This window comes from Ambystoma mexicanum, chromosome 12 (genome assembly GCF_040938575.1).
Source record: "Ambystoma mexicanum isolate Mex_15411 chromosome 12, UKY_AmexF1_1, whole genome shotgun sequence".
NCBI classification, from domain to species: Eukaryota; Metazoa; Chordata; class Amphibia; order Caudata; family Ambystomatidae; genus Ambystoma; species Ambystoma mexicanum.
The window spans coordinates 11,339,932-11,484,110 of record NC_090936.1 but is presented as its reverse complement, the minus strand read 5'-3'; positions in this window follow the sequence as shown (position 1 = coordinate 11,484,110).

Here is a 144,179-nt window from a genome sequence, read left to right as displayed (position 1 = left end):
TGTACAGGGCTTGTAACAGGCTCCCTCTGTGACATGTACCGGGGCTTGTAACAGGCTCCCTCTGTGACATGTACCGGCTCTTGTAACAGGCTCCCTCTGTGACATGTACCAGGCTCCCTCTGTGACATGTACCGGGGCTTGTAACAGGCTCCCTCTGTGACATGTACCGGGGCTTGTAACAGGCTCCCTCTGTGACATGTACAGGGCTTGTAACAGGCTCCCTCTGTGACATGTACAGGGCTTGTAACAGGCTCCCTCTGTGACATGTACCGGGGCTTGTAACAGGCTCCCTCTGTGACATGTACCGGGGCTTGTAACAGGCTCCCTCTGTGACATGTACAGGGCTTGTAACAGGCTCCCTCTGTGACATGTACAGGGCTTGTAACAGGCTCCCTCTGTGACATGTACCGGGCTTGTAACAGGCTCCCTCTGTGACATGTACCGGGGCTTGTAAACCGAGGCCCTGTGAGTGGCAAGCAGCCCACTGCATGCATGTGATTTCATCTCCACGGCTGGCAATCGGGGTGCACTGAACCTGTCATGAGAAGCGTGGGGTGGGTGCATTCCAGAAAGCCTACAGTCAGGACACTGGACGGAAGCATGCAGCATCTTTTGAGGACGGAATTACAACACGAGCGGATTTCTTTGAGGCTGGTCTTGTGTTCCACGGAGGCCTAAATAATGTTGTGTGCACTTGTGTGCACCGTGCATCACTTCTACAACAGCAAGAGGCTTTGAGTCAATATATTGTGAGATTTTTGGAAAAGCAAATCTTTGAAACATGAGGATGATTGCCTGGGCTAAAAGTGATCCGAATAATAAATACTGTTTTCATCCTTTTATTAGAAGAGGTGGACTTTGCTCAGAACGTGCCGGTTTCCCCTCCAGCCTGAAGCGGGCCCCGGCGTGCTGTCTGACCTTTGGCTTCTGTAAATAATAAGCCAGTGTGACACTGATTGTTCTCATGCTGTGCCCCGAGCCACGTGTCGTGAATAGAAGACGAGTCCGGCGGCAACCAGCCGGTTTTTCCTGCTCGGTTACCGCCGGACTCGTATTACCATTCTGTCTCTGTGACTCCCGGAATTACCAGGGCATTACGACCCTGGTGTCCCGGCAATTCCGGAGGCATAATTCGGTAAATCCCCATTCCCACTCAGTGGGAATGGGGAAGTGGAAACACTGTCACCATCTCGTGATGGTGCTGGTGTTTCCACGTCCGCCGGCAGGCGGGCGGTGTTAAACCCGCCAGGTCAGACCTGGCGGGAACATCACCTCCCGCCTGCAGGACTCGGGATCGGGCAGTTCGCAATTAACAGTGGCGGCGGGTTTACCGCCACTGTTATTCCCGGACCGCCCGACTCGTAATGAGGCCCAACGTATTCATTCCTTAAATTCATTATCTGCTCCATTCCGCCGTGAACGCCCTCGGTTGAACAATATATTAGTCTTCCACAAGAGGGCAGTCATGTTCCAGAAAATGGATCTTTTCTTGTTCCCTGTTGTGCTTGTTAACAGAAAACACACGGCCATCTTGGCATCCCTTGCCGGTGACCTATGAGCACTGGGTGTCAGGATTTACACATTTAAAAGCACGTTTATTGCTCGAGATTAAGTGTGATCTGAGGCAAAAGTGCCTTTAAAGCGGGGACCAAGAGCCCGTGTCTTGCTCAGGTTTTGGACTGCAACTCCTATCACCCTTAGCCAGCATAGAGAACTGTGGGTGATCGCTGGTTGCAAACCCCCTTTTTCAAAGGTTTGTGCAAGAGGCTCAGTGCAGCTGCCTTTACTCCTCCTGGCAAAAAACACGATTTTCTGTCGAATGATGGTTGTGGGGTCGGAGTGTCTGTACCATTGTTGGACAGCACCTGTATTTAGGACAGTTGTTGGTACACAACTAATACAATACTGCATAAATAACTTTCCATTACTGTGAAAAGGCCGCGTGGGGGATGATATACAGGGCCAGGGGCACAGGGTGGGCATTTATATTGTGTGTAGACGAGGAAAGGAGAATTGTAGAGGCCACAGGGAGTGCCAGGGGCCATGTGATTCTGAGAAGGGTGTGTTGGCTACAGCGCTAGAGTACAGTTGGGTCTGGGTGCAGGTGTGGTTGTGAAGCACAAAGTGACAGGTGTAGGATATTTTTGTGGTGCATGGTAGGAGGGTGGGAGTTTGGATGGCATAGCAGCGCCAGTGCTGTTCAGAACGAGGTGGCGGCAGTAATGTAAGTGCTGTGGGTTGGTGGGCGCGCGCGCGCGTGTGTGGGTTGGTGGGCGCGCGCGCGTGTGTGTGTGTGTGCGCCCTGCCAATGCAGCGAAGGGGAGCAGCATAAGCCTGCCCAAGATTGCTGCGATAACTGCCCACATTAATCAAATGTCCCATCAGAGCTACGTGTGTGTAGCGGGGCCAGGGGCATGACAGGAAACTGCTCTTTGGCTCAGGCTATGCACAATTGCATTTGCCTCCGATTCTTTCATCAGTATATAGGAGACCACACACATGTCTGCTTGCATTCCATGCACTGCAGTGGGTTTCTTAGGAGCGCGGCAGGGTCTGCAGCCTTTGACTCGCTAGATTTTTTAAACTACAACTCCCATCAGCCATTGGCAGCATAGTCAATTATGAGGTATCACAGAATTGGTAGTCGAAAAAACAGGTGGTAGACCTCTGCTTTGCCATATTCCTGGACGGGCATCATGGCGGTCTTGCTCCTCCTTTGCACTTTTATTTGTACACTTGTTTTGGTGCACTGGGTTGCTGTGCCACCCTTTTTTTCAGGGAGTGTGTGTTTGACATCGTTAGTGGTTAGAATACAATACACCATAGGCCTAACGCACCTCGTTACCGCTTCTTAAACACGTGAAACTTGAGGAATTCCTCGCCAATGCACTGGTACCAGAAACCCGCATTCTCACCTTGCGTTCGTTCTCTGCCCGAATGCACGGCCCCGCGCAGCGCAGACATCATGTTAACGTAGGATTGGGGCAGGCCTTAACACAGAAATGCCTTGGAAATGAGGAACATATGCTGGAACCCAACCAACCAGTCAGGCAGGCAGAACATCAGCACTATTTAAAATGCAAAGCAACAGGCATACAGCAGAAAAGTCAGAATCCTACAAGAACAGCTATATAATAATGCCAGCTGTGGCAGATCAGAAGGAGGAGAAGGGCACTCCCAGGACATATCCATCAAGATGCATTTAATAGCAACAAGGCCTATCTCTCCCTATAGCTATGGGGTGTTCCCTACCTATAGAAATATCTAAGGTGTTCGTCAGTCGTCTGGAAATGTCCAAATCAAAACCAAGTCGCTGTCCAAAACCGAATTCTGTCTAGCCCGACCACTATTCAAACCACCTAAGGCCAGGAGAATGACTCCTCCTCCCGATGGAGCAGGGCTCTGCTTCGCTTGCGTGTTCCTTGTAATATCTTATCTTCAAATAGTCTCCAGCCACCTCCTGTACCAGGGATTGCAGATCTTGGATAAGTTCTTTGGGTCTTCCCTCTTCTTGTGAGATTACTTTCCACGGGTTCTTTCGTGAAGTTTGCTTGATCCTTAAAAGCACGTCGCTTGGCCAGGAACGACCATGTAGAGTATCTTCTCTAGCCGCAGTTATCGCTTCTTGCTTCTTGCTTATTACTGTTCCCCTTTTTTTCTCTCCTAGCTTGTCCTGGTTATTTGGTGTTTGCTTCAGTTCCTTTGTTTGTACCACACATTATTCTCTCTCAATTGTAGCTTCTGGGACACCAGGAGGACGCCTGCCCTTTCCGGGATACTATTAGTCGACCTGTAGTGAACTCGTTCTCCAGGCTTCTCATGGCCTGTTTTCTCTCCTATGGATTGTTTGAATTCTTTCACGCTCTTTGTGACGAGATGCCTTTAATTCATAATACTGTCTCTTTACTAGGCTGCATTTTGTATCCCTTACATGTTGAGATATTCTCTCCAATGCCTGGGGCGGCAGGGAGGGGGGCTCTTATCTGGTTATTGGCAGTCACTTTCTTAAGTTTAACAAGCATGTTTCCTCTTATATTGTTACAGTTCATATTAATCGCTGTTGCAGTTCAAATGTGAGCAATTCCACTGGGAAGAGTTTCTTCCCTATTATAACGGTTCCCCTTTGGCCTCATGGAATGGCCCTTCTCCCTGTTATCTCTCTTCTATTAGGGGAGCATCTCCGGGGACTGCGGTCGCTCGGGGCCTTCACTCTTGCATGGTTTCTCATTCTGGCTTGGTCTCTCCTCCAGCGTCTCCTCACCGTCTTCTCGGTTTCCGTTGGTGCGATGGTCCGGTGTTCCTCCTGGCATCCGGTGCCACTGCAGATTCCTCAGTTGTCTGGTGTCAGCCTAGTTGGTTGGGCCACCTGCCCACCACGACCTATGTATGGTCACGCCACCAACGGGTCTCTGCTTCTCATACCCTCGGTTTCTCGCTGATTCGATACGCTGTCTCCCCAGCATTTGATACTCTAGTTCAGACCCGTTCTGAACTTTGTAGGCTCCTCGGCTCATGTTGGCTCTGCTTCACGGTTGCGCTACGCAGCCTGAGAACCTCCCCCGGTTCCAAATGAGTCTCGCTCTCTCTTCTTTAAACGTCCTTGTCCAAGTGAAGTCGAGGTTTGTCCTTAAAGAGACAGCTTCTGTTGTCTGATAATCATGGTACAAGGTGAGTTCGTCTTTGGGCCAGTCTTGGTTTCTGCTGCTGTTGGACATCTCAGATAATCCCATGGATGCCTTCATAGGGAAAGGGTTAGGGAATTCCTTAGCGGATCAGGAGTCCATGTTCTCTAATGGGGCGTCTCACGCAGTGAGGTCCAAGTTATCCAGATTCCTAGTGAGGGACTTGCGGGGCGGGCTCACCTCGCGAGCCTCTCGATTCATCACACTGTTCTATGTCAGTGGTAGAGGTGGGTGCTTGTTCCATCTTACTCTGACCTCCAGATTAACAAGCACAGCTATTCGATACGCACTTTTTCATGAACCTTTACTGTGCCATATTCCGCAACACAAGGGCTGTGGATTCAGGAGAATGTTTCAGCAAAACCCTGTGTTCTTTTGACCGATGTTTAGAGGTGTCAGGAGTGGCTCTTACCGCCCCCTCATATTTCAATGGGCCTGGTTTAGGGGGTTCCCAGTCTTGTCTGAGTTTCCAACTCACTTTAACACGATGCAATGTTCAATAACCAAGTGTGACTTCTTTGGGGTCTATCACTCTTTTTCCCAGCATGCCACAGTGTTAGACAAAGGACACTATCACACTTTTTCCCAGCATGCCACAGTGTTAGACAAAGGACACTGTAACACTTTTTCCCAGCATGCCACAGTGTTAGACAAAGGACACTGTAACACTTTTTCCCAGCATGCCACAGTGTTAGACAAAGGACACTATAACACTTTTTCCCAGCATGCCACAGTGTTAGACAAAGGACACTATAACACCTTTTCCCAGCATGCCACAGTGTTAGACAAAGGACACTATAACACTCTTTCCCAGCATGCCACAGTGTTAGACAAAGGACACTATAACACTTTTTCCCAGCATGCCACAGTGTTAGACAAAGGACACTATAACACTTTTTCCCAGCATGCCACAGTGTTAGACAAAGGACACTATAACACTTTTTCCCAGCATGCCACAGTGTTAGACAAAGGACACTATAACACGTTTTCCCAGCATGCCACAGTGGCTTTCTCCCATCATGCAGCAGTGCTTATTTAGTTCACTCTGTCCTGATAAGTGGCATGATTGGGGCACTCTCTTGTTAAGTTTGTGCTCCATTTTGGGGGCGTGGCAGAGGAGGTCTGCAACCTCTGGCTCTCCAGATGTTTTGGACTACAGCTCCCACCAGGTGCAGTTAGAGAGGAGAATGTGGCACCTTTACCATCCCAGTGGTGCTCATTTCATCCATTCAGAGGCATGAAAGGCTGAGTGGGCATGCACGGATTCGAACCTCAGCCTCAGACCCTGTCTTGCTCGTGCAGGACCCCTCAGACAGTCCCATCTGCATTCTGTAACTAAATAAACCTGGGGAAACGGCATCGCTGCAGAGCGCTGTCTCCAGCGGCATCCCTCTAAATGGGGAGGGGGCTTAATATCCCAAGACCTTGTCTTGGACTACCCTTGACCATAGAGGCCGGTCGGCCATATGGAAGCGAGCCTTGTTACTGTCCCATTAAGCACAGAGTCCAGTGTGAGCTGCAAAGCAATCCGTCTGCAGGAGAACAGAAGCCGCGCAAGTGAAGTTCCCGCTTTGTTGGTCCTTGAGTCTTGCAGAAGGAAGTCTGCGCCAACTTCCCAAGAATGGTAACATGGGCTCCATTTGGTGTGACATGAGTTGAGCTCCAGTAAGCGGTGCGTTAAGTGGTTTGCAGTTTTTTTAAACTGAAGAACACGGGGCACTTTATTTTTGCTGATATGTGACCGTAGGAAAGCAGCATTCAGCGAGAATATTAACATCAGTTCAAAACAGCATGATTTTTAAGGCATGGGCGAAAAATAGTGACATTTTGAAATACATGTGGAATGCAATTTCCAAAACGTTTCATTTAATGCAACTGCATAGTGACTAGTGGCTCAAGTCAGTCCAAGGAGCACAACAAGAACTGTGTTCCCCTACAACACTGTAATTTGCAGGAAGTCTTCCAAATGTTATAGTGTGCTGCCACCCGCTGGGCCAGCCTGAACTCACACCTTACTTCTGGATTCTTTCTTTAATAGATATAATATGAAATGGCAAAGTATGTTTTTTAGCATATGCAGTGCTTACTTAATCAGCTCTGCCTGCCATATTTGGACATGTGTTGACTATCCATAATATGCTTTCAAAGACTCTGGTTTTTAATCCATGTTCCAACATCTGAACAATGTATTTTAATTAAGTGTAATTATTTCATAGTAAACACATTAAATTATTGTGTATGCATTTATCTAAGAGGAGGATACCCTTGACCAAATAAGCAATTACAATGTTGCAATGAGATGGTTAGGAATGTGGGCTTTAATTAAATAAGTAAGACCAGCAGCTACCTCGAGGTGAGGGCAGGAGCCCCTCCTCCCTCCGCACACAGCAGCTCGCATTCGGAGCGCGAGCCGACCCACGCCGATGCCCACCCACGGCATCCAGCCACACCACGACGCTCCGGAGAGCCATCCACCATGGTAAGGCTCCCATGCCCCTGAGCACCCTTGCCTACTTGAAGACACCCGATTTTGCACAAGGCTCTGTGCACGGGACCACGACATCGCTTTGCCTGAACTCCTCTGCCTGACCCTATGATGCCGGGCGCAGCGCGGCGCCATATCGAGGCTGGTGCCTCGTTGCTAGGCTACTAGCTTCTAGCAGCCTTTTGAACAGGCCGCATCCGCCGGCAGGCGGAAACGCCGGCGGCCTCACCCGAAGGCCCACATTAAGGCCCCTGTTTGCCCCCTGGACCCCAGTTACACCAGCAGCTACCTCGAGGAGAGGGCAGGAGCCCCTCCTCCCTCCGCACACAGCAGCTCGCATTCGGAGCGCGAGCCGACCCACGCCGATGCCCACCCACGGCATCCAGCCACACCACGACGCTCCGGAGAGCCATCCACCATGGTAAGGCTCCCATGCCCCTGAGCACCCTTGCCTACTTGAAGACACCCGATTTTGCACAAGGCTCTGTGCACGGGACCACGACATCGCTTTGCCTGACCTCCTCTGCCTGACCCTATGATGCCGGGTGCAGCGCGGCGCCATATCGAGGCTGGTGCCTCGTTGCTAGGCTACTAGCTTCTAGCAGCCTTTTGAACAGGCCGCATCCGCCGGCAGGTGGAAACGCCGGCGGCCTCACCCGAAGGCCCACATTAAGGCCCCTGTTTGCCCCCTGGACCCCAGTTACACCAGCAGCTACCTCGAGGAGAGGGCAGGAGCCCCTCCTCCCTCCGCACACAGCAGCTCGCATTCGGAGCGCGAGCCGACCCACGCCGATGCCCACCCACGGCATCCAGCCACACCACGACGCTCCGGAGAGCCATCCACCATGGTAAGGCTCCCATGCCCCTGAGCACCCTTGCCTACTTGAAGACACCCGATTTTGCACAAGGCTCTGTGCACGGGACCACGACATCGCTTTGCCTGACCTCCTCTGCCTGACCCTATGATGCCGGGCGCAGCGCGGCGCCATATCGAGGCTACTAGCTTCTAGCAGCCTTTTGAACAGGCCGCATCCGCCGGCAGGCGGAAACGCCGGCGGCCTCACCCGAAGGCCCACATTAAGGCCCCTGTTTGCCCCCTGTTAGCACGCTGGAGCGCGCTACCCTGCCCGTGCTCACACCTGCAGTATGATCTCTATGCCAACATCACAACTGAAGACCGGAGGAGTAGGAGATCCCGCAACCCATTGCAGGAGCAGCAGGTTTCAGGAGCGTTGGTTACGAGTCTTGCCAGACGCAAGGTAGGCCATATGCCTCCCCTAGTTGTATTCCAGATTCCAGCCACCTGCCTGTTTATTTTCTCTTTCCTAGAGCGTTTGGGCACCCATTTGGGCCCTCTCTAGCATACGGCATCCAGCCTGTTTACCATTGCCACATGTTGAAACAGTACATGTATCTCAACTTCTTCATTGTGCCTACGGTCACTAATAGACCACACTTGATCTGTACTGTGCCTTATGATCGCCACATTTGACTTACACTGTACCCTATGGTCACTAATAGACCACTTTTAATCTGCATTGTGCACCTTGGTCGCTAATAGACCACATTTGTCTTGCATTGTGCCTTATGGTCGCCATATTTGACTTACACTGCATCCTATGGTCACTAATAGACCACATTTGATCTGCATTGTGCCTTATGGTTGCCATATTTGACTTACACTGTACCCTATGGTCACTAATAGACCACATTTGATCTGCATTGTGCCCCATGGTCGCTAATAGACCACACCTGACTTGCATTGTGCCCTTGCGCTGATAGTTGCATTTAGCCTGCCCAGTCTTAGCCACCTCAATTGCCATTTGAAACTCCACCTATCGGTCTATTATCCAGTCACTTAGCATGTACTCCCGGGGTCTTGCCTACAGGTCACCCTGGCTACTATTGCATATCGCCTTCCTTATCACATTAGAAATACAACCACCTAAAATACGCACCAATGTTAACACTCTGAGTCTTCGCACCACGTCCTACTCCACCCATTGCACCTGCCATATCATGCTCAACGCACAACAACCCAATACTGGACTTAAAATGACCCACTATCCAGATAGCACCACCCTACAAAGGCCATGCAACACTGTAGACAGAAACCTTAGACTACGTGCTCGCCTGTCCAAACTGCATGAGCTACCAGCCAAGAAGGCTGAACTATCAAAATCCCGAAACAAAATACAGTTACCCTTGAAGGGTATTGCGGAACCTACTAGGAAACAGGCTAAGCCCAACAGACCCAAACTAAATAACTCCAAACAGATAACCAAAGGTAGTCATAACACCACCAGCCCTAACTTAGCTGACCACAAACCATATCTCAAAGGCGCACTTATAAACGCCAGGTCGCTAGTCGCACACGCCACAGAGATCTCAGATATCATTGCCACAGACAACTTAGACTTTTTGGCCATCTCAGAATCCTGGCTACATGATGCGGCTGGCCCAGCCTTATCACTAGCAGTCCCAGACAACTATACTATCCTACGTGCGGACAGACTTACCTCCCGAGGTGGAGGTCTAGCAATCATAGCTAAAACTAGCCTGGACATGAGGATCATCACTGCTACCAATTTGCAATCCTGTGAATGCCTCACGGTCAAAATAGCCCCCGCCAACTCCCAAACCCTAAACATCATCCTCATCTACAGACCACCAGGTGCTATCGGAACCTTCTCTGAGGACATCTCGACATCCCTGTCCAATAACCTAAAAAATACATCCCAAACAATAGTGCTAGGAGACTTTAATCTAGGCTATAATGACAATAAGGACACCCAATCTTCAGCGATTGCTCTGACCTTGAAAGAGCTGGGATTCTCCCAAAAAGTTGAACTACCCACCCACAACAAAGGTCGCATCCTTGATTGGATAGCAGAACATAATTGCGAAGTAAATATTACGGATTCTGTACCGCAGTTCTGGACTGACCACCACCTGCTATTATTCTCAGTGACAACCCACCGGGTCACTGCCCCGTCCTCACTTGTCCCACCTCTGCCAACGAGAAATAAAAAACTAATGACAGTGGAAAATCTGATGCCCATTATAATACCTAAATTAAACTCACTACCTGACTGCATGGACCCCAATCTGTTAGTCGAGCATTATAATACAGTCATGTCCTCAGCCCTGGATAACATAGCCCCGCTCAAACTAAGAAATAGCAAACCTAAAAAACACCTCAATTCTTGGTTCACGCCCCACCTAAAAAATCTTAGGCTGGCCAAAAGAAAACTTGAAACTATTTGGAGACTTTCCCCATCTGTCAAAAATAAACTCAACCTCTCCAAAGCCTCCTCCCAATACAAGAAAGAAATACTACTAGCCAAACAAGAAACCTACAATACTAGAATATCCAACTCAAAATCTAGTGTCAAAGAACTGTTCAGCATTCTGAAAGAACTGGAAACACCCGTTGTACCCCAAGAAAACTGCACCAAGGATAAAAAATGGTGCTCTAGCATACAACTTGCTTTAACAAACAAAGTAGCAAACCTACAAACCAAAATTGCCATCAAGAAGGCATCACTAACACCACACATCCCTCAGAGCTCAGCGCCACCGCCACTGCCCAAGTTAGGAGCCCGATTCTGCTTCTCTAAGGTATCGACCATAGAGGTAGAAAAGGTCATCCTGGGACTCAAACCGTCCAACTGTAAAGGCGACCAATGCCCAGCACAACTCATCAAGGATGCTGCGAGAGAACTGTCGCCATTTATAACCAAACTAATCAACTCTTCCTTCACCTCAGGTTTAGTACCGATCAACCTAAAAGAGTCCTGGGTACTGCCACTACTAAAGAAGCAAACCCTTGACCCTGCCATCCCGACTAACTTTAGGCCCATCACGACTGTGCCCTTTCTTCTAAAAATTTTAGATAAAGTGGCTTACTTGCAAATTCAAAGCTTCCTAGAGTCTAACCACCTACTTGGAACCCGTCAATCAGGATTCCGCCCGCAACATGGGACCGAAACAGCGTTAATAGACCTTAAGGCCCAAATAGACGATTGTAGAGACAATGGCCAAGCGGCCCTACTTCTCCTCCTGGACCTATCAGCGGCATTCGACTTAGGGGACCACACAGTCCTCTGTAGTCGCCTCGACTCGGCAGCCCACTTTTCAAAAGAGGCCATAATTTGGATCCAGTCATTCCTGAGTAATCGGACCATGAGAGTCTTCGCTCCATCAGCCTCAGCAGACCCAATCCCTATAACATGCGGTGTTCCACAAGGATCTTGTGTGTCACCCACCCTCTATAATGTCTTCACAAAGCCTCTCTTTGATGAAATGGATCATCTGGGCATCGCTTATACTAACTACGCAGACGATACCCAGATCCTCCTCCCGCTCTCAGGAGACTACGCCAAGGACCTGGCCCTAGTGAACAGGATCTATAGCATCGTCCAGGCATGGATGGCCACACACGGCCTATGCCTGAACGATGATAAAACTGAGCTTATCATCCTGGGCACCACTACCTATATATCCAAACTCAGCCCTGATTACGACAACTTCATTATTGATGGGAACAACATAAAAGTAGCTCATGAAGTAAAAACCTTAGGATTTTACCTAGACGCCACCATGAACTTTACTAAACAAGTTAACTCTCTAGCTTCTGCCACAGCATATACATGCAAACTTATCAGAGCGAGCAAACAATTCCTCTCCACAGATAGTTGCATCACACTAGCCAGAGCCTTGATACTATCCAAATTAGATTATTGTAATGGACTTTACATTGGAGCTAATAAACAGACCATCCACAAAATTCAAGTGCTCCAGAACAATGCTCTGAGAGCAGCACTCAAGATTAATAGAAACGAGCATATTTCCTCCACAAGAAGAGAACACAAATGGCTCGCCACCGCAGACAAAATTCATCTCAAAATCGCCTCCCTCACCCACAAATGTATCAACAACAAAGCTCCACCTTACCTCATGGATAGATTACGTAAAAGGACTTCTTCTAGACCTACCAGAATAGCCAACGCAAACTGCCTCCAAGTCCCGCGTTTCAAACTTGCCACTATAGGAGGAAATAGCTTCCCGGTCAAGGCTGCGCAGTTATGGAATTCCCTCCCCCATGACGTTAGAGAACCTCAGCCTTTCGCAAAATTTAGACAAAAACTCACCAGGTGGCTGAGAGCCAACGACAACTAACTACTCCACTTGTCACATTGTACATTACTGTATATAATTATATATTACGCAAACAGGAGCTAACTCCTTGTTCCCCTGTCCTTGATCTCTACTTGTTCATATGTACCTGTAACTAAGTTGAGCATATCCTTATCTGTTTGCGCCCTGATACTCCAGGGTTTGGCGCGCTATACAAATAAATAAACTAAACTAAAACTAAACTAAACTAAGCCCATGTTTCAAGCAAGCTCTCAGCTGCCCAGCCCTTCCATCCACGTCCCACCTGTTGCTCACACCTCCCATCGCCACATTTCCACCCACAACAAACCTGGCCGCACGTACCTCTTCATGCAAGAGCCACCAGCCACTTCTCTCTGCTGCCGCCACACTCCTCTCTGATGCCCCACACTCCATTCTGCTGCCACCACACTGCCACCCCCATACTCCTCTCTGCTGCCGCCACACTCCTCTCTGCTGCCGCCACACTCCTCTCTGCTGCTGCCACACTCCTCTCTGCTGCCGCCACACTCCTCTCTGCTGCCCCACACTCCTCTCTGCTGCCGCCACACTCCTCTCTGCTGCCGCCACACTCCTCTCTGCTGCCGCCACACTCCTCTCTGCTGCCCCACACTCCTCTCTGCTGCCCCACACTCCATTCTGCTGCCACCCCCATACTCCTCTCTGCTGCCGCCCCCATACTCCTCTCTGCTGCGCCACACTCCTCTCTGCTGCCGCCACACTCCTCTCTGCTGCCGCCACACTCGTCTCTGCTGCCCCACACTCGTCTCTGCTGCCCCACACTCGTCTCTGCTGCCCCACACTCGTCTCTGCTGCCCCACACTCCTCTCTGCTGCCGCCACACTCCTCTCTGCTGCCCCACACTCCATTCTACTGCCACCTGCTGCCCCATACTCCTCTCTACTGCCACCACACTCGTCTCTGCTGCCGCCACACTCGTCTCTGCTGCCGCCACACTCGTCTCTGCTGCCGCCACACTCTTTTCTGCTGCCGCCACACTCTTTTCTGCTGCCGCCACACTCTTTTCTGCTGCCGCCACACTCTTTTCTGCTGCCGCCACACTCTTTTCTGCTGCCGCCACACTCTTTTCTGCTGCCGCCACACTCTTTTCTGCTGCCGCCACACTCTTTTCTGCTGCCACCACACTCTTTTCTGCTGCCCCCACACTACTCTCTGCTGCCACCACACTATTCTCTGCTGCCGCCACACTCCTCTCCGCTGCCACCACACTCCTTTCTGCTGCCCCCACATTCCTTTTCGCTGCCCCCACACTTCTTTCCGCTGCACCCACACTCCTTTCCGCTGCCCCCACACTCCTCTCTGCTGGCCCCACACTCCTCTCTGCTGGCCCCACACTCCTCTCTGCTGGCCCCACACTCCTCTCTGCTGGCCCCACACTCCTCTATGCTGCCCCCACACTCCTCTTGGCTGCCCCCACACTCCTCTTGGCTGCCCCCACACTCCTCTCTTTTGTCCCATAGGCCTCTGCACCCCGTTGACCATTGCCAATAAAATGGATGAAGCTTGTTTTTAGTTCCGCGTTCACTTGAGCTTGCAGAGTTGGCTCATTGTCCATCAGGATTCCTTTATTATCTCCAACTTTGGAAGCTTCTGATCTGGTTCCCGTCTTCGTAGACCATTGTAAACGCAGCTGAATAGAAGGGTTCTTGGGTGTGATCATGACCCCCATCTTATCCAGTTTGAGTTTGGGGGTTATTCTTGCTCACCCAATTATTGATTTGGATGAGGCAGTTGATGGGGGTCTGCTCAGTGACATTGCTGATGGCAATTGTGTAGATATGTCAGACGTCACCTGCTGAGTTGTAGCATGTAAGCCTATGTCGTTTGATGAGTATCATGTGAATTTTTGAAGAATAGTGGCGAGAGGGTTGAGTCTTGTGGAACACCACAGGTGAGTTTGAGTGAGGTTAAGTTGAAAGGGGCAGCCAGGGGGTTTCTGTTTTTTTCTGTCAGGATTTCATCCACTCTGGCACAACGTTGCTTACCCTTGTTTCTTAAATTCCTTCGATGAGGGTTTCATGGGCGCCCAAAGCTGCTGAAAGGTCTAACAGCATCAGGAAGTAGTGTTAGAATCTGAGTTAATTTTTAGTTTGCCCCTGATGAAGAGTATTCATGATTCCGTCCCACGCATGGTGAATGTCCGTTTGTGTTAGAATGTGTCCATATACATCGGCTTCTAGGAGTATGCACAGGTAAAGGATGATTGATATTGACATCCTTTAGTTGGTGGGGTTGCCTGTGCTTCCTCTGGAAGTGGATTTAATGGGGGCGCATTTCAAGCTTCTGGAGACGGTTCCTGTTTCCACTGAGTAGTTCATGAGGCTGCAGGAGCATGGTGCAGGTGTATCTTTCCTGAGGATGTTCTTCTTCTTGGTGTTTGGAGGCCAGGAGTCTGGCTTTGTTGCTTTCCTTCACCAGTTTGGCCAAGTCTTCAGTAGAGATCGCTATGAAACTCTTCACCATGATGTGAGCTTCCGGGAATTCGCCAGTGTCGATGATCTCCTTGTGTCCTTGAGCAAAGTACTAATGACCTGCTGAATATTTATAACTTTGTTTTTAAAGTGGTTTGCAATGTCGTCAGAGTGTCTTCGAGGGAGTCGGGACGTTATTGCCCGATGCTGGGTTTCTTATCTCATTAATGACGTTGAACACCTCGTTCTGTGTATTTCTTGCTTTCAAGATTCATTTGGCCTAATGCATACGCTTTGCTTTCAGGGTGTTTGCTTTGTAGAGCGGATACGTTTTTGCTACACAACTCTGCCCTGTTGATAATGCTTCCTACACGCTTGTTCTAATTTCTGGTTTGCTTTCTTTTAAGTTTGGAGGTAAGAGTTGTGTGGTTTTGTGGATATTCTGATGGTGGGGTAAAAGGAACATCTTTTCTAGCAGCAGGTAGAGATTGAGCTTGGTTTGGAATGCCTCTGTTGACTGGGTCCCCTTGATGTTGTGCACTGGAGCAGTGATGTCATATCGGTATCAAAACGCAATTTTAAATAAATAAAGGCTTTAACAGCTGGGCACTGATGAGGACAGGATAGAAGTAAGGACAGCCACTTCCATTTTTTCTGTTTGAAAAAGCCCCCAAAACTCCAAAGGTCCCTAATCGGTCCAATAGGATATGGTTGTTGGCTATGCCACGCGTCACTGATAATCTCCCAACTAGGCAGGGGTGAGATGACTGCCCTCCTCAAGGAACTCCTAATTCGGCCAGTACCACCTCTGTGAGGTTTGGGTGGGAGGGGAAGTTTGGAAAATCGACTGAAAGTTGCTAAGGCGACGGCTTCTTGCGTAATGGGCCATCAGTATTTTCCGCATGATTTCAGCCTCACGATGGTATTACTTGATGTAATTAACAGATCTGCAACCTTTGTTGACTTCAGGGAACGGCCTTTTTTTCACTGCATTTGGCATCAGTAGTTTCTGAGAAGAGCCCAAACATGTTGCTGAAAGAAGCAGGCTGTCGACTTATTCCGATGACAGGTTTTCAAAGTGGTTCATTGGTTTCATGGACCTTATATTCTCAGTCACAGGCGCCTGAACCCTAATGAGAACACCACAGTCTAAACTGGGGATTGCGTAAATGAGTTTATGCACTTTGGCTAGAGTGCTAACATGAGTTCCCCACTGAAGGTGCAGGAACACTTTGAAGTGAATTGGGATCTTAATTTAAGTTTCTACCAAAATGAAAGCGTTATGCCTGGGATAAACTAACACAATTATGAAATTGTTCCGTATGTTGGGACACACACATTGTGGAATGCGATGAAGCAAATGATATTGAAACATCTTAACAGCTACTGCCTATGTTCTAACATTGTTGTTCAACACAGTATTGCATGTTGACGGGAACATGCATTGCAGTGCGCACAGAAGGTTCTGAGATGTGCAAGGCAATGTGACCGGTGAAGGGAAGTGGGGGAACATTGTACCTGCGCCCTTTCATATGCGAAGGACGTTAAGATGTTTTTACTGTTGCAATCAGGAGATAGCAGCATGAATGGCCGACTGGAGATAACTACAAACAGATTTATGTGGGGGAATAGACGGGCTGATATCAGATTCACATGTAGAAGGAGGCCATTGCAACAGGATGGGAAATGCAGAGGGTGCCAAGACAAGAAGCGAGGATGTTACACAGCTACAGATGGACTAAGGTGGTGTTTAGGCTTTTGGGCTTTTGTCCTTATTGTTTCGCAATCAGGAACTGCTACCTTTGGCCATTTCTATTTGTGATTCCGTGCTCCGGAGCTTGTGCCTTCTAATTTCTTTGCTGCCAGTGAAGGGTATTGATCAGCCGCAGGGGGGGGGCTGAGGAGCCGGCCCTTAATGCTCTTGTGAGATTCCATACACCTGCAACAAGCAAAGGGAAGAGACACCCTTGCTTCATTGCTGGTGGTGAGTCTTAAGACAAGGCACTCTACACAAAATCGAAAGGTAAGCCATCTTGCAAGGCACTGAAGGATCTTCACATCCTGTTTGACTGGCAGTATGTCACGTTTTGACATACTCGCACAGTAATATTCATAACATCATTCTGCCAGGTTGCCAGTTACATGGAGATGGCATTTTTATTCTGAAAGCGATGATTCAGAATAACTTGCCGTTCGTTACATGGCATTGACTCACAACATGTAAAATATTGAAGTTTGATTGACATAAATCGGCAAATTCCCCTCATCAGAACAGTTTCAAAGCTCTGTGCGCTCACATTGGTAGCATGTTCGTTAGGGACGTCATTTGGGAGTCAGCAGGGGTCGCAACTGCGCCCCCTTTTGTCTGCAGTTGCAACTCTTGGGGACCTGCTTAAGCCCCCAATTCCAGCCCCTTGCGAAAAAATGTTTTCTTTAAAAAAAAACAGACTCGCTTCGTGTAGCAGTGGTAGCCACGAGGTGGGGGACCCCAAAACACCAGGTCTGGTGGGTCCCCTGCCCTCATTCATCAGTGTGAATGCTGGACCGGGGAGGTGCTCACTAGGGGTTGAAACAGCAGGCGGCCGACGCGAGGTAAGGAAGCCCTTCTGGGCATGCCTCCGATTTTGGAGCCAACTGGGCCCCCAGGCCCTCGGAACGTCCCTCTCCCACCCCGCACCCTCTTCCTGTTTCCCGCTCCCCGCCCGCCTCCCAACCCGCCCACCCCCGCTCTGATTGGGCCGTGAGCCCCAGCTGGAAGGGTCTAGCAACCCTCCTCGCGGCGGCCCCTGCATTTCAGTGCAGGCGGCCGACGCGACGTAAGGAAGCCCTTCTGGGCATGCCTCCGATTTTGGAGCCAACTGGGCCCCCAGGCCCTCGGAACGTCCCTCTCCCACCCCGCACCCTCTTCCTGTTTCCCGCTCCCCTCCCGCCTCCCAAACCGCCCACCCCCGCTCTGATTGGGCCGTGAGCCCCAGCTGGAAGGGTCTAGCGACCCTCCTCGCGGCGGCCCCTGCATTTCAGTGCAGGCGGCCGACGCGAGGTAAGGAAGCCCTTCTGGGCATGCCTCCGATTTTGGAGCCAACTGGGCCCCCAGGCCCTCGGAACGTCCCTCTCCCACCCCGCACCCTCTTCCTGTTTCCCGCTCCCCTCCCGCCTCCCAACCCGCCCACCCCCACTCTGATTGGGCCGTGAGCCCCAGCTGGAAGGGTCTAGCGACCCTCCTCGCGGCGGCCCCTGCATTTCAGTGCAGGCGGCCGACGCGAGGTAAGGAAGCCCTTCTGGGCATGCCTCCGATTTTGGAGCCAACTGGGCCCCCAGGCCCTCGGAACGTCCCTCTCCCACCCCGCACCCTCTTCCTGTTTCCCGCTCCCCTCCCGCCTCCCAACCCGCCCACCCCCGCTCTGATTGGGCCGTGAGCCCCAGCTGGAAGGGTCTAGGGACCCTCCTCGCGGCGGCCCCTGCATTTCAGTGCAGGCGGCCGACGCGAGGTAAGGAAGCCCTTCTGGGCATACCTTCGATTTTGGAGCCAACAGGGCCCCCAGGCCCTCGGAACGTCCCTCTCCCACCCCGCACCCTCTTCCTGTTTCCCGCTCCCCTCCCGCCTCCCAACCCGCCCACCCCCGCTCTGATTGGGCCGTGAGCCCCAGCTGGAAGGGTCTAGCGACCCTCCTCGCGGCGGCCCCTGCATTTCAGTGCAGGCGGCCGACGCGAGGTAAGGAAGCCCTTCTGGGCATGCCTCCGATTTTGGAGCCAACTGGGCCCCCAGGCCCTCGGAACGTCCCTCTCCCACCCCGCACCCTCTTCCTGTTTCCCGCTCCCCTCCCGCCTCCCAACCCGCCCACCCCCGCTCTCATTGGGCCGTGAGCCCTTCATCACAGGTCCTCCCAGGGCAGCCCTCTGCCCGGCAGCCCCAGCGGCTAAGGGCGGCTCCAGGAAGTGTCAGCAGGTGTCCGCAGGGGAAGCCAAGGAAGCCACCAGACACCAACAAAACTGTAAGTGCTGGCTTGGGTGGGGGGTAGAGCAATTACTCTACTCCAGAAAGCTCCTGCCACTCTCACATACCTTTCAATGGCCTGCAGTCTAATGTTAACCAGCACCATTGCCCTAGAGAACCACACTGATTAGCCTGCCCCTCATCTAGCCAGAAATGTGATTGTTAGCTTATGCCACACTTAGATAGCTTCTCTAATAGCCTCTCTGTGAAAGTAGAATATAGCAGTACATTTAGAAAGTCGAATTCAGAAGTGTACCCAATAGCTGTGAAAAGTTGCATTTAGAATTGTGCTCAATAGCTTCTCTATGAAAGTTGAATTTAGAAATGTGCCCAATAGCTGTGAAAAGTTGCATTTAGAATTGTGCTCAATAGCCTCTCTATGAAAGTTGAATTTAGAAGTGTGCCCAATAGCTGTGAAATGTTGCATTTAGAATTGTGCCCAAAAGCCTCTCTGTGGAAAGTTGAATTTAGAAGTGTGCCCAATAGCTGTGAAATGTTGCATTTAGAATTGTGCCCAATAGCCTCTCTGTGGAAAGTTGAATTTAGAAGTGTGCCCAATAGCTGTGAAATATTGCATTTAGAATTGTGCCCAATAGCCTCTCTGTGAAAAGTTGAATTTAGAAGTGTACCCAATAGCCTCCCTGTGAAAAGTACTATTTAGAAGTGCGCCCAATAGCCTCTCTGTGGATAGTTGAATCTAGAAGTACATTTGGAAAGTTACATTTAGAAGTGTACCCAATAGCTGTGAAATGTTGCATTTAGAATTGTGCTCAAGAGCCTCTCTGTGGAAAGTTGAATTTAGAAATGTGCCCAATAGCCTCTCTGTGGAAAGTTGAATTTAGAAGTGTGCCCAATAGCTGTGAAATGTTGCATTTAGAATTGTGCTCAAGAGCCTCTCTATGAAAAGTTGAATTTAGAAATGTGCCCAATAGCCTCTCTGTGGAAAGTTGAATTTAGAAATGTGCCCAATAGCTGTGAAAAGTTGCATTTAGAATTGTGCTCAATAGCCTCTCTATGAAAGTTGAATTTAGAAGTGTGCCCAATAGCTGTGAAATGTTGCATTTAGAATTGTGCCCAATAGCCTCTCTGTGGAAAGTTGAATTTAGAAGTGTGCCCAATAGCTGGGAAATGTTGCATTTAGAATTGTGCCCAATAGCCTCTATGTGGAAAGTTGAATTTAGAAGTGTGCCCAATAGCTGTGAAATGTTGCATTTAGAATTGTGCTCAATAGCCTCTCTGTGAAAAGTTGAATTTAGAAGTGTACCCAATAGCCTCCCTGTGAAAAGTACTATTTAGAAGTGCGCCCAATAGCCTCTCTGTGGATAGTTGAATCTAGAAGTACATTTGGAAAGTTATATTTAGAAGTGTACCCAATAGCTGTGAAATGTTGCATTTAGAATTGTGCTCAAGAGCCTCTCCGTGGAAAGTTGATTTTAGAAATGTGCCCAATAGCCTCTCTGTGGAAAGTTGAATTTAGAAGTGTGCCCAATAGCTGTGAAATGTTGCATTTAGAATTGTGCTCAAGAGCCTCTCCGTGGAAAGTTGATTTTAGAAATGTGCCCAATAGCCTCTCTGTGGAAAGTTGAATTTAGAAGTGTGCCCAATAGCTGTGAAATGTTGCATTTAGAATTGTGCTCAAGAGCCTCTCTATGAAAAGTTGAATTTAGAAATGTGCCCAATAGCCTCTCTGTGGAAAGTCGAATTCAGAAGTGTACCCAATAGCTGTGAAAAGTTGCATTTAGAATTGTGCTCAATAGCTTCTCTATGAAAGTTGAATTTAGAAATGTGCCCAATAGCTGTGAAAAGTTGCATTTAGAATTGTGCTCAATAGCCTCTCTATGAAAGTTGAATTTAGAAGTGTGCCCAATAGCTGTGAAATGTTGCATTTAGAATTGTGCCCAAAAGCCTCTCTGTGGAAAGTTGAATTTAGAAGTGTGCCCAATAGCTGTGAAATGTTGCATTTAGAATTGTGCCCAATAGCCTCTCTGTGGAAAGTTGAATTTAGAAGTGTGCCCAATAGCTGTGAAATATTGCATTTAGAATTGTGCCCAATAGCCTCTCTGTGAAAAGTTGAATTTAGAAGTGTACCCAATAGCCTCCCTGTGAAAAGTACTATTTAGAAGTGCGCCCAATAGCCTCTCTGTGGATAGTTGAATCTAGAAGTACATTTGGAAAGTTACATTTAGAAGTGTACCCAATAGCTGTGAAATGTTGCATTTAGAATTGTGCTCAAGAGCCTCTCTGTGGAAAGTTGAATTTAGAAATGTGCCCAATAGCCTCTCTGTGGAAAGTTGAATTTAGAAGTGTGCCCAATAGCTGTGAAATGTTGCATTTAGAATTGTGCTCAAGAGCCTCTCTATGAAAAGTTGAATTTAGAAATGTGCCCAATAGCCTCTCTGTGGAAAGTTGAATTTAGAAATGTGCCCAATAGCTGTGAAAAGTTGCATTTAGAATTGTGCTCAATAGCCTCTCTATGAAAGTTGAATTTAGAAGTGTGCCCAATAGCTGTGAAATGTTGCATTTAGAATTGTGCCCAATAGCCTCTCTGTGGAAAGTTGAATTTAGAAGTGTGCCCAATAGCTGGGAAATGTTGCATTTAGAATTGTGCCCAATAGCCTCTATGTGGAAAGTTGAATTTAGAAGTGTGCCCAATAGCTGTGAAATGTTGCATTTAGAATTGTGCTCAATAGCCTCTCTGTGAAAAGTTGAATTTAGAAGTGTACCCAATAGCCTCCCTGTGAAAAGTACTATTTAGAAGTGCGCCCAATAGCCTCTCTGTGGATAGTTGAATCTAGAAGTACATTTGGAAAGTTATATTTAGAAGTGTACCCAATAGCTGTGAAATGTTGCATTTAGAATTGTGCTCAAGAGCCTCTCCGTGGAAAGTTGATTTTAGAAATGTGCCCAATAGCCTCTCTGTGGAAAGTTGAATTTAGAAGTGTGCCCAATAGCTGTGAAATGTTGCATTTAGAATTGTGCTCAAGAGCCTCTCTATGAAAAGTTGAATTTAGAAATGTGCCCAATAGCCTCTCTGTGGAAAGTTGAATTTAGAAATGTGCCCAATAGCTGTGAAAAGTTGCATTTAGAATTGTGCTCAATAGCCTCTCTATGAAAGTTGAATTTAGAAGTGTGCCCAATAGCTGTGAAATGTTGCATTTAGAATTGTGCCCAATAGCCTCTCTGTGGAAAGTTGAATTTAGAAGTGTGCCCAATAGCTGGGAAATGTTGCATTTAGAATTGTGCCCAATAGCCTCTCTGTGGAAAGTTGAATTTAGAAGTGTGCCCAATAGCTGTGAAATGTTGCATTTAGAATTGTGCTCAATAGCCTCTCTGTGAAAAGTTGAATTTAGAAGTGTACCCAATAGCCTCCCTGTGAAAAGTACTATTTAGAAGTGCGCCCAATAGCCTCTCTGTGGATAGTTGAATCTAGAAGTACATTTGGAAAGTTACATTTAGAAGTGTACCCAATAGCTGTGAAATATTGCATTTAGAATTGTGCTCAAGAGCCTCTCTGTGGAAAGTTGAATTTAGAAATGTGCCCAATAGCCTCTCTGTGGAAAGTTGAATTTAGAAGTGTGCCCAATAGCTGTGAAATGTTGCATTTAGAATTGTGCTCAAGAGCCTCTCTATGAAAAGTTGAATTTAGAAATGTGCCCAATAGCCTCTCTGTGGAAAGTTGAATTTAGAAATGTGCCCAATAGCTGTGAAAAGTTGCATTTAGAATTGTGCCCAATAGACTCTCTGTGGAAAGTTGAATTTGTAATTGTGTGCCCAATAGCTGTGAAATGTTGCATTTAGAATTGTGCCCAATAGCCTCTCTGTGGAAAGTTGAATTTAGAAGTGTGCCCAATAGCTGTGAAATGTTGCATTTAGAATTGTGCTCAATAGCCTCTCTGTGAAAAGTTGAATTTAGAAGTGTACCCAATAGCCTCCCTGTGAAAAGTACTATTTAGAAGTGCGCCCAATAGCCTCTCTGTGGATAGTTGAATCTAGAAGTACATTTGGAAAGTTGAATTTAGAAGTGTGCCCAATAGCTGTGAAATGTTGCATTTAGAATTGTGCTCAAGAGCCTCTCTATGAAAAGTTGAATTTAGAAATGTGCCCAATAGCCTCTCTGTGGAAAGTTGAATTTAGAAATGTGCCCAATAGCCTCTCTGTGGAAAGTTGAATTTAGAAGTGTGCCCAATAGCTGTGAAATGTTGCATTTAGAATTGTGCTCAATAGCTTCTCTATGAAAGTTGAATTTAGAAATGTGCCCAATAGCCTCTCTGTGGAAAGTTGAATTTAGAAGTGTGCCCAATAGCTGTGAAATGTTGCATTTAGAATTGTGCTCAATAGCCTTTCTATGAAAAGTTGAATTTAGAAATGTGCCCAATAGCCTCTCTGTGGAAAGTTGAATTTAGAAGTGTGCCCAATAGCTGTGAAATGTTGCATTTAGAATTGTGCTCAATAGCCTCTCTATGAAAAGTTGAATTTAGAAATGTGCCCAATAGCCTCTCTGTGAAAAGTAGTATTTAGAAGTGTGCCCAATAGCCTCTCTGTGAAAAGTTGAATTTAGAAGTACATTTAGAAGTGTACCCAATAGCTTCTCTGTGGAAAGTTTAATTTAGAAGTGTACCCAACAGCCTCCCTGTGAAAAGTAGAATTCAGAAGTGTACCCAATAGCTCCTCTGTGGATAGTCGAATTTAGAAATGTGCCCAATAGCCTCTCTGTGAAAAGTTGAAACTAGAAGTACATTTAGAAAGTTGCATTTAGAAGTGTACCCAATAGCTGTGAAATGTTGCATTTAGAATTCTGCTCAATAACCTCTCTATGAAAAGTTGAATTTAGAAATGTGCCCAATAGCCTCTCTGCGAAAAGTTGAATTTAGAAGTACATTTAGAAAGTCGCATTTAGAAGTGTACCCAACAGCTTCTCTGTAGAAAGTTGAATTTAGAAGTTACCCAATAGCTCCTCTGTGAAAAGTTGAATTTAGAAGTGTGCCCAATAGCTGTGAAATGTTGAATTTAGAAATGTGCCCAATAGCCTCTCCGTGAAAGTTGATTTTAGAAATGTGCCCAATAGCCTATCTATGAAGTTGAATTTAGAAGTGTCCCCAATAGCCTCCCTGTGAATTAGAAGTCTCTAAAAGGGCATGAAACCCATCATATCTCACCAACACGCTGACTCTCTCCTTACATCACCACTCAACTAGAACACAGAGATACTATGACACCATTCGGTATAACTGTTCTCATATCAACATTCGCTGCTCACTCCACATCATTCTAAATAATCACTGCTGGTTACACACCCCCCAGCAAGGCGTTCTCCTCAGGCCTAACGCAGCCACATCCGATCTGGATTAATCCTGCCAGAACGAACACATACTCCTGACCTCTCAACCACCACACCTACCGCTAGAAAGCAGCTATTACACTGATACTGCACGAGCTGTACACATACCTGGTGCTCACATGCACCTTTTTGACTCTCTCTTCTCTCTCTCTACTGATATGAACTTCGGTTCCCAAGGGCGTTCAACCTACCAGCGCCTTCAGACCATACCAATGGTATATAAGGCGCTATATAAATGCAAAATAACAATAACAATAACAATAACATATGCCACATGCCACGTTCAGCTCCAACCCCATTACCCGTGGCTTCCTTGCAGCTCACATACAGGGAATAGGCAGCTTCCTGCCAATGACTCAATGACCACACTGGATGTATTATTGTGGCAGCAAGCACTGGTGATGCATTTTGGGGAAGCACACCATTTTTAGGCTATTTGAAAAATGTGCCATCGCATTGACTTTAAAGTGAATTTGTAACTTTATGTGGATTATAATGCACTTATCACCCTCACAATCAAGGGCTGTACATGGCTGGTAACGGCCCACCAGCCCAAGCATAGACCAGGGCTGTGGCCCGTTACTGGACTTGTGCATTCCCCAACAAGGGGATCATTGCTATTAGCAGCAATGGGCCCCGTTCGGGGTGCAGAGAGTTTTTTTGTTTTGGGTTCATTAGAGAACCGGTCTCCATGCATATTGTGCAATCCCACTCTCCCATGAAAATTAAGCAAAAAACAAGATGCCCCCTGCTATACTGAATAGAAAAGGGGACTAGTCCCTTTTCTATTTTCATGGCATGTGCCAAGGACGGGTGGGAGCGCCAGGACCGGTGCACACAGTTAGGTCCAGCAGTTAAGTGGGGAGGCGGTGTGCGAGATGTTTTGGAGAGGAGGCGGGTTCAGGTGAGTGGGGCCAAGGTGAAGCAATAGGGGAGGGCTCCTTGTTTTCCGCCTACAATCAAGGTGACACCACCCTTTAAAGGGCCTCAGGTGGCTGGAAAATGCAAGTGGTACACAGTGTGTTCTTGCCTGCATTTCCAGTCACCTGATTTGCTGAGCGTCCTTCCCCGGGGGTGAATACCTAGTGTAGGACGTTCTTCATGTTGCAGGTTTCTACATTGTTGTGATGAACTGTATTTGCACTGATTTAGCAACTGGATTATTGAATGCGCCTTTTGAATTCTAGTGCACATTGTTTTAGCCCTCTGTAGGTTTACATGTTTCATTCTCTGCATCAGTCCGAGCTGAACGCTTTAGAGATGCTTTCTTTAGTTATTCCTTTGGAAAGCTGATTCCCGGTTGAATTGTTATCCTTCCTCCTAACTCAGTGCATTTGATTTAAGCATGAACTCATTTTAATAAAACAGAATGTGTTCAGGTCTGAGTGGTGCTGCAGTGTATGGTGCAGATTGCTGCAATCTGAGCTTTTCTAAGTTACTATGGTAAGTGTGTGACTGGCATGGTATCAAGAGAGACAGAGACTCAAAAGCATTAATTTTAAAACCTTTATTTACTAAGGTTCCTGGGATGGTGGAATGCCTAACTGGCCCTAACTCTAGAGGGATGGTTTCCTTAACTGATGTTTCTAATGGCCGTCATTGTCTAACAGTCTAACATACAAGTCTTTCTGTGTCTACACCTATGCTTGCCCTCACGCTGTACAAACATATTATAAGAAGTCTTTTGAAGAGCAAAACCAAGGTTGGTCTCAGCTGGTCTTCTCATCAGGTGCAATTTGGTCAATTCACAAAGATGGTTTTACTCACCGGGGCTGTTTGTAAGACCTTCTCCACAGGGCCCGTGCAGTGAATTCCAATACCTTCAATGTCTGAGTTCCTTGGGGTTCCCTTCCCCAAGCATTAACATATTCACTTTACTTTCCTTGTCAGTTTCTTCACTAGGCCTCTCAGGGTTCCCTTCCCCAAGCTCAGAACTCTTCCAGCTTTCAAAACACAAAACACCAAGTTCCTCTTGTCAGGATGTATCTTTCACAATACCGCTCTTTCATAGTGCATGGTCAGAGATTTTTCGAGAACTCCTGGTTCTTTGTTCCTCTGAGGCATGACCACTCTGCCCTCTAGCTCCTCTCCTTGATCTGTGACACCTTTTCCTTTTCTGTGCTTTTTCTCACTTTCTCCTTTTCTCCTTGCTTGTGTGACCTGCACACCTTATTTTCCTGTTGTGCACCTTTGCACCCTTCCTTCAGTTTTTAGTGCCTCTTGGACGCATCTTGTTACCTTTCTCCATGCTCTCTTGCACACTTTTCTCTTGCCGCTTTTCAACTTTTGCTTTGCTATTACCTTTTCTCTTGCTTTGCTTTCTTCTTCCCCAAATCTCAGCATCCAGGTTTAGCTGTTGGTTGTCTTGCTTTGGTCCTAGATATGTTCTGGGGTTCACTTCCCTGCTTCAGAGTTTCACTTTCACTGCCCCTCCTTGAGTCATTCACTTATTTCCATAGGCTCTTCTGTGCCTTACTTGCTCTGACCTTTTTTAGCAGTGGTCCTTTCTCATTTCCACCTTTCCTTGGCTCTCACTGTGCCTTCTGTGCAGCAGTGCTACTTTGTTCAGACGTCAATACTGCACACAGCTCCCCTTTGGATGTTAATTTCCATTCCTTTGCTTTACCAAGGCTTTCTAAAATGTGATACCTTTCCCTCCAGCTCTCAGCAATTATACTTAAAAGGCTATTCATGATGGGGTTCCCTTCCTGGGCTTCGTGCAATACTTTGTATCTGTATTTCCCCAGTCCCTATGGTTCGATTGTCTTACCATCATCTCAGGACATCAATAACGTGGTTCCTTCCATTTGCGTGCATGCGTTATATAGTATTCAGCCGTGCTTCACTCTGCAAGTCTTCCTGTGTTTCCTTCTCACCGGCCGAGATCTGTCTTGCGCTTTCAGGCTGCCAGCTTCCACAAACTTGCAGCTGAGGTCAAGGCCTTAATGCCTGTCCCTCAGACACTCCTGGCCCCACCGGGAGAATGAGCATGCCCGCCCCATGCCCGTCCCACACAAGGGAAGGTCGCCCCTGTCCACGGCCTTCCCTTTCCGAACACACTGGCTCCTTGGAGACGTGGCTCACTCGCCTTTTCACCCCATTGGGTAATGCTTTACCATGGCAGTCTCCTCCAGATGTCCTCCAGATGTTCTTGCATTCTTCTGGCTCGCCTCCATGCCAGTTCACCACAGGGTCCCCTGCTGGACTTAGCCATGCAGCCTCCCTGGTGTTGTGCTCCCAACTGCTGCTCCCCCACCTGGGCAGAACCACACCTTTTATTGTTCTAGATGGAGTCAGGTATGAATGAATAGTTTAGTTTAGTTCATTTACTTATATAGCGCACCTCACCCAAGGGGATCTTATGCTTCAGTACATGGTGGGTTACAGATCACCTTATAAAGAAAAACACCAGGATATTACAGAGATGCAGAAAATAGGGAAGAAAGAAAAGTCATATTTACAGTTGAATATACATTCGTTACAGTATCTACAGGTACAGGCGCAGCGCAAAGTGTACAGTTTGTTTGTGCAGATAAATACCATAAGTGGTGTAACAAGGGCGTTAGCGGTGCTAGATAGGCGTTTGGCCTAGGAGCCAGGGTTTAGTTTTGGCTCTGAAAGATGAAAGATGGTTCTGCTCTAATGTCTGGAGGGAGCGAGTTCCAGCACTTGGCCGCTAGCACTGGGAAACTGGAACATCCTGCTGTTTTTAAGTTGTATTTTGGGATGGAAAGTTGGTTGAGGAAGTTGGATCTGGTGAGTCTGCTTGACTGATGTCAAAAGAATGTATCTGTCAGGTATTTTGGGGCCGTATTAGAGAGACACTTGTGAGTGATGACTAGCGACCGTATTGTGATTCTGTCATGTATGTGTAGCCCAAGTGCTTCTCTTCTGAAGGATGAGATGTGACTGGAGTGAGGGATGTTTAGGGCCGATCTTAAGGCATTTTTCTGAAGAACTTGAAATTTGTTTAGGTCCCTTGCAGATGCCCCAAGGAATAGGGTATTACAGTAATCCATCTTCAAGAGTATCAAAGCTCTAGCTAGTGTAATGCAGCTGTTGGTGAATAAGAAGGGTTTGCATGCATTTATGAGTGTGTTAGTGTAGGCTGTGAATGAGGCTGTGGTGATAACTTGTTTATTTAGCGAGAGAGTAGGTAGTCCCCTCTATTAGTGGGACAATTCACTGGTAATTGGTAGTAGTATGCCTCTCCCTGCTTTCCTATGTTAACTATAAAGGACATCTTCATTGCTCTCAATAGCCTCTTCCTCATCCCAGTACTTGCTGGAAATGGGAGGGGGAGACTGAACAAGATGGGAGTCGATGTTTACCGGATATTATTCCAAGGTGATTGGCAAAAGTGAGAAGGAAATCCCCTGGCCCTGGTTTTGTATCCTAAAGGTGTTCTTCTTGGTGTCAGATTACTCCCTATTTTAAACTGAGAGCACTGGTATGTACACCACTTCCTATGATCAGGAACAGGGGAAGATGAAGACATGTTGGGATGACTTGTTTGTCCCTTTCTTGGGTTCGGGACATTCGGCCCTGCATAACCCATAAAGGCTTCTGGGATTTCTTCACATACCATCCCGTTGGAAAACCGGGTCTCGTCTAGGGTATTCTCCAGATGGTGCCCCGGTCTCCCCTAACCAGCTGATCCTCTCTGGCTCGTCCACCCTCAGGGTTGGGATCTGAAAGCGACAGCCCTCCCCTGGCCACTGAATAGAGGATTGTCGGGGTCTACATGGGAGAATTCCCCTATGTTTCTCACATAGGCTAGGACCAGGAGACTGACAAGATGACATGTTATATCGCTCAACTGTTTATTCAAACACTCCTCTCAGTCCCTAACCATCTATATCATATCCTAGAGAATGAATTATGTCAAAAAGATGCTCTGTCACATCCCCTCTCATTGTCGGTTTCCTGGTCTGCTTCAGAGTCCTTTAGTTTACACCCCTTCTTGGGTTCGTCTCTGTCTCACCCGCTTGCGGTTCTGTTTTACTTGTTCTGCCCGCCTCCTGACTACGCTGAGCAACCACATACTTTTTTCTATCTCACGGCGTTCCACCGTTCAGGACTGTAGGAAGGTGGCGTGTTGTATTCTAAAGGGGCTGTGGGGCCTGGGTACCCTGCCCGCCATTTCTCCTGCTGGTAGCTTTGTATCTTCTTTCACTTTATGGCTGGATCACTTTGCTAGGAAACCTACACCTAACCAACCCTGCCCCCTCTCTCTTAGAAATAAGAGACTAGCCACCAGATTCCGCCTACGCCTACGCCACATCCGCCACATCACCAGGAAACAAACCCCCCTCTCTCCTGGATCTCTGTCAACTACCACCACATGCAAACCCACCACCACCGAGGTTAAACTGCCCATGTTCAAAGGTGCCCTCATTAATGCCAGATCCCTCACTGCACACGCACTTGACATAGCTGACCTCATCACCACGTCCGACCTTGACTTCTTAGCTATCTCCGAAACATGGCTTCATGCCGCATCTGGCCCCTTACTAGCGTTAGCCCTACCGCCGAACTACGGCATCACACGATGTGACCGCTCCACCGCCTCTTCCAAAGGCGGCGGTGTGGCCTTCATCCATAAAAATACTCTTGACCTAAGAGTGTTACCTGATTCCAAACTCACATCAGCCGAATTGCTGTCCGTCAAACTAGCACTCACACCTAACCAAACAGCCACCATGCACCTAATCTATAGACCTCCAGGACCCGCACCAACCTTTGTCAGTGAAATCTCCTCTCTCCTCCTCAACAATACAAAGAACAATTCGCAAACAATCATCCTAGGCGACCTTAACTTAGGTCTTGGTGACTTAAAAGATCCTGTGGCCTCTGACCTGGAGATCGCACTATCTGACCTCGGCCTTACCTTATACATCCAAGAGCCTACCCATATTAAAGGTAGAACACTTGACTGGGTAGCTGGCTCCAATTGCAATATCAAGGTCCTTAACAATACCCCCTGTCTATGGTCCGACCATCACATTATAACTTTCAACATTGAAGCCACACCACGAATCCCGTCACCATTAGCCCCAGCACTCCCAACTCGAAGCAAAAAAGATATAACCAAGGAGAAACTCCTCCCATTGTTACTCCCTTCCCTTAACACAGCCACCAACTCTTACTCTGATCCAACCTCACTAGCACACACCTACAACCAAACAATGCGAACTGCCATTGATTGTATAGCACCTCTCAAACTTAGAAAGGCTAAACCTCAAGCTTATCTTAATTCATGGTTCACACCACAGTTAAGATTGCTCCGCAAAGCCAAACGCTATGCCGAAAATCGATGGAAAAGCCACCCCTCAGACGAGCATAAAGACAGTTTCCTTCTAGCCTCACTCTCCTACAAAGATGCCATCATCACGGCAAAAAAGGAATCTTTCAACAACCGCATTATTCAAGCCGACTCGAACACCAAGGAACTCTTTAAAATCCTAAGAGAGCTTGAAACTCCAACGCCCCCCCTGACACATGCGTGAAAGATAGTAAATGGTGTGCCAACATCCAAGCAGCCTTACTAAATAAAATCTCCACACTACAAGACAAAATCAAAGATAAACAGGACAGCCTGAAGCGCGACAACCACGCTCTTTCCCTCACTAAGGCCCCCTTGCCAGACTCTACCAATATCACACCATTCGCATTCTCTCCGCTTACCGTGGCAGAGGTAGAAAATATAATTCTTAGAATTAAGCCAACTAACTGCCAAGGTGACCCGTGCCCAGCCCCTACTATCAAGGACTCAGCGCATGAGTTGGCCCCATTCATCACGGCCTTCATCAACTCTTCCTTTCAAACAGGTATCGTCCCGGACAATCTGAAGGACGCTTGGGTTATCCCACTGCTTAAAAAACCTTCCCTAGACCCTAACATTCCCACTAACTTGCGACCTATCACCACTGTACCATTTCTGCTCAAGATCCTAGACCGTGCCGCATACTTTCAGATCCAAAATTACTTGGAAACTAATAACTTGCTAGGTCTACGACAATCTGGTTTCCGCCCCAGACACGGGACAGAGACCGCATTATTAGACCTTTAAACTCAAATCGAGGTTCTAAAGGATCAAGGCAAACTAGCAATGCTACTACTTCTCGACCTTTCAGCCGCATTCGATCTGGTCAACCATCAGATCCTGTGCGAGCACCTCCATTCCGCTGCCAACTTCTCTTCCTCGGCTGCGGCTTGGATCAAATCTTTCCTGAGCAACAGATCCATGAGAGTCTTTGCCCCATCCGCAGCCGCGGACCCTTCCCCGATTCACTGTGGCGTTCCTCAGGGATCTTGTGTGTCACCTACACTCTATAACATTTTCACGAAACCACTCTTTGATGTGCTTGACTATCTGGGTGTCTCCTATACTAACTATGCGGATGACACCCAGATACTCATCCCCATCACTGGTGATTATCTAGGTGACACCAAAGCCCTTAACGACATCTACTTGGTCATCCAAGCCTGGATGGCCCAACATCAGTTGTGCTTGAATGATGACAAGACGGAGCTCCTGATCTTGGGCACTGCACAACGCCTGAGCAGACTAGAGCCATCCTATCAATCATTCAACATAGATGGTAATATCATTCGTGTCTCAAAAGACACCAAAACGTTAGGTTTCTACCTTGATGCCACACTCTCATTAACCCGACAAACTAATGCTGTCAGATCTGCGTCTGCATACACATGCAAACTTATCGCAGCTTGCAGACCATTCCTCACTACGTCTAACAGCGTTACGCTAGCGAGAACCCTTATCATGGCTAAAATTGATTACTGCAGTGCTCTCTATCTTGGCACCAGCCAAGAGAACCTGAACAGACTTCAAACGACACAAAACAACGCCATTCGTGCCGCTTTAAACATTCCCCGACACCACCACATCACAGAAACCAGAAGTAAGTTAAATTGGCTACCTGTCAAACAAAGAATTTCACTCAAAACACTCGCCCTTACGCACAAATGCCTAGCCAACAAAGCCCCGATCTACCTTGGTAGTCGACTGTCGCGCCACTCTACCTCCCGACCTCTAAGAACAGCCCAATCCCACTGTCTAGCGATCCCCAGATTTAAATTGCAAAAAGCAGGGGGCTCAAGTTTCCCCGTCTTAGCTTCCAAGTTATGGAACTCCCTCCCTGTTTCAATTAGAGCGGAAGACTCTTTCAATACCTTCAAAGCCAATACTAGATCTTGGCTTTTCAACCAGCTTTAAGGCCGGCTTCGCGCTTCTTCCTGACCTACCCTGACTTGCCGACCGCTATTATCACCTATCGGCACTGAAACTACTGTACATATGTATATAAGATCCTCTTGTAAATGTATATAATGATTCTATGTTATACCTGCACCCATGTGTAAATGTTTAATGATTCTCTGTTATGCCTGCATATCTGTAACCTTGTACAAATTGCGCCCTGATGCCTCCGGGCCTGTTGGTTTGCGCGTTATAAATAAATAAATACAATACAAATACTCCGGAGACTCCTGCGTTTTCCACCAGGCTGCCTGCACAGGACCATCTTCAGCCATGCTGCTGTTCCTCTGACAAGACTTTCATGAGTTCACCTGTTGTCCCAAACACAACGTCTGGTGCCTTGCATTTGTGCCAAGCCACCCCTCCAAAGAATGTTCTTGCATGTGGCTCTGCAGGCTTCTCTCTAGCCTAACAACAACATGGATGGACTCTTCTTTCTTACTGTAGTGACCTAGGGAAACACAAACATGTTATCAGCAAAAGGGACAGTCACTGCCGGCGTCCCGGCCAGCCCCTCCCTAACCCACAACGTCACTTCCCTTTCTCGCGAACAGCCCGCAATGGCAGACTCCCACATAACGATGTGGGCGGGCCATCATGTGGCCCACGCTTCGCAGCCTGACAGCCATCCTCATACCTTCCACTTTATTTGTTTGGGTGTTTTGTGAGCGCTCTGAGGCCCTCGGGTTTGTAGCGTAATACAAATAATGAATAAAATAGATCACCTACTTGCGAGTGCCTTCTGCTGCCAACATGATTGTGAGCCATCTGCTACCCCTCCCGGATAGAGGACTAAAGGGGAAGATTACACATGGTGTAAGGTATATATAAAAACAAATGTGTTCATACATGGGTGCATGTTTTAAATTGTATGACATTTTGTGTGTATGTGCGTAGGAGTTTAAATAAGTGTGTACATGTATGTAAGTGATTCTGACTGAGTGTGCGCTCATATATATATATATATATATATATATTTATATATTTATATTGCTGGCGGTGTTTAGCAGAAAGAGTGCCCTGACTAGGTAGAAAGGAGATGGGACTGGTAGGGAGGGTGGTTTGGCATTTTTGACTGTTGTGATGGGCTCCTTGTTACAGTATTTGTCCCTTAACATAGTATCCCCGGGAAGGTACTCCAAGCCCAAATCAACATGTCATGTCACAGAAGGAAGGGACAGGACACTCTCAGCTCAACATGTCACTGGAGTTTCAGGGCCAGGAATCCAGGATGTTATGTTATCTGGCTTTCCACTTGAGTGGGGGGTGGTGGGGTTTGTGGGCTGCAATCGCGCTAAGCCCTGTGAGCAGCCTCTTACTCTATGATAATCAAGCAGACACATAAAATGTCAAAGTGCTTCACAATGTGTGTTCATTAGCAGTGGAGCACAGTAGAGATGTTGCTCTCTGCTCCAAACCGACTCTAAAATACCCTCTGCATGGCTATGGGTGCAGGTGTGGGTGCAGCACTACACAAGGGCAATCAAAAGCTGCCTGTGCCGCTCTCTTTCTGGTTCTGAAAGTGGCAATGGAAGGAGGGAGTGGGGTGACTTTTGGTATATATTTGGCTACCTGGTGTGCAAGTGTTCTGCTGGTACATGAGTTACAAAAATCCATTCTAAGGGCAGAGGCGTAGACAGGGTAGGGCCTGAGCGGGCAAGGCCCACCCAAAATCTGTAAATACCCACTCAGCAGCACAATGCGGGCATTTTCAGATGTAGATGGCACTACAGTGGGCCCAACTACATTATATTCAGGCCCCACTTGTTAGACAATCCTGGCTACGCCTCTGTCTAAGGGTAGGACAAAGACTGATATGTTTGGGATATTTCTTCTCTGTGAAAGATAGTGAGCTAAAGACTCTGGGTAAGTCTCTCATAACCAGGACTAATGTCTGGCAGAGGGACTCCCAGGACCCCCCTTGTTAATCTGTCTAAGTGTAAGCCACATCCTCTAAGGTATGTCTGGATTTTAGTCCATAAACCTCAGTAGCTTATACTTTCAAAAATAATGTGATTATATTATATTTCATTTGAGTTCTTTGGTCTTAATGAAGCAGAGTAAAACTCGTGTGGTGTGTAGAGAGCATTTCTAGAAGCGGCCCCATACAATAGGAAATATGTAGCATGTATCCTTTGTAATGTATTCCCGGCGCACGCAGTGTAGTGCTTCCCTCATTGCTAACGCTAGAGGGCAGCCTTTACACACAACTAAAAACATGCCAAAATTGCAATCAAGATGAGAAAATAATACATGTGATAGCGTTAAGAGTGTGAATTTTGCTACATACCACACTTTCTGTATCTCATTGTTATAATTGTTAATAACACCAGCAAGAGCTTTCTAAAACTGGGGAGCGGGATTCGAGCCTGTGTTGTGCTGCAGTGTCTTGCTTCCAAGGCAGATGCATTGCCCCTGAGCTGTCCTTCCTATCCTTAAAACATTTCCTCAGTGCAGCACCCTGCAGCACTTCTGTAAAAAATGATTGGTCCATGATGATGGGAGAAGAAAACGTGGCACAGTGAAGTAGATTTATTACGTAATTTTCTATGATTTTTTTTTTTAACTAAACAGGTCTCATCAAGCCAAATAAGATACCCTGCTTCTCTCTCTCTCTTCTGCCACTCTCACTCTATATTCTTCTTTGACTGCCCCCCCCCCTACCCCTCCTGCGTTTATTGACCTTATTTAGAATAGGAAGAGATGTGTGCCCTTTTTTGTAACATGCAATGTATAGAATGAACCACTGCCATGTACTGATGACAAGGCGAGCAAATTCTCCTAGCCTCCTACTCTTCTGTTATGCAAGACTAGAAATCTAAAGACGTCAAGCAATCATCAGTGCGTGTAGCCATCTAAAAATATAGCATAGTCCAACTTCATATAATACTCACGTTAGTGTTGTCAGGATTAGTGAGCCAGGGGGGCACATGACATTATACCAACCCATCTAAGCCCAATAGATGGAACGGTCTAAAAAACCTCAAGGTCCATGGGAATTAACCTAAAACCAATATGGATTACAAAAAGTGGTTTCGGCTGAAGACACACTGCCCTCAATGTAAACACAAAATGTACTTTTGGGAACAGGCACCAAAGGATGAAGTCACCAATTTTAAGAAAATAAATGTACTTTTGGGAGCAGGCTGCCCGCGCTGAATGACTTCGCCCCAATTTTATTAAAAATGTACTTGTGAGATTTAGGTGGCCCTGCTGAAATTACTGAAGCATCCCCACCCCCCATTTTAAGATAAAACAATTCTTATGAGTGGCAGATGGCCAATTGTGAGGAGACAGAAATGAAGGACGTGCACACAGTTGTCATGTTTTTGGTTAACCACTTTTATTAACACAAAGAAGGTTGGGGAAAGGTAAGGATCTTTCTGTGTCAGGATGTAAAAATCAAAACTGTCCTTGTCTCCAAATGTTCTATCCTGACCCGCACACTATAAATTAAACTATAAGGTGACAAGGGGAATGTATTTAAAGTTAGGTGATTACAAAAGGAGTTTGTAAAGAAAAATTGAACTGCTCCAAAATAAATTTTCTCTAAGGTAAAAGATCCTTGGTTCCAGAGGGTGAATCCCTTTCCATGGATTCTTCACAAATTCCAACGATTGCTGGTCTAACAGTTCTTTGTCTTTGTTGTGGTTCACAACAATCCTGATACTTGAAGAGATACTCCGCTTGGTAGTACCTTCATTCAAAGGTTCCTTCTCGTTTCAGAAGTTCCTTCTCATTCAGCACACAGTTTATATCCTTTCTTGGAAATTCCTGTAGGTTTGCAACTGCCTGGTATACTCGCCTGCCAGGACTTCCTAAGCACTTGTAACTGCCTGGATTACTCGCGTGTCAGGAATTCTATTATTCATAAGTAAAAGTTCTTCTTTCACGTCCACAATTACATATATCTTCTTAGATGTTGTCTGTCCATATGATTGATTGAAAATTCACTCTGGATTCTGCCCACATTTGCTTTCACTACTCTCATATATGGTTGGGATCTGTATTCGTAGTCGGTTTCCTTCAATTACAATCAATCTCTTCAATGTCTCTTTCTCTCTAGCTCCAATGTTCACAGTTTGTATTTGTAGCAGGTGCCAGAATGCCCCGTTTGTCCCACTTTGTTCGGGTTGACTCACTGGGGCATCTTCGGTCCTGTTCATACTTACGCAGCAAAGCTTTGACACCTGCTTTCCACCCTGGGCTGCTTTCACATCTTTCCGGCATCTCCCGTGGCTGTGCTCCAGCACTCCTGTCTTGCTTAATATCCCGGTAGGGGAAATGCGTCATTCTCCTGTTGATGAATACCCAGGAGTATTCCCTTGACTCGTGGTATGTCTGCTGCATGTCCTGCTCACTTAGCATTGCTCTGTCTCTGTGTTGACAAGCCCCACGGCTCCGCCACAGGGTTCATGCTTCCAAGCCTCGTGGAGAGGTGTGACATCTTCTTACAGACAGCAGCTGCAGCAGCCTCTTGCAGTTGCTTTTCAATCTTTAAATGTCCTGCGCACAGGTGCATTCTCCAAACAATTAGCACATTTATTGACCTTGAGGCTCTTTCCAGTCTGTATCGTTCCCTCCATCCTCCTCGTCCCAGTAATTCGGTAATTGTGAGAGATGGAGTGCATTGATGTAAACGGATGCAGATTACTTGGTAAATCACTTGAAATTATTTCAAATAATGAGTCAGTTCTACATGGATGATAATTTGAACTGGGAAATACAGTGTTGCAGCATTTACACTTTAGTCCAGGGATGTTAGTTTGGCCTAAAGGGTTTCCGAAAAAGGATTCTTTATTTTCCCTAAAAGGATATTGGGTAAAGGGTATTGGGTATCAAGTTATTTTCTTTATGGTGAAACGGGGGATACCATGTCTCATCAAATGAATTCATGACATCTCCCTAATGCTACCTCCTCCCATGTGATCTTCCCTCATGTAGCCGCTCCTAGGGTCAGGATCTGGTAGCGTGTGCTGTCCCCTGGCCACATGGGGAGGAGGTCACCGGCGGGGAATCGGTGATGACTTCATTGGAGTCATCACACTATGCTGAAGGCTCCTGCCCCGAATTTAAAAAAATAGAATATTCATCGTGGGGCAGGAAACCCCCGCTGAACTCACCTGCCCCAATTTAAAAAAAAAAGAAAAAAACAATGCTTGTGGAGGAATTGCAGCCCCTGCTGAAGGGTTGTGACCCCAATTTTCTGTTTTTTAAAATATATTTTTGGGGCAGTGAGCAACCTCTAATAGCAGCACCCTACAATATTTTTTTTAAAATGTACTTTTGGACCCAGGCAGCCTGCTAATGGCCTCTGTGCCCTACTTGTGGTGGGTAGAGTTCTGTGCTGGGGTACCGATGCCTGAACACCATATTCCAGCAATTTGTGAATGTACTCCAATTTCCTGATTCAAATGAACCGTGCCTTGGGACAGGCATGAATGAAAAGACTGCTTTGTCCACTGTGCAGAGCCACAGCAGGCTCTATAACTCTGGGAATGTGCTTGCTTTTTGGGTGGTGACCTGAAAGAAGCTAACTGTTCTGAATTGCTCATGACAACCAGAAATGAAACTTAATTTTTTCAAATATTTGACCTGTTGTTCCTTTTGTCACTTTCCTTTCAGACTCACCTTTCAAGTAACTCCCCTGGCAAACATCTAGTCGAGACATGCACCAAAGATGGAGCTTGCAAACGTACACAGCCAAGTAAGAATGAGTTTATGGTGTTAACATGTATGGTGTTCTGGACGCACAGGCGTTGGCATGTGTCGGCATCTTTTTAGTTGTGGGCCATCTGGACAGCAGGGTGATGTGTGCTGCTGACAGGCTTGTTCATGTGGGTATTGTGTTCTCCGTGAGTGGGAGGCAGTGGGAATTCTTGCTGTTTCTAGGGCCACCGGTCAATTCATCCGGGGCCCAGAAAAGATCCAATTTCCCAGAATTTGGAGCACATTACGTCCGGTGCAGGTCTCTGCCAAGAAGCTTTTCTGTGAGGGATCCAAATCTGGTGCATTGTGTGGGACCAAGAGCTAGTGCAGCATTGTGTTCAGTCCTGAGCTGTTGCATTGTGTGCAATTCTAAGCTGTTGCATTGTGTGCAATCCTGAGCTGTTGCATTGTGTGCAATTCTAAGCTGTTGCATTGTGTGCAATTCTGAGCTGTTGCATTCTGTGCAATCCTGAGCTGTTGCATTGTGTGCAATACTGAGCTCTTCCATTGTGTGCAATCCCGAGCTGGTGTATTGTGTACAATCCTGAGCTGTTGCATTGTGTGTGTGGTGTTTAGGTGACCAGTAAAGTATCAGTAATTCTCTCTAGCTACAAATGGGTAGTTCTGCAGAAACTTTTTTGAGGTGATGATGTTTCGGAAGTTTCAGAATAGTTTTCTATTGAAGAGGATTGTTTTGCTAAGAGATGGGCAAACAGTCGTCAGGTACCGCTGAAGACTTACTGGAGACATCAATCGGTGATGGCCCTTGCCTATCTTTGGATGTTGGAAAGCAACCAGATTGTCAAACAGGGACCCACATTACACGTAGAACACTACAGCATGTGTAGGACATTTTAGAGGACCTGCTTGTTCTCAAGCCGCTGATTTTGCTGGACAGTTTTATGGTGCACCTGTTTCTGGACTCCTATACTTTTTTAACCATGTTTATTTTGCAGTGATCATGGCTAAATCCTGATCTATACGTCATGTGGTTCATGCTATACAGGTACACAACCAAGTGTGTGATGGGCATTACCTGTTTTTCTTCGATGAGCATTTTGTAATGGAACACTTGGTTTTGCCCACAACAGTAGTGTCAAAAGGAAGGCAGATGGAGATATTGACGTAGAAAAATCCCAGCAAAGTTCAAGAAGTATGAGGACACATACGTAGACTGCCAAGCTTCAATGTGCGGTGTGTGGATCAACTTAAGAACATGACAGCCTGAAAACAACAAAACTAAGACTCCACTTTGAAAGAAAACATGGGGCTCTCAGAGACAAAAGCATTGACAAAAGCAGAGAGCACTTTGCTCGCAAGTTACAAATAATCAGTCAGAAGAAAAGCATTGTTAAATAATATTGATCCCCGGGTCCGCACTTAGAATGTTCTGGGTATTAAGCACGTTTTAAATAACCCATCATATCATATCATAGGTGCTCACTCCGAAAGAGAGGTTTCAAATACTTAGCACCAAGAGACGTAAAACCATCGCATTGAATAAAGAGGGGGCCAGGGTTTGCACCCCTGTTTCGCTGACCGGGCAGATGTTGGTGCTGGGATTGGCCCAGGCACTGGTGAACATAGCCAGGGTTTGCACCCCTGTTTCGCTGACCGGGCAGATGTTGGTGCTGGGATTGGCCCAGGCACTGGTGAACATAGCCTGGGTTTGCACCCCTGTTTCGCTGACCGGGCAGATGTTGGTGCTGGGATTGGCCCAGGCACTGGTGAACATAGCCTGGGTTTGCACCCCTGTTTCGCTGACCGGGCAGATGTTGGTGCTGGGATTGGCCCAGGCACTGGTGAACATAGCCAGGGTTTGCACCCCTGTTTCGCTGACCGGGCTGATGTTGGTGCTGGGATTGGCCCAGGCACTGGTGAACATAGCCTGGGTTTGCACCCCTGTTTCGCTGACCGGGCAGATGTTGGTGCTGGGATTGGCCCAGGCACTGGTGAACATAGCCTGGGTTTGCACCCCTGTTTCGCTGACCGGGCAGATGTTGGTGCTGGGATTGGCCCAGGCACTGGTGAACATAGCCAGGGTTTGCACCCCTGTTTCGCTGAACGGGCAGATGTTGGTGCTGGGATTGGCCCAGGCACTGGTGAACATAGCCAGGGTTTGCACCCCTGTTTCGCTGACCGGGCAGATGTTGGTGCTGGGTTTGGCCCAGGCACTGGTGAACATAGCCAGGGTTTGCACCCCTGTTTCGCTGACCGGGCAGATGTTGGTGCTGGGATTGGCCCAGGCACTGGTGAACATAGCCAGGGTTTGCACCCCTGTTTCGCTGACCGGGCAGATGTTGGTGCTGGGATTGGCCCAGGCACTGGTGAACATAGCCAGGGTTTGCACCCCTGTTTCGCTGACCGGGCAGATGTTGGTGCTGGGATTGGCCCAGGCACTGGTGAACATAGCCAGGGTTTGCACCCCTGTTTCGCTGACCGGGCAGATGTTGGTGCTGGGATTGGCCCAGGCACTGGTGAACATAGCCAGGGTTTGCACCCCTGGTTCGCTGACCGGGCAGATGTTGGTGCTGGGATTGGCCCAGGCACTGGTGAACATAGCCTGGGTTTGCACCCCTGTTTCGCTGACCGGGCAGATGTTGGTGCTGGGATTGGCCCAGGCACTGGTGAACATAGCCAGGGTTTGCACCCCTGTTTCGCTGACCGGGCAGATGTTGGTGCTGGGATTGGCCCAGGCACTGGTGAACATAGCCACTCTTAAAATGTTCAGCCTGAACTCTTCGTGCAGGGCACGGGCACACCTCGGTTGGATGACATCATACCTGGGTTCCAATTTGTATTTTACGCATGGGGGGCCCAAACTAACTCCCTCTTCGACTGTGAAGAAGCTGCTTTTTTAACTCTGGATGTACCCCCCCCCCCTACTAACGATGGTAAACAGGTGTTGCACTTGCGAACTCCCGGATGTCTGCACCGTGCAGCGCCAAGGCCATCACATGTAACTGGTATAGCCTAAGGGCCGGGCTAACCGCCCCACCACCGTGTCTGTGGACTCCCATCGTATCTCCTTCTCTGCCTCCACTTCTCTATCTTTTTATTTTCCCACAGGGTCTGTCTGCCTGCCTGTCTTTCTGCTCCTACTCTTATTTATTTCTTCCATGCTTACTTTGTGTCCTCGCTCTATCTCTCCTCCCCACCTGTCTCTCTCTCTCCCTACTTCTCCTATTGATCTTATTGTCCTTATATCCCCGGCCTTTAGTTTCTCGCTCCCACCCCCCTATTGTATGTCTTGCGTGTGTTGTCCATCTTTCTGTGTCCAGTTTGGTCTCCTCTTACATTCTTTGTGTCATCTCGCTTTATCTCCCTTCCCCATTGTCTCTTCTCTCCCCTCACTCTTCTCCCATTCCTATCTTCGCTTTCACTGCATCCCACCCACCCTGTCCCCCCTAATTTCTTTTCTCATGTACTTTCCCCACCGGGTTCTCTTCTATTTTGTCCCGTCCGATGTTGTCTCTTCTCTTGCCATTACATTATTTTCCTTTTCTTGCTCCCCTTCTGTTGCTTTGCAGTGATAAGGTAATCTAGTAAATGGCCGCCAGGGGGCGAAATTGCCCAAATATTCTAGGATGGGAGTTTATAATATAAAATGATACCCCTCCTAGAATATTTGTGGAAAGTATTTTAGGGGTCAGGGAAAAAAGCACCTACTTGATTTGATATGATTGGTTTCATAGGTTATTTATAACAAGCTTAATACCCCAAGCTTTCTAAGAGCACACCCAGGGATCAAACCTGTGGTGCTGCGTATCGTCTTGCTTCCAAGGCGAGCGCGTTGCCCCTGAGCTATCCTCCCGAGACCTGGGAACATGATCACACGGAACCCCCTCTGTCCTTCACTTTATCTCCCCACCCCCCCCCCCACCCCCCTCTTTCCATGTTCCTGTCTCACATCACTTCTCTTGTTTTTCGCTTCTTCCAGCTTTGTTTTTGGGGTGCTTGAGGGTTGGGGGCATGAGCCAGTGTCTTCCAGCTTTTCTTCCAGGAAGATAGTTGCCAGCGAAGGCAATGAGGAAATGAACACATCTTGGACCATCCAAACTTTGATTACTTCCTTATAAAGTGGTTGATGAACATGAACAGGGAATAATATCGGCCCCAGTCCCACTCAGTGGCAGTGGACAGTGCTCCAAGTACGTGGGCCTGGGTCACTAGATAATCGTGCTGGCTCCCCCTTCATGTAGGTGAGGGAAGTGTCCTACACTGTGCACACCACTGTTTAAATGGGCACCCGAGTAAAGGAGCGTGAGTGCATTGTGGGACGGGAGGATGCGCTTCCCTTGGAAGCAAGACGACGCAGAGCAACAAAGGTTCGATCCCCGGGTCCGCGCTTAGAATCCTCTGGGTATTAAAAATGTTATAAATAACCAATTACAATTACTCTGAGCTGCGTGGAACGTATAACACATTGTCGTGCCCACGCCCAACCAGTGAACAGACCGCATCTTTCCTGTACGAGCAACAATAGTTTCTAGCTCAAACCAACCCCCCTTTTTTGTTTCATGTATTTTCTCCTTGTCCTCCTTAGTAACAGAGTGTGTATTTGAAAAGCCTAATGTGCATGACATGGGGGGGAGGGGGGGAGGGGGAGCCGCTTCACAGTGCATGTGGTTTACGCTCTGACTGATTAGTGTTTACCAATTGGAGATTAAATGAAGGACCTGGAACCTCGCCAGCAGGGAGAGGAAAAAAGCCTGCAGACAGCCACTGTGCTGCCATCCCACACATCCAGAAATAGACTTAGTGAGCGAGCGAGTTATAAGTGATTCCACTCAGGGTTTAGGAATGCCTAATTGCTACGTTAAATATTTATTACACATGGCAGCAGCCATGCTGTGAGATTACTGCGCATTATCTGAGCAGGAGCCCCCCCACCCCCACCCCCACCCGAGATTCCCATAACTGCTCCATCAGGCTGCGCTGCTGAGCAGCTACCAGAAGGGGAGTCGTTTTTCAAGTCTGCCTCCTAGGACAGCCCAGTTCCAGACGAACATGCACACATTGGCCCCCTGGAGTGTTTAACGATGGATTGCTTGTCAAGGTCAGAGGCTCTTGCTTAATTCACTCGCATCATGTGTCCCCTCCAATCCTCAGGAATTAAACAACATAATATTAACGCACCCTAAATAGCCCAGAATGCCCCCTCCTTCCTTTATTGCTCTGTGCTATTTTTTTTTTTGTTGCTTTTAGCTGTGCTCTACAGATTTTCTAGAAATATATTTTTCAGTTCTCGGTTGAGTTTTCTGCTGCTGGTTTGATTCTATCGCTGATGTTCTTTTTCATTCCCACTCAGCTTTAGGAATTACGGTTTCTTTGTCATCATTACTCGATTGATTGCATCTGTTTAATAGAGCTCTACCTTCTTAGGGATGTGAGAGGTCAGAACTGTGAGGCGGACAAAAAAGTACAGTTTTCAGAGTGTGCCAATTATTAAGGGAGAGATACACTCCTCTAGTTCACTAACATAACTAGGATGACCCTTCCTAGCAGACTAAACTACAGAAGAATGGCCTAGTGTCCACAATGGTCTGCGATCCTCACACTCATACAAACAACACAATTATACAGGCAATAGTTGGCAATCTTCAATTCTCCCAATACAACCTTCCCTTGGGTAAAGTAAATGTCCCTTCATAAACACTTGTTTCTAAAAACAAAGCACTTGTTATTCTTCCCAATGTCTTTCCATAACACTCTTCTTCCACTTTAAAACAATTGATATTTTCCTCGATATCCTTTTTTCTTTTTTTTAATGAAAACCAATGCCTTTCCCACCAAACAGTAGCTCATGACTTAAAGAAAGTGCTCTCTTCAAGACACAGCAATTATTAACATATTACACTTCTTCTTCAAACTGAATACTTTTGTCAGGATGGCAAGACAACCTCTTGGAAAATAACAGTTTGTAAAGGATTGGAAACAACTCCTTCTTGCAAAGCAACCGTTCATAAAGAAATCATTATTGAAGTAATACTTACCTTCTGGCACACCACACTGGTTTGGCACCGATAGTGTTTCAACTCATCGCCGTCTTTCCTGATATACTCGCCTGCCAGCACTAACTACTGTGGGTCCCTTCCCTGGTTTACGCTCCTGCCAGGATAAAACTGCTGCAACGACAATTGCTTACAGTGTCAATATTTGTTCCCAAGACTCTCCACACCAGCATCCCTGTGAGAGAAACTCTGAACAATGGGTGCCCTTTTTATAGGCTCTTGGCAATTTGGGTTACAAACTTTCCCCTATTGGTTTCCCAGCAAACAGGAATCTAACTCTTGGTGTTTCTTTGTGGCTTTTAGATTTCCCCTAAGTGAAGTCCCACAAAAGAGAAATGATGCCCTTATGTCTCACATGCTGCACCCGTAGAGCCTCTTGGCTGTCGGTATTGCGGGTTGTAGTTTTCCCCTAAGTGATGTCCGACAAAAGAGGAATTTTGCCCGACTCGCCGTAGAGCTACTTTCTTGGTTCAGTATTCAAAATTATCTTTTACCATCAAACAATCTTTTCAAAGTGCCCTGGGGTCATCTGTGTATTTAGGCCAAGTCATTGGATTGACTTGATGTCTCTGCTTCTTGATTACTGGAGACCCATGGTCTTCCCGCACTCCTGACAGCATCCACTTAGCTTCCATGGACTGCTCCTTCTGAAGCTCCGGAAGCTCCGGTAGCCCCAGTGCTTCGCTGCTTCACCTCATGCTCTACAGCAGTGTCCTCCTGAATGGGAGCACATCTTCTCCTCAGCTGCTTCACTCTTCTGATGGCGATTCCCTCTGTGAACACTCTCCACAGTCCCGCGGCTGCTCATTTTGCTTCGGCATCAGCTGGGCTTGTTTCTACTCTCACAGCAACCTCAGCAATCCGGTCGGCTCCAGCTACACTGTTTCCACCTTCACTTAGCTGCATTTAATTTCTCCATTTAAATTTCCCACTCAGGTATTTTACTTTGCAGCAACTAGACTGCTCGTTCAGATTAGTGCTCTTTGGATCTTTACTACCTCTGAGCCTGTCTTCTTCGTTTCAGTACTACAAGCATTCTGGACCTTGGAGCACTTAGTAGTGTTGACCCGTTTGGATTTATTCCATTCAGATTGTGTTAAAAACTTAGAGTTGTCTGATTTATGAAATAAAAAAAAAGTTTGTGCTCTATGGTTGGTATTAGGAACTCGGTCTGAGATAGTTTCATCACAGTGAAAGGGTGTTGTATTTAAGTTCTGAACCCCCAAAGTGTGCATGTAAGTCTGATTGTACGACTTGTCACAACATCTTCTCTGCGTGTTAATACTTACATACCAAGGATCACGTCGCCTGGAAACTAGTACTAGTCGGGATTCGACTGGTTTGTGACTACAACAATCACAACTTGAACCCAATAAGAGTCTATTCAATAGAGGGCAACCTTTCTCTTGAGACACTGTGCTGCCAGTAGAATAAACGGGTACCACTGTGATTCAAATGACAGACCAAAGTACTACCAGTAAACGCCAAGCTGGGGGAGAAAGAAAAACAATGTTACCATGAAAGGTTCCAGTATGGAAAAACTAAATATAAGAAAGGAAACAACACTAACATTGATGTTAGTATCCAAGTCCAATACTCCGGGAGAATTCAGAAGTGGAATTGGGACAAGACTTTTAGATTCAGAAAGCAGTGGAGGCTGAGATATGAGTGGACAAGGGAAAGAATGACTGAAAGGAAGGGGTGTTAGTTGGTTAGTAGGGCCTGCCCCCGGGTAGAACAAGGATGCACTACCGGTGAAAAGTAAAGCACTTTGTGTGTCACTGCAGAGAGTCCAATAGAGCACACCAAGTTTGTTGAGTTGCAAAGGTCCAACAAGTATCTGTCCAACAATACAATTGATAGTACCCAAAAAGAACAAGGTGAAGAATCGGGCAAGGCGATGTTATGAAATGGAAGTCTGTGAAATGGTCCGTGGTCTGGCAGAGTTCAAAATCAAGAAACAAGTAAGGGATAAGCAAATGGCAATTGGTGAAGCAAGCCAGAGTCAACAGGGAGAGAGCGGACGAAAAGCAGGGCAACAAGAGCTCAACTGCCGATATGGATAGGAAGGTAGCTAGCAGCGTACCAACTTCCATCAGAAGCAACAGATGGTATTCAGGTAGTGAATAAATAGCCATTTGGAGAACGTGATCATGTGCTTGCATGTCGTTACCATGGTGATAAAAATGCTTCTGAAGCTCCGCGTTATGCTCACCATTTGTGTGCCTGGCGTTACGAGAGACGTCATGGCAACCGCCGCCGACAGGGATGGAAAGAATGGTTTCTAAGCGATTGACATGCTGGAGATTGTGCAGTCCCACTCACCGTGACGCTGTGTAGTTTCATGGCAGGGAACTGAACAATGACAACATGTCATCGGGTATCTGTGACTTATAGGATTCTCATCCTCAGTAAAGGATGAATACTGTGTCTCTCCTAAAGGAGTCGCCATCTCCTCCCATGTGATCCTCCCTCCTAATACCACCCCCAGGGTTAGCATCAGGAATCGGATGACTTTCCCTGGCCACATGGGAGGAGGACTTAGGCTGGGGGTCTAATGATGACCCAACAGGATTCATCACAGGGGTCAGGGAAGTGTTTTCCTTCGTTTTCAGTAAAGTTGTATATATATATTTCCCCGCCTCCAACTCACATTCTATTGGCTATAGACAGTTCAAATTCAGCTCGGAGATCAAGGATGAGGGGTGAGGTGCAGGTGCCAAGGTGCTCTAGACTGTACTCAAGTAAGCATGCTAGTATCATACCTCACCTTCTTTGAGTGCTGGCCTCAGTTGCAAAAAGGTCATGACCTGGGGTCTTGCAAAAGGTGCTTCAGGATCCTCTTGTCATTCCATGCTGATGTGCTCCAGTTTACATGGTGTGATGCATCCATGGAATTTGTCATGTGTCCCTTCTCCCCAAGGGGAGACCGCCCCACCCCCTGGTGAGGAAAGGGAGGTGAGCCCACCCTGCAACACCTTCCCTAGGGGTCAAGGCAAGTGGGAACTCGCCGGTAGAGACTCCCCCTCTGGGAACTCCCTGTGCCATTCCACATAATCGCATATTTGGACTATCAGAGACAAAGACATTATGAATTGCAGAAATTGGGTTGAAGAGAAAATCCTAATAAGCCAGCACGAGCAAGAAAGAGAAACTGCCTCTTTAAAGAAAAATCTCCTTTTAACTGAGATGATGAAACTAGGAGAGGAGGACTCACTGAATAGAGGTGTGTCTGAGAGAGAGAGAGCGTAAGCAGGGGGAGCCCCCCCTGACAGCGTCACAGCAAAAAGAGGCAGAGCGAAGGAAAGCTGCAGAGCCCCCTACTTTCAGAATTGGTCGAACTGCGAGAGTGAAATGCTACCAACCCATAGTCTGCTTGCCCTGGTGAACTAAGGAGACAGGAAGCCAGGTCCCATTGGTGGTGTGACCACAATAGCGTTGTGGTGGGCAGTGCATCTGTATAACGATGACAAAACCACCCCGCTGAAGAAACTGTGACAGATCTGTTGGCCCGCAGCAAAACCTGGTTGATGAGAAGGACAAGATCGAGAACAGGACACCGCTGAACGGCAAGAAAGAATGAGGCGGAGCAAAAGGAAGAGCCTGAGTGAACTCTGACCCCGGGGATGTTTTCCTTCCAACTCAGCAGTAACACGGAAGACGGGAGAACTGGGAGGCCACTGGGGAATACTTACATCAGGAAAAACTCAGCCCAGTGAAACTGATGACTCATGGAATTGAAAATTGATAAATTAGAACTGTAGCAATGTGAAAAAGAGAGTTTGGTGTAAATCTTTCAGAGAGGCTAATACTCATTGGGTACAAATACCCGGGGAAGAAGCAGAGATATCCCATAAGACAAGAAGCGCAGAGTGGAACATATTGGATAGAGAACTCTATAGTGTGAAGCACATATTAGCGTGTTTTATAAGAAAGAAACGCAAAGTCAGCTATCTCAGGGGAGAAAAAACATTACATTCCAAGAAACTCGAAGCCCAATAGGGAAGTATATGTCAAAAGATTAACAAGGGAATAGTAGCCTTGATCAAAGGATAAGACAAAGGATAAGGGGAGATCCATTGAACACTGACTGGGGAACAAACAGTAAAGCCAACAATCAGCTGAGGGATATACAAGGCCTAATACAGAAGGTGACGAGACACTATTTAAAGATACATATTAAAAGACTTTGTTTTGAAGAACAAATACTTTAAGACGAGACAGTCGGGGGAAAAAGGAGTAATTCTCCTGACTTAATTTACCTTGTTTTTAACAGTGGCAGTGTCAGGTAGAATTCGATTTTTTTGGACAGCGGACTATTTTTTAATTTGCAGACTTGTTGATGACTGATGAGCACCTTAGTTATTTATATAAATAAGGAGCACCCTGGGAGCAGTAGGGAGAGAACGGGCATTATTCTTATCATTTCATCATTGATCTAAGAAATGTCAAAACCGTGTTGCGTCCTTCTTCTGACCCGCCACAACGGACACCAGACTCTGGCTGCAGCATGACTTTGCGTTTGAGCAAATGGCCATTTTGCGTTGTGAAGCCATGCCATAGTGTTTCATGGAGCTGAGCCAAGGTTCATGTTAGCGACATCATGTACGTCTGATTTTTCAAGAGGTTTTTTAAATCAGGATGAGATCAAGCGACATCTGAAGGTAGTGGTAGAGAGTAAAATGAACAGCTGGCAAAGGCTGTCCTAACTAGACCTCCTTATTTGATAACAGAAAACATGTATGCTAAATCTAAATGGTAGTTGCTAACAGTGATGAAGGGTTGGACTAAGAACGCTTCTTTCTTGTTTACCATTCAACTCAGCATTCAGTTATGCGGAACAATTTACTATTTTATCAATTGTTTGGCTATGTTAATGTACCTGGGATGAAAACTCATCAAAAGGCACAAAAAAATTTTCATGACCAACCATATACGCACAGTTACAAACATTTAGAGACAGAGGTATTTATTTTATTAAACACAACAAGAGATCGCTCTATTTTTTATAAGATGTAAAAATTGTATTACAATATCTTGAAACAAGTGTTATGATATATAGTTAGGTCTGCTTTAACCCAATTGGGTGGATTCACAGAAACATTACTATGACCAACTCTGACTTACTCCAGACTTACTCCGAGAGATCTGTTTCATAAACAAAAATGTTAGAAAGGAACTCTCAACTTCCTTTTGATTTGGGAGTAAGTCATGAGGATTTTATAGTATCTGTGAATTGAAGGGTCCTCTCCAGGATTACCTCATTTACACATGGGAGCTTCTCGATGAATCAGCCCCAAGGCTTGTAAATCATTAGTACACAACATTGTCATGGTAATAACGTTAAGGATCTGCAGAGCACGCCGTGAGATGTAATCAGGGAGACACAGTGCTGGGTGGGTATATCACAAAATGTATACACTGTCCACTGTTTACTTCAGAGCAGCCTCAACCACGATGGCCGCACTGATGAGGGTCTCCCTTATCACAAGTCAATGCACGTTTTGCGCCCCAATTAGTGTTCACCTATTAGACTGAGCAAACAGAATTCAATACACACAATCAACATGGAAGGATGTGAAATTAATTTTGATCCTGCAGTGGATCACGTGATGTTGAAAGATTGGTTAAATGTCTTCTGGCCCTCTGTGTCACTCTAGTATACAACAGGGATTCCTTAGCTGGTAATCGTCTCGGTCAAGAGTGTCGGGTTGAGGCAAGTTATGAAGTGTTAGACGTCTTCTTCATGGTCCGTCAGTCTCAGGCATATCGCGCCTGCTGCTTCGTAGCTCAGACTTTGAGTCAAGGAGTGGGTTGCCAAAAACACCTGTCGGGATCAGGGTTTCAACTAGTATGATATGGAGACCTCCTCCTTAGTATAGGTCTAGCTAAGAGAGTTACAATACGTTAAATTATTAACCGATAGAGTGTGGATATTGTCCCACCAAGATCTAAGCATAACTCAACTGTGAGGTTATAGTCTCCCCCCAGGGCCTTCAAACACTTCACAGTCTCACGAATGTCACAACCAGCTGCTTTTGGCTTCAAACCAGTCTTGGGGATTTCCCACACAGCCTTCTCTTGTATGTCAAAAGGGATGAACTGCCCAACAAGTGCGTTTGCACGTGTCCTCTTGAGAGGGGCGTAGCACCCAGTACAGTATGTGTAATCCACACCGGAAGGGATCGTTTATTTCCCACTGCTTTCTAACCTTGGTTTATAGGATCTCTGGCAATTTTATGCGGTATTGTGTCCTACCCAGCGCTAAGGGCTATGGTGCCCTTTTCTCTATCTGGGAATATTTACCCCACTCTAGACTCTGAATAATATGGTCATATATGATTTCACGACATCGCGAGATCTCAGTGCTTCCAAGACATCTCATTGTTGGTCCTGGCATGTTCTCATGGGTTACCCAGCTAGCGGGTAGGGTCCGATGGGGATACTCTGCCACTCGCTTTTCCTTGCTGCCTCTTGATCTCAAATACACGCACGGTGGAAACACTGATTATATTTCTAGTAGATAAATGGTCTGAAGGCTACAGTTGCAATATTGGGGTGCAAGGGCACATTCTCCAGTGTATCCACGTGTTCTGTAGATATCATTGTGGGTAATTCCTATTGAAAGGCACCCATCTTGGGGTCAGTGGTTTCTTCTGGTCAATTTCTGAGAGAAGTGATTGGGACAATCTGTGCCGCCGGTGAAATCTGGAGAACTCTGGTTTTACTCCCGTGAGTTAAAGTCTGAATACTGCTGGAGGAACTTCCTGCGCACTCATTGAGAATTCAGGGACTGCAACTATTCAGGATGCAAATAGTAGTGTTGGATCCAATTATATTGTGTACTAGTAGCTTCTATACAGTTTATTTCCAAGGAATTAAGATTACACATGTTAAGTGTGTTGGCCTCTTTCATAACAGACCCCTTTCGGAACAGGAGAATAGCTCAGGGGCAACGTGCTCGCCTTGGAAACAAGACGACACAAAGCAACACAGGTTCGATCCCTGGGTCCGCGCTTAGAAACCTATGGGTATTAAGCGTGTTATATATACGCTACTAAGACATATTCCGATAACAGCGGCTCGATGGCCCCGGAAAAATGCAAATAAATAAATAAACGCCACTTGAAGTTGATTTGAAGTCACTTCTATTGAAATTGAAAACATTATTTAGACAGAGGTTCTTCACTTAGTTTCTGATGAATTGGCACTGAAAGTGAATCTCGAACTGTAAACCCTTGAATCTGCACCTGCAATCCCAGCTGATCCCAGCACTGACTGGTATTTCTAAAGCCATAGAGGGTGAGGCCAGCAGGAGAGAACCTGGGACGTTTTCACGGGCAGTTCAGGAAGGATGGAGAGGTTCTCATTGGCCTCACTACCTGATGACAATGGCATAGGTTGGTACCAGTTATGTGGCCCATTGCCTAGACAGTAATAATTCGACTTGGGGATGGATTCCCGGGACTGCGCTGAGGAACTCTTTTGCAGTGAACTGTTTGGATGGAGAGCAACACGAGAGGCCAAACCGGTTTCTCTGTTTCCAAACCAACTCCATGCACAAATTCCACATGCCAGCATGAGTGAGCTGATGAGCGGGGGGGGGGGGCTGCAGCAGGGGGAGGGGGCATGGGTGTCGCCACCTTCACAAACCTGTCCCACTGTTTGATTTGTATATGTGCACTGATATAAAGGTGCAAGAGGTGGCAACACTGGGGCACTTAGTCTCGGGAGGATAGTTCAGGGGCAATGCGCTTGCCTTGGAAGCAAGACGCCACGGAGCAACACAGGTTTGATCCCCGGGTCTGCGCTTAGAAACCTCTGGGTATTGAGCGCATTATAAATAACCAATCATAAACAATCATGACTTTTGAGAGAGGCATATGGACCAATAACAGGCGAATAAGAAGTGAGGAACTCTTCTGTGGAATTGCTTGACTCAAATATCTAAAGAATAGGCGTCCATGGCTGAACATTCTGGAATCGGAACCGAATTAAAAAGGACTACCGTTCCATTTAATAGGGGCTCAATCAGTCAAAAGGCAATAATCAAAACCTGATTCAATTTGGGATTTAAATGGAGGTTTAAATGGTAATTGGCTTAAAGAAAACATTAAACTTTAAGAAGCACATTTTGATTGTATGAATAATTCATTCATTCAGGTGTAATTTAGGAAGAGGAATTTGATTACATATTAATTAATTCAAAGAAGGGTGGCTAGACGCCGGAGTCATAGCCGCGGGCTTCTAGCAGTACCGGAAGAACGTGATCTTCCAAATAGTGCCTTTTGCTATCAGAAGTTGGGGCTGCAGAACAATGAGAATGGACTTTCTGTAATGGGTTTAATGAAGATTACTGTTTTGGGATGCACAGACTGCAGAAGGTTGCCTCACCGTCTCGCATTTATAACGCGCCTACACACAAGTGTCACAAGGCGCGATGGACAGGGGCTCGTTTTCTTGGGTTGTTTTTTTATGACTGAGGGGCCTAGATTTTGTATTTACTTCTCTGTTTACAGTGGGAGCAGCAAATAATTGATAAAGGTTGAACGAGGGAAAGAACATAATGAAGAAATAAAAAAAAAGGCAAACCTCTGTTGAGTATCATCATGACCTTACCTGAAAGGAGTCAGCCATAACTTCCCCAGCTGTCCCAAGTAAACCCCCAATGCACCACGGAATGGTAGAGGTGGCACATCTGTGGATGTCATCCCCTTTTCACTATGGGGGGCACCTTTGCATGAGATGACGACTGTCCGGAGAAAATGATGTAATGTCCCTACGCACCATACCTTAACCCCTTTCCATCTGCTCCCCAATACTCTATGTATGTCCGACTCCCCTTCTCCATTGCCTGTTTGCTCGTACAACGTACGCCTGCTCACTGCTCTTTATTGCACATGCACCCTACATTTAACCAAGAGTGTCTGCTTCATAATTGGTGATTTGGAAGTCCTGTCCTACAATGGCAGTTTTCTATGTTTCCCATCCATATCCCCATGGCTGCAATGAATTAAGTGTCATGTCTTTATGGATATCTAGGAATCCATGCACAACCTCTCCTCCTAAGGGACTCAGAGATGAGTTATTCATGTTTTGAGAAGATGTAGTCCTTGTTTCATGTGGTCAGTGTGACATCATGAAGTATGACACAGACAATAGATTCAGAATTCAAAATAAAATACGTTTATTAACTTAAATGACAGGATGGAAAAGGGCCTAACTTGCCTTATGCTAAGGTGGGGTTTCTGTATGTCTGTGTCCAAAACCTATACTTGCCCTCACAACTAATCTATACAATGTGTAGGGATGTCAGTAACCAAATGAAACAGTGTTCAACATGAAGTGCTAAACTCACAACTTCCTTTCATCGCCCTTCACCAAGTATAAAATAGTTCGAGCATAAAGTCTCGAAATTACCTTTCTTAAATTGATGGTGACACAATTTCAACCAACACTCGGGTTCCCTTCCCCAAGTTCCATGTAACATAGTTCCAAATGCAAAAGTACCTTGAGGGTCCATCCTCAAGTCAGTAGGTACTTCAGATCTCAGAGTTCCCTTCCCCAAGATTTAAGTAACACAGTTCAAAAAGCAAAGTATTCTTGTCCTCTAAATGCTTAGTTCCAAAGTTCAATTATTTTTATTTTCAAACATTAGTTCCTTTAGTTTGTAACTTTCACACAAGTGAACATCAATATTCCTTGTAATTTAAAGTTTCATTGGAAATCAAGATTCAGCACCTTTTGGTGGTATGTTCTTTAAAGTCACATTAATTTTAGAGCTGAGCATGTTGTGGTTTGTTTATTCATTAAAGTTATATTAATTTCAGTACTTCAACATACAATGGTTTGCGTGGATGTGAGGTTCCGTAAACGTTTTGGGTTCTGAATGTCTTAGTACTGTTTATTTGCAAGGTTTTGATTCAGTTTGGTATTCATTAATTATGAGTTTTACTTGTAGCTCATTTGCGCTTTATCTGTTGTTTACGATGTGTTAATTTCACTTTAATTGAATTGCCCAGTGTTTGGAGACCTTGGAAAATGTGTTTCTTGACACACGCGACCACTCTGATACCAGGTATTCTCAGCTCTTCCCAGCTCTCTGGTAATTGACAATGAAGGATCAGAGACTTTTGAAAACGTGCTCATTCGTGGCACGCGACCACTCCGATACAAAGTATTCAGCAAATAATAAAGTTCATACACTAGTGCACCAGGTTTCCCAATCATTAGAAAATCACTAGTCACTTTCACAGTTATTGTTGCAGGAGGGATCACACAGCCTTCTGCTTTAAGTGTCAAGGCTCCAGCTCTTGCCCCTCAGACACTCTGGTGTTGGTCCTCCAACACAAGTGATCTAGCACTTTGAGCAAAGGGGAAAAGGACAGCCTTCCACAAGACTTCCTTCACCTTGTTCAGCCTGCTTCAGGGAGTCCCAGCTCCCACGCCACTCTTCCTTGGACCGCCTCCCTCTGAAGTCCCCAGCATCTCAGCGTCCTGCTTAAGCTGCTTACACTGGCCCCTTTGCTGCTTCTCTTGTCGATCCTCCACCTCACTGAGTACACACAGGTCTCCCTCTTGTTTCGTGTTATACACCTGCAGCCCCTTGACCGACTGCAGGTGTGAATGTCCAATCAACCCTGCCTGACCACAATCAACGAGACATGCCCGACCTTTGCAGCTTTTAGCAGGCATCTTCCTCCTCCCAGTACCAGAGTGATAAGAGAGCATAGTCTTCATTGCTCTTAGTTGCCTCTTCTTTGACTCAGTACTATCAAGTGTCAATTGTGGCGAAATGTGGGGAACTGGTATATAACAGCCCAAGAAGGTTGGGGAAGGGTTGGTTTGGTAACTAATAGGGAAAGGGCGATAACATGTCTAGCCTGAGGGCACCCCACTCCCAGTCCCCAAGGACCCACCACCCAGATGATCCTCCCACGCTTCTTCGCCACAAGTGTCAGGATCCAATAGCAATGGCCTTTCCTTGGCCACCTGCACAGAGGATCCAAGGGGTCTAGAAGTGAGATTACCCTTGGGTTTCTCACATTGGGCAGAGGGCTAGCGCCCTGCCCGAGGGCTATCGCTGTATACCCACTGACGCATGCTGTGGCAAGGTCTGCAGTGGAGGGGCCAGGGAAACGATACTTTCCAAGGTTCACGGCCGTGATGTCAGCAAGTCGATGCAGGCTCAGCCAGTGGCATAACCACAGTACTCCTGGGTGCCACACAAGATAGAAGTAAATGCTGTCAGGCATGTCTCAATGGATTTGTCCAAGTGAGCAGAGTTGTATTGCTGTTATTTCGATTCCCCCGTTTTTGACTCTTCTGCTTATTTTTTGGATTGATTTTTATGAACAACTGTTCAGGCATTTTTCCTGAAAGAAAAGTGCTTGGACTCGCATGGCAGTTTCTTCTCAGCACCTGAATCTGTGAGTCTCTGTCTCTTTCAGCTCTGCCCTCACAGCTCATTTGGAATTACCAGGCTTCTTTCATTCCCAGGTCTCCTGCTCTCAGTTTTATGATGCTTTTATGATGCTATGGGCTTTATATCCCGGGCAGAGTATCAAAGTCCTTCTTCTCTGTCCTACTTGTACTCTGCACTGCTGCAGTGTTTTTCTTCATCTCAGTTGCACATACGCACATGTTTTCAGGTCACCTCCAGAGCTCTACATCACAATAACAAATATCAACTTGCTCTTCATGTTTTCTTTTGGTGGATGTCATTACTGATGGACTATGGGTTGGTTAGTTTGGGAGTTTGTTATCGGAATGGGAGTCCTTGTCCACAAGGGGGGGGCGGAGAGTCTCTCCTGGTGAGGTCCCGCTTGCCTCCACCCCTAGGAGAGGGTATCGCGTAGCAGGCTCACCTCCCCAGTCTCACAAGGAAAGGCTCCCCCCTGGGGAGAAGTGACTGATTCCCGTGAGCACTTCCACATGCTATGATTTGCTACATGTGAATGAATGTTTGATTGCCCACCTGACCAACCTGCCCATTGAGGTATGTGGCTGCTTGCCACACTAACACACTTGAAGTCTTTGTTCCATCACACAATATGCAAACCATCTAAGCCACCCTCACATGGTGTGATGCTTGAGCTAAATCAAGCAGTGCATTCTGGGGACACTCAGAACCATAATGGATATTTATTCCATTGCCTCAGTGAAAAGCTGCACTTGCTTTGCTAAAGAACATGCTTTCAATGTTATCCATTGCTGAGCCTGGTATGCAGGCCTCAGCCAAGGAGACAGCGCTGGGAAAGCGAGAATCTACAGGTGCAGGCTGGCACCAGATATAAAAAGGTTTTGTTATGTCTTGCTATACTTGTGCCAAGGTCTATGGAATTGTTTTCCGTGGTGCTTTAGAAGAGGGAAGCTTTGCTCCTTGGGGTTATTGTCGGTAGGCCCGGGACTGCAACCAATGGTCACTCAGCAATGCGCAAGCGTTAATGCCAGAAGGTTCTAGAAATTGCCACCCCTTTTTGAGGAGGGCATATTGCGGAGCTCTGGAAAGGTCAGGTGGAAAAAACACAAAGACCTCAGTCGAAGGGGGGGACACCTTGTTCCGACCTTCCTGTGGGCTGTTGTGCTCTCTGCCTGGCTGTTACCGGGGTTTTCAGCCACTTCTGGTGAGATGAGGGATTCAGTTACACCCATGGTGATGTATTTTCTCTTCAATTCTCTATCTTTTCTGTGATTTATGTCTGTTTTATCACTTGTTGCTTTTTAACTATGAATAAATAGCCGTATAAGTGTTCATTATCCTTTAACTGCATGTCTGGTTGTGAGTTATTGGTCCATCTACCTGTGTTCAAAGTATTTGCTCTGCAAATGTACTGGTGATAAATAACTATCCATGCACTCTTGGCGAGCAATACACATGGCAATTAAAAACCCTCCCAACAGGCATTGTGTGTGTGTGTGTGTGTTCGTTCGTTCGTTCGTTCCTTCCTTCCTTCCTTCCTTCCATTGCCCAAGTTGGGGCTACAGTCCTTATACCAAGTTTTGAGTCTTTACACAAAAGGAGGAATGATTCTCTTAGTGCTTTTAAATTCTTCTTGATTGAGTAATTGTACCCGCCAAGTTCCCTGTTTTCCAGGTATGGTAAAATGTTACTTTCTAGGGCTCCCCAAATTCTTCTGCCCGTCTGATTTGCTCAACTCAACAGAGCCTCTCTTAGGCATCTGCCTGTGTCCAGCAATCGGGTAGTTCCAACTCGTTAACCCTTTTGGCTTCTCCTGCTTCTCGTTCCACTCTCTAAGCCCTTCTTGCTTTTGGATTTGCTTAACTCAGGGAAGTATACCATCCGTCCGTCTCCTGGCTTTACCTTCTCGAGAGAGAGCTTGCTTGCCCGACTCAGCAATGATTGAACTTCTTGCACAAGAAACCATGTATTTGGGTTCCCTGTTACAGCCAATCCACGGCATCGGTCAACGGGCTCCAGTCCCACCACTGCTGCTGTATGATCGTGCCACCAGGCGAGACGGTTTCTCTACCTTTTCGGCACTGTCACGCATTTCCAACGCCAACCTACCAGCATCTCTATCTCAGTCTGCTCTCCGTCACAGGTTTCCCCCCTTCTCACCTGTTGCTGTTGTTTACTGGAGCTCCTTGAAGGAGTTTTCTTGCGTACAGTCCAGGTCTTGCACAGCCCGGTGTGGGTTTCTAAGGGTTTCAGTGTGTGATCAGCGCTTCGACTCCTGGAACGTTCGGTATGTCCGGGAAATCCAGGAAATGATGATGTGTACTCGAGACGGATATGCGGGGGTCCAGGATACAGGAGGTTAGGAAAGGAAGGGACTGAAGGAAGAAGAACAAAGGGTCCAGGAACCGGGAACAGGTAGTCAGCGAGAGCGAACTACGGCAACGCACGTCTAGCCACTGCAAGCGGTAGCTTTGAGACGCGGCGGCGTGGCTTCTTTATAGAGTGTGCTTCGTCTGACGCAGAAGCTGGTAAACAACGTTACGTGTCTGTCGGCCATGATGGTAGTACTGCTGAGTGCAGGCCTCGATGTGTCAGGGACCAGGAAGTCCAAAAGGGACGCATTTGACGGTTCATGACAGCATGCCTCCTCCGAAGACCCGTCCCTCCGGGCTTGCCCGGGTATATGAGATGATACCTTCTGAGTAATCTGGGAGCATTTATATTTGAGATTGGTTCCCAGGTGCGTTCACTAGGAGGGTACCCTATCCACTCAACCAGGTATTGCAGCTGACCACGTTTGTACCTGGAGTCACATATCCTGGACACTTCGTATTCCAGCTGGTCATTGATGATTACCGGATTAGGCCTGGGGGCGGTCCGGGAGGATTGGATGTATGGCTTCATTAAAGACGTATGTAACACTGGGTGGATCTTCTTCCAAGAGTCTGGTAGTTTGAGCCGGAAGTCTACTGGATTAATGATTTCCTTTATGGAAAAAGGGCTATAGTACCGGGGAGCCAGCTTATTAGGTCGTAGATGGCGAGGCAGTAGTTTCGAGGATAGCCAAACCTTATCACCCACTGCTTAGGATGGTCCTGGTCTTCTTTTGGAATCTGCATACTGCTTGGTGTGATTTCGGGCCTTTTCTAGGTGTTCCTTGGCCTCCTTGTGTACATTGATGAGAGTTTCGATCCAGGTGTCGAGTGTGGGTACTGGTGTAGGATGTTGAAGAACGATTAGGTAGGACTGAAGGATGGAATCCTTGGCTGCAGAAAAAAGGGCTGATCTTGACAGCTGAGTGGTCCGAATTGTTGTAGGCGAATTCAGCCAAGGGTATTAGGAGTGACCAATCGTCCTGTAGCTCAGTAGTGAAGCAACAGAGATACCGTTCTAGAGTTTGGTTCACCCGTTCCATAGCTCCATTGGTCTGTGGTTGATAACCAGAGGAGAGGGCACGTTGGATCCCTAGTATTCGGTATAAGTGTTTCCAAAACTGAGAAATGTATTTGGGCCCTCTGTCTGAAATAATCTTGAAGGGGAGTCCATGAAGTCGGAATATGTGTTCCAGGAAGATTCCATCAAGTTCTGATGAAGATGGTAGTTTATACAGTGGAGTAAAATGGGCCATGTGAGTCAATAAATCAATGGTGACCATGATGGTCGTGTATCCCCTGGAAGGGGGTAATTCTACTATGAAATCCCTAGCAATGACTTCCCAAGGTCTTGTCGGTAACGATGGTTGAAGTAGGAGACCCACCGGCTTCTTATTATCATGTTTATTTTGATTGCAGACTGCACAGGCTTGGCTACACAGCTGAACATCAGGTTTCATTCTTGGCCACCAGAATTGTCTCTGTATCAGACAGAGGTTATTGGTGACGCCGCAATGTCCTGAGTGAAGGGTATCGTAGCAGAGATTTATGATCCTTTGTTGTAGTTTCTGTGTGGGGATGACCAGGCTGTTATCCTTAAACAGATACCCGTCCTTAGTTTTTAGACTCCAGCGATTCTTCCCTGTAAATTCCTCCCAGAAGTCAGTTGACTGGGTTTGTATCCAAACATCTTCCAGGAGGCTGATTGTTTGGGCTACAAAAATTGTTTTGGGAAACATCTTTGGGAAGGACTGACCCTCAAGAGTTTCATAGTCGGGACACCGGGATAAGGCATCAGCAATTATGTTTTGTGTTCCAGGGACATGGTGGATCTGGAACTGATACTGGGCAAAGAAGAAGGCCCAGCGAGCCTGACGGCTGTTTCTACATTCCAGTGACTGTAAAACTTGAAGATTCCGATGGTCCGTACGGACTTGTACAGGATGCTTTGCTCCTAGAAGTAGATGGCGCCACTCTGTGAAGGCTTGACGGATGGCTAACAATTCCTTTTCCAAAACGGAATAGTGGGTTTCGCTGGGAGTTAGAGTTTGTGAAAGGTAAGCGATGGGATGTTCTAATTTATCCTCGAATTCCTGCTATAGAACAGCTCCAATAGCGTAGTTAGAGGCATCCGTTTCCACTAGGAATGGTCGATTGATGTCAGGGTGAGACAGGATGGGGGCTTGTGTAAACTCTGTCTTTAACCGTTGGAATGCATCCTCTTGGGATGTGGTCCAGCGAAAAGGAGTATCTTTCTTCAACAATGTAATGATCGGTTGGACTATCTCGGAAAAGGAGGGTTTGAATTTCCAGTAGAAATTGCCAAGACCCAGGAAGGATTGGATCTGCTTCACAGTAGTCGGAACAGGCAGGACAATATAGCCTTTACCTTTGATTGGTCCATTCCGATTCCTTCTGGGCAAAGGACGAATCCCAGATAGTGAACAGTAGAGACGTGAAAAAGGCATTTCTCGGGTTTAGCCAGGAGCTTGTGTTCATGATACCGCTGTAATACTGCCTTAACATGCCCTTCATGCTGAAGATGGTCCTTAGAAAATATTAGGATATCGTCCAGGTACACTATAACGAAGATGAACAGCATATCAGAGAACACCCGATCCATGAAACGTTGGAAGACCGCTGGAGCATTGGCGAGCCCAAAGGGCATGACCAGTTACTCAAAGTGACCAGAGGGCGTTCTAAAGGCCGTTTTCCATTCATCTCCTTCCCTAATACGGATCAGATGGTAGGCACCTCTGAGATCCGGTTTCATAAAGACTACAGCTCCTCTCACTGCTTCCAGGATGTCTGAGATGAAGGGCAAAGGGTAGCGGTCCTTCAGGGTGCACTGATTTAACCAGCGATAATCGAAACAAGGCCTAAGCTCCTTGGTGTCTTTTTTAGGAACGAAAAACAACAAAGCTCCTGCTGGTGATTTGGAGGGTCGTATATTGCCATTTTCAAGGTTGGTATCCAAGTATTCACGGAGGGCTCTCTTTTCCTGTTCGGATAAAATGAACATTCTTCCAAAAGGAATCACGGCGGAGGGTTCTGTGTCAATAGCACAATCTTCAGGTCTGTGAGGTGGTAGGGCCTCAACTATAGCAGTTGAAAGCACATCGGTGTAGTCCTGATAGGCCCTAGGAACCTGGATGATATTTGAGACCATGAATGGCCCTTGCTGGTCTGACGGTGTACCTCCAGAAGATGTCGGCGAGGAATCCAGGGATAGACAATGAGACATACAATGCTCTGAACCCAGGAACAAGGAACCTGCTGCCCAGTTGATGTATGGGTTGTGCTTTTGTAACCAGGGCATACCCAGAACCATTGGGTAGTGAGCAAACTTAATGATGTCAAACTTGATCGACTCTCGATAGTGATTTATCGAGAGTTGCAACTCCTGGGTTTGTAGAGTTATGGGTCCAGAAGAAAGGGGTCTTCCGTCATTCGCCTCTACAGGTTGCATTATGCCTCGAGTTTCATAAGGAATGTGGTGGGCAGTGACCCAATCTTGATCTATAAACATCCCCATGGCTCCACAATCCACCAATGCCAAAATGGGGTAGGTTTCGTTCTTGGATGGCGATAGAAAGGCATGTAAAATCACAAGATTATTTTGTCCAGGAGAGTTCAAGGATGGAATAGACGTGGAGAAAACATCTCTCTCCCGAAGCTGTGCTCCATCTAGGATCAGGAGCTGGCGTTTCCCGAACACCGTGGAGGGGCTAATGGACACTCTCTCACTAGGTGTTCATCTGAGGCACAATACATACAAAGCCCGGTATGAATCTGTCGCATTCTTTCTTGCGGGGATATGGGTCCGCGAAAGGCCCCGAGTTGCATGGGTTCAGGTTCATTAGAAGGGGTAGGAGCGTGCTCAGCCTTCGAGGAAGTTTCCATGGAGGTCTTTTGGAAGGACATTCTGGTCTTTTTCTTCTCTGCCTTCCGTTCCTGGATACGGAAGTCTTCTGTAGAGAGAGATCCATGAGAGCCTGGAATGTGCCTGGACGAGCCACTCTGGCTAGCTCATCTTTTATCTCTTCATTTAGTCCTCTTCGGAAAAGGGTAAAGCAGGCTTCCGAGGACTAATCCGCTTCTTTGGCCAATTGCTTAAAGTGTGTCACATATGTCAGCATGTCTTGGGAACCTTGTTGGAATCTAATAGGGGTTCCTGGGCACTATAGACCTGTTCTGGGCGGTCAGACATGGTCATTAGAGCCAGTACGAATCCGTCGTAGTCATCCAGGAGGGCATCCCCAGAATTAAATAAGGGCATGGCCCAAGTCAAAGCATTCCCAGAGTGATGCGAAATCATGAAGCCCACCTTTGCCCTGGGGGTGGAGAAGTAGTAGGGCTTGAAGGTGAAATGGACTAAACACGAGTCAAGAAATCTGCAAAGGGTTTTTGAAGAACCGTCGTATTTATCAACTACTCCGCCCAACAATATACTTTCCTTGGTCGCGAAATCCCGGGACAAGACTAATTGTTTTAGCGCGGCGTTCTCAGCCTTAAGATTCTGCACTTCCGTTGTTAACTCCTGCATGCCGCGCATAAGATATTGAAGCGCCGCCTCCATGTCTTTGTCTATTTTGTTTCGTTGGAGTCTCAATCTGTCACATGTTTCCCCCCTTCTCACCTGTTGCTGTTGTTTACTGGAGCTCCTTGAAGGAGTTTTCTTGCGTATAGTACGGGTCATGTACAGCCCCCTGGGGGCTTCTTCGGGTTCCAGCGTGTGATCGGCGCTTTGACTCCTGGAACGTTCAGTATGTCTGGGAAATCCAGGAAATGATGATGTGTACTCAAGACGGGTACACGGGGGTCCAGGATACAGGAGGTAAGGAAAGGAAGGAACGGAAGGAGGAAGAACAAAGGGTGCAGGAACCGGGAACAGGTAGTCAGCAAGAGCGAACTACGGCAACGCACGTCTAGACACTGCAAGCTGTAGCGTTGTGACGCGCGGGCCCGCCGGGGCGTAGCTTCTTTATAGAGTGTTCTACGTCAGACTCAGAAGCTGGTAAACAACGTTCCGTGTCTGTCGGCCATGATGGTAGTACTGCTGAGTGCAGGCCTTGATGTGTCAGGGACCAGGAAGTCCAAAAGGGACGCATCCGACGGATCATGACACTCTCTCTCCACGCTACTGCTGGCTCCGCAGTGTAGCGAGGCTACGTCCTTCCAGGGCATTCTTACATTAGGGGCGTGCCTCCACATAGGATTCTTCTTCCTCCATTCCAGCTTTGTCGCTTTATTCTAGCCACTATATTACCATGGGCAGTATTGATCTGCATCAGTTGATGCTTTCACGAGGATCCCAGCAATGCCTTCAGCCAAATATCTGGGAGTAATGTTTGTTTTTTTGGCATGCAATCCACAGCAATAATGCCAGTCTTTTCTATTCTCGTATGGGCAGATACAGTGCTCCTTGTAGGGAGTTCCAGGTAGGAATGGGGATCCTTGCCCCTAGGGGGTAGTCACTCCCAGTGAGGTCCCACTTCCCCAGACCCTAGGGAGGGTCTTGCTTTGCAGGCTCCCCTCCCTAGCCCTAAAGGTAGGGGCTCCCACCTGGGAAGAAGGGATACATTTCCGAGATTTGCACAGTGCCCAGAGAGTATGGACATGGCAGCAGGTTGTGGTATAAATCCAAAACAGATAATGAAACATATATTAGCTAACCATAGCTGGAGAGTCGAGGCCAGGAGGATAGCCGGACGGCAATATGCTTGCCTTAGGCACAAAATATGGCATGCAACAAAGGTTCACTACTCAATCCAGCTCTTAGAAGCTGGAGAACCCTGGTGTTAAGCATGTTATAGATCATGATTACAAAGAAATTTCAGTATTTTTAAAGTACCATTATTTCAAATGAGATTTATTTTCAGGAATTATGTAAGATTGTTTGCTGCTGTTTGGGATTTTATTAGAGACTCATATCCTGCCTTGACCACATAATTTTTTCAGTGAATCTTTGCTTTTTGTATAGACATCAGTCAACCATATATACCGTGCAAGTGGTCGCATGATATGCACAATAGCCCTGACAGTTGGGTTCTCCAAACAAGGCATGATATATAGACGTGGTGCATGCAGAATGCCCTCCCCCCTGCCCATAGGAGATGCAAGGAGACTTATTTTGATGCAATCCAGAGTGTTGTTGGTCCTGGGGCACGATTATGAAGCGTTTGTGCATTTGTCCGAAAAAGGCCCTGCGGTATAAAAGCAACCCATGTAGTCAGGCATGTAGATTGGTGCTGAGAAGAGTAGGAGTGGTGTCAGTGCTAGAGACTCGCTATGTGTTCAGCGTGCTAACATCTATCGGAGGACTGCGCCACATTCTGCTGTCAGAGATTTCGAAGCGTAGTCGGGTGTAAGTAGGTGGAGAATGTATGTGAACAACACAACCACATTTTTTGCTTTATACTTGCTGTATACTGATGTGTGTCGTTAGCCATGCCAGCTGCCAGTGGAGTAGTGTATTACACGTAAATGCTGCCATTGGAGGTGCTTTGATGTTAGGGCACCCCCATAGGTATTTGGCTTTGTCTGTTGTTTCTTGCGGCTGTGATAAAAACGGTTAGCAGCTACAACAGTCTATGCTCCAACTAATTGCCACATTAGGCGCCCGGGTTGTGCTTCCAGATTCTCCTCGGTGAGTTAGTGTGTGTTTGGGGTGGGCGTGGCGTTTGTTCTATGACTCCATTGTGCCTCTACTACTGTACTTGTGATTTGCCCATTTTCTGTTAGTTACCCAGGTGCAGTCATCCATCCATCCTGTGACATTAGGGATATGAGTGCTGTGGAAGACCTACTGGTGCTGTGAAAAGAGAAAAATAATATGAGGCCGGGAAACCCAAAGGAAACACACCAAACACCGGTTACAAAGGAACATACAAAGTACTTTATTTTAAGGTCAAGCAATGACAAAGTCAATGACAGGTCAGATAGCTATCGGCCCTCAGTACAACACAACAAACTTCAATGGGGTTCGATGTATTCAGTGAGAGACTGTACGTTGGGACATTCAGCCTTATATACATTTCTCCAGCCTGTTGTCCAACCCCTTCGCGGGTTAACCCTTCCATGAATGTATTACTGGTCTAGGGTTTCTGCCAGGTCAACTTTAATATATTCATCAGTATGTGCATAGATCACTTCCGTTGATACAGGTAATACATTTACACACAGGTCAACAGAAGGACAAGGTCTCAGTTCACGACCCTAACAAGTGGCTTGCAGGCAAGTTATACATTAGCTGTACGGAGGTCAAGACGACCTAGATTCTATTCGGAATGGCATCGTCCATCATTTTGATGTACAGGGTGACTTTTACACAGCAAGAGAACCTAAAATGGCGGTTTGATTCAAGATGGCGGCTTACATCAATTTCTAAGGTCAAGACCTTCCCGTAGAGAGTTATTCGCGTACAGTTTTAAGCAACTTGGCGTAGGCCAATATACATACAATCGTTTACAATAGGATGCATAATTTAATATCCAGTTTGACAGTGCTTGAAAAAAGGTGGGGTCATGATAGGTGTATGAAAATATGTGCAGTCTGGGCCGCCACAAACAGTTGGCATGGTCAGGCGTATGGAGAAAGGATGGCGACGCCACAAACACAGCCAGCACCGCCTGGGGAGACAGTTCATATACTTGGGGTTTATGGGGTTTTGAGGATAATGCGGTAAAATGCCAGGTTTTGAGGGCTTTTTGGAAGGATAGGTCGTTTTAGGTACAGCGGATGTGCAGGGAGAAGAGTGTTCCAGATGGTGGGCACTAGGATAAAGTAAGCTGAGCCACCAACTCTAGTGGAATAGCCACTGCATGCGTCACACCCGCCTGCACGTGGGTGCATCCACCTGCATGCACGTGCATGCATCAAGCCAGCCTGCACCTGAAGGTGCTGGAATCCGTGTGCCCTTCAGCCTGCTTGTGTGCACATGCAATGAAAAGGTGCAGTGCAAATGGTTTCATGCTTTTCGCGATGCACCTGCAGTTAGGATGATTCCTGCTGTGAAAGGGTGGACTTTAAGCACATCACACTAGGATGGTTTAGAACATTCCTGCGCCTCGACTTAGAAACAGTCAAGTTAGCACCGTGAAGAGTTCTGACACGCAAGTGCCAGCATAACTGGTTCTCTCGGTGCAATTTCCACGCAACACAGAATGAACCCCTTACTATGACTTGAGGCCATGCCCAGTGAATGCTGAGCCATGCCCCCTCTCTGGGCATCAGCACAGTAGTTTTCAAGATCAAGCTTCAATAGACACATTATTTGTTTGGGAAGTGCTTTTTTCGCTCAGAGAGGGGCAAAGATATCCCCAAAAACTCCGGGATGAATATTTTCTAATATTTACTTTTAGGGGTTATGGAAACATTGAATCGCTCCCACGCCTAAGTTCTTCAGACCCTGTCATGGGTCTGCAAACACTGTCAGAATATGTTTGCATTGCATTTCTTTTGAAGCGTGAATTGCCATTGGTCACTACTCTGATGTCTGTCTGTCTTGACACCCCCTGCGGATGGTAGTGGTACCCACTGCACGCTCTACACCCCATTGCTAGGGGTGTTCCCAGCGCAGGGTCTGCAGACCAAAGGTGGTGGGTACATGTGGAGAAGGAGCGAATCACACCAGAGAGGTGGGGAGCACAGAAGAAGGCCCTTTATTTCTGGCGGATGGTTGCAGGAGAACAGTTTTTTTTTTTTAGCAATAATACGCGCATAGGTTGGTTGGTCCAGTATTGTTACGTGGCCGATCCAGCCCACCGCTGCGGGCATCATTGCTATTAGCATCCTGGTTTAAGAATTGCACTCCTGATAGCAATGTCCTTGGTCCAATGAATAGGTTGCATCACTCAAGATGGCTGTCACGGAAATGGGGGTGAGGTTCCGTGTGGAGCTCCTCTTCCATGGCCATAGTATTCCAGGAGAGAAGGCGGGGCCATGTGGTAACCCGGAGAAAGAAAACGTAAGGGGTGGTGAGGCAGGAGGGGATGGGTGTGGGTTCTCCGATCAGGAGATGGATGGGAGCTGGTGGCAAGATGGCAGGACGGGTGGGAGCAGACTTCAGTATACTCAGAACTTGGACTTGTATCGTGAGATTTGCCCCGCGATCCGAGCAATCCGATTGGCTGCAGTGTTAACCCTTAATCTTGCTTATACTTCCTTCATACAAACCTATTCCACCCGTTTCAACACTTGTCCATGCAGACAATGCAATGGTTTGGACAGTGGCACAAGGGTGGGCATTTCAACAATGTGGCGCTCGCCTCCTCAATGCTTCCAATGAATTCAGAGACCACTCAACCCTGTCTAATAGATGTTTCTCAGAATATGTCTATGTAGTTTAAGCCTGCTAGACCCTGGTGAAAAGATGAGTGCACAGGGCTGGCGTGGGCGTGTGCAGCTGCACTTGGCCACGCTCTCATGGGGACCCACGCCGAGGGTGCTTTCAGGCCTGCAGCGTGGGCCGTGTCCGATGCATGTGCCGACATATTTGTCGACACACAGAGAACTGTCTCTCTCTAGGGGAGTGGTGTGCAAGGAAAACAGCCCTGGGCACCTTTTGTGATAAGCATTGCCTCTGGCCGCCTCCTCAACCCCCCCCCCCACCCCCAATCCAAAACTGTATGCAGTAAGATCCCATCCCGGGACACTGAAGTCGGCAGCATTCCAAGGAGGGACCTGCTCTGGGGAAAGCCGCCCTGCAAGGAAAGGTCTGAGTGATGCCGGAAGTGGAGGGTGAAGGGGCGGCGCTATCTTTGAAGCGGTAGCTGGCACCTTGTAAACGACTAAGTGGCGAGTATCAACTCTCCTAGCCTCGCGTCCGCCGCCCCAACTCGTTAGCAAGGCGGGCACACATCAAAGCAGTGACAAGGAGCTATAGTCCAGTGAGACCAAGAAATCCTCAAGGGAGTGCCAGAGGGTAGGGGAGGTGAAAGGGTGTCCACGAGAAAGATCATGTCCTCCCTGAATGTATTACTAGGACATAAACAAATGAGCCACAGAGGAGGTAACCCAGGAGTGGTGGCACAGAATTGTGGGGGGCTCCAGGGGCGATAGGTGTTGGTTGTTGAATATCAGCTAGAGCTCCTTTCTGGGAGGGGGTGCTCTGGTGCGCTCCGGTGTGCTTTGTGCAGGTCTGCGTATCCTGGTGTGCATACAGAAATGCATCCATACAGTGGGCGGCTTAGCGGGGAACTGCACGTGCTTCAGGCTCTTTTTATTCACTTCCTGTCATGTCCCGCATGCGCGGTGTCATGACATATATCTAACATCCCTCCTTTTCCATAACGACAAAATACATTAGCATTCTCCAATCTTACAACTATTTATACATGTGACAAACTCAAGTTCAACTTGGCACACAAAGTCTCTCAGCTTACCCGGGGCCACAGGACGCCCTCAGGTTTTATTCACTGTAGCGCTGACGTGGAGCTACTTCTGCGGCCTCCTCCTCATCATGCTCACCCGCTTTGTTAGGCTCTACATCTTCTTACTCTGCTTCGTCAAGAAATTCCAGACTCTGTGCTATCAGTCTCTCTTAGTTTTGCATCGGAGTGGTGTGTGTACTTTTGCTCTCCATCTGTGGTTGGTTCTGGTCTCCTGTCCACATTTCATATGGAACGCGCTTGAACCATGATGTATTTCTCATGATGGTCTTATGACCTCTGCTGGCTGTTATCATTTTCCCTTCTTTCCTTTTTATCTTCCCATCTTCCATGGTGTGAGGTCGTAGTGAGTCATGACCTCTGCTGGCTGTTATCATTGTCCCTTCTTTAGTATTTATCTTCCCATCTTCCATGGTGTGAGGTCGTAGTGAGTCATGACCTCTGCTGGCTGTTATCATTGTCCCTTCTTTCCTTTTTATCTTCCCATCTTCCATGGTGTGAGCTCGTAGTGAGTCATGACCTCTGCTGGCTGTTATCATTGTCCCTTCTTTAGTATTTATCTTCCCATCTTCCATGGTGTGAGCTCGTAGTCAGTCATGACCTCTGCTGGCTGTTATCATTGTCCCTTCTTTAGTATTTATCTTCCCATCTTCCATGGTGTGAGCTCGTAGTGAGTCATGACCTCTGCTGGCTGTTATCATTGTCCCTTCTTTCCTTTTTATCTTCCCATCTTCCATGGTGTGAGCTCGTAGTGAGTCATGACCTCTGCTGGCTGTTATCATTGTCCTTCTTTAGTATTTATCTTCCCATCTTCCATGGTGTGAGCTCGTAGTGAGTCATGACCTCTGCTGGCTGTTATCATTGTCCCTTCTTTAGTATTTATCTTCCCATCTTCCATGGTGTGAGGTCGTAGTGAGTCATGACCTCTGCTGGCTGTTATCATTGTCCCTTCTTTCCTTTTTATCTTCCCATCTTCCATGGTGTGAGCTCGTAGTGAGTCATGACCTCTGCTGGCTGTTATCATTGTCCCTTCTTTCCTTTTTATCTTCCCATCTTCCATGGTGTGAGCTCGTAGTGAGTCATGACCTCTGCTGGCTCTTATCATTGTCCCTTCTTTAGTATTTATCTTCCCATCTTCCATGGTGTGAGGTTGTAGTGAGTCATGACCTCTGCTGGCTGTTATCATTGGCCCTTCTTTCCTTTTTATCTTCCCATCTTCCATGGTGTGAGCTCGTAGTGAGTCATGACCTCTGCTGGCTGTTATCATTGTCCTTCTTTAGTATTTATCTTCCCATCTTCCATGGTGTGAGCTCGTAGTGAGTCATGACCTCTGCTGGCTGTTATCATTGTCCCTTCTTTAGTATTTATCTTCCCATCTTCCATGGTGTGAGGTTGTAGTGAGTCATGACCTCTGCTGGCTGTTATCATTGTCCCTTCTTTAGTATTTATCTTCCCATCTTCCATGGTGTGAGCTCGTAGTGAGTCATGACCTCTGCTGGCTGTTATCATTGTCCCTTCTTTAGTATTTATCTTCCCATCTTCCATGGTGTGAGGTCGTAGTGAGTCATGACCTCTGCTGGCTGTTATCATTGTCCCTTCTTTCCTTTTTTATCTTCCCATCTTCCATGGTGTGAGCTCGTAGTGAGTCATGACCTCTGCTGGCTGTTATCATTGTCCCTTCTTTAGTATTTATCTTCCCATCTTCCATGGTGTGAGCTCGTAGTGAGTCATGACCTCTGCTGGCTGTTATCATTGTCCCTTCTTTCCTTTTTATCTTCCCATCTTCCATGGTGTGAGCTCGTAGTGAGTCATGACCTCTGCTGGCTGTTATCATTGTCCCTTCTTTCCTTTTTATCTTCCCATCTTCCATGGTGTGAGCTCGTAGTGAGTCATGACCTCTGCTGGCTGTTATCATTGTCCCTTCTTTAGTATTTATCTTCCCATCTTCCATGGTGTGAGGTCGTAGTGAGTCATGACCTCTGCTGGCTGTAATCATTGTCCCTTCTTTCCTTTTTATCTTCCCATCTTCCATGGTGTGAGCTCGTAGTGAGTCATGACCTCTGCTGGCTGTTATCATTGTCCCTTCTTTAGTATTTATCTTCCACTCTTCCATGGTGTGAGGTCGTAGTGAGTCATGACCTCTGCTGGCTGTTATCATTGTCCCTTCTTTAGTATTTATCTTCCCATCTTCCATGGTGTGAGCTCGTAGTGAGTCATGACCTCTGCTGGCTGTTATCATTGTCCCTTCTTTAGTATTTATCTTCCCATCTTCCATGGTGTGAGGTCGTAGTGAGTCATGACCTCTGCTGGCTGTTATCATTGTCCCTTCTTTCCTTTTTATCTTCCCATCTTCCATGGTGTGAGCTCGTAGTGAGTCATGACCTCTGCTGGCTGTTATCATTGTCCCTTCTTTCCTTTTTATCTTCCCATCTTCCATGGTGTGAGGTCGTAGTGAGTTGACAGTTTAGTGTTTGTTGCATTGCTCAGCACCCATACTTGGTACCCCACCTTGTGTCCTGATTTTCAGGCTCATCGCCGGGTTCTCATGTGGTCATTAGCTCTCACCTGTCTGGAATGGATGTGCCCCTTGTCCAGTCTCTTCACTGACTGGCTGGGATGATGTGGTATTGATGAGTTGATAATCGTTCCACACATCAGATCTGCCAGGGCATGTTTGGGAAGCTATGTGGGGTCACCCTGTAGTTTCGCAAAAACCTATGTAGTTCTACTATCCACGGGCTGTTCTGGGCCTTTGTTATGTGCAACACCTTGTTTATGATGTTCATGAACCCTTCAGCATCACTGTTAGCTTGTGGTCATCTCAGAGTAATGTGGTGGCAGCGGATGTGTAAATCATCCATGTATTTGGTCAGTTCCTTTCCTTGGAATGGCGGCCAATTGTCGCTCTTTACGTATCTCGGTAGTCGATGTGTGGCAAGTATCTTCTCCAGAGCAGGGATCACTGCTTTGCCACCGTTGATTGAATGATCTCCACTTCGGGGTATCATGAGTAGTTCTCTATAGCGACCAACAGGTATGGTCCTTCCTGAACAATGTAGAAGTCGTTGCTGATCGCTTCCCTTCGCGCTGAGCCCCTCTTCACCGACTATCGGTTCCAGCCTTACGGGTGCACTGGTCACTTGGCAGGGGTGGCATGACAGGATGACCCTCTCCACTTTCATGTCTATTTGGGGGAACCACACCTTATGTCGTATTCCGGCCTTAGTTCTCACCATTCCTTGATGTCCCTCATGCACCAGGGTGATTATGTGGTCCTGCAGGCTAGGGGGGTGGAGGGGCATGAGGATTTGTGTGCCCCTGAGGATTAATCCTTCACTTGTGATGAAGAGTTCCCGGCAGACTGCGAACATTCGAGTCAAAAACTCTCTGGGTGCTTCTCTGCGATTGTGGACATTTCGGAGGAACGTTTTCCATTCGTCTGCCATATTGCGTCCTTTATTCTGTCGCAGCATGGGTCAGCGGTGGTGGGTTCCCGAATGTCATTCATGTTCATGTCTTTGGGTTTCATCATGCTGACAATTTGGCAGATGTGTTCCTCTGTTTCTCTGGACTCCTTCACCTCAATAGGTGTTGCTGCCCTCGGGTGCCTGGAAAGGAAATCCACCGGGTTGTCATCTCCTGCTTGATACGATATTTCAGAGACATACTGTTGGAGGTGAAGGGGACATGTGCCAATTCTGGCTGGTGGGTGAGGTGATGATCCTGTGAATATTGGCAGCAGTGGCTTGTGGTCAATGTATGCCTTGAACTTCCACACACGGAGGTACAGGTGGAAATGTCCGCAACCCCATAGGATTGCGATCGCCTCCTTCTCTTTGTGTGAAGATTTCTGTTCTGTTGGTGTCAAAGCAGTTGATGCATAGGTAATTGGTTTTACTTCTTGGGTGTGCAACGAGTTACAAGGATTGCTCCCATTCCGATGGGGCTGGCATCGACACATAGCTTTGCCTGCCGTGTGGCATCGTAGTATGCCATGTTGGTGTCGGCTGATAGGGAATCGATGTGTTTTAAGGGTTCCTGGCAGCGCGTGTTCCATTCCCACTTGGTGCTTGATTTGGTCAGCTCCCACAGGGGTTCCGATATGGTGGACAGGTTTGGTATAAATCTGCTGCAATAAGTCGCCATCCCTAGGAAACTGCGTACCTCCTGTTTCATACCGTCTTGGGTTGCACCGTGGGGTCAAGGTGTAGTTTCACCAGCTTTCCTTCAGGCACCCTATCCCCCGCAGAAGACCTGGGCGTTTTGTCAGTAGATCACTGATCTCGTTGGAGTATGTAATGTCACAGATGAACTTTAGCAGTCCCCAAAGCATTAGGCATTATATGCCCGCATTTACGATGTATATTTTGGACTTGAAGTCCTTTTCTCTCCTGCTGAGTGTTTATCTGAAACGTCCGATGACCAGCAGTGATGTTTTGCAATCATACGCAAACAGTAGGGTGGCTGTGTGTGTCAGTGCGGGCTGGGGTTGCATTTGCTTGAACGTGTCTGCAGGCATAACGTTTACGGTTGCTCTCTTGTTAACCATCAGGACAGTTTATTGCCCCTGTATATGTATGCAACACCGGGGTCTCCTCTTTTTCCTCGGTGTGCATTCCCCTTGTTCCAGGGCCAAGATGAGGTGGACCTTGCCCTTTAGCCTTGTATACACTTTGGGTGATTGGGTTTGGTTGCATAGGGGCAGGCCTGATGATTGACATATTTGTGTGAAGTGATCTTTGCATGCTCAGCATGTCGCCAATTGGGCTGGTCAGTTTCTTCTTCCATGGCGTGCACCTCCACACCATACGCATTTGTTCATCTCCGGGGTTCTTTGTTGACACCGCTGGGCTATGTGGGGTTCGCTGTTTTCTTAGCTGGCCGCAGGATGGTTTGAGATTTGTGCAACTCTAGTAGAGCGGTGCCCATGTGAGCTGCTCTGGTATGCGATAATTCCCTCCAACATCCGTATTCCAATATTCTTGCAGGGGGATACCCTTCTTGCTCAGAACAATGCGTTGCAGTTCATACCATGGATGATCTGGCGTCTGGTTTCTTTTTCCATGTCCTCAAACTCGCAGGATAAAGCCAACCGCAGGAGTCTAGTGTGGTATGTATCAAGAGGCACGTTCTCTGTCTGGATTGTGGTGCCAAACTTGAATGTCTCATAGTTTAGTTGTGGCATGAAGTGTGCTGCTAGGGCCTTCTTTGCAGCCGCTATGTATCTGTGCCATCTCGTACAGCTAGCGAGTTGAAAATATGTAGCACGTCATCGCCCACATTCAGTAAAGTTTGTGATCTCAATTTTCTGTGTGTGGTTACGTCCTTACAGTCCATCGCCATCTCACATTTTTGTATCCAGATCATCCATCTGGGCCCAACCAATGAGGGGTCAGTGTAAGGGTCAAACAGGCCCAGTGCTGCTGTGGTGCCACCTTGGTTTAGTGCTGTTGCGGGAGAGGGGGGCGACGCCGCTATTCCCGCAGGGGTGCTTGTTCTGGACGTGGTTATGCCTTTCATGTTTTCCTCTGTGAATCCCCTAGCGCTCTGTGACTGGGTGGTAGTTGGAGCAGCCCTCTCACTTTCTGAGCAGATGTTCTGGTGGAGTCAGCCTTCTGTTGCCTTGAATCGAGTGTGTTGCGTGGCTGGGTCCATATAAACCCTTCCTGGGTCTCGATGGAGTGTCTGAGTGAGTTGCCACTGCTTCATGTGCCGTGGTTCCAAAAATTCACGTTTCTTTTCTTAGAAACACAAAGAAAATGTTTGTGCATGTGTAATCCGCATCGCGCCCTCGTCGCCAGTGTTGCATATCAGCTGGAGCGCTCTGCTGGGATGGGGAGCTCTGGTGTGCGTCGTGCAGGCCCGCGGGCCATGGTGTGTGTACAGAAATGCATCCACACAGTTGGAGGCTTAGCGGGGAACTGCGCTCTTTTTATTAACTGCATGTCACGTCCTGCGTGCATGGTGACGTGCCGCAGACATAACAGTTGATTAAAAAAATCACCCGCCCCCCTTATTATTAGCTTTAACGTCAGAGCTCCAGCCTTACTAGATGTAAAATGAAGTGTAATTGGGTCTTTCAGCTGGGTGGTGGCAGGGGCGTTAATCAGAGAGGCGTGCTAAAGGGCCAGATGCCAAAAACGATTTTAAGGATGGCTTTCATATTTCGATGGTTTGGGAAAGATTTCGATTGGGTTATAATAGTGTATTTGAAGAGTCTCTGTGTAACGTGCTTTGGATAAAAGAGTTGTGTAAATAACAAGGTATTAAGGAATGTGCTCTGTTTGTAGGCAAAACGCTATTTTAACTAAGTGTTTTACTTCTGTGCATGTTATTTTATCTGTCTGGAATATCCCGTTCTGAGGCAATAATCAAATTATGAAGAACTGTGTTTACAGGCAAATAACCCTTTCTCCAGTGATGGCACTTCCTGTGATGTCACTTCCTGTGATGTCAGCAAATCCTAGGATCGGTCCTGGGAGTGCATAATGATGGTGTGTGAGCCTGCATTCTGCAAGTACCACACTAAAAACTCTGCAGCATGCACTTAGCCACCTGATTCATCTTGCAAGCTAAGTTTAGGAGTCTGGTGTGATGAAGTGCCTAAAAAAAAAAGAAGTGCTTGCGACGGATTCCGAGAGGGAACAGAACGCCTCTGTCAAGACTCTAGAATGTTCTTAATTCACTAGGAGGAGTGCCACCGGTTTCCCCGGAATGGAATTGACAGGCCCTGTGGAGAGGAGTGGCAGAGACATTTTCTCCTTGGCACAGTCAGTATTGTAGAGGAAAGTGTCCTATGACAATTGGTGTGGTAATGGGCGGGGCCTACAATGATTCCTCTGTAACTCAGTCTGAAAACAGATGCCCTTGGCTCTTAAAGAGTTCAATGAGTGGAGGCCCTTGCTAGAAACTGCCCCGCCGCCATCTTGTGAAGCGACCTTCTGCACCCAAACCCACAAGGTCCACTTCCACCAGGCTTATGAGAGGGTCTCGTAGCCGCTCTGATGCTATTTTGTCAAAGTAAAAGGTCAGGCAATCTCATTGCATGACAATCCCAGACTTTTGTGACCTGGCGCATTTCTCCAAAAATCGACTCCTGATGCAAAATCCTAAGAGCCCAGCCAGCATTAAGCGATAATCCTGCACGGCGGATTCTAGCGCCATGTGGAGAATTAGCATGCGTGGAAAATCCGAGCCTAATATGCAAAGCCAGGATCACAAAGCTACGCGTTTCCTCTCTCCAGAAACCATGTTCTCGTTCAAGCCCGTCTCAGGCTGGAGAGGTCTCTTGCATTCCTTTACAGGACAATAAAAGAAATGCTCAGAACAGACATGCAAGGCAATGGAAGCTTGAGCTAATCGTGGCCAGCTGTGGAGATTCTTGTGTGAGATGCACACTCCTAGGCTGCTTTTGTGTAGCTTTCACTCGACCAGATCGTTGGCGAGCCAGTCCATCAATTAGACTCTGGAAATGGTGGCAAGGCCTGCTCGACGAGTCTGCAGGCTCTCCAGTTCTTTGAAGCTAGTTTTGGCAGCGTTATTAAATAGTTGGACGATCATATATATATTTTTTTTTTGGTAAGAGTTATCAAGCATGAGAAACATTTGCAATGCTTCAGAACTGCACATATGACAACGAAAACCGTTTACAGTGTGTGTGTGCGTATATATAAGATGAGAAGCCCAGCGAGGTGAAAAGGGCAACGTTTATACCTGTTTCGAACCTGTAGAGCTGTGTCTCTGTGCTGCTGTGATCCTGTGTCTGCTGTGCCCCTCTGTCTGCTGTGCCCCCCTGCTCCTTCTCTGCTTTGAGAAAGGGAATTGTGCTGCAACTTATCACGGACTACCTTGGGGCTCCGTCCCTTTAAATTTCAACACTGGGACTTCCGTGTGACTCATCACGTGACTCTGAAGAGAGTCCAAAAGGCTCACTGCAGCACCCTTGTGGCGAGAAGCCCGGCGAGGTGAAAAGGGCGGCGTTTATACCTGTTTCGAACCTGTGGAGCAGTGAGGAGCAGAGGATCTGTTTCTCGGTGACAGCACATGGCAGAAAGAGGAGTCAGGAAAAGCGGATTAGAACGAACATCTGGGCCAATATTAAGGAGTTCTACTCTGCGGTGCCACGGTCAGCTGGTGACCCTGACCTGTACTCCAGTGGAGCCTAGAGGTGGACTCCCAGTGCCTCTCCTCCTGACCTCCGCTAAATCAGGTAAGTGTGCACGTTCAATCTCGTGCTCGAATATGTTACCAGTTAACACATCCTCTACATTGCAAGACTGTTTACTTGTTCCAGAGAGGGATGAGGATTACAGCATGACAACGAAAGTGGACTCGGGAGGGTTGGGACTTGTCCACATTCCCCCAAATCAGCCCCCTGAGCTCTCAGGGAAACAAATCACTAACAATCTTCTTGAAACTCAAGGACCTAGTAAGCCCATCGAGTCCCTGATGCCTACAACCATCGGTGAAGACGGTAAGGGGTCGCTAGATGGAGCCGACGAGGTACGTGTGGGCCCACACCCCTTTGCCCCTGAAAGAGATTTGATGCCCTCTGAGGGCCTGCCATCTCATATGGATGAACAAAAAGCGAGCTTGATTCATGCAAACAAACTTACATTGCAGGTGGAGGTCCATGGTGTCCCACGAACAGCCCCGACTGACTTCATATCCATAGACAATACCTACACCCCACCGCAGGTTCCCCTGGTGACCTCATCGATAATGTCCACAAAGAGTCATTGGACTCTATGACACTGCAAGATGCACATACAATGGCCTGGGAAATCATAAATAACATCATTGATAAATTACCCCTGGACTCATATGAAACTGAAACATCAGATTCCTCTGACTCGGACTCTGAGCATACTAAGTCGTCGGAAAAAATTCCACCCAAACTTCAAGAAAAACAAGCTTTTGTAACAAAAAAATTACATGCCAACAAGATGGGAAAAGCAACAGCATTTAGAAAAAGGCGCACTTAGAAAAGAGACGGCCGACATTTACCGTGGAAGGAGGAAAAAATATCCTGCAAATCAGTTCTTAATTATTTCAAGAAAAGAGGCCAACCACCGGGAGAAATTTCTGACACTGAAATATTGGAAGAGTTGGGTGACTCTACTGCAATACTGAAACCACCAAAGTTAGTCGAAGAGCCCCTAAACGAATTTCGGGACCATACGGCTTCAATATCTAAAATTACATCAAGTAAAGCTTTGAGATGGCATTATGGCAATCCGAGATCCCCTCCAAAGAGAGCAGAAAGTCAGCCAAGTAACCAAACTGAACCCTCGTTTGTGGATCTGACTTCTCCGCAGCATGAAGATAGGAACTCGGTCGAACCTCTTATTCATCAGAGTCCCAAACCTGTCAACGAGACTGCCTCTCCAAGTCAAATGGATACTACCTGCAAAAACTCTCTGGAACTTACAGGAAACTCATGCCCAGAATCCTTGTGGGCCCCTGGATCTAAAGGTGGCCTGCTGGATATTCTACAAATCACATCAAATTGAAAGTATATCACGGCCACGAGAAACGAGGGAGAAGACCAAAGCACACGCTTATGAAGCTACTCAAAGAAGAGACCGTACATCCTTGTGCTCTCCACAAAGGAGAAGGCAATCTGACCTTCAAACTCCTAAGTCTTCAGATTCCTCAGGAAAAAAGCCCAATTTACTAACGATGATGTCCGCAATTTCTATAGCAATGGCCCCCTTCTGCAAATTGTATGAGGGAATATCGGAAACTTTAAAGGACCATACAAATATCGCTGTAGCAATGACCTCAAATATGTCTCTGCTGGAAGGCTACATACTGGCAAAGAGCATAGAAACACCAAACACAAAGAAACAGACAACCAAAACCTTCTGCAGAGATTCTCAGCACCTACCTCACAAAATTAATCAAAACATTGCCAACCATGCAGGTGCTAATTGCTCTTCTTCACAGGGAACTCAAACGAATGAATGTCTAAATGAACCTGTCATTTTAATCCCGGACGGGGAAAATGGCCTTATTGACTTGACTGCGGGAGTTGGAATTCAAAAAGTACAAACAGCTGAAAAGACTGTAGCAACTGCGGATTCACTGCCCCCAGGGCCAGGTTGCAAACCAAATACTGCAACAAAGAACTTATCTAAGAGAGATTTAATAACAAATGGATGTGTATCCCAGAATAACTCCTTAGAGATAAGCTCAGAAGTAGTCAATGATAGATCCCCTCAAGTGAACAGAAAGTCGAAGAAACGGCTGGACGAGGTGGCATCCTTTGTAATATTTTCAAAAAAGGCACAAACCATTTCCGACATTGTGTGGGCGTCCGATCCAAAGCAAAATGCCAGCATGGACAATCATCGATCAGAGAAACCACCAAAAACAAACAAGCGAAGAGTGGTCTTGTTGAATATACAAAAATCAAACGCTTCACATACATCCAAGGGTCAGCTTAAGGTTTCAAAATCCAAGACAAACTGCGCTCAGCCCTCATTAGACAAGATAGCCCGCGATGATCCCGTGGACTTATTGAATGTGAGTATACACCTAGAAGATGACACGGAACTGAATCATCCACAGTCAGAAGGGGGAAAAAGGAAAGCAGTGACGGGAACAAGTGATGATAGAGAGCTACCATCACAGGAAAAAAAGAAAGTCACAAAAGAATCTTTGGCTCCGGTGTTCCTGACCCTTGAAGACAAAAGAAAAAATCAAACTAATAAAATACTGAAAGAAAGCCACAAGGTTATAGAACTTGCATCTCTAACAATTCCTTCGAACAACTGTAGACTTAAAGAGAGGAATGAAAATGTAAAAAAAAATATAGTCGAAAAAAGATTCCCTCAATGCTACTGAACCCCTTAAAAAGCCGATTTACAGGTCTGTGGCGTTGGATGACCACAGAGCAAGAAGATCATCAAATGAAACAAACACACCTTCATCAACAAAACATAGGGAATTTTCAGATCGATATTTGAATCAAACAACGCAGCGGGAGAAAAAGAGACTCTCGAAAGATTTTTTAAAATCCAAAGAGTGACTAACAAAAGGGATAATCTAATACTTAAGAGAAGAACTCTGATGGACTTATTCTCAAGAATACCAAGTTTAAAACGACTAAGATCAAGTGATTTAAAAATCGTCGAGCCAGGAATAGATGGCGCAAGACTCAGCTTTCCTGTTCATCGAATCCTCCACAGTAAAAGACTGGATGAGACAGGCAGTGGATGATCTATATGAATGGGGCTACACACTGGATGACATGAAGCTAAAGACCCAAGAACGTCCTCCCGCTTATAGATACTTGGACAGACCAACTCACAGCTGGCACCACCGAGACAATGCATCTTGGCAAGGAGGTAGAAGATGCTCGCCTCTCAGGGAATCCATCTCCCACCTGGCCTCCAGGAGTAACCTGGTAAGTGACATAATAAACAGAACATCAAGAAAAAGCACCAACCAGTCAAAAACAGAAACCAATGGGGAAAGATCAAAACATTAACCCCCCAGAACGGGAAAATCCCAAGGACTCGACGGCTGGACTACCAGCAATTGCGATTCACCAAACGACTGCAAAGACTCAGATCGATTTCCGAAAGGCCAATTCCAACAATGAAAATCACCTTCGACCAGAAATTGACCTTGAACGAAATCAAAAGTTCAACTCACCAGGAAGCCAACAGAGGTAAGAGTGTGGAAACATGGTCTTGGATCGCACCAGCTCTAAACAATCAAAATGTTTAGCAATTACCAAAACATATAAGAGAAAATCGATCATGCAAACCTTTGAAAGAATGCCCAACGGAAAACCTATCTATTATTTCGTGGAACACTAGAGGCTTTGGTCACTTAACTATAGAAAGTGATATAAATCTGGGACTTCACGATGTAATAATGTTACAAGAAACGTGGCTCCTAGACAAACCCTCTCTAGACGGCTTTGAAATTCAGTTCACCCCAGCATACAGAGGCGTCAAAGGCTGCCCAATGTCTGGTCTATTAACAGCTTTTCGTTGAAGCAGCGGGTTTCATTTGATTTCAGCATTAACATCAACAAACTTTATACAAGCATCCTTAGTTCTATGGAACTGTCACACTGCGAAGTCAGAAATGACAAAAAGGAAGATGCTTTTCATAAATATCTACTGGAGCCCAAATGCTATCACGAACAACGAGTTCTTTCACGACCTGGAAAACGTCATTGAAACGACATCCGAGAACCATGACATTGATCATATTCTGATTGGCGGCGATCTAAATATAACTTGCGAAGGGGTTGGCGACCAAAAAACAACCAACTGACAACATACAGAGCCATCAGTAAGGGCCAGTTTATGGAAGTCCCTCATGAAAATCAATGACCTGCACAATCTCCATCTGCTGTTTGAAACAGCAATAAAAAGGATTCCAACCTGGGAAAGAGAAAACCAAACTGGAACAATAGATCGCATCTACGTTTCGCGCAATCTACTTGCAGAAATAAAATCTTTCAACGTAGTAAGAACTATCCATAGTGATCACAACATGCTGCAGATGAAGTGGATTTCTCCTAAACCACCAACTGAGATAATCCAATATGAATAGAGGCTGATTGTAGTGCAGTGCGCCTTAAGATAACAGAAGCAGGGATTGCACGACTAATGAAACAATACTCTAATACTGGCACAACTAATAAATCAATAGACTATCGTCCACTCCTCACGGCTTTCAAGAAACCGGACGGAAAATCAGCAATTTGTACAAGATCTACAATCCACACACACGATCAAGACTTAGTCAAAAAGCATAGACGGATGCGCAAACTAAAGAGACGGGCAAAAAAAACATCACCACCCAGCATAAAAGCAGAGGCTATTAATGCTGAAAAAGAATTTAAAGTCTGGGCGAGAAACCATAGAAAGAAAATGTACCAGACTGACTCTGAAGAAATGCTGAGGGCCATCTGCGGGAGAAAAACAACTACTTTCTGGACCCTAGTAAAAACTACTACAAGATCATCAAACAAAGTCCTACAGAACAGCGTGGGAGAAGCAAAATGGATCAACCACTTTAAACTGTTGTACCAGGCAAGGCACACCTGCTCCATGCAGACGCTAGAAGAATCTTCTGAGCCATGGGTCATTCCACATAATCCAGCCCAAATACTAGTCAAAATAAGAAAATTAAACCACTCCAGAGCTCCCGGCCCTGACGGGGTGACCAATTTCGACCTGAAAAACCAGGCGGATGCCTGGTCGATATTCATCTCCAAGGTGTTTAAAAAATGTCAGCGGACTAGATCAATCCCAGTGTCATGGAAAAGCACAAATATTGTCCCAATATTCAAGAAGGGAGCAAGGGACAATCCAAAACACTACCGCCCAATCGCACTACTTGACACAATCGGAAAGATCTTTGCCTCCTGTTTATTGGATCAATTTCAAACTTGGACCAATAACAATACCATCAATGATCCTCTGCAGTCCGGATTTGTTAAATCTGTAGGAACAACTGCAAATATTCTGTTATTGAGTATACTGACGAACAAAGTTCTGGAAGGCAAACCCAGAGTATATATGGGATTCATAGTCCTCGTTCAGGCATTTGACCAGGTCAATCGGTCCAAACTTTGGAACAAACTTATTTCTTGGAAATGCCCACCACAACTGCTGGCGCAAATCAGAGCATTATATTCTGAAACAACTATTCAAGTACGCCTTAGCAGAGCGGGTCAATTAACAAAATCTATTGAAACGACCCGGAGAGTCAAGCAAGGCTGCCCTCTGGCACCTGTGTTATATAACGCATACATTGCCGATTATAAGGGCAGTGAATCCGAAGTTCCAGCTTTCCCTCCAACCTATGGGGACGAACAACTACCCCGATTAATCTATGCAGATGACATTATCATCATTGGCCAAACTCAAATAGGCCTCCAAAGAAAATTGGACAATTTGGCCTTGTTCATTAAAGTGAACGATTTGGAAATAAACAACTCCAAAACTAAGATAATGGGCCTCTTTACGACCCCGGCGCTAAACCATGGTGCTATTAGCACCATGGTCCATGCCGGGGTCCGCCATGGTGAATGGCGGAATTACCGCCCCATTCCAAGGTTGGCGGGGCGGTAATTCCCCATTCACCATGGGCCCTTCCCCATTCTCATTTTTGCCCCATAGGGCTCAATGGGAATGGGGAAGGCGCCAAGTACGGTGCCGCAAATTGCGGCACCGTACTTAGCACCAAGGTCCCTTTGCGGCACCCTACTTTAACGCCTGCTAAAAGCAGGCGTTAAGGTCGGGTCCCGCAAAGGGAACTCGTAATCAGGCGTTAAGGGTTTAACGGCGCTGACACATTTTTTCGGTGCCGTTAAACCCTTAACGCCACAGTCGTAATGAGGCCCAATGTCTTTTGAACTCTCAAAGAAAAAAAAACAAAAACTCAAAATGGTTCATTGAGGAGGAAAAATTAGACACAGTTACCAGCTTCAAATATCTAGGCGTGACCCTTAGGTCAAACAGAAGGGATTTACCAATGCAAGACACCCTCCAAGAAAAATTGAAAGCCCTGATCGCACAGACTAAAGCCGTCAATAGGAAATATGGAAGATTCTCCTTTATACCGGTCCTGAAATTCTCTAAGGCCAAGATCATACCAAGCCTAACATATGGCGTTGAAGCCATGCCAAATATCCCGGAAACCCTATGGGATAAGTTGGAAGGAAAGTTTTGGCGGACGGTTTTGCTATTGCTGCATTCAACTCCGATAGCATTGATTCAGAGGGAGCTAAGCCTTAAATCCATCTCATTAATAGTTGCGCGCAATAGAATCATGCTCTACCTGAAGATAATCGACACAGCAAGCTCCCACATATCCGTCCTAATTAAAAAAGAACTTCAGGAAACCAGTACTAAGATTATGACTAGACGGGTCACGGACATTCAAACGAGATTGGGCCAAATTGGCTGCAAGGAGGAGGATCTTTTGAACAATCCAACAAAAATAAAAAATAAACTACTTATCCAGGATTGGATATCAACGCAAGACAAGGCTAACAGAAACAAATTGACAAAGAATATACCCCTGATAATAAACAAAATCAATCAACCTCTGAATTACATCTACATCCACATTTAACCTTTGCTGAGTCCTGTGTTGGACCTTGTTGCGCCCTAGGTATGCTTTACTAGTGAATGCCTCACCTAACCTACATATGCCTTGTTAGTGAATGTCTCACCTAGCCCAGTTGTGCCTTGCTACCGAATTGCCCATTCGTGCCTTGTCAGTGAACGCCCCACCCTGCTGCCTATAGTCCTAAGCACCCACGTGCACATATCTGGACTCACAAAAAATGCTGCATCCATTATTACACTACAGCATTATAGCTGCTACTCTAAGATTTATCACCATGACCCAAGAACACCTTGCGGCATCTCCTGCCTCGATATTAGACCCGGCCCTACATACGTTGCCCAATACAGCGACTAATAACCCTACCAACTCTCCACCAAACAACATTAGTACTAGAGGCGAAACCTTCACCTCCCTCCCACCCACCTTACTAGACAGAAATCTTAAACTTCGCGCAAGACTCACACAACTTTATGAACCACCCAGAAGAACCCTACCATCAACCAACCTAAAAACAAATTACCCACATAAACCACACCGGACGGCAACAACAAATGTCACTACAATCATAACACAAAAGTTCAAGACCTTAGATACTAACCTAACTACCCTTAGCCTAACAAACATGCCTAAAGAGACGCTAGTACTCAAAGGAGCACTCCTTAATGCGAGATCCCTTGTCGCCCATGCCCTTGACACAGCCGACCTCATCACATAACACAATCTGGACTTCCTGGCAGTAACCGAGACCTGGCTACATAACGCAGCTGGACCATCGCTAATGCTAGCCATTCCAGAAGGCTACACTATAACAAGACAAGACAGGGATGGCACACGAGGTGGTGGAATTGCCATCATCTCCAAATTGAGCCTCTCTCTCAGAACATCCCCTCCTCAAATCCTACAATCCTGTGAAAATATCTTGGTTAAATTCCAGATAAATAACATACAAACCCTCACCATCCACCTAATTTATAGACCCCCAGGTCCTCTCGGTACCTTCGACGAGGACTTGCATAGCCTGATTACCAACAACCTTAAACCTACCTCCCAGCTTCTACTATTAGGAGATTTTAACCTTGGCTTTAATGACCCATGGACAAACAAGCCTTAGACATAGCCAATACCATCAATGCATTAGGCCTGTTTCAGAAAGTCAACAGACCCACTCACGCCAAAGGGAGAACACTAGACTGGATAGCAGACTACAACTGTACAGCCTCTATCACTTCCATCTCCCCCCAATCATGGACAGATCACTCTCTCGTAACCTTGAACCTATCCACAGCCGGACCTTCTCCGACGGTCCCATTGTTAGCACCGCCTTGTCTAACTAGAAACAAAAAGAGTATTACAGTGGAAAAAGTCATCCCCGCCATCCTACCCACGTTAAACGCTCTATCTGACAATCTAGACCCTAGTACCCTAGTTGATGAATATAACAAGATTATGCTCAACACATTGGACAAAATCGCCCCGCTCAAACTTAGAAAAAGCAAACCTAAAGCGCACCTTAACAAATGGTTCACTCCCCAATTGAGAGACTTACGACTCCTAAAAAGAAAAAGTGAAAATTCCTGGAGACTATGTCCCTCTATCGAAAATAAAGCAAAACTATCCTCCATCTCCTCTCACTTTAAAAAAGAAGTGAACCTTGCCAAAAAGAATTCCTATGATGAACGCATCACCAACTCTAATTCTAGCATGAGAGAACTCTTCACCATACTGAAGGAATTAGAGTCACCAATAGCCACATCAGACTTAGTTACCAAGGATAAGACTTGGTGCACAGATATTCAAAATGCGCTAGCAAACAAAATCAATACACTTCAAACCAAAATACAACAAAAAAAAGATATGCTCAACCTTCAGCACTCCCCTAATACCTCTACACATAGTATCCCACCAGAGGCAAACAACACATTTCACTTCTCCAAAACATCCCCACTAGAAGTAGAAAAAATCATTCTTTCACTCAAACCATCTAACTGCAAGGGCGATACTTGCCCAGCACAGTTAATAAAAGACGCTGCCAGAGACCTCTCACCATTTATTTCTGAATTAATCAATGCCTCCTTCACATCAGGCACTATCCCAGCCAACTTAAAACATTCCTGGGTGCTCCCACTTCTCAAACAACAGACCTTAGACCCACTTATCCCAACCAACTACCGCCCCATTACCACTGTGCCATTCCTCCTCAAAATATTGGACAAAGCTGCCTATATTCAGATACAAAAACACCTTGACTTGTATAAGCTCCTAGGAGCAAGACAATCTGGTTTCCGTCCACTTCACGGAACGGAAACCGCCTTAATTGATTTAAAGACGCAGGTCGACGAGCTGAGGGATGGTGGAGGAACAGCACTCTTGCTCCTACTTGATCTCTCAGCAGCATTCGACTTGGTCGATCACAAGGTACTCTGCAAACACCTGGACTCTGCTGCCCATTTCTCTCCTGAGGCCATCAAGTGGCTAGAATCTTTCCTCAGCGAAAGAACAATGAGAGTTTTTTCCCCTTCGGCCGCAGCTGACCCTACCCTTATGTTATGTGGCGTTCCCCAGGGTTCCTGTGTCTCGCCCACCCTATACAATATCTTCACCAAACCCTTGTTCGATGATCTAGACCTTCTGGGTATCACCTACACTAACTATGCAGATGATACACAGATTCTCCTCCCGCTTTCTGGGGATCATAGGAAGGACTCGGAATTGGTGAACAGGGTATATCTCGTCGTTCAAGCATGGATGGCCACACATGGCCTGTGCTTGAATGACGACAAGACGGAGTTGATAATCCTGGGAACACATATGAACACCAAAAAATTAGGTCAGGAATTCTCCTCCTTCAATATTGATGGAAATCCTATCACGGTCTCCAAGGAAGTAAAAACCCTCGGTTTCTACTTGGATTCCACACTATCATTCGACAAACAACTAAAATCCTTGGCCTCCACCACCGCATACACCTGCAAACTGATAAGAGCAGGCAAGCCTTTCCTCTCCAATGACAGTTGCATGATCCTGGCTAGAGCACTCATCCTCTCCAGGATCGACTACTGTAATGCCCTTTACAGTGGCGCCAACAAATCTATCATTCAGAAACTTCAAACGTTCCAAAACAATGCTTTGCGAGCAGCGCTTGGCATAAACAAAAGAACACACATCTCCACCATTAGACGTCAACACAAATGGCTATCTACAAACCACAAAATTCAATTAAAAATGATCTCCTTGACACATAAAGCTCTTAACAACGCCGCCCCAAGCTACCTTACGAACAAAATACAAAAAAAAACCTCCATCAGACCTATCAGAGCTACCAATACTAACTGTCTGGTAGTACTGAGATTTAAACTTACCACGGTTGGTGGGAATAGTTTCCCTGTGAAGGCGGCCAAAACCTGGAATCTACTACCCAACAATCTAAGAGCAGATCAGCCGTACCCACTATTTAGAAGGAAGGTTATCCAATATCTTATGTCCAACGACCACTAGATATAGGTTTATAACATTCCCAGACCTGACACTTGTCCTCTGACACTTGTCCTCTGTCTCACGATATGTTATGCGTACTATCCCCTATGTAATTCATTGACCTGCACGATGATGGTCCTGCACATTTGTATAATATTTCTGTATCCTGTATAATCTGTATAACTTGTATAATATCTATAATATCCATTACTGTATCTTGTATAATATGTATAACTTTTACTGTATCCTGTATAATCTGTAACAATGTAAGTTTTGCATTATCCTACCTGCTGCGCCCTTATACCTATGGGTCCGGTGCGCATTAGAAATAAAATAAATAAACAAACAAACAAACAAACATCCAAAAATTCCCTAACAAAAATCTAAGGGAAAATGTTCTGAGGATAAGATTGAATTTACTAATGACTAAGGAGGCAGTAGCCACAAGGAGAAAACAAGGTGAAAAATGACGGTTTCGTCAAAACAAGGACTCGATCGAAGATTTAAGACATCTACTGTTAAATTGTCAAGCACTTGAGCAGCAAAGAAAAGTTTATTTTAACCACATTCTTTTTGACCTCCATTCCTATGATGAAAAGGAATGGTGGTCCCGTCTCATGAGTGGTGAACAAACCACGTGGGTAATCGCAGTCACCACATTTTTCAAGAGCTTGAAATTAGATACCATGAGACCAGATTGAAAGTTAAGAAGAAAGACTGCACAAAGGATTGGGGGTGGGAGAATCCTCAAATTGTTTAGCAGTAAGGAGAGAACTACATGCGACTTAGAGCTGGAGAGTGTATCAATCAACCTTCTATCTGTTACATTATATGCTCATACGGCCATCTCGTTCAACTACCCACCCCCTCTGGAGGATCTTGAATTTCCTTTAAAGTTTTATCGGATCAGAGAAAAGGTGAAATTCTTGATTCTTGTAAAAATTGATTTTCAATTAAAACAAGTAATAAAAAAAATAAAAAAAATAAGATGATACACTTTTTAGCATCTCGCTCTGAGTCCACTTCAATGCACTGTCATGCGCCGTCGCCAAAAACGCACTCTGGCACCTTTTCATGGTTCAAGGATGTTTATTCTGAATTATACTGGGGTGGTGGAAGTGGGTGGAGCCACTGCAAGTATTAAAAGGGCTTTGGGAGCAGGCGCTAAGCCCCATCCCCCTACATCGGGTCACCTCCACACTAACACCCGTAATCCCAGTTGATGCTATGGCTTGGTAACCCCTACTGTCTCTCTGTAAGAGTTAATGCTAGCATGGCGCGCTGACGCCCTCAGGGACTTACATGCTATCCCTGTCCTAGATCACTCCTCTAAAGAGAATAGGGATAGTGTCTAGACCCACTCACTCCTCTAAAGAGAATAGGGATAGTGTCTAGACCCGCTCACTTCTCTAAAGAGAATAGGGATAGTGTCTAGACCCACTCACTCCTCTAAAGAGAATAGGGATAGTGTCTAGACCCGCTCACTCCTCTAAAGAGAATAGGGATAGTGTCTAGACCCACTCACTCCTCTAAAGAGAATAGGGATAGTGTCTAGACCCACTCACTCCTCTAAAGAGAATAGGTATATTGTCTAGACCCGCTGACTCCTCTAAAGAGAAAAGGGATATTGTCTAGACCCACTCACTCCTCTAAAGAGAATAGAGATAGTGTCTAGAACCGCTCACTCATCTAAAGAGAATAGGGATAGTGTCTAGACCCGCTCACTCCTCTAAAGAGAATAGGGATAGTGTCTAGACCCACTCACTCCTCTAAAGAGAATAGGTATATTGTCTAGACCCGCTGACTCCTCTAAAGAGAAAAGGGATATTGTCTAGACCCACTCACTCCTCTAAAGAGAATAGAGATAGTGTCTAGAACCGCTCACTCATCTAAAGAGAATAGGGATAGTGTCTAGACCAGCTGATTCCTCTAAAGAGAATAGGGATAGTGTCTAGATGTGCTGACTCCACTAAAGTGAATAGGGATAGTGTCTAGATCTGTGCACTCCTCTAAAGAGATTAGGGATAGTGTCTAGACCCGCTCACTCCTCTAAAGAGAATAGGGATAGTGTCTAGACCCGCTCACTCCTCTAAAGAGAATAGGGATAGTGTCTAGACCCACTCACTCCTCTAAAGAGAATAGGTATATTGTCTAGACCCGCTGACTCCTCTAAAGAGAAAAGGGATATTGTCTAGACCCACTCACTCCTCTAAAGAGAATAGAGATAGTGTCTAGAACCGCTCACTCATCTAAAGAGAATAGGGATAGTGTCTAGACCAGCTGATTCCTCTAAAGAGATTAGGGATAGTGTCTAGATGTGCTGACTCCACTAAAGTGAATAGGGATAGTGTCTAGATCTGTGCACTCCTCTAAAGAGATTAGGGATAGTGTCTAGACCAGCTCACTCCTCTAAAGAGAATAGCGATAGTGTCTACACCCGCTCACTGCTCTAAAGAGAATACGGATAGTGTCTAGACACGCTCGCTCTTCCAAAGGGAATAGGGATAGTGTCTAGACCAGCTGACTCCTCTAAAGAGAATAGGGAAAGTGTCTAGATGTGCTGACTCCACTAAAGTGAATAGGGATAGTGTCTAGACCTGTGCACTCCTCTAAAGAGATTAGAGATAGTGTTTAGACCAGCTCACTCCTCTAAAGAGAATAGCGATAGTGTCTACACCCGCTCACTGCTCTAAAGAGAATACGGATAGTGTCTAGACACGCTCGCTCTTCCAAAGAGAATAGGGATAGTGTCTAGACCCGCTCACTTCGTTCAAAGAGAATAGGGATAGTGTCTAGACCCGCTGACTCCTCTAAAGAGAATAGGGATAGTGTCTATACCTGCTCAATCCTCTAAAGAGAATAGGGATAGTGTCTTGCATTCACTCTGTTCCAAACACACCTCTATTCTTCCTCCTTCTCTTTCTTACTCCTCCCCTCCAATCATATGTCTCTCTGGCCCTCTACTCCACTCCCTTGTCTCCACCCTTGGATTTGAATTCATTTTTCTACTCCTCTTACTCTCCTTCTCTCACTACACCTCCACTCATTACTAGGATTTCCTCCTTCCTCTCACTCCGACCGCTGCACTTGCTACTAATCTTTTCTACTTGCTACTACCACATCTCTTCTCCACTGTCGTTACCACTCTCCCCTTACTCTAGTACTCCTTTGCTTACTACTACTGCTTTTCTCCTACCACGACAACTGCTCTCCTTTTCCACTAACCCCGCTCCACTTCCCGCAACTTCCACTCCTGTGTTATTAGTACCACTCATTCCTTACAACTACTACAACACTCCTCTCGACTACTACTACCACTTCTCTACACCTACCACTACTCTTATCTTCTACCATACCTGTCCCTCTCACTACTGCCACCTCTCCATCCGCTCACTACTACTGCATACTACCAGTGCCTGTCATTACCTCTCTCTCTCTCTACTACCACCTTCATCTTCTCACTACCACTGTCTCTCTCGACTACCACATGTCACCCTACACCCGTTCTCTCCTCTCTCTACCACCCACACACACACACTCTGCCCAGCTTCTCTCTCTCCCGCAGCAGCCTCTACACTCCTTCACTCTGCCCTCCTGTTGATCCCTTGGTCCTCCTCCTTCCACCTCATATCTCGCCCTTCTATCCCTCGCCAAAGCCTTCCCTAGTCCTCCATAAGTCTCCTTCCCTCCTTTGTGATTGGTTGCTCTCCCTGGCCAACCCAAAGTGCCTATTTCCACAGAGGCGTGGGGAAGGCCAGTAGCACTTTTACAGGTACCTACGTCCAGTCCCTTTAATTTGATCATCAGCCTACGGCTCTGGTTTGCTCACACCTGACTCAGCAAGGGTCGGGGATTCGGACAGCCGCTGTCCCTGAGGAAAATAGGGGCATGTAATCCTATGGGCTGTGCAGCGTCTGCCTCCAGTCTCAGGGTCTGTACGCGGCCTCCACTGCCGCTGTGCCTCGCTCCCTTCCTTGGGTCCCGCTGAGCAGCCTAGTCTGCGGACACCGCTGCTTCCCCTGCTGGGATAACCTTCCTCAATCTCCTGGGAGCCAGAGGGAAAAGGAAATCCGAGGTAGTCTCCAGGCTTGCAGTCTGGGGCTGCCTGCCCACAAACATTCTGGCACCTGGGTGGGTTTGTGTTCCTCGTAGGTCCGCTTTTAACAAGGCCAGAACGCTGGCCTTGTCACAGTACTTTCAGGTGCAATGCTTGGAAGAATCTTATGTTCAAATATCAGTCACAGTCCAATCACAGGCCTATTTTCAGAAAGATTATCACTTGAGAGGCCGACACTTTGTATCTGATAAACATTATAAAACCTGGGGAACCTCAGGAAACGTCTAAACCTTCTGTGGGATGCCCTTGCTCAACACGTGAATCAAATGTGCATGTGACAATCTCAAAAATGATCAAGGCATATCGCAATTTACTCCAGCGCAACACATTGTGAATTGTATTTGCACGCGAGTACCTAAAAAATGCACCGGGCAGCTTCTCACTTGCTCCAGTGCAATGCTATGTAAAGTGTATTTGCACACGAGCATTCATGTGTAGTTCAGTGCAACTCTTTGTGAACTGTATTTTCACCTGAGTATCTCACAGGTGCTGCAGTCATCTCCTCACTTGCTCCAGTGCAGCTCTTTATGAAAACGCAGCCGTAATCCCCAGGAGACGCCAACCCCTTTCCCTTTCCCTGCATCTTTTGTAAAGACTCTCTCACTCCTCCTCCACCCCTAGAGAAGGCATACAACATCCCTGCCTTCAGTGATGTCATCCCATCAATCAGAAACTCCCTCTCAATCACCCAGGCCCCTTCGAACTTTCCAGAATGTTAACCTGTGGCTCTTTCCTTTCACCTTTTGCACAGAATTCAGCTTAACCAGAGGATGGCTTAGCTGCGACATTTTCCCCCTGCTTCCTGCATTGGAGGCTTTAAACAGTGGCCTGTTACAAACAACATTGCTGAGCCCGTGCTTGCAGCCCCATGAAGACGGCCAGTTTTTACCAATGATTTGCACCAAGTAGCTACGGAATGAGCTGACTCTGATATTATTAATATGTTGGCTATTAGTAGGTTAAGGTGTTACTAGTAAGTCATTGTTATTCCTACATTGCATTGCAACTCATTCCATACTATACCATGGTCTGGTGCACTATGCTATGCTATATGCCACTATGCAATGCTGAATCCAAACACCCTTTTTTTGTTTTCCAAGACTTCACAGCACTGTCGCGCACCAGAGTCTGCCGTGCTCACTATCATACCTCTTCTGTCATAGTCTGGGTTTTTGAAAACATTCTGCCCTGGTTGAAATTCAGAGTCTGTAACCCCTACATAAGTCATACAGATACACACTGCAGGGGATTATCAATTAATGTTTTTTAATTAGGATCACGCAGTGAACAACAATTCAAAAAGTGATTTGCAATGTTGCATGTATTAGCAATGAGATCAGTAAATGTTTCATGTTACTGCATATCCCTTTAAATTACAAATTATTGCCACTTTCCCATTCACATCTAATTTTCTATAGGCATCGTTATGAGGTTGCTGTTTCCGCCGCTCAATATACAGGTGATACCGGGATACTATGGGTGGCGGTGGAACAGTACGTTTCCATTCTGTGGAGTCCCGTGGGACTCCACGGAATGGGAACACTGAATCACCGGCAATGTTAGTAACGGTGCCAGTGCTTCACTGATTTATCTGCCATTAGGGACCTGAACTACTGGCAGGTCAGGCCTGCCGGTAGTTCACAGCCTCTACCGGCAGACTCTGAGTGAGCCAGGCTGGAAAAGGTGCTAACGTTGAGGGCCTGTGTCTCCTCAAGCACCCACTCTGGAAAATAAATACCTGCTCAGAGTTACTGGCTTCAAACCATCCCACCTTCCACATAATACAACACTTGATCTCTGCATATGCCAACCTACACCCAGTCAGTTCAAAGCCCGGCATATGCTAGAAATAGTTGCTGGAGTCCTTGCATCTAGCCTAGAACTGAAATTGCCAATGTTGTGAAAGTGAGAAAGTCATGCAAGCTCAGTGTGCCTTTGTACAATCAATTGAAATGGGTAAGATTGGAAACAAGTGTTGCTTATAGGAAATGCCTGCTGATGGGTCTGCTTAAGAGTGTACTCATGGGAAAAATTAAGCAACTTGTCACAACTTGCAACACATGATGGAACACAGATATTCAAGTGTATGCATTTTATTTAAGGTGTCAGGATTTGGGAGGATACCTCACTAAGGCTTAACATCTCCTAAGGGACAGAGTAAGTGGTGTCCCTCTGCAAGTGACCCCCCCTACAGGATAGCGACCCTTACATGGGTATAAGTCACCATTCTACCCACCAGGAACTAACGCACTTTTAACCAGACACACCCTTTACTAATGGATGTCTTGGCTTCTGACCCCAGATATGCCCAATCTTCTGTGAAGGATGAGGAGAGACGAGTGAACCATCTCCCTGGAAGAGCGTCCCAGAGAGAACCAATCACAGAGGAGCGTCTGCCGGCCACATGGAGTTTAACTGCACCAAAGGAGGTGTGTTCAGCATGGGAGATAGAATGTCAGTGCCTCCGGGTAGGACTGAGGCACTCGCCCAGAGAGTGCAAAGAGGCAAAGCTGACGGCTAGCTGGACAAGCCCCAAACAGCTCAGAGAACGTAGGGGGGAGGATCCTCGGAAGGCCGAAGCGAAGGCCAACTGAAAGGTCGCTTAAGTGACTTTGCATAGACCAAGCTGAAAGAATGAGGGAGTCAATCTTCTGAAGGCCAAAGCGGAGCCCGGCTGAACTGTTGCATAATCGATTATGTCCAGACCACGCTGCAGCAACAAGTGAGAACAGCCACACCGAGTTGCCGTGGATCCCAGCTGAAAAGTCGTGTAAGGGGCGTTGTGATAACGGGAGAGCTGACCCAACTCAACTTCCATCCCATGGAGCACCGCTCATAGATTTCAAGTAGGTGGAGCACCAATTGAAAGGGATGTGGGCAAAATAGAGAAACAGAAGAAGGCTCCCACAGAGGAGGTGAGTGAAAAAAGGAAGAACCCCAGAATGGGGACAGTGTGAGAACACGCCCAAGTTGGGAGTGAGAAAAGGAAGAGCACCAGAGTGGAAAGAGCCCGCGACCATCCCAAAGTGGGCAGGATGGAAGATGAAAAGAATCCCAGAGGAGAGAAACACTGGAAGAATGCCAGAGTCGGAAGAGACGGAGAGAGACCTGAACTGGCACACCTGGATAACCTTCCAGCCTACCAAGAACTGTCTTTTTTTGGAACTTAAATAATGTGTGAAAGCCTTTCCTGAAAGGGAGAGGGTTGGGGCCAGCAGCCAACCCTTCCAAAGTCTTTCTTTCTTGTTTATGTTGTTTTGAGGATTACTTTTGAGAAAATGTAAGCAGGTTAGATTGGGATTTTGTTCATAAGACTTTATCATTTTACAGACATCCTGATAAACACCCTTTTTGACTTTCTTTTATAAAATATTGACTGAGGTGTCAGACTTAGGGAAGGATTATTTTGGAATTGCCAGAAATAAAACCTTTAAAGTAGGGCGTGTTGTTCGAGTCCTGATTCTGACTTTCCAGGGAACCTTCTCCTTTCTTCACTTCCTCCTCCTCATCACTTTCCCTGTCTCCTATGCCAGGGCCTCCACCCTTCCATTCTCTGCTGCTTCTGTGGAACCTCCTCCTTCGGTCTTTTCAGGGAATACACCCCTTCTTTGTCTTGTCAGGGCCTTTCTAATTGGAAAACCTGAAGACTGGAAAAGACCGGAAGCCGGAGACGAGAAATCCTGTAAAGGAAGGAGATTGATGCAGAGAACAAATGGCAGGTGACTTGAGATCTGGCCGCGGTCCTAGTCGCAGAGAGGGCAGACGGAGGAGAGTGGAGGCCTGAGGAAAAGACACAGAAGGTGTAGACTAATATAGGGCCTCATCATGAGTTGGGCGGAGCGAGGAAAAAGCCGTGGTATTATCACATACCGCTACATTACTGCACCGCCCAATTATCAGGGGGGTGGGAAGTTGGAGGACTCTCTTCCAGCCATGAGCTGGGGGTAAAGCTGATTGTGTTGTGCGCCATTCGCCGCAGTAAGTCACAAGTACTGCATGGAGACAGTTAGGCCCTACTCGACAGTGTTGGGCAAGGCTTGTCTGGTCTTTGGATACAAGAGAGACATGGAGCCAGTATACACGGCTACATGGCTGGGGGCATGTTATGTATGCATGCCCTCGCTGACATGTGGTGTACCTTCTAAGCCATACCACGCGGCTTCCAGTGATGCTACGTCCTCTGAGGTCCCAGGGGTGCAATACTGTGCAATGCTGCTTAGGCGACACCCCTATAATGTTGGTGCACACATGCCACTGATAGATTGGGCGCATGTCAAATGTCACTGTCATCCAGTGTGTTTGTCAATTCTGTACAGAAAACATACAGGAACATCTCAACAAGACTGGCAAGAAATTACTAAACGGTTATTGTAACCTTACAGCATTGTGTATTCCCTCTCAGAAACGTGTGCCAAACTATTCATCTAGCAACTCTGATATATTTCCACAGAGAAGCACATGTGCAGGTTTTATTTATAACCCTTCTATTTACATTTCTTTTCTGGGGTCCTGCTAAGTGTAGCATCTATTATTTATATCCCAGATAAGATATATCTGTTCATAAAAGATATGTACGGATTCCCAGGGCCCCCCAACGATTTAGAGTCCACCTCACTCATTTTAACGGTGCAGGAAAACATGTATTATTTATTGAAATGTTTGCAATAACAATTCTTCAGTAAAAACTACTTTCCAAAAGAGACAGCATCCGTGGCATCAGTCATGCTGTTTGTAATAGGTTATTTGCTGCTCTTGAATTCTGGTGATCATGGCGGGCCATCAGCTCATTAAATATCTCTTCTGAAATCCTTACATTTACACCAACCAAATGAAATGCCAAGTGACATCCAGCGATTGAAGGGCAATGTCATGCGCAGTAGGAAGGTCAGGCACACCAGGCACACCGCCTTACAGAACACTCATACCCGCGCTGATTCTCTGACACATAACACAGCGAGAATCTCCAAGTCACAGTCAGCCCTTCACATGATCTCGCTACCTGTGGTGCAAGGGAAGCGTCACCAACTTCCAGGCTCTGTCAGAGGGCAATACTATTTGTTCCCTCGTTTCCGCTGGCAACTGCCATGGAGATTGCGAGAGGGCTGGAGCAAGAGTAATCGACAATAACTACTTCCTGGTTCCAGGCCAAACTCTTGGTCACGTGCCCTGAGCTCTGCTCACGTGACCAGAGTCAGCCGGTATAAAAGCGACGCACTTTGGATCACTCGTCGCTTCACAGCTGTTTTGCGACACTGTTTGGCGTTTTCGATTCACGTTGGATTCATTTTGAAGTGGGAGAATGGAAAAACAGGCTCCCGTCCTTCCCCTCTCGCGCTTGGCCTAAAGGATCACGGCCCAGGCACCCGCCACGAGAAGAGTTTGCCCATCTACCAGACGACCAAATACCCTGGTACAGGAACATACGGATGTGTCCATCTGCCTGCCCAGCAGCCCGCCCTGCCCATGCCGACACCTGCGGCACGGATCAACTAGACTAAAACCTACACGTCGTTAGAGATGCCATGACGACCTAGCCAACGGTCAGCACACCTGTGCAAATATACACACTGGACACTCCCGCACCAATCTACACGAAGAATATACTCAGTGCTATGACGTAGGCGACAGACATACTCACGGACGTGCATCTTTATTATTTTCCACATAGGCTCTCAAAATGCAGAAACGCAAGACGCATCATGAACTCATCTAAAGAGCTTGCTTACGCTTCTCCTAAACCCAGGTGCCACAATGAGAAATATAATGAAGACACGATACTGGTCATAAGACAATATGGTACTATAACCTAAAGCGCCTGTGCACCAAACGGTTCCACCTATACACCAGGCCTAAGTAGGCCACAAGCAAGAGCTTCCATGGACGTTAAAAGAACAAGAGTCAGGTTGCTGATCCTGCAGAATGAGCCCGGCGAAAGCAAACAGCCAAGGTCGCAATGTTGCAAACCCACATTCCGAAAGCAGACCATCAAGGGCACGATGTTGCAACCTCGCACGCCGCACACCAACGTTAAAGTCACACCTGCAAATTAAACCAGGCACACAGTGGAAAAACAATATTAATTGTGCAGAATTCTGCCTCAAACACGGTCCCACCTCACGTGACCAAGCCAAACCTGACAGGATGCCAAGCCCAGGAGGAAGAAGGCGTCTGGATCCCTTGTTACAAGACACAGGCAGATACAATTAAAAGGCTCAATGGACATCTGCGACAGTGGGAGTAGTCGGCCTTCCAGCTCATGAATAAGTCCTCACATTGTCTGCACGTACTCATAGTGAAACATTGTTGCAAATGACAGGTACACCGAGAGCTGGGAACAGCGATGGTCCCAAGCTGGGAAGCTCGCGGGCGCACCAATCAGAACATGAGGCTCTTATCACTGACGCCATTAACATTAACCAATCATCAGGGGTCTTCATGTAACAATTCTCATGTATCTAATTGTAGGGACAACCCAGATATATCACCTGACTAACCCTTGTCCACTAATATTGTTCTCTATACGTATGCTATACTAACCCTACCACTCGAGCAACCAAGTAAGAGTGGCGATAGGTTTTTTGCTAACTTTCCAAGGTGACGCCAGTAGGGCTTTCATAGGATATCGCAAGCACAAGGCATCTTGGTTTTGAGAGTGGTGGGGAAGAGAAGTGTGGTAAGGGAGTGGAAACGGAGATAAACGGTAAATGAGTTGATCGGGGAAAGGCGAAGTGTAGAAGGGGGAGGAGCACGTGAAAAAACGACGACTGTATAAGAACGTCATAAGGGGTACGCAGCCGCAGGGGGCTACGTGCGCCTCGGCCGCAGGGGGCCGTAAGGGTGTTGTATAAAGAAAGAAAGACAGAAGAAAATATACAAATGTAAAATACTATATTTTTTATAATTTTCCTTAGCGGACTATCGTAAGTCCCCAAACTTACGGGGCCAGGTAACGATATAAGGCTGTATATTGTAAACTGCTAGTGAGATAAACTGCTACCAGATAGGGGAAGGGTAACAAGTGGAGCACTACTATGTCATACGGGACAGGATTGGGAGGGTGGGGGAACACCCTCACTACCCCACTACAACACATATGCACAACACTGCCACCCCATAGGGAGAAACTGATTAAGTACAGCATAGAATGGACCTAGGGGACGGATAACAAAATGCTAACACCGTGGCCGCCTAATGGTAGCTTCGATCCATATGCCCAACATTCACTATTAAACCATCTGCACAATACATATAAAGGGAAGAAGATGGCCAACCACGTGGAGGTGTTTAATTTATGGAGGATGTTCCAAGGGTCCCGACCAGGACCAAATGGAATGTTCACTATGGGGGAAATACCGGAAGAAAAAGAGATTAAGGAGGAAGGAGAGGATGGGAAAAAGGGGAGTGAGGACCCAAGGAACACAGGGAACAGAGGAGAGGGAGGAGAAAAGAATAATAAATCAGATGAAATAAAAAAGGAACAGAGCAACGATATACCCCTAGCAAAGTGAGGGAAAACGGAGGGAGGGGGGTTGTACCCTTTAAGAGAATTAGGAGAAATAGAAAGAGGACAGTTAAGGGCGGCTGAGGGATACTCAAACCCGGCATACAGCCCTCCACCATATGTGGCTCATAGAAAGATGCCAGCAGGGGAGGGGAGGACTGGAGAAGACCAGACTGTGGAAATAGGAAATGATGAGTGGGTAGCTGCACAGATATTATTAAAATTACGAGGTTCATTAACAGGGGAAGAGAAGGAGGTAGTAAAGAAAACAGACGAGGATAGTGCCAGGGAGAGTGAAATGAGGGGGGAAGAGCTGTTACGACAAAAGGAAGAGATTTTGGAGGAACGACTAGCAAAATTAAGGGATGAGCAGAATGAATTTATAAAGCAGCTCGAGAGGGAGGAGAGAGAGAGAGCGAGGAAAAGGAAAGAAGGTAAGAACGAATTGGAAAAAATAAGGGAACGGAATGAGGAGCAAAGGAGAGAAGCTGAAAGGGTAAAAGCAGCAGCAGAAAGGCTATCAAGAGTAGTGCTGCGAGAAAAGAAAAGGGAAGAAGAAGAAAAAGAAAAAGAAATGGCAATGTGGAAGAGGAGGTTACTATCAGAAACAACTAAGAAATACGAAGAAGGGAGGGTGATAGAGGGTATAGTAGAAAGAGAAAGGGTGAAATGGGAAAGGAAGAAAGAGGATGAAAGAATATTGGAACAGATGAGCAGTGAAGTGATGGAGGAATTAAAAAGGAAAAGGGAGGAAAATAGTAGGGAGATGGAGGAGAGAAATGAAGGAGAAAGAGAAGATAGGAGAAGGGAGAGTGGAGCATGGGGGGATGTATATAGAAACACAGAAGTAGCAACAACATCAGCACAAAGGGGAGCGGTTGATAAAGGAGAAAAAGGAGAACTGGACCTAATAGACTTACAAACAGTAACGATCAAGGGGAAAAAGACCGAGTGGGGGGTGTCGTTTATGACTGACTTTTGTAGTGAGGAAGAAGAAGGAGTGGAAAAGGAAGGAAGGAACAGTGAAAGGGAAAGCTTAGATAAACTATACATCACGCGGACCAACACAGACTCACCATGGATCAGTAGGAGAAAGGATGAGCTGGAGAGAAGTGAGGAGGGAGAGCAAGGAATAGCGGAAAGACAGACACATGAGGCCGCACCATCCCCATCCCCATCACGCCCTCCCCCATCGCACCCTACATGCTCAACCACCTCACCCTCGTTACGCAAAATAAAACTTGCGCCCTTCACAGACGAACTGACACCCCATGCATGTCGGCTTAGAGACCTCCCTAGTCGCAGGCAGGAAAGACGAATACACATGCCCACATTAAATACAGGAAATGATGGAAGAAGGGGAAAAGATGGAGAAGAAAGAGTTACGAGCAGGGGAAATACGGATGAAATTGAAGATGTAGAAGAAAGGGAAGAGTAGGAAGGGTGTGAGGACTCGATATTATGGAACACAAAGGGTGAAACGAGACATAACTTAATGCCACTCTTGGAGAGAGGAGGGGTTAGACCACAGTATGTCCCTTGGAAGCATACCGATAAAGAAAATATAAAATGCAGGCTCCCATCATTAAGTGGAGGTGCGGGTAAGTGGATATATGAAATGGAAAAACACACCGCAGGACAGGAACTGGCAGTAGGAGATGTAAAGGGCCTTTTAATATCAATATTAGGGGATAGAGCGGATGACATTTGGAAGAGAGCGGGATTCCATGGGGTAACAATAACAAACACATCGCATGATGGGGCACCATTCGCAAACTGCAGACATGCACTGTGGCAGGACCTGAGGGTACAGTACCCAGACACATCAGACATAGGTGCAATTACCTCTCGCAAGATGCGTGAGAACGAAGATCCTGTTGATTATATCCAGGAAATCCAAGAGAAATGGCGCATGGAAACTAGAGAACAATGGGATAAAACACCAGCAATATTTTACCATATACTAGTACAAGGGCTCCCAGAAGGAGTTCAGAAACAACTAAAGAAAGTAGTGGGAATGGAAGCAAAACCATGGCCAGAAATACAACTGACTATAGTACATCATTGCAGGACATGGCAAGGAAAAATGAAACGAAAGGAAGAGGACAGGAAAACGGAAGAGGCTAAACTAGTACAGAAAAAGCTTACTAAATACACAATGGAAGGGGCACTAATAACTACGCCTACAACAATGACCCAAAGCCCCACACAAGTAGTGGCTGCACAAGACTCCTACCAAATACCACCTTCACAGACTATAACACAACAGGCGCCGCCAATCCAACCATACACGAATAACATGGGAGGAGGACATCCAATGGCAGGAGCTGGGTATTATAATTATAACAGGGGGAGAGGAGGAATTATGAGAGGGAGAGGATACGGATATAACACCCAACAGCAGGTGGGAGGACTTAGAAATTATTACCCCACAGGGCAACCAGTATACCAGGACAACACAGGGAGATTTCCATGGCAGAGTAGGGAACCACCGGTGTGTTGGAGTTGTGGACTATTAGGGCACATGTCACGCACGTGTAGAGTTAGACCGGGAACACCATCATGGAGTGATCCGGGACAACCAAGGCCCTCACAGGAACAGCAGGGCCTACAACAACAGCAGACGTTGCAACAGGGAAATGAACAACAACAACAAATAACACAACAACAGCCACAAACATATTCACTGCCACAACAACAGGTAGCGATGACACAACAACCCCAAGCACAACAAACACAACTGGGTAGGGTGACGGTTTTGGGACACAACCCTTACACAGGAAATGGCCAGTCGTTGTACCCTCAATAGGACAGCCCACAGACGGCCTTGGTGTGTCCCATCCTGTCAGTAACACCTAATAGTGCGGAGGAACCACGCATAGAGGTAACGATAGGTGACAAAAAATTATCATTCCTTGTTGACACCGGGGCGACCCGGTCTTGCATAAGGGAAGGTAAATTTAAGATGTCAGGCGAAGCCATGAACACCCAAGGATTCTCTGGGGCTAGAGGGTTGGTTCCCTTTACTGATAACATTCCCTTATCTATTGGAGATTATGATCTGTCAGTTCCACTTCTATATTATAGTGCTTCACCAGTAAATATATTGGGGAGAGACATAATGAACAGGTTGAATATGACGATCTCCTTTACTGAGGACGGCATAATTTGCTCTACTCCAGGGATTAACATGCTCACAGCACGACAGATTATGCAAGCATACTGCGGACAGACAGCGATTAGGGCGGAGCCAGTAGATGGCGAACTATTCCAGTATGGAACAGATATGGCAATTGCATGGATGCCAGGGATAGAAGGGAAAATATGGAGGAGGCCAGCAGCCTATCTGTTCAGACCAGAAACACCTGTTAATGAACCAGAAGGAAAGGTGGTTCTAATGGACATTGAGAGCATTATTGCAACAGCTGATTACATTGCTGTACATGCCCAAGACAGAGAAGGAAGAGCATGGAGGGCCGTGATAGCATTAGCAGAAGGATGTAGGCACACCCAGGTGTCAGATGAGGAGCTGTTCTCAGATGAAAAGGAGGAAGGTGAAATGGTGTTTATGATGAGTGTGGAAATATGGCTAAGAGTGGCTTACAAACAAGTAGCACAGAAAATTGCAATGGCACTTGAGGCACCCACATGCACCCCAGTCCCCTTCTTTAAGGAGGATATGTGAAAGGTACCCAAATCATTGTGGACTACTAGCCCCTATGACGTGGGGTGCATAAAAAGTATAGGGGGAGTAAGGATAAAATTGAAAAAAGGTGCAATACTCCCCAGAGTAAAACAGTACCCACTATCAAAAGAGGCAGATGAAGGCATATATGAAACCATAACGGCCCTTATAAATAATGGCATATTGGTCCCCTCAGAATCACCATGTAACATGGCTGTGTACCCAGTGCGCAAGGCTAAAGGGGGGTCTTGGCGCTTCATACAGGATCTCAGGTTCTTGAACAACATAGTAGAAGCAGAATATCCCGTAGCAGCAAACCCGGCCACAATATTGTGTGGCATTCCAGCAGAAGCATCACGATTTACTGTGATCGACCTTAAAAATGCTTTTTTCTCAATACCATTACACCCAGACTCACAAGATCTGACGAGCTTCACTTACAGAAACACAAAGTGGAAGCACACCAGATTGCCACAAGGGTATTGCGAATCACCCTCAATTTTCAATAGAGTAATACAGATGGATTTGGGTAACATTGAAGTGGAAAGCACAGTGTTGCAGTATGTGGATGACATAATAATTTGCAGCACAAACGAAAGAACATGCAGAGAGGACTCCTTAAAGATGTTGACAATATTGGCTGAAAAAGGATACAAGGTAGACATGGAAAAGATACAGTACTGTCAAGAACAGGTACTTTACATTGGTCAACTTATATCCCAACATGGAAGAAAGATTGCACCACAAAGAGCACAGGCCATTTCAAACACTTCAATGCCACAAACTGTGAGGGAACTGCAGCAGTTCCTGGGGCTGTGCAACTACTGTAGAGCATGGGTATTTGATTACAGTTCATACATAGGACCCCTGCTTAAGGCGTTAAGGGAAGCTAATAAGGGGGAGAAAAAGCTGGGGTGGACGATGGAAATGAAAGAGGCTTTTGATGAATTGAAAGATGCGATATCAACTGCTCCGGTACTGGCATCCCCAGACTATGAGCGACAATTTTTTATATTTTCACATTGCGACTCAGCAGTAATGAAAGCAGTGTTGGCTCAAAAAACAAGCATGGGCTACAAACCAGTAGCATTTTACAGCGGCCACTTAGATCCTGTGATGTTAGGTCACTTCCCTTGCGAACAAGGTCTCGCCGCAGCTGCTTTTGCGGTGGAAAAAGCATCAGCAATCACCATGGGGTGCCCAACTACACTGTTTGTGGAACATGCACTTTTTGCGATATTGAATAAACCTAAATCCACCCTAAACACGCAAAGAGCATCAGGTTATGAGATCATTTTATCCAGAGCTGAACTATCAATTGTTAGATGTAGCACGGTCAACCCTGCAAGGTTCCTAGCAGAAGTAATTGAGGAGGGAGATTATGCCCGTGACTGTACGCAAATAACTGAAATGTACTCATGTACTAGAAAGTTTGAAGAAAACGCACTAGAGGGAGGTGAGCTCTTGTTTATTGATGGGTCATCAACTATCGATCAAAGGGATGGGATAAGGAGGACTGGGGCAGCAGTGGTAAAAATGATGGAGGTACCGGTGTGTGTGGCAATGAAATGTGTACAATTACCACAGCATTACTCCGCTCAAGCAGCAGAATTAGTTGCACTGATCTTGGCGTTGAAGGAAAGCTTTGACAAACGGGTGACCATATACTCCGACAGCGCATATGTTACATCTAGGATGTCCACTCAGGGCTGTCGAAATGGAGAAGAAGAGGGTTTAGGAGAGCTGATGGCACTCCAGTGCAACATGCTCTCTTATTGGCTGAACTAATTGAAGTAATAAATGACCCCCAAGAATTAGCTTTAGTAAAATACACCGCACACACCAATGGTGAAGACCACGTCTCGAAGGGGAATGCAGCAGCAGACGCACATGCGAAGTATGCTGCATACTTTGGTGAGATATGGAACCCCCCAGAGTCACAGAGAGGGAGAGGGAGGGGAATGGCTAAGGAGATGTTGATAAGAGAAGGGTACACCCATCTCCCAGCCACACAGATTATGGAGCTACAAGCGGCTGCACCAATGGCCGAAAAAGAAATTTGGGTAAAAAGAGGATGCACAATGTCACCAACCGACGCACTATGGCGCCAGGGTGGCACTGGAAAGGTTGTAATACCATTGGCACTTTTGAACACCGCCCTGAGCCAACTACATCATCCAGCCCACACAGGCAAGAAAGTAATTGCAGCACGAATTAGGGAAGACTGGTTCTGCCCCGAGTTAAATTCTCATGTGTCAAATTTTATCAGTAATTGTCTCACATGTCAACAGTTTACGGCCGGCCATACTCTAAAGGTGATAAGAGGTACTATACCCCAGCCATAGGGACCTTTCCGGCATCTCCATATTGACTATGTTGATATGATCAACATATGTCAAGGAAATAGCTATATGATTGTAGTAGTATGCCCATTCTCCAGGTGGATTGAGGCAGGGCCCTGTTCACACCCAGATGCATTTAGAGCAGCTAAATTCCTAGTGAGGGAGGTCTTCCCCAGGTGGGGAGTGTGCGAGGTGTTGAGGTCAGACAATGGCCCACATTTCGCAAACGAAATGTTCCCGCACATCACATCCTTGCTGAACATCAAGCATAAATTTGCATGTGCATACCACCCACAGGCCAACGGTGTATGTGAACGCCTGAATGGCCTATTAAAGGAGGCAATTGCAAAAATACAGCAAACAACAAAGAAGAGTTGGTTATATTGCCTTCCATTAGCCCTATTTGAGCTAAGGAATAGACCAGGGTCCGACCACCACCTCACCCCTCACGAGGTGGTTACCGGACGTCAAATGCGCCTTCCCCTAACGCCAACATCAAGAGCATTTACCGACCACGAAAGTACAGCGAGTGTTCTTGGTGATGAAATGTACCAATATGTGTCTTCTTTGATTACTAGTGTAGTGTTTGTGTCTCAAACAGCTCGAGCGCACACAGGGCGGGTCTAACAGCAATCAACAAGAAGACGCGGATAAAGAATTGGAAAAGGAAAGACTGTGCAAAATTGCTAAAGGTGACCACGTACTACTTCGCAATTTCAACAGGAAATGGAATAGTCCACGATTTACTGGCCCCCATCTGGTAGAGGAGGTATCAACGAGAGCAGTAAAGCTACAGGACAAGCGTGCCTGGAACCACCTACACGATGTAAAGATTTACAAACTCCAGACCCGCCCCAGCGCCACCGACAGGTCCATTGGGAGAACAACAACAACATCACCAACGGAGGAAGAGAGTTCTACCACAGCTAACGACCTAAGTGGTTCCATACCCTGTCACTCCCCAGATTTCCCAGAGACAATAACTGAAGAAGAAAGGGGTGATCCCCATACTGCCCACCCCATGTTCACACGCTCAAAGAGTAAAGATACTTCCGCCAGTTGAGCCCCAAACCCCCTGCCCATTGACCCCTACCCCCACTACAGTAATAACTGAACTGAAGGACATTATCTTGCACACGTACACATGTAAACACGTGAATGCTCTCTTTTCTTTTCTCTCGCACATGCAGGAACTGCGTATTATTGTACTGCTAAGAAAATAGATAACTAACAAATTCACTGCCCAGGAGTAGATGGTACCCTCAGACGATAACTACCCAGAAGAATTGTCACACCAATTTGTATATGAAATAAAAAGGCCAACGTACCTGAAAAGGAGAAGGGTACGTGTTGGCCATAGAATACTCAATGCCCCACCTCCACCCATACTTGCCTGTCCTAAGAGATAGATCGCTTAGATTAGCGTGGGAACAGCTCTTCGCCTGGGCACTGAATGACTATTTGATAGGGAGAGCTTAAAAAACAACAACTAACATTTAATAACCAGCATAATGAGAATTTTCAGGCGGGCAACTTTAACGCCGCAAGAATACGCTGCCGGACTGCAGCAAGGTAAGAGCAAAATGCCGGTGAAATTAGCATGTGTAATAAAAATAATAGGGATTTTGATGATCACCGGGTTCTTGGCTGCCTCTGTATGGCAGTACAGCTATGCTATCAATATTATTGCTGTACCCAAACCTAATCCACCCCCATCCCCAGCTGCAACAGGTGTTACGTCAGGTGATACTAGTAAAATTGCGCACAAGCAAAATAGAGTTCAACGCAGCACATACTCAGATAATAAAGGTATTGACAATTATATACAAGATTCAGCACACGTCTCAAACAACATATGGTACCAACACATGACCCGCATCGGTAAGCAGACAACAGAGGACAGCTGCTACGTTTGCTCATTAATACCATACGCCATGAGCGCTTCTCGAACATTCGTTGCCACAGAAAAAGATGAAAAGACAGCACGATGCATAATATACTTGGCACTGTTCCAAACAAAAGGAAGATTTCAAGGGACAGTGGTGCATATGGTGTGGAAAACACGAGACTCATACCCATACGAAAACAACTTCCTCAAGACCTATTTGAGTTACCACAAGAGCAGTTTACATGCTGAAGCATTCAGATACATAACAAGTGGTCCTGCAAAAGGGGAAACAAAGAAAGTAACACTGCAGTATTTACCATGTGATTGGTACGCCACTGAAGTTCCTGGTAAACCAGGATGTTGGGAGAGGCCATTGGTGACGATAACAGGGAAGGTGTACCTGGACAACAAATGGGAGATAGGAGTGATTGGCAGCAACATGGTAACAAAAGAAACTATTTCAACCATCGATGCACACAACCACAGATGTTGGACGACTTGGATCAAGTACGTACCCATGCTCACGTGGATAGAGACGGATGAAGACCCAATAACAATACTGCCGCTGACTGCGCCTAAGGTATGCTACCAACATAAAGGAGAGGTGGACGTAGGATACAACACCAACTGTGCAAGCGTGATGGAGTTACCTGAGGGGGGAGCAGGAACAGCAGTGATAATGGACCATTACTGGGCCTGTGGAGAAAAGGCATACCACACACTGCCCCCTCTGTGGAATGGTGTATGCACGATGGTGCACGTCAATGTACCATCACTAGTGGTACACCAGAAGCATGTGAATGTGGCGAACTTTCCCAAAATGGATGAAGGGGACAAGAGAAAGAAGAGATCTGCACCACCTCAGGAGGAGCAAGGGAACAGGACCAACGGCAATAATACTGTCCTAAATAGAAGGAAAAGACAAGGAGAACCTCTGACAGGAAATTACCTATGGGGAAGGTCGGAAACGGCACTCACTTCAATTCCGCCAGAACACAGACTATTCAGCAGAGCAGCAATGTTCTTCTCCTCAATAATCCATCCGGGACTGCAGGCTTACACAAAAGCAAAATGGCACCAGATAACTAGATGGGAACTAATGATGACCATCAATTCTACAGTAAATGGATTCAACGCAATAAAAGAGGAGCTGCGAGCTATAAGGATGGTAGCACTCCAGAACAGATATGTATTGGACCTCCTCACAGCCATGGAAGGAGGAGTTTGTGCAAAGATAGGACAATCATGCTGCACGTTCATTCCTGCCAACGATGCTGACAACGGTACACTGACAGAAGCAGTTTCACAATTGGCCCAGATGCACTCCAAAATGATGGATGAAAGTAAAGATGTGAAAAAGGATGGGAGCTGGTTTTCGCTATTATGGTCATGGATGCCATCTTGGCTGTCAGATGGACTGAAAATTATAGTTGGTTGTACTATTTTGGTTGGAGCTACACTGATCATAATAAGATTTTGGAAGGCCCGGAAGGCACGCACCACTGACGAGTTGCTTGAAATGGTCGGTATGCACCCCTTGATGCCAGCAGATGACGGCCAACACACAGGCATAATAATACAAGAGAGAGAGAAATTGCGCAACCAGATCATCACCAACCACCTGGACCCACCATCGGTGAAGATCGAGAACCCAAGAAACCCCAGGAGTTACATAGGGAAATGGGTATACTGTACTCCTGGAGGAACCTGTGAATATATGTATTGGTCATTTGAAGATCATGTTAACCACTATGGACATTTAGGAGGAATAACTAAGATATGGAGAGTAAGAGGAGATAACGAAAAGGATATGTTTGTGGTCGACAAGTCGACCAGAGGGGGGACTGAAGTGGGAGAATGGAAAAACAGGCTCCCGTCCTTCCCCTCTCGCGCTTGGCCTAAAGGATCACGGCCCAGGCACCCGCCACGAGAAGAGTTTGCCCATCTACCAGACGACCAAATACCCTGGTACAGGAACATACGGATGTGTCCATCTGCCTGCCCAGCAGCCCGCCCTGCCCAAGCCGATACCTGCGGCACGGATCAACTAGACTAAAACCTACACGTCGTTAGAGATGCCATGACGACCTAGCCAACGGTCAGCACACCTGTGCAAATATACACACTGGACACTCCCGCACCAATCTACACGAAGAATATACTCAGTGCTATGACGTAGGCGACAGACATACTCACGGACGTGCATCTTTATTATTTTCCACATAGGCTCTCAAAATGCAGAAATGCAAGACGCATCATGAACTCATCTAAAGAGCTTGCTTACGCTTCTCCTAAACCCAGGTGCCACAATGAGAAATATAATGAAGACACGATACTGGTCATAAGACAATATGGTACTATAACCTAAAGCGCCTGTGCACCAAACGGTTCCACCTATACACCAGGCCTAAGTAGGCCACAAGCAAGAGCTTCCATGGACGTTAAAAGAACAAGAGTCAGGTTGCTGATCCTGCAGAATGAGCCCGGCGAAAGCAAACAGCCAAGGTCGCAATGTTGCAAACCCACATTCCGAAAGCAGACCATCAAGGGCACGATGTTGCAACCTCGCACGCCGCACACCAACGTTAAAGTCACACCTGCAAATTAAACCAGGCACACAGTGGAAAAACAATATTAATTGTGCAGAATTCTGCCTCAAACACGGTCCCACCTCACGTGACCAAGCCGAACCTGACAGGATGCCAAGCCCAGGAGGAAGAAGGCGTCTGGATCCCTCGTTACAAGACACAGGCAGATACAATTAAAAGGCTCAATGGACATCTGCGACAGTGGGAGTAGTCGGCCTTCCAGCTCATGAATAAGTCCTCACATTGTCTGCACGTACTCATAGTGAAACATTGTTGCAAATGACAGGTACACCGAGAGCTGGGAACAGCGACGGTCCCAAGCTGGGAAGCTCGCGGGCGCACCAATCAGAACATGAGGCTCTTATCACTGACGCCATTAACATTAACCAATCATCAGGGGTCTTCATGTAACAATTCTCATGTATCTAATTGTAGGGACAACCCAGATATATCACCTGACTAACCCTTGTCCACTAATATTGTTCTCTATACGTATGCTATACTAACCGTACCACTCGAGCAACCAATTAAGAGTGGCGATAGGTTTTTTGCTAACTTTCCAAGGTGACGCAAGTAGCGCGTCATACTAAGGTAAAAAGGGCCTGCGAGCCCCACGATTGTGTGTGTGTCAGGACGGACGCGTACGATCCTTGACCCATCCCTGCCGTTTTTGTCTAATAAACAGCAGAGTCACCTTGCTTCTTGCGTGTGTCTCATACTCTATCTCATCTGGGATATACGGGAGGAGTTGGGGCCTCCCTGCCCGGAGGTCTGCGGACGGCCCGGCCGACCCTGGCAGAATTTCCCCCCGACAATTTGGTTACAGTTCTCAAGCTTACGGATTACGGACTGGGTTTTCTTGTTCCTTGGATTTGGCGTTTGGTTTCTGCTTGGATTTAAGGACCCTTTGACTTTAGCTCACGTTTCACGGATTGATTGGATTACCCTTATCTGCTTTGTCAAGTATTCTACGCTCTCCAGAGTTCCTCGAACTGCTACATTACCACAGTTTTCAGAATACTTCCAAGAATCCTCAGGTGGTAGCCAGCGCTGAGTTTCTGGCATCTTGGCTTTGAAGGATTACCGATGCTTCCCTGCACCACAGCCTCAGAGTTACTGGCAGTTAGAATATAACCCTTGGGTAAGACCTATTTCAATAACAGTTACATTGTTGACAGTACTGTGTTTGTTTGTACTAATACCTAATTCATTCCACAGCTCTGGGAACCTCGGCGGCGTCTGTTCCTGCGAAACAACAACCACCTGTGGCCTCAAGGCTCACACGGGGAGTGATTTTTCTTCTCTCCGTGTGGAACTTGGGGACAGAGGCCCATATATTCTTCACAACGAGTCAAGTTACGACAGACTGTGAAGCCGCGGGTTGTGTTGAATATGGAGGCCCCAGCCGACGACTCCGTGGCTACATTGATACAAGCAATCACAGTGTCGAGGGCGGATATGACAGCTGCCAATACCGCCATGCATCAGCAGTTAGACCTCATCCAAAGTACTCACAATCCCTTACCCGTTGATGCAGAGTTTGGCGATTTGGCGGCGGCCCCACCAGCAGTAGCGCCACCTATTGTTCCCACTGTAGCACCTCAAGTTCCCGTATTGGTGCCCACGACCTTTCCTTTGGCTGCTCCAGAAAGATTTCATGGGGACCCCCGAAAGTTTCGTACATTCATAACCAATGCAAATTGCATTTTCTTTGTAGACCTCAGGCCTTTCCCGATTCCACCACAAAGGCAGCATTTACATTATCTCATCTAGCTGGTACAGCTGCCGCCTGGGCAAATCCGTTACTGGAAAACAACAGTCCTGTTCTTTATGATTTTGACTTACTAGTCACAGAAATGTCTCAGGTATTTGGCACATGCCACAAGGCCCAGTCCCGGGATCTTGAGTTATTGGAATTATCTCAAGGAAAGGGTTCACTCATAGAATATATTGCCCGATTTAATCAATTGGCCGCTGAGACCTCTTGACCTGAAGCAAAGAAAGCAGTGGTGTTTTACAGAGGACTCAGTAATTCCATGAAGGACGCCATGGCTGTCATACCCTCTTTGCCCACACATGTTGAACTAGTTGACCTCGCCCTACGGATAGACGCACGGTTTCTGAACGTAAAAATGAAGCAGGGTTTCCTAATACAGTTCAGACCTCCTCTTCCACAGATACAGGTGGTGAACCCATGCAGATAGGCGGAATCCGCAATCCGATTTCCAAAATTGAGTGAGAACGCTGTAGAACGGACAACGCCTGTTATTATTGTGGCTTAAATGGTCATTTTGTAAAGACCTGTCCTCGGCGTCCTAAGACTAAAAATTCGGTTTTTCGGACTGCTCAACCCTAGATTCGAGGGCTGGATCGAGCAGTTCATCCACTCCCTCGGAAATGATACCTGCTTTTGGGAGGGTTAGGCCAGTGGTGGTACAGGCTACTTTGAAACCCACTCCAGAGGTCACTCACACAGTTTCTATTGTTATTGATTCAGGTGCCACAGGCAATTATGTTGATATAATTTTGGCTAAGTCATTGAATCTACCCCTGGTTACCAAGCAACACCCAGAACCCTTACATGCATTTGCTGGCACGGCATTGATTTCCGGTCCGATCAGACAACAAACTGCTCCAATCACCATGAATATACAGAACACCCATCAGGAAGTGATTTCCTTTGTCTTAATCTTGACACCACAGTTCGGGTTGATATTGGATATTCCGTGGTTGAAACAACATAATCCCCTGATTGACTGGAAGTCTGGGCATGTTCATTTTGAGTCGGAAATATGTCAAAATGTTTGCCTCACCGCACCCGAAGGCGTTGATTCACCCCCACGTGCTTTGGGGGGGCCATAGCACAACTCACGTTGAACGATGACACTTCTTCTTCATTATCAGAGCCACACTTGGTGGGGGCGGTCGTAACTGGCATTCCTTCTGAATACCAAGATTTTCAGGAGGTTTTTGATAAGGGTTCTTCTGAAATTCTTCCTACGCATCGCCCTTATGATTGTCCTATTGACATAATTCCTGATTCCATCATTCCTTCAGGGCGCATTTACTCACTATCTCCCTTGGAGGAACAAGCTCTCAAGGATTACATCCAAAAGGCCCTAAAAATTGGCCACATACGCCCTTCTACCTCACCAGCGGCCAGTCCTATTTTTTTTGTTCCCAAAAAGGAGGGCCATTTACATCCTTGCGTGGATTACCGCCGCTTGAATTCCATCACCATAAAAAAGGGTATCCTATCCCTTTGATCACTCCATTGTTGGATAGATTAAGTCACGCCACTGTCTTTACAAAACTCGATCTCCGTGGAGCATATAACTGCTTAGGATTCGCCCCGGAGACTAATGGAAAACTGCTTTTTGTACTCGGTATGGGCTGTTCGAGTATGTGGTTATGCCCTTTGGGCTTTGTAACGCCCCCGCCACATTTCAACGGTTCATGAACGAGATACTCCATGACTTGCTGGATGTATGTGTAGCGGTATATCTAGATGATATTCACATTCCTTCACAAAACCTAAAGGAACATGTGACACACGTCCGCAAGGTTTTGTCCCGTCTTCGCCAAAATTCACTTTTTGCTAAACCTGAGAAGTGTCAGTTGCATACTGACAATGTGGAGTTCTTGGGATTCCATATTACGCCCGGGGGTCTATCCATGAATCATTCTAAAGTTCGTGCTGTGTTGGATTGGCCGAAGCCCAGTAATCTTAAGGCATTACAATCATTTCTGGGTTTCTCAAATTATTACTGGTGTTTTATTCAGGATTTTTCCTCCATTGTAACACCTGACTGCACTAACCAGTCCCAAAGTGCCTTTTGTATGACTAGAAGAGCAACAGACAGCTTTTGACGCATTAAAGACCGCGTTTACTACTGCCCCCGTTCTGAAACATCCGGATCCAGAACTCCCCTTCATAGTGGAAGCAGATGCATCCTCATTTGCCCTTGGCGCAGTGTTATCCCAGCATTGCCCTTATTCAGGTCAATTACATCCAGTGGCCTTTCATTCCCGGAAACGTTCCCCTACCGAAAGCCATTACACTGTCACGGAAAAAGAATTATTAGCCATCAAAGATGCCTTTCAGGTTTGGCGACATTATCTATTAGGGGCCAGATATCCTATCACAGTATTCACAGATCACCGTAATACCCAAGACTTAGCCTCACTCAAGTGTATCAATAGCCGGCAGGTGCATTGGCATTTATTCTTTGCGGCCTTCGACTTCCAGATCAAACATAGATCAGGCTTGTCCCATGGAAAGGCAGATGCTTTATCACGTTCCCCTGGCGGAGTCTCCCTGTTTTTCCTGAAACTCTTTTAGACCAACATGTCATTTGTCTTTGTACACCCCCTTTACGACTACTGAAATCGATTTGAACATGGGTTTCACTACATCCCGAACAAGTCTCAGAGTGGAATCCAGTGTTTCATGATGGTTTGCCTTTCATCCAGAATAAATTATGGTTACCAACAACAGAGACCCGCAACTTTGCTCTGGAATGGTCCCATGACAGTGCTATCAATGGAAATCCTGGACAAAAGAGGACGTTGGATCTCCTCAAACGCTGGTGTTGGTGGCCATCCACGAAACACGATGTTGAGGGCTATGTGAACACATGTGCAATATGTGCCCAGTGTAAGCATCGTCGGGGGCGTCCAGTGGGCCTTTTACATCCTTTGCCTGTACCCCCTCGACCCTGGCACACAGTGTTGATGGATTTCGTAACAGATTTACCCTGAACTAAGGGCTTCGACACAGTTTGGGTGGTGGTGGATTCTTTTTCTAAACTTGCTCGATTTATTCCCTGTTCTGGCGTACTGTCCGCCCCAACCCTGGCCAACCTATTCTTTAAATCTGTCTTCTGTCTTTTTGGGCTACCCACGGTTATCATCTCGGACAGAGGGCCGCAATTCACGTCTCGGTTCTGGCGGGCGCTTACAGGTCTCCTGGGCATTGATTCACGTTTCTCATCCGCCTACCATCCAGAAACAGATGGCCATACTGAGAGGGTGAACCAGGCCATGGAACAGTATTTACGCTGTCTCATTTTACAGCACCAACAATCATGGTTGAATGTCCTACACCTTGTTGAATTCGCTTACAATAACTCCTTGCACACCTCCACTGGTTCTTCTCCCTTTTATGTTCTGTATGGTCAACATCCCCGTACCTTGCATGTTCCTGATTTCACACTTTCTGTTAATCCTGCTGTGGTTGCTTGTGCCCGTGACCTATCGGCTATTCATGCCCAGACACTCACTCATCTTCACGAGGCTCAGGCGTCGGCGAAGTCTGCGGCTGATAGGCGGAGGGCTGTGGCACCTTCCTATTCTGTGGAGGACAGGGTTTGGCTTTCTTCACGTCACCTTCGATTACCAGGGTGTCGCAAATTACTTCCCTGTTTTGTGGGACCTTATAGGATTTCTGCTGTAATCAATCCAGTGGCTTATCGCCTCTCTGTTCCCTCTTCCTGGCACATCCATCCTGTGTTTCATACCTCCTTGTTAAAACCTTGCCCCGCTCCTACCCATCTTCGCTCTGCCCCGGGACCCGTTTCTGTGGGTAGTTCTGAGGAGTATGAGGTGTCGAACATTCTGGGGTCCCATGTGGTAGGGGTGGTCTCCAGTATCTTGTGGACTGGGCGGGCTTTGGCCCGGAGGAGCGATGTTGGATTCCTGAGGCAGATGTCCATGCCCCGCGGCTGGTTTCTCGTTTCCACCTGGACCATCCCGCATGCCCACATGTTTGTGGGCCATTGGGGGGGGCTCTGTCATGCGCAGTAGGAAGGTCAGGCACACCAGGCACACTGCCTTACAGAACACTCATACCAGCGCTGATTCTCTGACACATAACACAGCAAGAATCTCCAAGTCATAGTCAGCCCTTCACATGATCACGCTACCTGTGGTGCGAGGGAAGCGTCACCAACTTCCAGGCTCTGTCAGAGGGCGATACTATTTGTTCCCTCGTTTCCGCTGGCAACTGTCATGGAGATTGCGAGAGGGCTGTAGCAAGAGTAATCGACGATAACTACTTCCTGGTTCCAGGCCGAACTCTCGGTCACATGCCCTGAGCTCCGCTCATGTGACCAGGAGTCAGCAGGTATAAAAAAAAAATTAAAAAAAAGCGACGCACTTTGGATCACTCGTCGCTTCACAGCTGTTTTGCGACACTGTTTGGCGTTTTCAATTCACGTTGGATTCATTTGGCTACAGATCTCAAGCTTACGGATCACGGACTGGGTTTTCTTGTTCCTTGGATTTCGCGTTTGGTTTCTGCTTGGATTTACGGACCCTTTGACTTTAGCTCACGTTTCACGGATTGATTGGATTACCCTTATCTGCTTTGTCAAGTACTCTACGCTCTCCAGAGTTCCTCAAACTGCTACGTTACCACAGTTTTCAGAATACTTCCAAGAATCCTCAGGTGGTAGCCAGCGCTGAGTTTCTGGCGTCTTGGCTTTGAAGGATTACCGATGCTTCCCTGCACCACAGCCTCAGAGTTACTGGCAGTTAGAATATAACCCTTGGGTAAGACCTATTTCAATAACAGTTACATTATTGACAGTACTGTGTTTGTTTGTACTAATACCTAATTCATTCCACAGCTCTGGGGTCCTTGACGGTGTCTGTTCCTGCGAAAAAACAACAACCACCACCTGTGGCCTTAAGGCTCACACGGGGAGTGATTTTTCTTCACTCCGTGTGGAACTTGGGGACAGAGGCCCATATATTCTTCACAACGAGTCAAGTTACGACAGGCAACCTCAATGAAGTCACTGGTGTTTAATGATCACATGAGTATGGAGCGACATTAATGGATGACGCTGCACAAGGAAATGGACGCTGCCCCATGAAATGGCCGCCCCAGGAAATGGCCGCCGCCACTGCTTTTCAGGCACCTGCGGAAATGCACATGCATTAAACCAATACATCACGGAAAGTCTATTGACTTGTGCCTTCCTAAATCATGACTCATGTAAATGGATGATTTGATTATCCTTTGAAGGTTTTGTTCCAATTGCACATTTGTTTATTGCTGTTTGTAAAGCCTTTAAATAATATGAAACCCCAAAACTGCCCAGAAATGAGTGAACAGTCCAAATGCAGAAGTGATTATGTGTGCAAATGGAGGTCATTGTCAGTGGTTGGTTCAAATGTGCTTCCACCCCAAATATATTGCAATCAGATGACATCACAGGAGGACGGGCTTCCTCTTTGCATGATTATTTCTCTGTCACTCTGTACGTCCATCTGGCTGCCAGACCAAGTGTTTGGGTCATCCTGGAGGTGTGTTAAGAGTTGACTTTTAAGCTCTACTTCTACTCAATGAAGAACTCGTGGATTTGAAGATAAAAAGGTGTGGTAGTTTAAGATAGAAAGAGGCATTAAATGAGTTGTTTTGTAAACTGTGTGACTTAATATTCATCCAGACATCGATCCCCTGCTCATTGTGCTCAGAGAGGCACAGCTCCACCTCACTGATGAGGCCCAACAAGGCCGAAACACGTGTATGGGGTTGCTGTTGGTGCTCTTTTTCAGAAGGGACTTACCTTAGCATTTTGGTGCTGGACTGTCCTTGTGGGCGGAACAAAGACTGATGTGCAAATGGATATTTCTCATCTCTGAAAGGTACAGTGAGCTAAAGTGTGGCTGCAGACTCTCGAGTGGGTACCTTTCCAAAGAACAGGTCAATGGGCCAGGTTCGTTCTCGCAGAGGGGGGGGGGGGGCGCCTATGGACTATTTTCTGATTGTTTTGTAAACTGGGTGACTTCATATTCTCGTACAAAAAGCCACAAGAGATTCAGAGTTTACTGGCTGTGCAGTGTGTGTTCATCTAACACACAACTTTGATGTTTACATGGATTCACTGGTTTACAGCTCTGTTGTTGAATGCTCATTTCTTTTAGTTCTCCTCCTCTCATCATGTTTGCCTTATTTCTCTATATTGTGTTTAGGTGTGGAATGGAAAAACATAACTTTGCCTGTCAAAAGTGATAAAATGCGGGACAGGCATTGGGAAGCAGGTGTGCGCACAATGAGCCCTGGTGAAGAGAAAGGGCTGGACCGTGGTAGAAGCAGCAAGGGAGACTATCTATGAAGTGGGCACTTGGCTGCCACAAGATGTATTATTTTTCTGCAATAAGTAACCATTATGAATTGACACTTATACACAACGTGGCTGAATTCTTTGGCAGTGGGGTAAAAAGAGAAAGAAACACATTACCTGTACCTAGAAGTCCCTACATTGCCAACAGAAAGACAAATGTGACCTGTGCACTTTATAGCAACTTATATTGTATCAGCTCCCTAATGTAAATGCAGGCTATTGGCCATCTCCTGGTTCCTGCATATTAATTGGTTCTCTGCAGGCCACAAAGGCCTGAACGCCAGAGAATTGGGGCTGGTTGGAGTTTTGTATTTTCTCTGGTATCTGTAAAGTGCCTGGAAAAAAGTAATTTGACTTTTGAAATCCAGGACAGGCAGCATGCTACCAGTGCCACACAGCTCATCCTGTTATTTGAACTGTTGTTCCGAGACTGGTGGTTGGTGGCAGAGTTCACAACCAGGCCCCACCGTGCCATCTCACGATGCATCTTCTCAGGAGCGACTTGAGTGGGTATTGAGGGCCGCGTGCCTTACGGCCATGCACACTCCCTCAGCATAGAACTCTCTCACACAAACAAGACGAACAGTGTCCTCCCCCTTTCCCCATTCAAGGAAAGCAAAGCAGGGATTGAACGTTATAATTGAAAGGAAATATTTCCACACATTCTAAAGACATTTGATGCCTAGACTCCCTTTGAGAGACAAAATCACTTGCAACCCTCTCCATTCAGGATGTACATTAGGAGAACAGAGCAAAAAATGTCATCTGATTGATTTTGCTGCAGGACCTACCAACGGAGGGTGGCACGGTACCCACACCCGTACTGCATTACTTCTGTTACAAATCCCAGGGGATTGCCACTGCTCCCATGGGAGGAACCGCTTCCCATGAGGCCAAGGAGGTGAGGCCGCCCCTGATATTGCCCCCGGGCGTGGTACTCAGCGGGTGCATCTCATGGCGGGGGGGCTTCTATGCGAACAGCGATTACTTTCTTGGGCGAATGCAGTATGCACACCCTCCATCTTTATCCCTTCTTTCCTCCCACCCCACTCAGTCCAATGTGGTCCACCAACACCTATATATTTATGTAAGGTAGAAGACCCCATCCACACAAACCATACTGGGATGAGGAAGAGTGAGTGCTACACGGGTGGGAGTGCCTTTACCTACTGATACGAAGGCGATCAGGCAAGGAGACAAAAGCCCGCTGCAGAACCAACATACGTGGTACAGTCAACTAGAGTTAGACACAAACATAAAAAGAGAAGGACTGTGAACGGGAAAGGCTGACATAGGCTCGCAAAACACACATTCCGCAAAGCCACCCAAGCAAGCTGGTAACCCCACAAAAGGTACCTGGGTAACCTTACTGGGTGGTACAGGTAACAGAGAACAAAGGAGACAGTAGGGGAAGGCTGAAGAACCCCATCACCCTTATTCCATTAATGGGGGGAATCAAACAAATGGACATATGAGAAACAGTGCCTGGCAGGATAGTGAACCAGGCCTGGGTAAGACATGTGAAAAACCTGAGAGAGCAGTCTAGGACACACCCACATTTGGGTAAGCCCTGCAAGAGATGCACTGCAAGGTCTGATCCCACTCAGTCAGGGAAGCCACGAAAGAACAGCACAGAGGGGTGAAGGACCCATATCAGTTCGAAGAAGCACCCAACCAAGGGGCTGGGGCCCTTAGCAAGTCAGGGAGGTCCAGAGACATCGCACAGGGGACCCACACAAAAGAGAGAGGGGCTATAACACAAGTTGGGGAGGTCCCGAGATATCCCAGAAGGGTTTGGGACCCACACAAGAGAGATAGAGTTGCAAGAAGTGACAATAAAGGGTCTTGAACCCATTGCCAAAGGAAGGCACCTTTTCTGGAACACTCTAAAATGGCTGAGCATGCCACCGATGTAATGGTGATCCCATGACGTGTATCTCTAATGTTACCAAAATGGAAAGGAACCTGTAATTCCGCATCTTGTAAATGCGATCCTGACTACCGTCTAGAGACGCCACGTTTTTTTTTCTAGGTAATTAGATTTTCTTTTCTTTTTGGCTCATGACTTCTAGAGATTTAATCTGGAAGAATCAGTTTAATTACTAGTTTTCAGGCTAGTCTCCAATCGCTTGTCTCAAAGCCTTGTGTCACAGAACCCGTTCCCTATGTGAGGTTAAACAGAGACTTCCCTGGGGTACCTTAGTGGGTTCAATACATGTCAGTGTCAGTGTAATACATTGAAATGGGAATAGGGTGGGGGTTGTGAGAAACCTGAAGGTGTCTCACTTACTCGTCCACAGGGATCTGTCATCCAGGACACGGCCATCGCTATTGGATCCAGTTTCTGGTGGCGGACCAGTGATGGAGGATCAGCGGGATTTTGGGGTCTCAGAGGACGGAGGTGGGACGTCTAAGGGTGAGATGTGGTACCCCCTTCCCTATAACACCTTTTCCCCATCCTACCCCCTAGGATATTCGGAAGTTCTACCACCCTTTTCCAACACAAACACTTTCCGACACTGTAACAGACAATAGACTAACACCTGAGCCGTTTACCTGACATGTCCCAACACCAGGGTCAGGCAGAGTCAGGCAATTGATAATAACTACGCACAGCTGACTGCCCTTTCCCTTCCCCGCAGGGTTTTCATGGCGGAGCACAAAAGCACACTTCAAGCAAAGCCGAACGCACCAGGCAACAACTATTCCAGACCGGTAGTTCAAACGGAGGAGAAAGGCGGCAAGACCTGAACGGATGACAAGGAGGGAATTGCCCTTGCCCTTTTCAACTCAGACCCACAAAGCCTCTGGAGGAGAAATCATAAGACCACAATGGGTCCAGCTGACGTGTGGTGTATCAGATGTCAAAAGTGCCTGGAGCTCTCGTGCACTGATAACCAAGGAGGGGAGACGCGCTTGCTACCATGGTACCATCCTTGATTCCAGAGGCAAGAAGAGCCAATGGGTTCAGCACAGGTGGTGAGTCAGAGAGTGGGATGCTAGAAAACCAGACTGTGTTGAGTCCAAGGTTGCGAATAGCAACATTGTGTGAACTTTTGAACAAAGAACTTGTGTGTGAATGCTTGAAAGATAGTCCAGTGAAGGACCATCTGCAGAGTGTTCTGGTGCCACGCGGGCGCTCATTCGAAGGACTCTGGCTGGTCCCCTTTTGTGAATCTACAAGTACCAGGAGGCCCTAGGAGAGGCTAGTGTGAGGAATTGGAAAGGTCATACAAGGGTTGAGTCAAACCCCTTGTGCAATCGAAAGTCTCTGACACATTGACAAGAAGGAAAGCACAAAAAAGTGTGTTAACAGAACTGTGCGTAGCCTGGCTGGGGCTTTATGGGAAGCCTGACCGGGGGCTGAGACCTGAACTCAGGTAAGAAGGCAGCCTTAGTGGTCTGACAAGACTGTTTTGTGAACTGTGGCAAGTGTGAACCCGACAGTGGGATGCCAAGAAAAAGCTAGGGGAAGGAAACTCCCACTTTCTGATGAGAATGAGCAAATTATGAACTGGGGTAGAAATGCTATATGAACCCGACAGAGGGATGCAAGGGGAAAACTAAATAGCTAATCTTCATGGTAATATTAGTTTACATTGTGTCTTTATCTGCCCCCTTACAGCTCCTGCCCGAGATGCCCAGAGTACCCCACCAAGAAGCTCATTCCATAAGTCCCTTCAACTTGGGCACAAGTGTTCAACCCCTGTTATACTTTCCCTGAGTGCTGGTCTCTCCTAACCAAGGAGGAGTAGACATTTCTTCATGACTCCCAGGAGGTTGTTGCATCACGTCCAGACCACCAAGATCTGACAAGACGTAAGCCTGCTATGCAAAAAATACTTTCTAGCGGTTTGGGCAAGTGGGATCTGTGAGGGGTTAGAAATGCAAGATGGACACAAAGTTGTAGTTTTCCCAACGTTTGCCATTTATGAAAATAAATGAGGGTGAGATAAGCACCTATCTTTCCCTATCCCTACGAAGCTCTCCCTGCCTAGCAAACTAAAACTAAAGAAAGATGACCTAGTGTCCAAATATTTCTGACCCTCACACTAATATATATAACCAAAGTGTACAAGGTAACTATATCCATCTTCCCTTCAAGAAAACGGAGCAAACGTTCAACCTTATAGTTCTTACAACGTAATCCATGCATCCAGGGTTAGACTCCCTTGCCATGGATCAATTAAAAAAATAAACCTTGAAAAAGTTCTGATTCAACAAAGTTCTGTTCAGTTCATCATAAAATGTCTTTTCCATCCAATATGTCCTTCCACTGGGTAAAGTAAATGTTTCTTCCACAAAACACGTATTCAAAAACCAAAGCACTTTTTTTTTCCTTCACAGAATATGCTTACCAGGATATAAAGCAGATATCAGAATATCATAATTCTTCCAATAAAATATTCTTGTCAGGATATCACGGCAACTGTCTTTTGTAATGCAACAGCTTGTCTGGATGATACAAATGATCAGTTTCTTTCCACAACACTTTTTTTACCACAACCACATCAAACAAAGTCCTACTACTACAATTACCCTCTTCTGTTATTTCAATATTTGTTTGAAGGTTCTCAACACCAGTATCCCATGTGAGGAGATTTGAACAAGGGTTGGCTATCTTCAGAGTCTCTTGATTGTTGGCAATATGGGTTACAGATTTCACCAAAGCTCCCCTGTACCTGCCACTGCTTGTACAGCCCTTCTTTGGAGTTCCACCAGCTCTGTCGGGTCACTGAGTCCTCCAGCTATGTTGAGTGGCTCGCTTTGGTTTGGGACAGCATCTCCCACACAGCGGAGCTTCTCTCCCCACTGCAAACCACGAGTCTGCTTCCAGCTTTACGTACTCTGCAAAACTGCAGGCCTTCTCTTGCCACGTTGACTTCTGCTGGCGCTTGCACTCTGGCTTCACCTTCAACAGCGTTGGCCTCTCTCCATTGGCTCCCAGTGGATGCAAGGATTAAAATTAAAACCCTCTGCATTGTCCACAAGGCTTTCTGAGGCCTGGGTTCAAAATACCTTCAACAATCCCTCCGTAAATACCTCCCCTCTCGAGTCCTTGGCTCCTCTACCTCTAACTCCCTCAGGGTCAGTCGTTTTTCAAAGTTGGTAGATCTCTGTCTTCGGCTGGGGCCTCCCTTTCGAACAGCCTCCTCTGTTCTGCACTTTCTACATCTCCCCCTTCCATGAACTTCCCCTTCCCCCTTTTCCCTTTCCCATGCACTTGCGTGCTCTTAATGTTATTGGTGTCACGATCCCTCATCATGCGGTCCCCAGGGCACTCCCTCATCCCCAGTCCCGCCCTTCTCTCACTTCCCCCCTTCCCCGGGACTCACGTGGACTCACACACGTCTTGCGGGCACACCCGCGCCTGGTCCGTAATAGGACGGCTGTCAGACTACGGCCGTTCCTACATTGGCAATTGCCTTGGCGCATAGGATCGCGAAGGGCTAACCCTGAGCTTCCGCATCGCGGGACTGTGAGGTCACGTGATGCTCTTGCCCGATCACGTGACCATGCCACGCATCACGTGACCAGAAGCGCGAGTACATAAACCCGGAAACCTGGGTATTCGTTGCTTCTCAGCTGTGCTCTGCATTCTGTTTGGCGCTACGGACTTTGAATCATCTTTGGATCACTCACGGAATCGACCTGGCCTGCTTTACTGGACTCCTCTTGGATTTACCCCTTCGGATTTCTTTGCACAGTGATACACGGCTCTCGACCACGGACTGTTATTGGACTGCCTCCTGGATCACCCTTTTGCACCCTGGTTCTTTGAACTCCTTGCCTCACAGTTTCACAGCTCCACAGCTCCTGCTGACAGGCGAACAACTGAGCCTACTCCTCTTGGGGTACTGCCGTCCACGTGGGTCCCGGACCTCTCCACTAGGTTCCTCATCCCCTCCTTGACCCTGACTGGTAAGACCTTTCCAGTTATTCTAATACTGTAGGTACTGTTTCTTGCTTGGTACTTAATCCGCATTTTCTTGCAGCAGTGTGGGGTCCCCGAGGTTCGCGTTCCCGGACTTGGACATTCGAACATCTTCGCCTGTGACCTCAACGGCTGCACAGAGAGTTGCGTTAAGTTCTCCCTGTGCGGCATTTGGGGACGGAGGCCTCTACTGCCTACACGACACTCAAGTCTCAACAGACTGAGAAGCCTATAGTCGTGTAGGCAATGGAGGGGAACGCTGAAGACCCCATGTCTGCTATAGTCCAAGCCATTACAGTGCTACGAGCCGATATGGCGGCAGCCAACACGGCTATCCATCAACGTCTCGACCACATACAAAGTACCAGACACCCTTTACCCCCAGATGTAGAATTCGGAGACACACCCTCTGTTTCTCGACCTGTTCCACCTCCGATTGTTCCCCAGAATCCCGTTCCCATGATGCTACCTACTCCATTCCCATTGGCGGCCCCTGAGAGATACCACGGGGATCCCAAGAAATTTAGGACCTTCCTAAACCAATGCAAGTTGCATTTCCTGTGCCGGCCTCAGGCTTTTCCAGATTCCACCACGAAAGCGGCATTTACCCTTTCCCATTTGGCTGGGATTGCCGCTGCATGGGCCAACCCCTTATTGGAGAACGATAACCCGGCATTATATGATTTCGATCTCCTCGTCACCGAGATGTCCAGGGTTTTTGATACTAGACACAAGGCCCAATCTCGAGATCTGGAACTTCTGGATTTGTGCCAGGGTAGGGGTTCTCTCATTGAATACATAACCCGTTTTAACCAGCTATCCGCTGAAACCTCTTGGCCAGAGGGCAAGAAAGCAGTCGTCTTCTATAGGGGCCTCAACAACCCTATGAAGGACGCCTTATCAGTAGTACCCTCATTACCCACTGCATTCCAAGATCTGGTTGACTTGTCACTCCAGGTGGACGCACGTAGGTCCGAAAGAAGAGCGGAAGCAGGTTTCACTCACTCCTCCCCTTCTCCCATGACAGTTCCTTCTTCTGACTCCTCCCAAGAACCCATGCAGATCGGGGGGGTCAGGAGTCCGATATCTCCTTTGGAAAGGGAACGCAGGAGGGCGGATAACGCTTGCTACTACTGCGGCACCCTAGGTCATTTTGTTAAGGAATGCCCACGTCGTCCCAAAAACAAGCCACAGGGTTTTCGGATAGCTCGATCATAGTACCGGGGACGGGATCGAGCTATACCACAGACACCCCGAACCCTACACCCTCTTTCGGGCGTATCCGGCCCATTCATGTACAAGCCACTCTACAGCCCACAGCGTCCGTTTCACATCCTGTTACTCTGATAATTGACTCTGGGGCCACGGGAAACTTTATCGACATTTCCTTGGCCCGTTTGTTAAACCTGCCCCTTTTGACCAAGACCAGGCCTGAACCGGTACAGGCTGTAGATGGCTCGTCCTTGATTTCGGGCCCAGTCAAACAACAAACAGCCCCTTTGCTATTAACAATACAATCCAGACATAGGGAGACCATTAGTTTTGACCTTATCACCACGCCACAGTTTGGGCTCATCCTGGGAATCCCTTGGCTTCAGGAACATAATCCCCTCATTGATTGGAAATTGGGTTTGGTTCATTTTGAGTCGGCTGTCTGCCAGCATTTCTGTCTTCCCACAGACGCACACAGCGACAATCCCGCCCAGGCTATAGCTCATCTTACAGTACAGGATCCGCAAGATACACCATCAGAACACGTAGTTGGGTTAGTGGCACTAGACGTTCCCCAGGTCTATCAAGATTTCGCAGCTGTCTTTGATCGTGGCTCCTCTGAAACACTGCCTCCACATCGCCCGTACGATTGCCCTATCAATCTACTCCCTGATACAGTGGTTCCCACGGGGCGGATCTATTCCCTCTCGCCATCCGAGGAAATGACTCTCAAGGAGTACATTAGGAAGTCCTTGAGCTTAGGGCACATACGACCATCCACCTCGCCTGCAGCCAGCCCTATCTTTTTTGTGCCGAAAAAGGAAGGCGATCTACGCCCATGTGTTGACTATAGACGCCTGAATGCTATCACGAGGAAAGATCGGTACCCTATTCCCCTCATCACGCCCTTGCTGGACCGACTCACACACGCTACCATTTTTACAAAACTGGACCTCCGCGGAGCCTACAACCTGGTCCGCGTCCGTTCCGGGGACGAATGGAAAACCGCTTTCTGTACCCGGTACGGCCTATACGAATATACAGTCATGCCCTTTGGGCTGTGTAATGCCCCGGCGACCTTCCAGAGGTTTATGAATGATATCCTGAGCGATATCTTAGATGTTTAAGTCGTGGTTTACCTCGATGACATCTTAATTTTTTCTCAATCCCTGGAAGAGCATGTGCGACACGTTCGTGAGGTATTAACACGCTTACAGAAACACTCACTATATGCCAAACCGGAAAAGTGCCTGTTCCACGTTGGTAATGTTGATTTCCTCGGGTTCTGTATCACTCCCGGGGGGTTGTCCATGAACCACTCCAAGGTTAAAGCGGTTTTGGACTGGCCTATTCCTGCGAACCTGAAAGCCCTTCAGTCCTTTTTGGGTTTTGCGAATTTCTACAGGAGATTCATCTCTGGGTTTTCTTCTATCGTGTCTCCCCTCACTGCATTAACCAGTCCTAGAGTTCCCTTCCTTTGGTCTGATACACAACAGAAGGCCTTTGATTCACTGAAGACTGCTTTCACCACAGCCCCTGTTCTTCAGCATCCCGACTCTGAACTCCCTTTTGTCGTGGAAGCTGACGCCTCCTCCTTCGCTCTTGGTGCTGTCTTATCCCAAGCATGTCAGGCCACGGGTCGTCTGCACCCTGTTGCATTTCATTCCCGCAAGTTTACCACCCCCGAGTCACACTACACCGTGACCGAGAAGGAGTTGTTGGCGGTTATGGACGCTTTCCGCGTGTGGCGACACCATCTCTTGGGCGCCAAGTATCGAGTCACGGTGTTTACTGATCACCAGAACCTGCAGGACTTGGCTTCCCTGAAGTGCCTTAACAGCCGTCAGGTGAGGTGGCACCTTTTCTTCGCAGCATTCGATTTCCAAATTCGGCATCGGGCTGGTTCCGCGCACGGCAAGGCCGATGCGCTGTCCCGCTCTCCCGGGGGGGTCTCTCTTCCCGTATACCCTAACACAATGTTGGACGACACTAAGGTCGTTTGTCTATGTACTCCCTCGATGCCCTTAGTGGACGCAGTACGCAAGTGGGTGTCCTTACATCCCGACCAGCTATCTGAGTGGGATCCGGTGTTCCAGGATGGCCTCCCGTTTGTGCTGAACCGCCTATTCTTGCCCACTGCCGACACACGCAACATGGCAATGGAATGGTCGCACGATGCCCCTGTGAATGGTCATCCTGGCCAACGCCGTACGTTATCCCTCCTGAAGCGTTGGTGTTGGTGGCCGGGCATGAAGAGGGACGTGGATTGTTACGTCAATACATGCACCATTTGTACACAATGCAAAACCCGTAGGGGTCGCCCGTTAGGCCTGCTTCTCCCTTTACCAGTGCCCCCGAAACCATGGCATACGGTAACCATGGACTTTGTCACGGAACTCCCTCGGGTACAGGGTTACGACACTATTTGGGTGGTGGTGGATTCCTTCTCAAAGATGGCACGCTTCATCCCCTGCAAGGGTATCCCCTCTGCTTCCATCCTGGCCACCCTGTTCTTTGATACCGTCTTTTGTCTTTTTGGGTTACCCTCTGTCCTTATATCAGACCGGGGATCGCAATTCACTTCTCGCTTCTGGCGCGCTCTAACTAGGTTGTTGGGTATCGATGTCCGGTTCTCTTCGGCCTACCACCCGGAGACGGATGGTCAGACCGAAAGGACTAATCAAACAATGGAACAATATCTCCGCTGTCTGATCCTGCAACAACAGTGCTCTTGGTTGCGTGCCCTCCGACACGCTGAATTCGCTTATAACAATGCAGTTCATGCATCCACTGGGTTCTCCCCCTTCTATGTTCTCTATGGCCAACATCCCCGCACATTACCGATCCCTGACCTTGCGGCCTCCACCAATCCGGCCGCCAGCGCCTGTCTTAGGGATTTGTCCTCTATCCACGACCAGACTGCTTTACATCTCCGTGAGGCTCAGTCTTCCATGAAGGTCCAGGCAGATAAGAAACGGCTGTTGGCTCCGTCTTTCTCGGTGGGTTCCCGGGTGTGGCTTTCCACTCGTCACTTGAGGCTAGTGGGTTGTAGGAAGTTGTTGCCCCGTTTTGTGGGTCCCTATGTGGTTTCCCGGGTTATCAACCCTGTCACATACCGACTGGTTCTCCCGGGTTCTTGGAGGGTACACCCTGTATTTCATGTCTCCCTTCTCAAACCGTGTCCGGCCCCGTCCCGCTTGCGCGCCTCTGCTGCCCCGGTGTCCTTGGCTTCCCCGGACGAGTATGAGGTTTCCTCCATTCTGGGCTCCCGGGTCTGCAGGGGGTGCTTGCAATACCTGGTTGATTGGGTCGGTTATGGTCCGGAGGAGCGCTCTTGGGTTCCTGCTATTGATGTCCACGCTCCCCGGTTGGTGGCTCGCTTCCACCGGGATCACCCTTCCTGCCCACGGGGTCGTGGGCCTTTGGGGGGGGGTTCTGTCACGATCCCTCATCATGCGGTCCCCAGGGCACTCCCTCATCCCCAGTCCCGCCCTTCTCTCACTTCCCCCCTTCCCCGGGACTCAAGTGGACTCACACACGTCTTGCGGGCACACCCGCGCCTGGTCCGTAATAGGACGGCTGTCAGACTACGGCCGTTCCTACATTGGCAATTGCCTTGGCGCATAGGATCGCGAAGGGCTAACCCTGAGCTTCCGCATCGCGGGACTGTGAGGTCACGTGATGCTCTTGCCCGATCACGTGACCATGCCACGCATCACGTGACCAGAAGCGCGAGTACATAAACCCGGAAACCTGGGTATTCGTTGCTTCTCAGCTGTGCTCTGCATTCTGTTTGGCGCTACGGACTTTGAATCATCTTTGGATCACTCACGGAATCGACCTGGCCTGCTTTACTGGACTCCTCTTGGATTTACCCCTTCGGATTTCTTTGCACAGTGATACACGGCTCTCGACCACGGACTGTTATTGGACTGCCTCCTGGATCACCCTTTTGCACCCTGGTTCTTTGAACTCCTTGCCTCACAGTTTCACAGCTCCACAGCTCCTGCTGACAGGCGAACAACTGAGCCTACTCCTCTTGGGGTACTGCCGTCCACGTGGGTCCCGGACCTCTCCACTAGGTTCCTCATCCCCTCCTTGACCCTGACTGGTAAGACCTTTCCAGTTATTCTAATACTGTAGGTACTGTTTCTTGCTTGGTACTTAATCCGCATTTTCTTGCAGCAGTGTGGGGTCCCCGAGGTTCGCGTTCCCGGACTTGGACATTCGAACATCTTCGCCTGTGACCTCAACGGCTGCACAGAGAGTTGCGTTAAGTTCTCCCTGTGCGGCATTTGGGGACGGAGGCCTCTACTGCCTACACGACACTCAAGTCTCAACAATTGGGCCTAGTAAGATTGTTGTGTTTGTTCTCCCCTGTTTCCCATCCCATTGCCTGGTCGCGCTCTGAAACACTTGTGTATGAGTGCAATATAAATAACATATCATTTCATTGCATTTCTCCTGAATGCTTCTGCCTCTGATACTCCTTCCCTTTGCTGTGGCTCATTCTCAGGTTTAAATGTCCTGCTCAAGTGCCTTGGCTTCAAACAACTAGACTGCACAGTCTTTTCGGAAACACCCTTGATCTTCATTAACTCTCTGTCCCTCTTCCTCATCCCAGTGTCACAGGCATCATGGATCTTAAAGTCCATAGTGGACTGAATGTAACCAGAGCTTGTAGATGTTATATGTATAGCATTTACATTGTTTCGTTCTACTTTAGACTATGTTATCAGCGTTTCAAGGGAAATAGAGGAATCATGAGTCAAAGGAGTTACCATTTGCTCCTGATATGAGTCTTCTCCCATGTGATCCTCCCTCATGATACCACCACCAGGTTCAGGATCAGGCAGTGGCTGCATTCCCCTGGCCAAATGAGGGGAGGCCCATGCCAGGGTTTTAGTGATGATTTCACTACCTTAATCGCAGATCTCACGAGGGTGACCCCGCCTTAGAGGACAAGGATTCCCATGTGAAGCAAGCTGTACCATTTCCACAAGGAAGTTGATCACATTGTTTAAGAAGTGAGCCCTTTAAAAATGGTGGGTTTGGGTGCTGACCCCTCCATGAAGTTAAAATCCATAACCAACGGAACTCTACCTCTTGTCCGAAACACGGCCCCCGAGCAAAGAAGGAGGAAGTCAGTGAACCGAAAAGGACGATTCCAACCCAGCAGGAGTGATCGCCTCCCTGCTGGTACACGGGCCACAGTGAGGTGAGGGAGGAGGTAGCGAAGCTCCGTGAGATGCCAAAAGAGTAGTCAAATACAAAGCAAGCAGAATTAATACGAAGGGGGCCATTGGGCTACAAATACACCAACATTGAAACAGCGAGTGAGGAAGGGAATAGAACTCCCAGGCGGGGAATACTATAAACCGAAGAGGAAGCAAATATTCCTGATTGGTTGAAACAAGAGTATATACCCTAAGATCGATGCCCAAAAAACCTAAAAGTAATGGAAACAACCACAGGGGTTGTATGTAAAAGAAATATTTCTCAAGATGGGGCCGAAAATAGAGCTGCCAGAAACCAGAGAGTTTGGCTCATATACCCTAGGAGGAAATCTCTGCCTTTTCCTTTGTCGCCTCCTACCTGTAGTGTATAGTGTATTTCAGGTGACAGTATGTTACATTCTGTTCTCACAGAAGGCATTTTCTGTATGCTCCGGCTGGACCCACACCAGCTTGTCTCATGTATGTACACTCCTTGTTTGAGCCTTAGGGTCCAGCTACAGAAGCCACTCCTGCAGCTGCCTTCCACGGGCTTCCAGGTTCTGGTGCCTTTAAGAGTAACTTACGCAGAGGCATTGAGCTTCCCTTATTTTTGTGGCTAGCCTCAAGTCTACACTGTGCACACCCCAATCGGGAATCCTCATTGTTTGTCCAGTGCATGGTTCCAATACCTTCTTGTTCACTATCGAGGTCTGCATTTTCTTTTCCTTCCATTGCTCTGATTTATCTGGTGTGTTCTTCCTTCTTGTTTGCCCGCCCGCTGTATGTGCTTGCCAGTTCCTTTATATCAGCTTAACAGCTCACAAACCTATCCAGAGTGTCCTGTGCACCTCTAAAAGAGTTCCAGAATGGAAATCCGATACTTTTGTTGGGTGAACAATTTTAACTACTGCCCCTTTTCCAAACATTGTCCTTCCCTTATGTGTGGTACCTTAAAACTTGTAAACGTGTGGCATTGCCGGCACTGTCATTGCTGCCGCCCTTTCTGTAATTGAGCTCCAGGGGTCTTCGTGTGGGCTATATGGTCCTCACAGTTTGGTTCATCACTAACACTCTCCACTCACTGGGAGGGCGTGTTGCGGTGCATGAAGCGCCTGACTACGTTTGTGCAGGTATATAAAGGCAATATAGACAGTCAGTCACTTCTGTGATCTGAAAAAAGCAGGTAAGAGAGCTTGGAACACTCCTATGCATAGAAAGGTGTTTCCCCAATCTCTCTTCACCCTAAAACCTCATCACCCAGAACTAAACTGAGGAAAAATGTGTGATGGGAGTTATACAATAAACAATGAATGTGTAGAAATGTGGTATGTAATCTCTCCCTCCCATGGTCACATGACGTTCAGAGACAGATAATGCAACAATCACTGATAATGTAAACCTGATACAAATCATAGATAAAATGTGAAAAGGCTCAGATGGCAGCCAATGTTACAATGGTCCGCGCCCGGGACCAAGTGCGGGCTACTGCTTCTGCAAGCTGTACCCAACACCTTAAACTAGCAAGATCTGCCAGTTGTTGGGAAAGCACTATACCACCCTTATACGTCACTTCCATTACCTGAAGATGTGTCCCCTCAATGACCCAAGTTCTAATAGTTAAGATGATGAGGGAACATGTTGTTGTTGCTAGAGTATTTATTTATTGTCCTCAATAGAGTCCACCACCTTGTGGCCAGAAACACTATTAGCGGTAGATAGGAAGGCTACCTTTTCTGCAAATGCCCGTATTCGGCAGAGGGGGTTCAGGTCATGGTATATGGCACATCCCTGCTGTGGTTTCTCATAAAGACATCTATGAGGAATGATGTTGCCTTCTACTCATGCGAAGATTAACCTTTATCCCTCGTCATGTCTGTCTTATCATTGAAGGTATCAAAGGTTCATTATTGATCACGTTGCAATAGACTTTGACAGCTCATGCATCGTTACTCTCATAATTGACTACATTTTTATTTTAATATTATTGTTTAAAGCGCAGACCTAGCTGGAGAGCAATCGAGTGCTGTATGGTATCAGGTAACATTATCCCCACCAAAAATATCGCTGTATATATGGTTGTCGGGAACGGCGGCCAAAGGCGATATTTTTAGTGGGGATAATATTAGGATTGGAAGCGGGGGGTTGCGGGGAGCCCCCTGCTCCTTTTAAAATAATACAGGGGCTGCAGGGGGTGTCCATGCCTTAATATCACCGCAATAATGTGGTGATATTTTTGTATGGCGATATTTTTGCGGTGATATTAACACATAGAACTGTGCTGTACAGATTGTGGGAAGCTGGCATCTGGGCTGGCATCTTTTAACAGTAGTGCAGTACTCTGATGTCTGTGCATCTGTATGTGTGTCCATTGCAATTAGTCCTTGGTCAGGTGTTGTTGAGAGATTTCCAAAAGTGGAGAATTGTGGGGGCATTCTGAGCTGACACCGGGATCGAGTTCCAAAGGGTGGGTGTATGACAAGGGAAGGATTGTTTGCAGGTCCTCTCTTTGCGGATGAGTTGTGATTCAAGCCAGTTGGTCAGTTTGCTGCGTGCAGAGCGTGTGCCGCCATATATGTGGAGCTTAGCCACCAGATATGCTGTTTTGCTACTCGTGACTGCTTTGTAGATGATACATACAGTCTTGAACAGTATCCTGGCTTGGAGTGTAAGCCAATGTAGTTTGCATTGGATGAGGGTAATTCGGTCAAATGCCCATGCTCCCATAATAAGACATCCTGCAGCGGGTGGACTGCTTTTAGGAGAGCCAAGTGAGCAGCTGGGAGCCCAATCTGGCTATGTGGGCCTTCTTGGCTGTGTGCTGCTGTAAATAGTGAATCATAAGGATTTTACTGAGTGTTGTGGCTCAAATGCTTCTATGTGCATATCATTCAGCAATTGTTGGACAAGTTGTTTTTTAATGTGTGGCCCAATGAGGATTCATTCACTATTGGATGGGTTTAGTTTGAGGTACCAAGTTGACATCCAGGGCTGGATGATGTCTAGATAAAGGCGGAGACGAATGATGTCCTGCAGGCTATTTCCTCTTATTTACAACTGAGTGTTGCCTGCATATTGGTGGATGGGTATCTTGGAATCTTTGAGGAGAGTGCCCAGAGTATCCTTGTAAAGGTTAAACATGATTGGTGAGAGGATGGAGCTATGGGGGACTCTGCAGGAGACCTGAAGTTGGTTAGAATGCAACAGGTTCATCTGGACGGACTGGTGTCTGCCTGAGAGGTAGGAGGTAAACCAATTCAGGACAGTGCCAAGGAATCCCATTATGTCAGCAAGGAGAAAGAGAAGGATGCAATGGTCGACAGTGTCAAATGCAGCCGAGAGGTCAAGGAGGACGAGAAGGCATGAGTCGATCTTATCCATGATTTGGAGAGCATCATCCACCACCTGGATGGTGGCTGTCTCGATGCTACCCTTTGGGCGCAACCCTGACTGATAGTGATTTAGGAGGTGGAATTGGTTGATCCTGGCAAGTAGTTGTCTAGCAACGACTTTTTCCAAGATTTTGCCAATCAACCGGAGGTTCGTAATGGGCATATAGTTGGCCAGGTTGTCTAGATCTAGGGTTCTTTTTTTCAAAAGAGATTGTTTGAGACTGGTCTTGAGGGTGTCTGAGAATGATCCTTCTGTGAGGAGATGCATTGATGATTTTGAGGAGCGCATCAAGCGCGGATCCAATCAATTGTCTAAAGATGGAGGCCAGAATAATATCTTCAGAGTAAGAAGTAGGTTTGAGGGAGGCAATCATTTTTAGGAGATATTTGTGAGAGAGAGGAGAGAATTTGGTCCAGACAGGCAGTGTGTGTGCCGCAGTGCAGAGGATGCAAATGTTGTGAGGGGTTGATTCGATGGTCTATCTATTTTTTCAATATAAAATGTGTTGATTCTGTCACATTTTTCCTCCGGGTTGGGTGAGGGTTTGTGGCAATGCTTTAATAATTCATAGAGAGTTTTGCTCCTAATGGAGGCTGCCAAAATGGTGGTGGAGTAGTAAGCAATTTTGCCATCAGTAATCAGAATCCTACAGATTTGAGGGAAGTGAGGTCTTCCGAGTTATGGTTTTTGCACCAATGCTTCTCTAAGGCTCTGATTGATCATTTGTTGGAGGCTAGCTCAGGGCTGTACCCTGGGGTGGATAGTTTGGTCTTTGGAAGGCTGGATTTTAGGGGGCATGACTGTCCACCAGTTTCATAGTAGAATTGTGCAATAATTCCACTAGGCCCGAGATCTTCCCTTTGGCGAGGAAGTCTGCACATTTTTCTTCTAGCTCATTGACTTGGAAGGTTTTGAATGAGTGGCATTGAGTGAGGGGGAGTTTAGTCTGACCTTTGTGAGTTGTAGTTGAGTGGGTGACTGATAATGGGATGACAGTGTCGTTAGAGCAGTCAAGTGGGATAGGATTTGCACGGTTTATAGTGAAAGGGTCAAATACATTGTTTCGAAATGCAATAGTTTCGAAACAAAAGGACCGAAATAAAATTCGAATGCATGTTTTTTTTGTTTTATTTATATATTTTTTTTGGGTGGGGAGGTCCCCCAACAAACCCCCGTTTTTGGGGGAAAACCCAGTATGTTTTCCTTTACGAAAGCCAAAAAAAAATACATTTAAAAAAAGGCATTCGAAATTTTTTGTTGTTGATCCTTTTGTTTTGCAACTATTGTATTTCGAAACAATGTATTCAAAACTTTGACTGGACTCCGATCTGCACAGGTGATGCACGGGATGATGTGAAGAGTAAGTCTAGGGTGTTGCCTTTGTTGTGCGTGGGGGAGAGCACAATGTGCTTAATGTCCATGGAAGCAGAGTAAAAAGTGTACTTTGTGTGTGGTTGTGAGCATGTGACTGACTCAGGGACGTTAAAATCACAGAGAAAGACATTATTAGAATGCGCTCATTTGGCATAGGAGAGTAAGTCGGAGATGTCTGCAATGAAAGAGTCACTCCTGTGACGTGGAAGGGGATGGGGTCCTTGTGCGATTGAGGGAACCGGCTGGCAAGTGATTCAAATGAGCATGTTCTGGGACAGGGGATGATGGAATATGGCCAATCGCTCCTTCGGATGATTGCCACTCTGCTTCCTGCCCTTCCTGGCTGGTCCGCATGGAGGGTGCAATAGCCTTGGGGTAGGAGGACGTTGAAAACATGCGGGGAGGATGGGGTAAACCATGTTTATAAAGAAGAAAAGGGCATCAAGGTTATTGTATGAGATGCCAGCGATTTCTGCAGTGTGAGTGACTGCTGAACGAGCATTGATGAACATGGGAGGGCTTGTGCATGTGGTCCGTGGGTGTTGCATGTAGCAAAGGCAATATTGTTGAGGTTTGCTAGTGTAGCTGGCCGGGGCTGCCCAGGGCACTTGGCAATTGGAGCCCTAGTGAGAGTGGCGATGGGCTGTGGAGGGAGGAGACACATGCTGATGTCTTGTTGAGTAGTAGTATTGGTAATTAGTTTGTATGTGAAAAGCAGGATAGCAGGGCAGGCCCTTGGCCCCATTAGGCCCAAACAGGTTAAGTTCTTATCTTCACCCGTCCTTTGCTGTGGACGTTGGTGATGACAACGCTTAAGAAGGACTGATTCAATAGGTGGTGGGCGGAGCAGCTGAGTGGCAGGGCCTGGTCTCGTAGCCAGAAGCCTACTCAATGCTGTCTGCCTGGAGCTGGCCTAGGGTCCTTAAATTAAGGTAAAGATTCGTTTTGATATTTTCTTTTTAGCTCATCAATGCTGTGGAAAGAGTACACGATCTGATTTAGCTTTTAACCTTTGGAGCCATGAATAGTCAACGGTTAAGGTGGAGATGTTTATAACAAGACCGGTAAAGTCCTGTTCCGCTCGTACGATGTGACTGCCCAGTTCCAAGCAACCATGTATTGCCATTGGTGACATATAAGTGAACATTAACAAAAATATTTATAATTTCATGGAATTCTTCACTGCCTTTTTCTTAACACAATTATTGCTCATGTTAAGGGTGCGAGTGAAGAGATTGTGGGACCCCCGCAGGCTGGATGTTTATTTTCCCAAAGGTTTCTTAGTGGAGAACAACACCTGGTCATTGTCATCAAGATTAAATTAAACAGCTGGTTTCTAGAAGGCCTCAGAAATGTAAAGGAATTCTAGGTTTGAAATTAACTGCAAGAATGCTCCTCAAACAGTAGAAATGAAGGAAACAAAGATTGCGGAAGCAGTGTTAGCTTCTCCCGATTCACACAATGCATCTGCTCCCACCTAACATTGAGGGCCTCAAACAGAGTGCTTTGCTCCGGAGTAACTTACTCTGTCAGACAGCTGAACAAATTATGTTTTATGAAAAAAGAAATGTACTTGGCTTCTTCAAAATCCAAATTCACAACCAGTGCACACATAGAATGGTCATGTGTAAGGGTAGTGTGTTCAAAGAGGTTTGTTACACAACTCAGACTTTTTGTGAGTACACGTATTATACTTGTGTGTGTGTGTGCAGCACTGCCTCGTGTAATGCAAGTCGCTGGCAGACTGCTGTGAGACCCCTTTACCTGGCCTCAGGGGTGATGCTAGGTCTGGAAAAGATCCGGGGCTACGCTAATTTTGGGACTGTCGGGACTTTGGGCTAGCTAGCCTTTTTGGTTGTAACCCCTCAGCTTTTATTCGGAGCTACAACCAAAAGACTGGGGGCTGTAGCCCCTTCAGCCCCCCTCCCCGCACCCACCCCGCTGCAACGCCTCTGCCTGGCCTTGGAGAACATGTGCAGAACTAAGTGCAACTTAAACCACAGCACACTGCAAACAAAGCTAGCACACCCGTCCGCACATCACACACAAGTCCTTGTGTGTCCTTTAAGCGCAAGTTTAGGGTTTTTCTTTTAAGTGGGCATGACAAGGCTACTAGCTCATTATGTAAATCCATAATGACGTCACCTCGATAAAACAGCACATTAATTAGGAGGGGTGTATCCATTACTACTTAGACTGTAGACGTGTCCCCCTGGTGGTCACAATGGGCCAGTACAGTAGATTTCAGCATTATCGCTGGCCCCTTTCAATAAACCCTGCCAAATATATAAATATATAGTCTATAATCAAACATAATCATTTCATTTTTGTTTGGTCATCTTGGTACTTGAAGGAGATGGCATATACCAATGTATATTTTACATAATTTGAATATATTAATTACAATGAATTATTAATTCGGTGCCCAAAACAAGATACACACATTACAGTATAATGTCACCCTCCGTTTATGCGACAGTGCTTTAAAGTGACACTTACATTGCAGCTGTACTCAAAGGTATTCTATATACAAAGCGAGGAGCGCCTGGAGACTGCCCTTGGGTGGTAGCGGTGCGGGGTCCATACACACACAGCACGTTTTAAATGCTGCTTCTCAAGTATGTCTGTCAGTACAGAGCAAGAAGCTTCCACAGAGGGGCGCTGTTTCATTACGTTGCGTGATCCACAGCAGGAAGGCCACGTTGTGAAACAGAGAACACTTTTGTTCAATGCATTCTGGCATCTGAGAGTTTCTTTCCTAGAATAAGAGAAGGAATGGATGAATCATACGTTTCTCAAGGCATGCCACACGCAACATGATATTGCAAAGTGCAGCAGGCCTATTGGAGCTGGGGAAAGGCATGTCACTTTTGGAAGAGCCTCGCAGCACCCGCCCCTCTTTCCTGGACATCCTGTGCCCCACAGTTTCAAGGTCACTGCTTTAGAGTTAGAAGTTTCAGTAAGATCAGAAAGTTGGGTTTATTGAGAGACCACCATCAACACAGGGAGTTCCTTCCCTCCCCTAACAGGTTCTTTTCTTCAGCCCCACTTCAGAGTATTATCGTGCCCCTTGGATCCCCCTCCCCTTGGATCCCCCTCCCCTGGCCTAACAATGAGCCAAGAACCAGCTGGTGTACGGGAATATATTGGTATTTATTTAAGTTAAAAATAATAGAAATTCACACGAAACTGTCAAGCACCACTTTATCAGTGGCTCACCACTAATTTCTTGTTACTCAAATCAATTACAAAAAAATCCCCACAAATCACATTCCTTTACTTTCTATCAATTTCACTTCAAGGAATAATTGATCAAAACTAAAACAATTATAAATTTGTTGCGTGAGTTTGATTTTCCTGATGGCTTAAAAGGCTAGCAGTAGGATTTCAACATTGGAACAAATACAGATGGCAATTATGATTTTGCCCACACTTCGGTTTAAAATAAACACAGAGTGATTTAGCGGTTTGTTTTTCAGACCCTCCCCACCTCCCCTTGCTTTGGTCTAGGTTGGGAAGTCGGACAGAAAAATTGGAATGATTTGGGGAATTATGGATTTCAAACCCCCCTCCACTGAAAGGCCTGTCTGTATTGTGGAAGCTGGATAAAAGGTTGGACTGATTTAAAAACAAAGACACCCCTCTTCCTTAAAGAAGTAGCAGTGAGCAGGACAAAAAGGATTACCCAATTAAATTATAGGCTATAGTTTGCAGCGCACACCGGGGAAGTGAGCTCTAATAATTTCAAATTTTAACAAAATTCACCCTGTTGTGTTCAGCCAAATGGGGAATTAATTAAATTAATATTTTTTTGTTACATGGGCTAAGGATCGAATCAGCCCGCCCCTCCCTCCCCCCCACCCACCCACTATAAAGGGAAGGGATTCAAGGCTAATAGACTCCCCCACCTTTTGGTTTCCCAGGGCTCAGTTATACTTACTTTGCAAGGTATATATATATACGGGTACGACCCCTGGTGAAATGCGCTATGATAACTCAATGTTATGTATAAAGGCAAGCTGCGTACTCCTATCCCAAGGCCAACCCATAAGGACCTTAATTTATTCATTTATTGTAATATGATACAGTTTTAAAGAAATTAAAACTTTACACATTTAACACAAATTTACAGGAAGGCACAAGAAATTTAGAATACTTGCTTAGTAATTAATACATCAGTACATCAAATGTCAATCAATTCATTGGACCTTCTCGTATAAATACATATACTTAATATGTATATTGACAGAAGAAAACCTTAGTAAACACACTTAATAAGCAAATTTCCCAGACGGGGGTGTTCAAATTAATCAGATCTTAGGTCAAGTCATTAAGATCAGAGCGAAGAATGATACCTCTTACTGATCAGAACTACTCATTTGTTTTTCGGCAATTAACCAGATGTTAAATAGTGCGATATGGAGCCTAGAGTTTAGAGTGTTAATACAATAATTCCAGAACTCATGAGATCCCAGATGATCCATTTTGTGTACATTCGTTCTGAAATACTTGGAATAATGGTGACTCATCGATGGGCACTGTGTTAACACATGCCTTGCTGTTTCAGAGTTGGATGAAATACCACAGACTCTGCAGTTTTTTATAGATTGTCGAGACACATGAACCCAAGGTCTATTTACTAATGTGGGTAGATAATTGATGCGTAGGAGCAAGATGAAACGTCTCAACCCCGGGGATGGGCAGTGATTGAGATATAATTGACTCTTCTTGAAAGTATAGAGGACATAACTCACAAAACTATAACTTTTCAAGGTAGACACATGCACATAATTCTCCTGCCAGCCCCAGAGTGCGATGGACCTCTGCAGACAGTAAAACATCCTTTGGTTTTCTTGGCCCCAACACGGGGACCAGCCGCGTGCCTCACTCAGCGCCTACATATCTTGCTCCAATTTAGACTGTTTACAGCCTCCCAAAATATCTTTTACACATTTCAATAAGGGGTTAGTTGGATTGTTCTTAATCTTAATGTAAAGCTCAGCTCTCTTACGCAATACAATAGATTTAAGGGAAAGAAGCCCTAGTTCTAAACGTAATACTGCCACCGGGATGCATTGGGGGAGACCAAGTATACGTCTCCAGAATTTCCCCTCCAAGAGCTGAAGCCAGTCTAGATTCATGTTAATCAATGATTCTAGCCCATAGGTGACCATAGGTGTGAAACACTGCACATAAAGTTGTCTTGCACCCCAGATTGAATAGCCACTCTGATCCTGGGTAAACCTACATATTAAAGCTGTAAATTGAGCTGCTTTTATCTTTCTTGCCTGGATACAGAGTTTATAGTTACCTCTATTATCAAACTCCACTCCTAGATATTTATAGGAGTTTGTGTAATTAATTTCAAGCCTGCCAACATACATAGTGGGGCGTACAACTTTACCTGCAGTATATAGAAGTAGTTCGGTTTTATTCTGATTGATGGTCAATTCATTCACCTCTGCGTATTGCCACAGCCTAACCGCTGATCTCTGAAGTCCACTGAATGTGTGATCAAAAATCACAACATCGTCGGCGTAGGCCAAGATACTACACTGGGTCTTACCCACTTTTGGGGGACAATTCCGTATGCCCCAAAGGTATTCAGGTATGTCTGAGACAAAGAGGTTGTAAAGGAGGGGAGCAGTAACGCAGCCCTGCTTAACACCCCTTAACTGTGTAACTGGGCGTGTTAAATTACCTGTACTATCTAAGCGTAGCTGTACCAAGGTGTTTGTGTGAAGTAACTCTAAATAGTAAATGAGAGCTGGAGGACAAGACCAACTTTTAAGTTTGTGCCAGAGTAGAGCTCTATTGACTGTGTCGAAAGCTGCCCTAAAGTCGACATAAAGAGCATATAAAGGTGGACTATTGGGCTGTAATGCCTTGTTCCTAAATGAATCCATGACTAACAAATTGTGTGACGTTGAGTAAACAGGTCTAAAGTCGCTCTGAAAATGGTCTAAGATCCCCGTTTTTTCCACCCATGCTTGTAGCTTTTTTAGTAGGAACGAAGCAAATAATTTTCCAGTGCTATCTAGCATTGAGAAGAGTCGATAATTAGAAGGGTCCAGTCTGTTATCCTTTTTAAAAACTGGTATCAGAATGGCCCTTTGGCATGTGGTCGGCACTCTACCGTCAGCTATTACTTTCTCGAACAGTAACTTCATTAAGTGTGCCCAAAATAGGGGATTACTCTTTAAGACTGTGTTGGAAAGTCCATTGGGTCCCGGGGCACGAGAAGCTTTTAAGTTTTTAATGTTACTTAATAGATCATTAATAGTGACTGTAAAGGGGGAAGGTATTAGGGAGATATAACCAGATGACTCTTGAACCCAGCGCCACTTCCATTACGCATTTCAAAAAAGGAAACCCATTCCTGGGCACCTATTGGGTCCAGCATTGGGATTCTCCCTTGACTCTTTGCTCCCCCTAGGATTGCCCAAATATTACGGGAATTTCTGGAGCAAAGCACACTTACTGTTTTACACCAGTTGCCCAATTTCAGATTTTTTTAATAGTGTTTTAACCACGTATGGTATTTATTTTTTAATTTTCGAGTATTGAGGGCAATTAGATTTAAAGAATGGTTAGTGGTTCTGAGTTTCCTTATATCTCCCCTAAGTTTACGTTTTGCATTGCGAATTATCTTATCAAATGGGGGATTCGAGGACATTTCCTTCCGTGCCAATGGGCGTCTGCATATCGCATGTTCCCCCGAGAAACTGGTTATCCAGTTTTCAATTTCATCGGGCGACATGGCACCTAGTTTTGTTGCATAGTCTAAGTTCCACTGGTCAGTAACCCTAGAGGCCTTAATAATATTCTTGTCAGACCAGATAATTCGGTTTGCTGGATAGTTTACAATTAATTCACCGCTATGGATATTCTGAGGAATGGAAAGAATAGTTTCTATGGTCAAAATAAGTGGATTATGATCACTCCAAGGGCTCTGGGTTACTGACATATTGAGGACCTTAGTTGCCACTTCGGTACTGGTGTAAATAAAGTCGATTGTACTCTGGTGCAATCCCTGATGCCAGGTACTCTTTCCTGGTTGATCACTCTGGGTTCGACCATTCATTATCTCCAAGTCCCAACATTTGAAGAATAGACGCCAGCATTCACCCTCAGTATCCTCTAATGCAGTCTCCATTCTGCTGTCTTGGTGTAGGCCATTAGTGTGAACAGATCCCCGATCCCCAGTAATATGACAATTCAAGTCGCCGGCAAAAATAATGTGCTTAGACCGGGTGTTCATTCTCCATTTGCCAATTAAATCGTGGAGTGCTTCTTGTATTAGTTCTCGATGCTTAGCACCTGGGGGGTTGTATACATTGATTATGAGCACTTTTATCGCTGTGACATCCATCCCTAGTACTGCTTCAATTGCACAGATATAGTCCTCATAGGTTGTGGATAGCCTGATACTAGGGATGGTATTCTTTACTCCAATAAATAATCCACCAAATGGGCGACCCCTGGGTCCATTTTTAGCTGGACAGTAGTGTATAGCATAACCGTCCATGAGAAGTGGTGACATGAGTCAAGTCTCCTGGAGTAGGAAAAAATCTTGAGTACCAATAAGCGGAAGAGAACCCTGAGAGGTAAGAAGATGAGGGAAGCCTCGTGTATTCCAAGACAAAAGAGAACAAGTTCATTGCTTTTGGAGGACCATAGGGAGTGAGTCAACCAGACATTTCAAGATGTTTTGAATATCACTTAGTTGTACCTTCTTGTTAGTAGGGAGGTTAGGCATTATGGCCTGACTGATCTTCCTGGTACTATCTACGCTTGGTATTAATGGGTCCTCTTCTTCTTTGTTTACATCAACCCCCAATCCCACCTGTGCTAGACTAGATTTATGAGCACGAATTAGCTCGATCGTTTCATGTACCTCACAGTGTAGCGCAGTTACATTGGGGTTGGGTACTTTCAAAGGTTGCACAAAGGAGAAATCTTCAGACCGTATAACCCGCAGTTGTGGGATTAGATGAAGTTTGGCCAGCACTTGAGATCTGTTCAGCCATTTATTTGCATTCCTTTGATTTAAATTTTAATGTAGCATATTTCCAATAGAGTATTGTTAGGATTATCGTTTTGTTTCACGGCTGATGAAGATTTCTGTGGATATTTATCTTCCCTGCGTGGAGTAGAATATACATTGGATTCTTCCTCTGAATAGATTGGTGATCCTCGCTCCTGATCATTGCTACTGACATACGAGATCTCATTAGGTTTATCAGGCAGTAACCAGCTAGTTAGTTTGCCTGCTTGTGCACTCAGGCGCTTCTTTGATCTGCAGGCTCTTTTCCGTGCTTTCCTAGATTTTATTGGCACGGGTGCTGTTGCTGGGAGTGGGGAGACTATAATCACAGGAACCTTTTGGTTCTTTAACCGTCTGGTCAGTCTCCGTTGCTTCTTGGATATAGGAGCCACCTCCCCTTCCATTAAAGCAGATGCCCTTTCTATATTAATAGAAGGAGCCTCAGTTGTAGAGATTTCTTTGAGACTCGCAAGTTCCAGATGGGGGGTGTCTTGCAGGATTCGAGGGTCGGGTAGACCCAGATGGAGGACTGTATTAACATGAATTCTGCCACAAAGTTTGAGTAGAATTTTTAGGGCAAATTGCATGGTGCCCATCGAAGTTTGGAGTTCAGCAATTGATGTTGCTTGGGAATGGGAGTTATCGTTTCCCCTGATCTCATCGGCCCCGGCTGACCCTTCCAGGTCAATATACAGATTAGGTGAGGCCGAAAGGTGGTCCCTATCCGAGGTAGATGATGGGATATCGGGGAGAGGTGATTGTAGGTCTTCAACTCTACTAGGGATAATGCCACCAGTTGGTATCAGGTCTTGAGGCTCAGTGAATGATGCTGCCAATGCCTCTGTCGTACTCAAAACCTGCACTTCAACTGTCTGGCCACCATTGGTGGCAGGATTTCCACCTCCTGGGAGAGGGGTCATAGATTTTTGTATGGACAGACAGAGATTCAACAGCGTGTTGTTATCAATATCCTCATAGTTAGAAACATCCAAAGGTTGACTCCCATTGTGATTAGATTCATGGGAATCACCTAAAAGGTCAGAGCCCAATTTTTTTTTTTTTAGGGATGACTTTTTGGAATAACGCATGTATAGTGCCTTTATCGGGCTTCTCCCCCTCATGCACAATCTTATTGTCTTTAACAGTAGGTGTATGATCGTCCTTGGCACCGTTACCCCTCCTCAAGTTGTAGCGGGTTTTGGAAGTTTTAGGTTTAACCATTTTGAGCAATTTGAACGATTAAAAGGTAACCAGGATCAAAGAGGTTGTTAACACCTCCGCAGTCTCCTGATCACACGTATGTTTGCTTACTTAGCAATATTTCATGGAATAGTAAAATTCAGCTTCACAGCCCTTAGCTCCACTGAAGTTCGTAGTGTTTCGGTTCGATTGTATAGGGCCCAGTGTAGCTAAATTATATGGCACCCCAGCACCAAACAGCCATAAAACAGTCAGCGCCCTTGACACCGTCGGGCTTAACGCTGCAAGGGTGGCTGGGGGCTGGCTAAAAGCCCAGTTGGAATCACGTGACGAGTCACGTGACGGCGATAGACTCCGCCTCCTCCAGGAAGCGGTCTGGGTACAGCAAGAGCTTCCGTTAGCTCGCAGTGCTGTGGCAGGAGCTGAGAGCAGGTAAAAGTTCCTTTTGTTAAAACGAGGCTTCCAGGAGCAAGTGAACACCCCGCTCGGGCGGCTGGGGGCTGGCTAAAAGCCCAGTTGGAATCACGTGATGAGTCACGTGACGGTGATAGACTCCGCCTCCTCCAGGAAGCGGTTTGGGCACAGCAAGAGCTTCCCTTAGCTCGCAGTGCTGTGGCAGGAGCTGAGAGCATGTAAAAGTTCCTTTTGTTAAAACGAGGCTTCCAGGAGCAAGTG